Genomic DNA, 144,179 nt, shown 5'->3' with positions numbered 1-144,179 from the left:
ATGGGTTCAGTGAACCCTTGAAGGTAGCCAGGCTTGCACCATCTTGATGCGGAAGGATATGCAGTATAATGCAGGGCAGAAGATGGTAGAGGGAGGGTTGGAAGAAGACGACTGTAGAATGAATTTCTTGCCACACAATTCAGAGTCCACATGGAACACACAACAGACCACACAGCACCCCACAGATGAGCCAGAATTTGGAGGTCTGCCACACAAGTCATTAACAGCCAGAAGAAACCTACAAATAACATGAAATAGGTAAAAATCTCTTTCTCCCTTTCATTCTAACCCCTTCTTTCCCATGCTCTAATCCAGGAGGAGTAGCAGTAGCAGGAGGTAAGAAGAAGAGAAAAAAAGAAAGGAATAGAAAAAGGAAAGACTGCACCCCTACCTTAGATGATAGGTCAAACCTGAGCTGGGGGAAGGAGAGAAGCTCAGAACTGGATATGAAGCTGAAGTTTTTGTTAAGACTGGACTGAACTGTTTAAGACTGGACAGTAGAATGGGACTTGTCCAATGAGGCAAAAGGACAAGAAAGCTGTGAGATCTTGCCCAAGGGTAAGGGGAGAGGATTGGGCAGAGCATGCTTAAATACAATAGATGAAGAAAAATAAAGTCCCTTATTTCTCTCCTTGTTGAGCTCATCCGACAAACCAATAGTATTTCATGTTCTCAGACACAGATTACTGAAAAAATATTCTGAACTAGCCTCTTTCCCAGATATCCTTCAAGTTATATTGTACCCAAATCCATATTTTTTAGATACCACTTCTATTCCATTATTCCTCTGTCCAAAATTCTCCATTGACTAGGTGGTTTAAAAGATAAAGCCCAGTATTTTCTACTTGTGCATAAAGGTCTTCTCCACTAATCCCCATTCCCAGATGCCTGATGATTCTTCTTTCTACATTCCAAACTTAGAGGTTGGAAGGGCTATGTCATTAGTTTCTCAGGGATCCTCCCATCATGCCCTGCAGACATTTTGAAATGAAAGTGGTATCTCAATGATTTGAGGTCAGGCAATCCAAAGCATCCATTCCTTCATTCAGTTGTAAACAGCCAGTGTTGGCTGCCACATGTCAGAGTCTCTGGCTCTCCCTTATCCCAGGTTCCCTAAAGAGTTCACGATAGCACTAAATGGAGTCCCATTCTCTTTATATCTGACATTTTCCATTTTGTGAGCTTGTACATCAGGACCCGATCATGAGTTCTCTTTTGTGTTTTTGAACCTTATGTAAGAACCTAAGGTCTGACTCTTTACATTTCTCCTCATCTTCTTTAGTACTAAGTAAGGCAGAAAAAGGGGGGAGGGATAAGATAGGCCTTTTTAAATGACCCTGATTCTCTGAACTCATGGTCCCCTCCCGCAGACGGGAAAGGAAAACTTACATGATTAAGCATGATCATCTTACCCCTTGAAGAGATGGGACCATATCAAATATGGACCGCCAAGGGTTCAATGTGCTTAGGAAATTTGGGGGCAGGTTTTGAGCCATAAGTAGCAAAGTTTCTATAGAATTTCCTTGGACCTTTACATTTTCTTGCAACCAATGACACATTTAAAGGGCAATGGCTCTTATTGTTCATCAGTCAAGAAAATATATTTGCAAAATCTAGAATCCAGTCACAGTTAAAATCCACATTTTTCTTTCTGGTCCTTTTATTTATTTCTTTAAAATTGTTTTATTGTTACCATGCAAGCTTGTGCCTGAGTTACAGCCTTTAATAAAGCAATGGCGGTTTTATTTCTTGGATGCCTCCTGACCACATTAGCCTCTTCTCAGTGGAGTTATTAATTGTGCGTTCTGCCCACACTCTTTTGGTGTGGCTTCCAAGGAGAGAGTCAGAAGTCTTCTCGGGAAGGGAAAGACATGTTTATAGCCAGCCCTTTGGGAGTGTTTCCATAATTACTGGAATGATTAAGGAGGTGTTTTTGGACACAGACAAGTGTACTAAGTTTTAATATGTTTCGTGACAATGCATAAGACGAGTGCATGATACAGGACACTGCAGGTCGCCAAAATAAATAAATATGTGCAGAGGCACTAGAATGAATTCAGGCCTGGGTATAAACAGAAACTTCAAGGGGAAATGAGCTTTGATTCTTGACAAGAGAATTGTTTGTGATCTGAATGAGGACAGCTGTACAGAAGAGGTAACAGAGAGCCCAGGGACGCGAAGTCTTAGATGGTTTTCTCTAATCCCATGTTGTAAAGACAGCTTAATGTGAGCGAGGGGGTGGCAGGGGGAGCTTTGATTAATTCTGAGATTGAAGTTAAACCTTTTCTAATTTGACTCGCCGATTAATCTTGTAACTATGCATCCTTAATCAAAACTCAGAAGGAATCTTTAATCTTGTGTATATAAAACACAAGACGATTAGAGGCCTTTGACCCGCCCATGCTTCCCAGCTGCTGCCTTCTTTTCTATTTTCTAGGTACTTCCTACTGTTCTTCATATCTCCCAGTAGCTGTAGTTATAGAATACAGGACTGGTATTCTGTAATGTTAGAAGAATGAATATGAAGAACATAACAGTTAAGAGTCCCATATTCAATCTGTCATCTATTCGTTCATTCATTCTTCTTTTCTTTCAATGGGTAAAGAGAGTGTATTATGTAGCAGGCATTGTTTTATATATTAATAAAGAGTGTGAACAAGACTGTCACATCTACTTTTACAGACTGCACCTAACAAGGACTTTTTCATTCATTCTTTGCTAAGTAACCAAATGCATGTGATCTAGGAAAATAAATATGCTTCTAAGGATTAAATAATACTATAGGAAAGCTCTTCTCATTCAGATGATTGCAAAGTACAAATTGTTTACTGGAGAAATCCAGTCATATGTCTGGCAAAATGTTTTTGGATGCTGTTAGAAGATGGATAACCAGGTGATAAAATTCACCATTCCAGCATCACAAGATTTTAATAACCGGACAAATGCTTTAAATGGTGTCTAAGGCATCTTTTATGCACAATAAACAGGGTTCCAGAGGAAAGTCCTCCCACCCATGCCCATCCTAATCACAACTTTTATAGAGGAATATTCCTGCAGACAAGGAGAGTTTTCAGATCACACCTGTCCCTTGAGCCAAATGCTACCATATCCAGGCAATACCTCCCTCCTATTACCACTTTAGAAAGCCATGTATTTTAAGAATGTTATTAAAATCTTTCAATTCTTCAGCTCCAGATTCAATTCCAGTAGGGGGACCAAATTTAAATGAACAGCAATTGACAAAACCAAATAAAAAAATCCCTACAACAATAAAAAATACTAAATTCTCTGGAAGACAATTCCCTGCCACTGTGACCAAAATAATGATTATTATGAAATATAAGTTTTCAGGGGAGAGAAAGCATTGCTTTTGTTTTTCCAGTTTTTGAAAGAGTTTTCTAGGTTGGATCCTTCTGAGTTCATGTAAACAAAGGGGTTGACTGGCTGCATTTTATTCCTCCCCATTGGTCCTTTGCAAATAAGAAAGCACCCACGGTGCTGGTAAGGGAACAACATCATTGAAATAATACAAAAAGAGTAATACCTGCACTCAGATTTGTTCTACCCATTATACTAAAATACTTGGGCAAAACTCACTGTGGCAAAGTGTTAAGTGACAACACCCACAACCAAAATGATATTTTCTGTTGACATTGCTGAATAGAAGAGCATAGGAAATGCCAAGATTGTTTATTAACTTGTGTGAAATACACCTCCCTCTTTTCAGCTTTTCCTCTTGGTTGAGACCAAATGGATTCCCAGAGATATGCTCTAAGGCCCTCCAGAGGCACCAGACACCAAGCTCTTCGATTCTTATTTATTGCTTGTCTAGAAGACACTTTGGTGGTGTGGAGGAGGAATATTAGCTGTACGTCAGTCACACTTTATTTGTGAGAGACTTTGCTCACTTAGAGCATGTTAATCAAAGGCACACTAGAAAGTATTAAATCAAGAAGAGCTTGTCAAACACAAAAGACTAGAAACCACAGCGACTCTGCAAAAAAGAAGTACTCACTCCAAAAAGAATGCTCTTTACCCAAACAGTGCCCTATCCAACCAAGAGGAAGGGACCAAAATATGAAGAGCCTGGATCTCAGAAAGAAGAAAAAAGACATTTTTCCAGCATTTCTCTTTTCTGCCCATCATTCTGCAATAAGAGAGGAGGAGTGAGGGCGAGTCAGAGGAAGCAAAGGCTGTGGCCACTTCCTGCCTCTTCTGACTTGTAGCCCCAGCATTTGACATTCAGATGACTTGCTTGCTTCTTACAGCTCTCAATAGCTGCCAGATAATCTTTTCTTTTTAAAAAATTTATTTTTGCAATATTTAAGACATAGAAAAGGAAATAACAAATAAGTCCCTATGCACCCACCCCTACTTTAAGAGATAAAATAGTACTAATCCATTATATTTAATGCCCTTCGTTTGCTCATTACAAATATATCCTCTCCTTCATTCTAAAGGTAAACACTGTCCTGAATTTAAGGTTTGTCTTTTCCAATCTTTTTTTTTTTTGTATTTTTATTCTGTCTCTATGTAACCCTTAACAACTTTTGTATTGCACTGTATGTTTTTAACCTTTATATACACTTTTCAAAATTTGTTAACCTTTATATATTCTTTTTTATTTTTAACATTTATAAGTTTTGCTTATGCTTTTAACTTTTACACATTCTGCGATTTTCTTTTCTCAAGCATCATTATGTTTATAAAGTTCTCCTATAAATATACTTGGCTCTAGTTTATTAATTTTCAGTGCTGCATAGCAGTCCATTATATAAATACACCACCATGAGTTAATTCACTTTTCTGTTGACAACTTAGGTTGTTTCTAAGCATTTGCTATTACAAACCATTTTGCTGTGAACATGTCTCTGTCTCCTTGACTATATGGGCAAGTTGCCCTGGGGTATATTCCTGTGGACTGCTGAGTTATAAGGCAAGGGAGTCTTCAACTTTACTAAATATTGTAAAACTGACCTCCAAAGTGGCTACACCAATTTACATTCCTCCTGCTGTGTATAGGAATTGCCATTGCTTTATATCCTTATCACAATATAGTGTTGGCAGGTTTTTATAATTTCTGCAAATATGATAGACATGAAATTATAATCATCTTTTCAAGTGATTGTTAGTCATTTATGTTTCCTCATCTGTGAGGTTCCATGTTGCTGTGTGTGTTTTGTATGAACCACTTGTTTTATTGTGTTGTTGGTCCTTTTCTTATTGATATGCAGAATTTCTTATATACACGGCATTTTAATCCTCTGATGATTATACATGCTGCAAATACCTCTTTTTCACTCTTATTATGATGTCTTTTGATGAACAAAGTTTTTATTGTAGTATGTTCCATCCATATTTTGTATAATTTGTATTTTTCCTGTTTTATTTATTTCATGCTAGAAGCCTTAAAGACATTCTTTGTTTTCTTCTAAATTTTTTGGTATTATTTTCACTGTCAAATTTTTAATATACCTTGACTCGATTTCTTTATGAAGTGTGAACTAGTATGGCATAGTGATTAAAAGCATGGAGTCTGAAGCCAGACTGCCTGAGTTCACATCTCACCTCCATCACATTTTAGCCTGTCACTTAACCTCTACATGCCCTAGTTTCTTAATCTGTAAAATGGGTATAAAACTAGTAGCGCTTATTGATAGATAAGTGTGAAGTTGCAACTAGGATATGCAAAAACCTCTTAGAACAGTACCTACTAAATGCATTTAAGTGATTACTATTACTATTATTATTGTTGTTGTTATTATATGAAGTAGGGATCTAATTTTGTTTTTGTATATGGATAGCCAAATTTCCTACTCCTATATACTAACTAGCTGACCTCTTTCTCACTTTCTAACAATGCCATTTCTGTCATACATCAGCTTTCATGTAGGTGCGAACATTTTTCTAGCTTCCTTATTCTTCCATTGGACTGTCTATCCTCTAGAAAAATTTCTAGCCTACATTTAAAATTCCCTGAGTTCTAGAAGTCCCTGAAGTTGTCACTCTGGCCTCTTCTTCTTTTATCTATAATCCCACCTCAATAATATATTTTTAGTTGTTTGATAAATAACTGAAGGACAAGGGCAATGTTGGTTCCCTAGGGCTGCCAAAACAATGTACCACAAACTGGGAGACTGAAAACAAAAGAAACTTATTGTCGCTCATTTCTGGAGGCTGGAAATCCAAAATCAAGGTGTTGGCAGGGTCATGGTCCCTCTGAAACCTGTAGAGGAATCCATCCTTGACTTTCCCTAGCTTCTCGTGGTTTGCTGACAATCTTTGGTGTCCCTTGGCTTGTAGATGCAACATCTAATCCTTCATCTTCACATGGCATTTTTCCTGTGTCCCTGTCTTTACATGGAGTTCTTTTTGTAAGGACATCAATCAAATTGGATTAGGGATCCAACCTATCCCAGTAGGACCTCACCTTAACTAATTATATCTGCAACAACTATATTTTCAAACCAGGTAACATTCTGAGGTACTGGGAGTTGGGACTTTATTTTGCGGGGGGTGGGGGGTAACATTCAACCCATAACAAGGGCACAACTAAAACTACTAACCTTTGGCTTCGATCAAATCTTCCAACCCTCACCTGAACATCTCAATCCACCTGCTGAGGATCCTTGCCATACTGCCTTCAATTACAGTGGTTCAATCCTCCTAGACCCAGTTGTCCTAACTCAGACAAATTTTAAAACAAATAATTGCAAACTTCAAATAGCCAACTACATCAGGAGTTTGTAAAGAATGAAGATTTCAGAATCCTACCCTTAGAGATCCTGATTCAGTGGTTTGAGTTGATCAGTGCTAATGCAGGTGGTCAAGGGAACACACTTTGGGAAACATTAATCCAGACAACGTGTTAAAAGGCACATTTCTAAAGAAGGGGAAATCTGCAGAATAGCCCACCTCATTGCTCAACACTCAGGCAGCTGCTCATCAATCCAAAGGTCTTGGAAGAGGCTGTCTGCAGAGAAATGGAGTTTTCTTGATAAGCAGTCTAGAAAATTAGATTATTACTACTTCAGAGTTTAAAACCCACTCTTAGAGGATTACAGAATTGAACTGGTTCCATTTTTTAATTAGCAATTCAATTGTGTCTTCAATTTTCACAGGCTGCAGATTCCCTCAAAGTCCAAAGTAGGACACTGCAGTAATCTATTCTACATTAATAAAGCTTGGACCAGAGTTTGCTTTTTTATTTGGAAAAAATGAAATTAAAAGACAACAGCTGGTATTTGTTGAAATCCTACTATTTGCCAGCATTTTTCTGGGCAGTAATGAGACAGCATTAAACAAAGCGGACATAATCCCTGTTATCACAGAGCTTTTATTCTTGTGGATGGGAGATGATTGAGAAGCAAGATAAATGAATAAAATATGTGAAAACTCCAGGATGATAGAGATTTTTGACTGTTTCGTTTAACACTGCCTCTCAAGTGCCTAGAATAGTCATTGGCACATAGATGAGGGTCAACAAATGTATATTGACTACCAAATGGTGATAAGCACAATGGCAAAAATAAGGTAGGAACATGGACTAAGGGGTGGGATGGGTGCAATTTTAAATGGGAGAATCAAGGAAAGCCTCATAGAGAAAGGGTTTTTGGAGTAAAGATCTGAAGGAAGTGAAGATGTGAGTCATATATGTATCTGAGAAAGAAAGAGACCAGAAAACATCCTGTGCAAAGGCCCTGAGATGGGAGCAAACTTGGTGTATTCAAGGTAGCATTGAGAGAAGGAAAAGAGAGAAAGAGAAGTAGGAGCATGGAAAGTTAAGGGTGTTAGGAATGGACAGATCAGGAAGAGCCAAATGGGTCACTATAATACCCTTGGCATTTGCTCTGAGAAGGGAAGCCACCAAGGGTTTAAACAGTGGAGTGATAGAAACTGCTTATACTTAACAAGTGTATTTCAACTGCTGTGTTTTGAATACACTGAATGGCATAAGCAGGAAGCCATTGCAAAAACCCAGTGAGACTGTCTTCTACCAAAATGGTAGCAGTAGTAGGATGAGAAGGAATAGGATTCTAGGTGTATTTTGAAGATTTGGGCAACAGGATTTGCTAATAGATGGAATTTCAGATTGGATGTGAGAAAAAGAGAGCAGTTGAAGATGTAGCCAGGCAAGGATGTGGAGGAACTCGTACTTTAATACACTGCTGGTGGGAATATGAAATGGCACAACTACCTTGGAACACTGTTTGACAGTTTCTTTAAAAGTTACCCAATACACCTACCATACTACCTGGACATTCTGTACCTAAGTGATTTACTCAAGAAAACTGAAATCAAATGTCTGAACAAAGACCTCTACTGAATGTACATAGCAGCTTTATTCAGAATAGCCAAAAACTGGACACAACCCAAATGTCCGTCACTTGGAGAAGGCATAAACAATTATCCATATAAGGGAATATTAATCACAACAAAAAGAAGTGAACTACCAACACACATGACAGGAATGGATCTCAAAATGTTTATTCTAAGTAAAAGGCACAGACACCAAAGAGTACACCCTGTAGAGTTCTATTTATATAAAATTCTAGAAAATATAAAGTAACCCCACAGTGACAGAAAGCAGATCAGTGCTCTTTAGGGGACAAGGGAAAAGAGATGAATGGGTGACAAAGAGAGATAGAAATGTTCTGTATATTGATTGTGGCAGTGGTTTCCTGGTATATACATCAGTCAAAATTCATTGAATTACACACTTGAAATGGACAAAGTTTACTGGGCATAAATTACATTCAAAAAGTTGATTAAAAAAATTTTAAAGAGGATAAAGCTAAGGTTTTTAGCCTGAGTGACTGAAAGTATGGAATTGCAGTTTACGTAAATGAGAAAGACTCATTTAAGTAAGAGAAGGCTATTTGAAAGAAGAGAAGGCTATTTTGTTGATGGGGAATATCAGGAGTTCAAACTCATGGTGAGTTTGAGACACCAATTAGATATCAAAGTAGAGATGTTAAATGGACAGTCAGATATACAAACCTGGAGTTCAGGAAATGGCCTAGGGTGGAAATATACATACTGAAGTCATAACATATAGATAAAGCTATAAGGCTATATAAGATCATTACAAGACAGAATGGAGAGATCTAAGGACTCATCCCTGAGATAAAGATGAACAGCAAAAAATCTGAGAAGAAGCAGCAGTGATTAAGGAGGAAAAGAAGTAGAGTCTAGTACCCAACAAGGCACATGAAGGAGGGTTTCAGGGAGAAAGGAATGATCCTGTGGCAAACGCTGCTGATAAATCAGACTAGATGAGGATTGAGAACTGCTCATTAGTGTAAACAACCTGGAGTTCATTACCGATGGGGTGATAGTGAAGAAAGAATGGGAAAAGAGAAATTAGAGTTAGCCTAGATAGCTAATTCATTCATGGAGTTTTACTGCAAGAAATGGGGAATGAGTGGTAAGTGCAGGAGGAAGTGGGGTCGAGGGAGAGTTTTCTTAAGATGGGAAAGATCACAGCATGTTTGCTCACTGATGGGAATGATTCAATGGAGGAAGAAATGTTAGTGCTTTGAAGGAGCTAGGGGAGAATTGTTAGAGCAATGTTCCTGAGAGTAGGAGACAATGGAATTAAGTGCACAAGCAGAAGGGCTAGATTGTGTCAGGAGCCCAGAGAGACCCTTAGCTATAGGGACAAGGAGGAGAATTCAGGCACAATAAATAAGGCAAGGGGAACTGCTGCAACATCTTTTCTGATTGCTTCTATTTTCTCAATGAAAGAAGAAACAATGTAATCATTGAGAGTGAGCATGAGTTAGAAGCTGCTGGAGACTTGAGAAGAGAGAATAAACTACATAATAGTCAGCTAGTGCAGGGGCTGGCAAACTCCAGCCCCCTGACCTACCTGTTTTGGTATGGCCTGTGAGCTAAGAATAGCTTTTACATTTTTCAAAGTGGTCAGATAACTATAGCCTTTTAGTGAGAACAGGTACTTGAAGAGCTGAGGATATTTCCTCTTGGCTAACAAAACTTGCAATATTTACTATTGGCCTTTTAGGAAGAAGTTAGCTGTCGCTTGATGTAGGAGAATGAGAGAGTGAGTGGGCTGAGACCGTACAGCACAATATGCCAGGCAACAGGAAGGTATTGGGTGGGAGCTTGATAGAACGTCAACTCACTGAATCCTCATACAAGCACTGCAAGTTAAATATTAATAACCCAATTTTAGAGATACACTAATTGGGTTTCCGGGAGGTTCGGTAACTTTCTCAAGGCCACACAAATAGTAAGTGGTGGAATACATGTATTTAGCAAATATACAACTATCTCAAATGTTTCCTTTCCACTCTGCCATGCTGCATTACAAAAGACTGCGGCCTCTTTGTCTTTACCTTGAATCCTCCCATCTGCAATGGCAAGGTGCTACATAAAGAAGCAGCACATGCAGCAAATGAGCCACCTCTGGAGCTGGACTGATGTAAGGGTAGACTTCACCCTGCTCTTGGCTTTGTGGCCTTGAACAAGATATATCACATGTCCAAGGCTTTGTTTTTCTCATCTATAAAATCAGATTAATAATAAATGCACCATTTGAAGTTGCTGATATTCAACCATTTTTAAACTATAAAAATGACAATTTCATATGTTTCAAACTAGTACCTACCATCCAAGGATATTGTGTGGATTAAAGTTAATATACATACAGCACAAGTACTATGCTGACATTTAAAGAACAGGTATTCTATGGACAATAATAATAGGAGCAGCCTTATGCCTAAAGAAGTAATTATTTAGAGAGAAATGGCTGTAAAATGATCTCAACTATGTACACTTGGCCCAGAGGCACAGGGAAAAATGAAGAGAGAAAGTCTGCAGGAATCCTGGTTGTGGCCAATCAGCCTCAAGTCACACTAACTCTAAGTCCAAACCCAATTGATAACATTTGGCCTGTAGGAGCCCTGAGGGCGGCTTGATGACCAACTTCTAATACCTGGAAGACTCATGGGGTGGACTGAGACATCTCACTCTGTTTGGCTGCAGGGGGTGGGAACAGGAATAGTGATTGGAAGTTACATGGAGACAGATTTATATGCCATTAAGCTAAAACTTTCTGGTAATTAGAATTATTAACCATGGAATGAGCTTCAGTGGGAAGCAGAGAGTTCAAGGGGAGACTGGGAAAGCACTAGATCACGTATTACTAGAGGAATCTCATAATGGGTACATTCATTACATAATAAATGATCTGTGAGATTCTTTCCAATTCTAAAATGTTATGAGTTAGTAGTCCCTGGCTTTGGCTTAGCAGTGCCCTAAAGTCAGAACAGCTAGTTAAGTATCTAGTATAGTGCCTAATACAGAGAGAGCATTTAAGGAATGTTTGCCCCTCTCCTTCATGATTCTTCTGCCCTTAAATGCAAGAAGTCTTAAGAGGCTGTCTTATCATTCAGCAACTGTACTGTATCTTCCCTTTATTTCATTCTTTTTGATTTATCATCTATCTGCTAATTAAGAAACAGAAGAGGAAAGAGCTGATTTTAAAAGTAACAAGTCCAAATTCAAATTTGAATCCAGGTCTATTGTCATGCAACTGTTATCATATCAAAGTCAGTATTTCATATTTAAATTGGCTTTTCCAAGAATAGATCACTGGGATTTATATCACTAATAGGGGAAGAAATTGTTTTCTGAGAAAAGATTAAAAATTGGCATTTGAGAGATATTCAGATCACTTCACTCACAGATGGGTGGAATAGAAATTCTACCTACTTTAGTTAAACTGGCCAGAAAAGGCATCTGCAGAAAAGACAATATTTAAGCTGATTTCCAAAAGACAAGAAGTCACACAAGGCAACAGTAGAGAGAAAAGAACAGAGGGAACAGCATGTATGAATATCCTGAGGTGGGAAAGATTTGGATGTGTTTGAAAAAGAGTGGCTTTGGTGTAGTAATGGAGTAGTGCAGCCTGAGGATGGAGAGATCAGCAGAGACAAATGAGCTAGATCTATAGAGCCATCCAGCTCTTGTAAAGTGTTTGAATTTGTTACAAGTATAATGAAAAGCCACTTACAGTTTTTAAGGAATGTTTAATTTATGTTCTAGAAGATGATCACTCTTGCTTGTGATGTGGAAATGGATTGTAGAGGAGCAAATGTGGAATCAGAGAGACCAGCAAAGAGATGTCAACATAGTCTGTGAAGGATGGGCTATGACCAGGAGCCAAGAAGATGGAGAAAAGACAGAATCAAGATATTTTGGGGAGTAGAATCAAATGAAGTTACCAATGCTTTGGATAAGGGTTATGGGAAAAGAAAATCAGGACAGACTCAGGTTTCTGAATTGAACAACTAAAGGATAGTGGTGCCATTTATTGGGATAGAACAGATAGGGGAGGAATTCACTTGCAGAAGAGAAATGAGAAGTTTTATCTTAGATGTATATGATTTAAGTGTCTATAAGACATACAGGTTGAGCTATCAGGTAAGCAAAATTGTATATGGTGCTCAGAAAAAAAATTATCTAGGTTAGAGATATAAACTTTCGAGTCTTGAGTCATACTGATTTTTTAAAGACTGGGAATTAATAGGATCACTCAGGGAGAAAAAGCAAAAGAAGAGAAGAAGATCCACAACTTAAACCAGAGGACTGCCAATACTTCAGAGGAGGCGTAGGAGCCAGCTGGAAAAGGAAACTGATGGAATAAGCCAGTGCATTTGGAAAACTAGGAAACAATAGTGTAATGATAGCCAAGAGAAGAGAGTGTTTCAGGAAGTAAATGGTCAATCCCATCAAATGCTCAAAGGGTGGATAAGAGGACAGAGATATGTAGATTGCAAATGGCTGTGCGATGATTGTCAGTGATCCTGAGACAAGAAATTTCAGTATAGTCGTGGGGCAATGTAGAAGCCATATTAGAATGGATTAAAGAAAAGTAAAGGAGGTGGAACCAATACATTTAACAACTCTTGAGAAGTTTGGTTATGCAGGATAATGGAGAAATGAGTGAAACCAACCTTCAGGGAGCTATGGAACTAAGGTTTGATTGTTTGTTTTTGGTGTTGTTTCTAAGATAAAGTTGGAAAATTAGAATATGGTTACAAAACTGATCTGGTAAAGAATGGAAAATTTGATAAAAGGAGAGTGGATAACCAAAGTGAAGTGTTTTTAAAGGTCAAAGAGCACTGGATCCATAGGATAAGGGGAGGGCCTGGAATTGGTTAAGATGAAGAAAGGGCTCTCCATAATGACAGAAGGGAAAAAGTGAAGATAACTGCTGATGAGGGTAGTCTTTGTTAAGTTTGCATTAGGAATTTTAGAGTTATCATCTGAAGACTTTTATTTCACTTAAGTATGAGGCAAGGTCAATAGCTGAGTGAGGGTAAAATAGGGAGGAGTTGTGGGTGGTTTGAGGAGAACATATAAAATCATTCTGGGAAATATAAGTGGGTTTCTGGGTCATGGTATGTGCAAGTTGTGATTTTAGATAATCAAATTAAGGAAACATCAATTCAGTTATATATTCTCTGGTAACATTCAGCTGCTCAGACACAAGTGCAGAGAAGATGGGGGGTTGAGGTTTTACTAGACATGTGTGATGAAGGTGAGAGTAGCAGAGGGGTTGAGACTACATGTGAGGGGGTGATTATAATGGCAGACCATGGAAGCTTAATGATGTACCCAAGAGAAAAAATATAGAAGGAAATTCAACAAAATATTTAAAGGGTATTTCTGAGTGGGGAGACTACAGGTGATTTTCATATTCATCTTTATGTGAGTCTTTATTCTCTAAATTTTCTATAAGAAGCATATTTTAGTTCTAAGTACATTATTTTAAAAATAACCAAAATGATAGGAAAGCAGTTATATACTGAGCTTAAGAACAATCCTCTTAAAATTGAGATGGGAATCAGAAAACAAGTAGCAAAATGGCAATAAGTACATACCTACCAATAATTACTTTAAATGCTAGTGGACTAAATGATCCAATCAAAGGCATAGGCTGGCTAATTGGATAAAAAAAAAAAAAAAAAAAAAAAAAAAAAAGACCTACCTATATGCTGTTTACATAAGACCCTCTCCAGAGCTAAAGACACATACAGACTGAAAATGAAGGGATGGAAAAAGATATTTCATGCAAATGGAAATGACAAGAAAGCCGGGGTCACAATACCGTATCAGGCAAAACAGACTTTAAAATGAATTCTGTAACAAAAGACAAAGAAGGGCATTATATAATGATAAAGGGATCAATAAAGGAAGAGGATATAACACTCATTAACAAATATACACATAATACAGAAGTATGTAAATATATAAAGCAAATATTAACAGACATAAAGGGAGAAATTGACAATATTACAATATTAGTAGGGGACTTTAACACGTCACTTACATCAATGGACAAATCATCCAACAGAAAATCAACAAAGAAATAGTAGTTTTAAATGACACATTAGTTCAGTTGAACTTAATATATATCTATAGGACATTCCATCCAAAAACAGCAGAATACACATTCTTTTCAAGTGCATGTGGGGTGTTCTCTAGGATAGATCACATGTTAGGTCACAAAACAAGTCTCAACAAATTTAAGAGGATAGAAATTATATCAAGCATTTTTTCCAATCCCAGCAGTATGAAACTAGAAATCAATTACAAGAAGAAGAATGGGAAAAACACAAAATGAAGAGACTAAACATGTTACTAAAAACCCCTCAATGAAGAAATCAAAGATAAAATCAGAAAATACCTTGAGGCAAATAAAAATGGAAACACAACTTTCCAAAACCTATGAAACATAGCAAAAGCAGTTCTAAGAGGGAAGTTTACAGGGATAGAGGCCTGCCCCTAAGAAACAAGAAAAATGTCAAACAACCTAACTTACTATCTAAAGGAATTAGAAAAAGAAGAACAAATAAAGCACAAAGTAAGCATAAAGAAGGAAATAATGACAATCAGAGAGGAAATAAATTAGAGACTAAAAAAAATAGAAAAGATAAAGCCAGGAGCTGTTTTTTTTGAAAAGATAAACAAAATTAATAAACTTTTAGCTAAAGTCATCAAGAAAAAAAGAGAGGACACAGATAAACAAAATAAGAAATGAAAGAGGAGAAATAACAACTGGTATCACAGAGATACAAAAAAAAAATCATAAAAGAATACTACAAACAGTTATATGCCAATGAACTGGTCAACCTAGAAGAAACGGACAAATTTTTAGAAACATACAACCTTCCAAGAATGAATCAGGAAGAAATAGACAACTTGAACAAACCAAAAACTAGCAGTGAAATTGAACTTATAATAATAATAAAAACTCCCAGCAAACAAAAGTCCAGGAGTGGACAGATTCACAGGGGAATTCTAACAAACATGTAGAGAAGGGCTAATACCTATCCTTCTCAAAATATTGCAAAAAATTGAAGAAGAAGTAACACTCCCAAATTCATTCTACAAGGCCACCATTAGCACAATAACAAAATCAAACAAAGACACTACACAAAAAGAAAATTACTGGCCAATATCTCTGACAAATATAGATGCAAAAATCTTCAACAAAACATTAGCAAACCAAATTCAACAATATATAAAAAGGATTATACACCATGATCAAGTGGGATTCATTCTAGGGATACAAGAATGGATCAACAGTCACAAATCAATCAGTGTGATACACCACATTAACAAGAGGAAGGATAAAAATCACATGATCTTCTCAATAGATGCAGAAAAATTCAACATCCATTCATGATAAAAACTCTTATCAAAGTTGATACAGAGGGAACATATATCAAAATAATAAAGGCCATTTATGACAAATGCACAGCTAACATCATACTCAACAATGAAAAGCTGAAAGCTTTTTATCCAAAGTCAAGAACAAAACACACATGCCCACTCTCACCAGTTCTATTTAACATAGTATTGGAAGTCTTAGTCACAGCAATCAGACTAGAAAAAGAAGTAAAAGGCATGCAAATTGGAATGGAAGAAGTAAAACTATCACTATTTACAGATGACATGATACTATATGTAGAAAACCCTAAAATTTACACCAAAGGACTATTAGAACTAATAAATGAATTCAGTAAAGTTTTAGGATACAAGATTAATACATAGAAAGCTATTGCTTTTCTATACACTAATAATGAACAATCATAAAGAGAAAGCAAGAAACAATCCCATTTAAAATCACATCAAAAAGAATAAAGTACCTGGGAATAAATGTACCAAGGAGATGGAAGACCTTAACTCTGAAAACTATAAAACATTGATAAAGGAAATTGAAGATGATCCAGAGAAATGGAAAAATAGCCCATGTTCATGGATTGGAATAATTGATATTGTTAGTGTCCACACTAACAAAAGCAATCTACAAAAATAACACAATACCTATCAAAATACCCATGACATTTTTCACAGAACTAGGACAAATAATCCTAAAGTATATATGGAAACACAAAAGACCCTGAATTGCCAAAGCAATCTTGAGAAAAAAGAACACAACTGGAGGTATCATGATCCCTGACCTCAGACTATACTACAAAGCTACAGTAATCAAAACAGCATGTTACTGTCACAAAAACAGACACATAGATCAATGGAACAGAATAGAGATCCCTGAAATAAACATATGCTCTTATTGTCAAATAATCTGCAGCAAAGGAGACAAGAATATAAAATAGAGAAAAGACAGACTCTTCAAGGAATGGTGCTGAGAGAACCAGACAGATACATGTAAAAGAATGAAATTAGAACATTTCTTCACACCATATTCAAAAATAGACTCAAAATGGTTTAAAGACCTAAATATAAGACCTGAAACCATAAAATTCCTAGAAGAGAACATAGGCAGAACACTTTTTGACATAAATCATAGCAATATTTTTTGGATCTCTCTCCTAAGGCAAAGGAAACAAAAGAGAAAATAAATAAATTGGACCTAATTAAACTTAAAAGTTCTCTCATAGAAAAGGAACCCATCAACAAAACAAAAAGACAGCCTACTAAATGGGAGAAAATACTTGCAAATGATATGACCAGTAAGAGGTTAATATCCAAAATATATAAATAGCTCATACAACTCAATATCAAAAAAAACCAAACAACCTGATTTAAAAATGGACAGAACCTGGGGGCCACCACCGCCATTGGTGTGGGGTCGAAGCACCGGACTGCACCATGACCTACTGCCAGCAGGAAGGGAAGGATTGAATCATATTTGTCACCAAAGAAGACCATGAAACTCCAAGCAAATTGGAGCTGGTGGCCAATGACCCCAACGATCTGTACGAGGAGAAGAGACTGATCCTGCCAAATGGAGACATCAACTGGAACTGCCCGTGCCTTGGGCGGATGGCCAGTGGTCCATGTGGGAAACTTTTCAATGTGGCCTTTTCCTGCTTCCGCTACAGCATGGAGGATGTCAAGGGGTCAGACTGCATAGACCAGTTCCGGGCCATGCAGGGGTGCATGCAGAAGTACCCGGACCTCTATTTCCAGAAGGAGGAGGAGAAGCCAGGGGATCGTTTAGAGGAAACAGCTGCCTCTGAGGCCACTGCAACCATAGAAGAGGAGGGGTCCAGCTAATGATGGCTCTGGGGTGCTGGGCTCCAGCCTCCTTCAGAGCAATATGAACCTCTCCAAGAAAGTGTCTTTCCTTCTGTTTTTCTGTGCACTGTAATGTACAAAATAACTTATTGTGCTGATCGGGGTCTTGGCCCCTTGACATATACACTGAAAAATGGGGTTGTGTGTATGTGTGTCTCACATGGACATATCAGCGAATGTAGCTGCCACTTTTGAATTCTTTTCTCAGATTGTCCTGAATTTTGCCACTTTGAAATAATATGCTGAATAATCTCAGCAACCAAAAATCATTATCTGGGAGTGTCTCTTGTGAGTAAGCTGATTTATTTTGATTCATTGTATCCCTTTTAGTAGATTTTACACCCAGTTGGAAAGTGAAACAGAAACAAAACCTCTTTCTTTAAAAATGTCGGAGTGGGACTATTTCTTGTAGAAGAGGAGGGATGATCAGACCTTGAGTATTTGAGGATACATTCATTTCTGATACATTTTGGTTTCCAGTTCTGCACTGAGCTCCAGGTTTTCTAGTTTGGAAAGCAGAGCTTTGGACCCTCTGAGTGACTCCCTTTGTAAGTGAAGAGAAAGGCTGGTTTTTGCTCTTCTTGTTATTCCAAAAGCCCTGGTTGGGGGCCTGTGTTCACACTGGCTCTGTCTCAGCCTGTTCAGATGCAATGTTCTTGAGAGGTGGGGACCTAATCATTACCAAAGTAGCACCAAGGGAGGAAACTGTGTCAATTAAAAGGAAAATATAATTTTTACCTGAAAAAAAAGAAAATGGACAGAACCCTAAATAGACATTTTTCCCAGGAAGATATACAAATGGCCAACAAGCACATGAAAAGATGCTCAACATCGTTAATCATCAGGGGAATAAAAATCAAAACCACAATGAGATATCACCTCACACTGTCAGAATGGCTATCATCAAAAAGAACACAAAAAACAAATGTTGGCAAGAATGTGGAAAAAAGGGAACTCTCATACATTGTTGGTGAGAATGTAAACTGGTGCAGCCACTGTGGAAAACAGTATGGAGGTTTCTCAAAAAAGTAGAAATAGAACTACCATATGACCCAGCAATTCCACTCCTGGGTATATATCCCAAAAAAAAAAACAAAACTGAAAACACTAATTCAAAGATACATGCACCCGGGCTTCCCTGGTGGTGCAGTGGTTGAGAGTCCGCCTGCCGATGCGGGGGACACGGGTTCGGGACCTGGTCTGTGAGGATCCCACATGCCGCGGAGCAGCTGGGCCCGTGAGCCACAATTGCTGAGCCTGCGTGTCTGGAGCCTGTGCTCTGCAACGGGAGAGGCCGCGACGGTGAGAGGCCCGTGCACCGCGATGAGGAGTGGCCCCCGCTTGCCGCAACTGGAGAGAGCCCTCGCACAGAAACGAAGACCCAACACAGCCAAAAATAAATAAATAAATAAATAAATTTAAAAAAGAAAAGATGACTATTAAAAAAAAAAAAAAAAAGATACATGTACCCCAATGTTCATAGCAGCATTATTTACAATTGCCAAGATGTGGAAGTAACCTAAGTGTCCATCAACAGAGGAATGGATTAAGAAGATGTGGTACACATATACAATGGAATATTACTCAGCCATAAAAAAGAATAAAATTTTGCCATGTGCAACAATATGGATGAGTTGGAGGGTATTATGCTAAATGAAATTAGTCAGATAAAGACGAATACTGTATGATATCACTTATAAGTTGAAACTAAAAAATAAACTAGTGATATAACAAAAAAGAAGCAGACACATATATAGAGAAAAAACTAGTGTTTACTAGTGAGGAGAAGGAAGGACTATATAAGAGTATGGGATTAAGAGGTACAAACTACTATGTATAAAATAAGCTACAAGGATATATTGTACAATACATGGACTATAGCCAATACTTTATAATAACTATAAATATGATATATTTATAATTTATAACTATAAATATAATAACTATATAAATGAAGTATAACCTTTAAAATTGTGAATTATTGTATTGTATACCTATAACTTATATAATATTTCACATCAACTATACTTCAATTAAATAAATAAAAATATATGTGTGTATATATATATATTGCTGGGCTCATTATTCTGAAATTAGATTAAGGTACAGAATCAAGCATTTACCTTGCCTCTCCTTTATAAACTGTTTTTCATATTAACCAGATAAAGAAGTCCAACTAATTCAGAAAGAACGATTGACTTAGAAAAATGTCATTTTGCAACCCCGGTAAAATAATGCATCTGTACAACAATCATCAACGGCTGCTAAGACCATTAGGAAAAGGTTGACACCTAAATCCCACTGATCAATCTTAACATCACTAAAAGTGGGACAAACAGGTATTACACCCCTCTTGATGTGATACAACAGCAAGTACCCACACTGCCTGTGAAATATTCTTGCCTCCCCCAGCATAATTAAGCCTAAATTTCATGTTTTAGACTCAGCTACCAGTTAACAAGAAACATGGGGCTGTAGAAACAAGTTAAACAATACCACAGAGATATAACCAAAACAGTCCAGGATGCATGGAATCAACAGGAAAAATGACTCATCTCTTCAATAAATAAATGGCTTGGGGGAAGAAAAAAAAAGAAGGAGAGGAAACTGTTAAACGATAATAGAGACATAAGAGATAAATCAACCAAATTCTATAAAGGACCTTGTTTGGGTCCTGATTGAACTAATAGGACAATTAACAAATTTTGAGACAATTGAAGAAATTTGAACACGGATTAGAATAATATTTCAAATAATAATTTTGTTAGGTGTGATAATACTATTGTGGTTATATTGTTCTAAAGCCTTTATGTGTTAGAAATGAGGTATTTATAAGTAAAATTACTGTGGCCCAGGAGTGCAGACTGGTTAAACACAATTGGCAAAATATTGATAATTATTGGGGCTGGGTGAGAGTACTATCAAGATATGCTTCCCTCTAATTCTGGACATGTTTGAAATTTTCCGTAATAAAATATTTTAAACAAAGTTGAAATGAAAAAGACAATGTGCCATTAAAATCTGAGTGTTGAGACCTGAGGCTTATAAAGTCCTTTCAGAACCTGAAATCACTTGCAATTTTATACTACGCAAGAATGATCCAAATATCAATGTGTATTGTTATTCTGCTGAACTAACATTTGCCTGTTTGCCGTGTCTTTACAAGAATTCATAATAACTGGAGCCATACAGCAATCTGTGAAGAGCTTCTTGTCTTTACCATTTGGGAGAGAATAAACAGATTACTAGACTCGCTAAATCATCCATACACCCCCATCTTTAAGCAGGTGAATGACTATGATGATGGGATTAAGCTTCACAACCAATTACACCATCTGACTCAGATTTCTTGAGACAAAACAGAAGAATAAGGAAACACAAGTAGTGTCTGTGTGCAGTCAAATGTACAAATATTTATCTAGCTACTCCACCACCTCACAGAGTTTTAATATGTAGTCTGAGAGCATAAACTGCAGATACCAATATTGTATGTGTGTCTGAGACATGACAATTTAGCAGGCCCTCTGGTGCTTAAACCATTTAGGAGTTTCATTCCAGTGAACTCCAAATGGGAGAAGCATCCAGCGGTCAAGAATACATCAGGCTTTCTCTTTCTCAATTCCGCTCTCACACCTTTGAGACTTGGGCTCATTCCAGAACACCCTGCAGCTTCCTCACAATGATCTACACCTGCAAGATTTCCTATGTCCATACTCTGCCCCGGTCAAACTGTACCCCTACTACCACCACCACCACCATTGCCACCACCTCCGACACACACACACACACACACACACACACACACACACACACACAGCGGAATTCTTACTTCTTGCACATGGTATAATAGCAGTAGATCTCAACGTGTGGTCCTGAGACGGGCAGCAGCAGCATGACCTGGGAACTAAACATGCAAGTTCTTGGGCCCCATCCCAGACCTATGGAATCAGAAGCTCTAGGGTGGGGACTGCACTCCAAGTTTTAATAAGTCCTCCAGGCGACCCCTGTGCGCAGGAAAGTTTGTGAAAAGTAGAGGAGTGTCATGCCCACAAACGAAGGGTAAATTTGGGGGAACACTGCAGGTTCTTCTAATTCTTAAAAACCTAGGGCTGAGTGAGTACGAGACATTCTCATTTTACACAAGAAGGAAAGTGAATAATTAAGAAATCAAAAGACACACAGTCAATGTGAATTCATTACAGAAAACATGGAGGTGGGGTGAAACAGGCCAGATAATACAAAGCAAGTGTTAACAAAATGAGTGTTAAATGACTGTTATTGTTTCAGCACATCTTCCAAATTGAGGTTAATTTAACATTGGTTTGCGTTGAGTCAATTTGTCAACAAGTGCTAATTGAACACCTTTGATGTCCTTTTCTTCAAAGCACACCAACCAATGGAGACACCAGGAAAGAGAGTATTTGGGGAATTCTCTGAAGGATCTAGGATTTAAATCATAATATGAGTAATGTGTATGTATATAAGTGATACTACAGTTAACTTTAAAGGGGTTACTAGAAAGTGAAAAAATTACAAGAGTATTCTCTCCTCTGCCTCTGTCTAGAGTATAGAAGAAAAATCTATATTTTTAAAGGAACAAACATAAGGGAAACAATGTCCAAAGACTGAATTTCTACTCCGCATCTCAGTTTAAATGTGAAATATATTGTTGCTAAACTTGGACTCAAAATCAGGTATGCCTCTTACTGACCTCTGTTTACTGGGTTCTGCAGAGAAGCCAGATCATGGAATCCAGTTCTTTGGAAAATCTCCAGGGAAAGAATTTCTAGAATGAGGATTCTGAAGTACGAATATGTGGGTTATGTTTCTAATTTCCCAGAATACATGTGATTTCTCATAATTAAAATGCCCAGGATTTTTCTTCTACTTTGATTTTTATTAGGTTATAAAACTGGTGGGATAATTATTCATGTTAAAAAGAATTATTTTCAGTTTTAAGCTATCACCATATTTCAAACTCTTTTCAATTTCTCTTAATTGTGGTGAGACTGTATTTATAAATGTAGAATAAAGTCCCCCAGATGATAATATTTCAAATACTCCCTGCCTTCTTTTTAATTAATAAACCCAAAAGTCATCTTTTGCAGAAATAACTGTCTTAAGCTTCAAAAAAATTTTCAGCTTAAAAGTAACAAAGTTCAACATTTTATAGTTGGCTGTTTTATTAAAAATTTATGTGGTAGTAGGAAAAATCAGAAAATTGAACCCAAGAGATTCAAAAGATGCTAAAGGGAACATTCTCCTGCCTCCACCCCGCCCACCTTAAACTTTTACAGAATACAAAAAATGCTTATTTTCCCTCTCTACCGTAACTTACTTAAATTTTATTGAAGGCCTTTATTATTATTATCATATCTAAATAGTTAGAATTGACTTTATTTCTGTGGAAATAAACAAAGACCAACCAAATGAGAAAAATCAAAGGCTATTTATTCAGATCCAGCATAAGAAGTGAGTCAGCCACTGTCACTTGCATCTTGGCAAAGATGCAAAGGCAGGCAGAGGAGTAGGAAAGCTTGATTGTACAAAAAGGGGAGGCTTCACGTGTACGCTGATTGGAGGCTGTGGGCTTGGGGAAGCTGGAGGAGTGATAACTCATAGCAAGGTATCTTATGTGATTGGTTAGGGGTGCATATTTGTTTTTCTCTAGTTGGTCCTAAGTTGGAAGTGGGGGCAAAAATTTGGGAAGCTGTCAGCTTTTAATCAAATCCTGCCCATTTGGGGCCGACTGTTACAGAAGCTACTGTTTAGCTTCTTAGATTGTTATTAGAGATAGTAGTCTGAATTCTAACAAGTCTGACTTATGGCAGGCTGGCTTCCTGGACTGTTTATTGTCAATGAAAGGGTTGGTTTCCTTGGCAGGTTGCTGTAGGTTGTGGGTCGGAGTTCTATTTTTATATAGGGTCTGGCCATTGTCTGTTTCTATGTTTAGTCTCTCATTTCCAAGTCAATTATAATTTAATGAGTAGCTGCAATATTGATGTAGTTCAGATCCAGAATGGGGCGCCCACCTCTGTGGAAATTTAGGCCCAGCAACCAGAGGAGGTATCGTACAGTTCCCACATGTATGAGGGCCTATCCAAGCAATGACAATCTGGGATCTTTAAAGAGACAAATTGGAGTGAATAGCCCCTGGACAGAGAAGGGACCACAAAGAAAGGTTTGAAAAGAGTATAGCACAGGCATATGCTTTCCAGGAAGCAACAGTAAGATAAATCAACAAAGCCAGACGATCTTACTATATTTTTTTATACTGCACAGTTTTCATTATTTTATTTTTTTAATTACTTTCTATTGGAGTATAGTTGATTTACAATGCTGTGTTAGTTTCTGCTGTACAGCAAAGTGAATCAGTTATACATATACATATACGTCTTCCCCTCTTTCCAAAGATCTGAGGCAGAAGTACAGTGTTCGATTCATGCCCATCCGAAACAATGAAGTTCAAGTTGTGTGAGGGTGCTACAAAGGGCAGCAAATTGGCAAAGTAGTCCAGGTTTCCAGGAAGAAATATGTCATCTACACCATACGAGTGCAGCGGGAGAAGGCTGATGGCACAACTGAGCATGCGAGCATTCACCCCAGGAAGGAGTTTATCACTAAACTAAACTGGACAAAGACCAAATAAAGATCCTTGAGCGTAAAGTCAAACCTTGCCAAGTAGGAAAGGAAAAGGGCAAATATAAGGAAGAAACAATTGAGAAGATGCAGAAATAATCTTACATATAACGTTCATTAAAAACTGTTAAAATGAAAAAAAATTTAATTAAAAATATAGTAAGACATTTTAAAAAACAAAACAAACAAAGCAAACAAACAAAAAAAACAAAGCCAGCAAGCTCTAAGACATGAGACAAGATAGCAGACTGAAAATGGGAGAGTGCATGCCTAGATCAGAAACAGTGCCTAGTGCGTGCCTAGGCTCAGAAACAGATTTCAAAACCACTCAGCATACCCAACAAAACTAATCTACCAGCAACATGGCCCAGAGGCCTGCCTGTTTGGGACCCCTGTTCAATCTGATATTCAGCCTGTATGCACTGGTTTGACCATACCAATTGGTCCGTTCCCCATTTCATCATGGCGCCCAAGACAACTGGTCATTAAATATGTATTTTGAATATTACCCACACTTGAAAGTGCGAGAGTCAGGAGGTACCCCCAACTAGTGGTTATGAAGAATAAACGACTTCAGATGTAGTTTTGCAGGTATGCTGTTTCCTTTCAGTTTAGGTGCTGGGTAACTTGTCTCAAGCTTGATCTGAAATGGGAAGGCATGAAAACCTGAAAAAAGAAATCAAAGGAAAGTACCCCTGGTGAGAAGAGAGTACTCTTCTCTTCATGAGTGAGGGCCATGAGGAAGCTATAAAATCACACATATATGTCAACTGCACAGGTTAGAGGGCAAATCACTGGGGTCTGTGGCCATGGAAGGGAATATGTCAACACTGCAATTGAAGCCACTGCAGGAGCTTCAGAAATGGGAGCCCAGGACAGAGCAGAGAATAAAGAGGATAAAGAAGGGCATTAATTTTTTTTTAACATCTTTATTGGAGTATAATTGCTTTACAATGGTGTGTTAGCTTCTGCTGTACAACAAAGTGAACCAGCTATATGTATACATATATCCCCAAATCCCCTCTCTCTTAAGTGTCACTCCCACCCTCCCTATCCCACAGCTCTAGGTGGTCACAAAGCACCAAGCTGATCTCCCTGTGCTATGCGGCTGCTTCCCACTAGCTATCTATTTTACATTTGGTAGTGTATATATATCCATGCCACTCTCTCACTTTGTCCCAGCTTACCCTGTCACCCCCCGCCCCACCCCGTGTCCTCAAGTCCATTCTCTACATCTGCATCTGTAAGGAAGGGCATTAATTCTGATAGCTTCAGCAAGAGAACTGTCACCCCCACTGATAATGTGAGTTACCCCCTTGACTCGGCCAAGAGGCCATGGTGATGGACATTCCAGGGGTATTTCTGGGTGTGCGGTCAGAGTAGAGACACCGTCCTTACCACTTCATATGTTAATTTGCCCCTGCACCCTTCCAGGGTAACATCTACTTTAGGTTAAAAAAAGAGGGGTGGACATTTAATGTACCTTTTTTACCATTTGAATTTTTCACAATAGTTAAGCCTATTTTTATGGTGGCAAATTAACAGATGCTATTTGGGGAAAAAATATCTAAAATTTACATATGACATACCACAAGTATGGTAAATTGTTTACTAAAATGGCTAAATAATATAAAGGCAGTTTTCTTTTTAATAGAGCAGGTTCTTATTAGTTACCTATTTTATACATATTAGTGTATATATGTCAATCCCAATCTCCCAATTCATCCCAAGTGCCCCCCTTCCCCCCCTTGGTAACCAAAAGTTTGTGCTCTACATCTGTGACTCTATTTCTGCTTTGCCAGTAAGGTCATCTGTACCATTTTTCTAGATTCCACATATAAGCGATATTATACAATATTTGTTTTTCTCTTTCTGACTTACTTCACTCTGTATGACAGACTCTAGATCCATCCACGTCTCTACAAATGGTACTATTTTGTTCCTTTTTATGGCTGAGTAATATTCCATTGTAAAAAAATGTGGAATGCTTCACGAATTTGTGGGTCATTCTTGCACAGGGGCCATGCTAATCTTCTCTGCATCGTTCCAATTTTAGTATATGTGCTGCCAAAGCAAGCATCCAACTTAACTCTTTAAAGTATGGATAGGGTAGATGATGTGGATCTCTCGTCCCATGTGCAGTGGGGTGTCGATGATACTAATTCTGTTGTCTCAAAATTGGCGACCAAGACCTGGAGCAGAAAGCAAAGACACATCAAGCACCTCCCATTCTAAAAACAGCTGCCAACAGCTGGAGGCATGAACCCCTCCAGGACGTTTTAATAGACCAGACTTAACCAACTGTACTACTTTCAACCATTCCCCCCACCCCAAACAAGCAGAAAACCAGGAAGAGGAGAAGGAGGAGAGATTCCTTATTGTGAGTCATTGGTAGAGAGTTGAGAGCCTCGGTGTTTTCCATGGAGGAAGAAAAAATGGGGAGCTCTCATAGACAGTAGGGGTGTCAGAAACAAGAGGAGACGGGCATCTTGAACCACAGGGAGACATCAGCTTATGGAGCAGACACGCTGATCTGCCCGCTCTCCGAACATCTCTGAGCAGGGGAGAGGAGAACCAAGAGGGCACAGAGAGAGACCAACAGTGGGGAAACCAGCCCTCCTACCACTTGGTATTTGAAGGAAACCTGAGTCTTCAGTGACTCAGGTGGACACTGCAGAAGGTAGCTGGGCTTAAGTTGTCTTAATGTACCCCAAACAAGAGGGCCACATACAGGGTGGATGTCCCAAGCAATGGGAAACAGCAGGGTGTATTGCTGGTGGTGAAAGCTGCGGTGGGATTCAAAGAGGTTGAGCTAGAGTTAATCTCCCTTGTTAAGACACTGGATGGAAACAAGATGTGGAGCCCCGTCCTGATCCTGAAGGGTCCATGAAGAACTCACACATGTACCTCAAGAAGGAAGCAGCCTGGGATGCCTGCCCTCAGTGGGCATCTGTACTTGGTCCATTTCAACCTAAGAAGCAATAGCCAAGAGATGGCCAATGCACACCAGGAATGACAGATTTGTCCCTTTCCATCTCCCCTCTGCAATTAAGGAGAAAGGTGTCCCAAGAAATCGGGGATAAGGAGTAAAAACGCAGACCAAGCTTTCTCCCTCCTCTAAGTCTCCTCGGAAAAGCATGGCCAGTGCTGGGAGGAGGGGAGGGGATAGATGGATCTGAAATGGATATTTTAAAATTGACCTGCTTTTGTTAAATATTCAGAAGTAAATAGAAAATGTATGGAACTCTGTCAGTACAAGGCAGCATCTTCCTCCCAAAATGAATAAATATTTGCAGGTTTTAAATTGCAAGAAGAGCCCTCCTGCAGTGAGGGATGCGGCCCTGAGGTCAGGGAATCACAGTGATAAACCAGGAGCATCTAGGAAGTGACCTCTGCACAGGATTTCAATTCCAGGACACTCTTTCCTTGGACTTCAGGAAAAGTAAAGTTAAGCAGCAATGTTTAAATTATTTCTCTCATAGTTTCCCCAACACTTTAATAAAAAGTTTGAAATAAGTGAGGGACTGAGTCATAAAAACAAGAACAGAGGGGAACAGATCCCCATCATTCTCACCATCAACTCTGGGATTTTGCAGAGGTGGGAAGATTGCATTAGAAGGTGTTCTGAGCCCCTGGCCCCCACTAGAAGGGTAACAAGTAGGTATCTGCTTTGGCTCAGAAAAGGCTGGGGAGAAAAAAGCAGCCTGGAGAATAGGTAAAAAGGACCCTGCAAGAGCAGAGAAAACTCCCCACCCCAGTGAATACACTAGAGCAGTGACTTTCAAACTCCTTGTACCCAAAGCCACAGTAAAAAATACATTGTACATCAGGACCCTATACACATGTATATGCATAACTGAGTAAAGTTTTATAAAACAATATTACTCACATGTGCAATGAATGGACACAGGTCGTTTGTATTCTGTTCTGTTTTGTTTTTTTTTAATGCTGGTCACAGATCATATAAATTGATTTCTGTGGTTCTGAAGAACCTAGTGACAGGAATAAAGGCACAGACGTAGAGAATGGACTTGAGGACACGGAGAAGGGGAAGGGTAAGCTGGGACGAAGTGAGAGAGTGGCATGGGCTATATACACTACCAAACGTAAAATAGATAGCTAGCGGGAAGCAGCCGCATAGCACAGGGAGATCAGCTCGGTGCTTTGTGACCACCTAGAGGGATGGGATAGGGAGGGTGGGAGGGAGGGAGATGCAAGAGGGAGGAGATATGGGGATATATGTATATGCATAGCTGACTCACTTTGTTATACAGCAGAAACTAACACACCATTGTAAAACAATTATACTCCAGTGAAGATGTTAAAAAAAAATTGATTTCTGGATCCTAGTAGTCTACAAGCAGCAGTATAAACAACTCTCATTAGAAGGAGATGACCCTTAAAAAGGAGGGGAGAGTTTAGGTAATACAAGCATGAACAACATTTGTTTTTTTCTCTCCCAAATATGCCTCCCACATCCACAGCTCCTTCTATATCATCAGATTGGAATCATATATATTCCTGATAACCTACTTTCCAGATGAGCTCTCTCCTCTGGAGTTCACATCTCTCTACTGGTTCTCTTATCTAACTATCCTCCATGCCTTTCTAGCTCTACCCATTGTAGATGTGGATTGGACTCCTCAATACTATCTCCACTAGTTAAATACTTTACAATCCCTTAAATATCCAACATGTACAAATCATTCACAGGGCATTCTTAACAAGCATGTCTGAATAATAACAGTAGCGAGTAATATTTATAGAACGCAAGGATGTGTCAATCGCTGCTCTCAGCTTTATCAATCTATATCTCTCTATCTGTAAGCCTTATAATCATCCCACAAATAAGGAAACAAAGGCCCAGGAAGGTTAAGTAAGGACACAAAGCTGTTAAGTGGTATACCTATGCTTTGAATACAGGGGTTCTTGGAAAACTTGCAGGTCATAAAAAAGCATGGACACAAAGGATAAGTCTGACCTTTCAATGGGGGGAAGAGGGTCATGAGACATGGAGCATTGGTGGGTCTCATGCAGAGCCTCCTCCGGGTTTTATGCTCATGGTAGAATAACCCTTCTGTACCAAAGTGTTCCAACCAAGAGACTTCTTGCTCTCTCATGAAGACAAACATTTGTTTCAGTTTCAGTTTCAGTCACAATCTTGAAATAATTTTATCCCCACAAAACAGAGAAGCAAGATACACATCCTGATAGTGTTTGGATTTGTTAACGACCTTCTACCATTTTCACTTGTTTCAAGAATTTTAGGTCCTGGGTTACTTGGAATATTGACTAGGAAAATCTTTCTCAAGGGCAGGCCTCTCTGAGAGAGTATTCTCATAGGTCCCTGGGACTGGTCCTCAGTTTTGCTAGTTTAATGTGAAAGGAGTAGACTCCAGGGGCACATAAATCATGTTTAACCAACAATGCTAGATCCTTCACTTAGGATGATATTCTTTTCCGCTCCTCCAGGGGGCACCATTTGCATAGAATTCAATATGAATGGCACCCGCAGGGATTAGGCAAAGCGGTGGTCCTGAAAAATAGTCCTGCTCGAAACCATCCTTCAGATATCAGACACCTGGAAAAACAAAATAAGTTAATCAAATAAGCTAATTGAATTAACGTTCACGAGGTTGCTTGGTGTCCAGAGAATCAGAAGGAAAGGTAGAAACTGACCCTTTCATCACTTCTTCCTTTCAGAGGGAAACTGTCAGATATATCTTCTGCCCCATTAATTAATGCCTCTCTTCTGACCATCCGCCTATGATAGGCATATTCTCTCTAGAATGTGTTCATTTTACTATTAGTCAGGACTTATTCTGAACCATTCTCTCTAAGGTGAGTTTGTAGATATCTGATTTCATTCTCATTATGCTGATTTTCACAACAGATTCTCTGAGTTTCCGAATGTAGTGGTGGTTCTCACAGTGTGGTCCCTGGGTACCAGCAGCAGCATCACTTGGGAACTTGTTTAGAAGTGCAAATACTTGGGCCCAAACCCAGACCCAAATCAGACAGACTCTCCAGGTGTGGTACCAGACATCTGTGTGCTTACAAGTCTTACAGGTGATTCTAACACATGCTAAACTTTGAGAACCATCGCCTTAACATACAGTTTCCAGTCCCACTGACACCAGAAACAACCATGAGCTTTTTAAAAATATAGGTGCCCTGGATTCTCCCGGAGTCACTGGGAGAGTAAAAAGAACTTTGGAATCAAAAGGATCTGGGGGGAAATTCTAGCTTTTTGTTTTTTGTTTTTTTATAAATTTATTTATTTAATCATTTGTTTTTGGCTGCGTTGGGTCTTCATTGCTGCACATGGGCTTTCTCTAGTTGTGGTGAGAGAGGGCTACTCTTCGTTGCGGTGCACAGGCTTCTCTTTGCAGTGGCTTCTCTTGTTGTGGAGCATGGGCTCTAGGCGCATGGGCTTCAGTAGTTGTGGCACGCGGGCTTCAGTAGTTGTGGCGCATGGGCTCAGTTGCTCTGCGGCATGTGGGATCTTCCTGGACCAGGGATCGAACCCGTGTCCCCTGCATTGGCAGGCGTATTCTTAACCACTGCGCCACCAGGGAAGTCCCGGAAATTCTAGTTTTGTCACTCACCAGTGTGTGCCTGGTTGACGCCCCGTTTTCTCATCTCTAAAGTGAGGGTAGTAGGACCTGCCTCATAGGAAGGTGTTGGAGGTAAGATGCAACAAATACCTCATATAGAGACTGACAGCAAATCTTCCTTGGCCTCCATCACAACTGGAATTTCCTTTGCCCAGCCTGTGAGGTTGCAGGTCTCATCTTACCCAGAATCACAAAACAAGAGTTGCCAGAAGCTAATTTCCAAAGTTTCACAAATAGCCTAACATTTTCACAGCAGTTATTGGGGGTTTTGCCATGACTCAGTGGGAACAACACAGCCCTGAAATTCCCATGGAGCTATTTCAAATTCTAGATTGATGAGTGCAGGAGGAGTTCCTATGAAGCAATATTTACCAAGTGAGAGCATTATAATTGTTAAAGTAGCTCTTGTGAGCCAGATCACATTCCTGCGGACAACAGGGAGGCAAAAAATTTCAATGATTGCCTAGAAAATTGAGTGGAAGTTCCCCAAGTTACCTGCCACACACAGGTTTGTTTTTCCTTAATTATCTAGGTAATTGCTTTGGTTCCTCTACTTGCCTTTACCAAGAGACACTTGGGCAGAAGAGTGAGCAAGAAGAGTGAGTGTCTATGGGGCTGATGCTGAGTGAAGGTTCAGGCTGCTCATCCCAGTGCAGAGAGCTCCTCCATTGTCAGTGCGAGTGCCTATGAACTCCCCCCTCCACTGGAACTAATGCGGCCTTTCTCATCAATCTGGGTCCCTGCTCTTGTGGAATTGCATGGATTGATTTTTTTTAATGTACATGAAATTATCAGCCTAAAATCAAATCATTTCACTGGAAAACATAATACTCAGATCGACTTCCAAATATTCATACAAATTTGGAAAATAGTTAAGATAGAAACTCTCAGGTTTTGTCAAGGGCGAAGTCGTTTTCTCAAATATCGTTTTTGACAATTCTGTACAAATCAAACCAAAGTTCATCAAACACTCTCTCTGAATTAGTTTGACAGCTATCACTAGAGTCCTTGAACATAAAATAAGGGGAAAAAATTAGAAGCAGAAGTTGAGATTGAAGCTGGTGAGAGAGTTAACAAATACACCACTTATGTGGAGGAAAAGACATTTCAAAGGAGCCAAAATATACTTTTTGGCCTGAACATGATAGTCCAAGTCCAAGTACAAGTCAAAGAGTAACTCAAAGGGGCATGGGTCTTCAATTGCAGATACCGAATAATACAGATCAACGCCCCCTACTGGATGACACAGGAGGTTCCGTCTTGCATATTCTACTTCCTTTGTGTCTGTGAAAAATACCACTGCATTAGTTAGGGTTTTCCAGAGAAACAGAACAAATTGTAGATAGATAGATAGATAGATAGATAGATAGATAGATAGATAGATAGATAGATAGATAAATAGTTAATGAGAATTGGTTCATATGATTATGGAGTCTAAGACATCCCAAAATATGCAAGCTGGAGACCCAGGAAAACTAGTTGTGGAGTTCAGTTAGAATCTGACGTCCTGAGAAGCAGGAGAGCTTGTGGTATAAATCCCAGTTCAAGGGCAAGAGAAGTTGAGATGAGATGTCCTAGCTCAAGAACTGAAACAGAGAAAATGGGAGAATTCTTCCTTCCTCCTCTTGTTCTATTCAGGTTGGATGATACCCACCCATGGTGAGGAGGGCAATTTACTGAGTCCCATCATTCAAATGCTAATATCATCTGGAAACCCTCTTATAGACACACCCAGAAATGTTTAGTCAAATATCTGGGCACCCTGTGATCTACTCAACTTGACACATAAAATTAACCATCACACTAACATAACATGTCACCGAAAGTTGGCTGTGGCTTTGACCCACTCACCTTCATTCCAGGACCCAGGGTAATGGAGCAGCAACATTCCAGGACCAACTGATTCTTAATGCTTCTGCCCAGAAATGATACATGTTCCTTGTGCCCACATTTCATTGGCTACAGCAAGTTAAATGGCCTCTCCTGAGTTCAGCACAGTAGGAAAGTAAAATCCTTCCAAGGCAAAAGATGGAGGAAAAATAAGATATTTGGCAAACAGAAATACAGTCTACCATACCAATGGAATTCTTATGGGGTCCACAAGTAAACTCTGATTCTAGACCATGCTCCAGGGACTTCCCCTCAGGTCTCCACTGCACTTCTTATCACTTTTCCACGCAAGCCAGGCTCTTGCTATATTCAAGGAGAGTTGCAACCCCCTCCCTTAATTCCTAAAGGTACAGCAAATACCTAATGAGCATTCAAGACAATTTATTGAAGGGTTGAAAATAACAAGGAAATTATAATGTAGTAAAAGAAAAGAAAACAATAGTACTGGATAGGAAATATCACTGCTCCTTGAATGAAGTCCATCACCCATACCCCTTCCATAGGCTTTCTTCCTACCACCTACCTACCTACTACCATGAGCCCTCAGTCCCCAGAGTACACTCCCTGACCCTCCTTTTCCTCACTGAAAGAAGGACATAATCCACCACATCCTCACTCACAACAACACCATCATAACCCCACAGAGAGTCAATTCTGCTCACAATGAATTCAGCTCTGATAATTTTATTCAGAGTTGTTTAGTATGTATAGTTCCAGTTGCTTGATTCTAAGACAGAATTTTGACTTTGTATAAATAATGAGCCCACTGAAGAGTAATTTTACTCAAAGATGATGAGTATCTTCTATCTGGGCAAAAGAAAATTACAGGTAGATTCAAAATAAAATTTGTCTCCATTGTACTCCAAAATGGACCATATGTGTGTGTGTATGTGTGTATGTATGTGTGTGTGTGTGTGTGTGTTGTGCTTATTGTGGATGTGAATATATATGTGTAAAGTGGGTACTTCTTGGGTGATCATATATACATAGTTTGAATATTCATGTAAATACTATTTTATGTTCTGCTTTTTCACTTAGGTCATAAAGATATTTCAATATTTTATATAATTGTCTTAACATGGTTAAAAACTATATAATATTCCATCTTGATAAAGTGACATAATTTATTAAAGCATTCTCTTAATCTAGATAGTTTGCTTTACCTAGTATTATGAATGAAGTTGTCATAAACTGCTTCATGCTTACGGATCTTTGCTTCTGATAGATTATTTCACTGAGGTAAATTTCCAGGGATAAAATTCAATATTTTATACACCTGTCTTAATTAACACGGTTAAAAACTGTACAACTATATAACTCAGGATAAAATTCCTGAGTTAAAAATATAAATATTATTACTTTGTACTAGCTGTTTTTATATGCCTTTCTCAATTTACACTGATTAGGAATAATTTTTACTGCAATATTAGATAACATTTTTCTTTGAAACTTCTGTAGTCCAGTTTAATTTGATCAACTACTAAACTCCATGAAATACAGATATTAATGCTTGCTTCTAATTTGAAGAGATTTTAACCCTCCAAAAATAAACCTAAAAAACTTTGCATTGGGATAAAGAAAGCTTCTTTTTATATAAAGGCTCTCTGATATAGACAAATAGTATATGGATGATAAACATTTGATTGCAAGTAACAGAAACCAAACTTACACTAATTTATGCAAGAAAAGGGAGTTTGAAGAGCTATGGGTATAGCTCACACCATAATAAAAAAAAGCTCAGAAGTGTAACATCTGAGCATCATCAGAGACCTTGTTAAGAATGGGAATATTATTAGAACTCTCTCCCATCTCTTCTGTCTAGACTTTGGCTTTGTCTTCTCCTACTGTAGACAGATGTCTGCACATGGAGCTCATTCCCAACAGCTCTACACCCAAAGAGGAAAGGAGCTGTGGTATACTGGAGGACTGGTCCCAATTCTTTACCCCTCTACGTATCCACACACTAGCCATGGTCTGATCACAGGCTGTATATACTTCTGCCCTGGCTTTGGGCTTGTCCACGTGACTTGCTTTGGCCAATAACATATGGGCAGAAATGACAGTGTGCCACTTCTGAGACTAGGTCTCTGAGACTTGCATGTTCTCACCTGGTCTCTTGTGGAATATTCCCCAACTAGTCTGCTGGAAGGTGAGAGACACACGCAGTAGACATGCAAACCTGAAGTATGGACTAGAGACACCCCAGCTGCTGTAGCCTAAATCAGTCCACCCAGGTCCAGCCTGAAGACTCATGGGTGAGCCCAGCTGCGATCAGCAGAGCCTGCCCAGCAGACCTGCAAATGTGTGAGCTAAATAAATGCTCACTGTTTCAAGTCACTTCGATTTGATTTTATTTTTTTTTTTGTTATGCAGCAGTAGCTGACTCATACAGGTAGCTCCTCTCTCTGAACCCTAGTTTGAAAAGTCCCAGGGAAGAATACTCTTGTCCACCTTGTTTCAAAGGCCCACATCTGTCACTAAGTAGTTATGTATTTTAAGAACAGGGTGCTCGTGCTGGTTTCAGGCAAAAATGATAAATTTTGTATCTTAAAATGTGAATTTGGTAATAAACATATTTTAAAATCCAAGTAAGAAAGAAATAGAGTTTTTTTAAAATATCATTTACCACAACTGAGAGAAACAAGAACTGTTTTCCCAGGGAAGTAAAGAGAGCTGTCTCTCAAGTCACAGGTTTAAAGGATGACTTTAACATCTTATTGCCATCTGGCCACCAGCATCAGCTCCCGGCAAGGGATTAGAATAAATTACTTGGTACCAAAGGCAGGTGAACTGAGCTAGTGGGAGAAGCTATAGAAGGAAACTAGCCAGAAAAGTGAGGCAAAGAAACAGTACAAGAAAGTGAGAAAGAAACAGTACAAGGATTAAACAGAACAAGGATTAGGACTCACAGCAGAGTACAAAGAGGAGAATTTCACATACATTCTGGTTCTAAGGGTCTAGGAACAACCACAGCCATAATCTTTGGTGAGCAAGGCAGAGCACAACAGAGCAGAGAACCCTGGAATGTCAGATGGCTGCTTCTAAAGAAATCCATCCAAAATCGAAGCAGGATCAACAAGAACAGGATCCATAGGAATGAAGTTCACAAGAGGGGAGGCAATGCCAGCTTTCGTCAAGGGAAAGCACACAACAGCATTCGAAACCCAAACATCTAAGGAGCCAAGTGGAAAGAGGCTGGGTAAGCAGCCTGGTCTCCCTGGGAAGGGCATTCAGAGGATCAGTAGCTTTCAGTTACGAAGAAGACAAAAATTATTTCCAAATTTCGTTATTTCCAAGCACAGTTCTACTGATATACTGCTTCTGTGGCCTCTCTTTGGACCCATGATGAGTTGAAAACAGCCTGCAGATAATTGAGTACTTAGTAGAAACAGCTGGGATAAGGCTAGAACAAAGCAAAGACCGAAATTTGGGGGGCCTTCAGGATTTTTCTGCTAAAGACTTTAAAGATCATATAACATCTTTATAACTATGGGCATATGTTGATCCAACTCTTGATATTTGCAGTAGGAAATCGGGTTAAGTGCTAGAGGTCTCCTCCCTTGCCTTTCACCTTTTTAAGCACTATGACCCCTTGCCATGAATTAATAAGAACAATGGGTGTAGTCAGGGTTCTCCAGAGAAACAGAAACAGACTAATAGAATATGTGTGTGTCTACATATATATACACACAGGTTGGGGCCCATTTCTAGAGATGGAGTGGGATCCATGTCACCCACAGCACCTGGTTTGTGAATGGGGGAGGAGGGAGCTTCTGCAGTGTCTGGAGAAAGGTACATTATGTGCTGGAGAGACAACCAATAGAAGCGCACTACTGCCTGATGGCAAGAAAGTGTCAGGGCCTTTTCCCCTTTGATTCATTTCCTTCTGTGAAGTGGGGAGCCCAGGTAATTAAAGGGAGAAGAAATGAAAATAATTTGAGAAACACTTCATCCCACCTACAAAACACTCATTCTCATCTATGCAGTTATTTACAGTTTTCAAAGCACTTTCTCAAACAGCACTGGACCTGCATTATAGCAGCTCTAGGGAGACAGCCTAGTGGGTAATATTATCCCCGCTAGAGACCTGAAGCAAAGCAGCCTTCTTTTCTCACTGCTCAGGATGTGCCCCTCTCATGCTCACTGAAGGGGAAACTCCCAGCCTGTCTGCATGGGAGGGAAATACTAGGAGATTCCATGAGAGGATGCTGGAGGCTGAGTGGTGAGAACAGAGGAGAAAGTGCAGAAAGAGGAGAAGAGGTTCAAGGTAGGAAAAGAAAAGCTGCAGAGTGATGGAACAAAGTGCCCACTACCAACAGCAGGAACTGTATTTGTTTCCACAAAATGGGTGACTTAAGCAACAGAAATTTATTGTCTCACAGTTCTGGAGGCTAGAAGTCCAACGATCAAGGTGACAGCAGGGTCGGCTCCTTCTGAGGGCTGAGAGGCAGAGGCTGTTCCACGTCTCACCTCTAGCTTCTGGTAGCTTGCCAGCAATCTTCGGTGCTCCTTGGCTGGTAGGCACATCACCCCCTTCTCTGTCTTCATCTTCACATGGCGCTCTCCCTGTGAGTCTGTCTCCAAATTTCCCCATTTTATAAGGACGTCAGTCATATTGGATTAGGACACATCCTAATGGTCTCATTTTAACTTGATTATCTCTGTAAAGATCTCATCTCCAAATAAGGTCACCTCCTGAGGTACTGGGGGTTAGGTCTTCAACATCTGAATTTTGAGGGGACACAATTCAATCCATAACAGGTACTAAGTCTTTAGAGCTGAGCTGGATATCACGGTGCCCACTGGCCACATGTGGATATCGAGCACTTGACATGTGGCTAGTCTGAATAGAGATGAGCTATAAGTGTAGAATAGACACCAGGGTTCAAATACTTAGAGTGAAAAAAATAATGTAGGATACCTCAATTATCTTTATATTGATTACCCGCTAAATATTTTTGATATATTGGGTTAAAGAAACTATAATACAGAATTAAGATTAATTTCCTCTCTTCTTACATTTTTCAATGTGGCTTCTAGAAAATTCACAATTACACATACAGCTTATATTTGTGGCTTGCCTTATATTTCTATTGTACATCACTGTTCTAGAAAGAGAGATTCACCAGATCCCCGACACCTGATCACCTTGTGAGAAGATTTTCTGAACTTCTCACATAGTTCTCTGACAATGATGGCAAAATTAAGCATTTGAATCACTTGAAATATGACATACAGTAGACGGTAAACATCAAACTTTATACCTGTACAGCATACTCTAAATGTGAAATAAGTTTTTGTCTAACTTAAGTGACAAAAGATATATTTGATCAATAAGGATCGCACTTTATTTTTTATTACTAAGAACTCAATTTGGAACAGGCCACCCAATATCATCTTATAATAGTGGTTCCTGTTTAAGGTATTCACTTTTTCATTTACCTTGTATGAGAAAAATGAGGCTGCATAGCAAGGGTGCCTTTTATTAATAATTACATCAGAATGGTACCAGTCCTTATTAAAGATGGTTTTCCAAGCGAGGTTTTGCATATGCTCCATGAAGATAAATCATGGGTACCTTAGTGAAGTCACATCAGTGTAGATGGATTTTGCTTTATGAAATGCACTGGGTTATAAATACTCTGACCTTGTTTATAAAGGAAGCCGGTTAGTTCACTTAATGAAGACATTAATTTGCCATTCAGCTTGGACTGATTATTCATTAGCTGCTCTTTCCTGACCAACAGCTCTGCCTTACAAACGCAGCCCATTTATTTGATTGTAGGCAGTGGTGTGCTGCCACCTATGGCTGGAAAGAAAAAAGGATAAGGTGCAGAGAGTTCTGACAAAGCCACAACTATTGAAAAGAGTCAGAGTATGAATAAAAAAAGGCTAGAACAAAATACGTTTGAAAGTATACTACTGTGGACCTTTCCCCATGTTAAAATCATTGTGAGACATTGACTTATTTGCAAGCAAAATAAAACCTAGATGAAGTAAGCCATAAATGTCACAACTGCAAAGTCTTAACCCAATTATTCTTGGTGGGGCTGGTGTCATAAGATCAACAGTACTGATAAGTCAAACAGTGTAAGATCTACTATAATCACTTTCCAAGTAGGCCACTGCTTGTATTTCCCAGAACTCACCTTGGGATCTTTCTTTTTTTCACTCTTCAGGTCTTTTCTCTACTCTAGGACAGCACCTTTGGCAACACTCAGCAAACATTTTTGGATTCCAGGCATTGTCCTGGACATTTGAGATGCAACATGGACAAGGATTTGTGTGTAAATCTCCTGCCCTTGAGATGCTTACATTCTAGTAGAGTGAGACAGGTAATAAACACGAAGCAAAAGAAATAAGCCAATTCTCTAGTATGTTGGAAGGTGACAGGTGACATGGAAAGAGAAAATGAAGGACAAGATACAGAGGTTGGAGGTGGGATGGTAAGATGGGGGTAGGGTGCAATCTTAACTAGGGGAGCCTCACTGAGAAGGTGACACTGGGTAAGTGTCACCTGGAAAGGTGTTAGAGGTAGCTGCAAGAAGAGCATTCTGGGAAGAGGGACCCCTTGGACCAAGCCCCATGGAGTGACAGTGTCTGGTGTGCTGAGAAAGAAGAGGCCTGTGGAGCTGGGGACACAAAAGAGGAGGAGAGCTGGGAGATGAAGCCAGAGAGGAGGGGAGGGAGCCCATCACAGCAGGCCTTGGGGACCACCATCAAGATCTCAGCTTTTAGCTGAGTGAAATATAACTTCCTGACTTTTTTACATTTCTGGCTGACCTACCCTTAAATTTTTCTCTTTCTGGTTTTTGTTTTTAAAATCATGTTTGATAGTTTTATAGTTGTGGTGGTAGTTATTGTCTCAAGATTCATGTATACCCATGAAAGCAAATTGGAATAAATAAGAATGTGTTCACCTTTCACGGACTTCTTTTCAATATTTTCTATTCTATTCATTATTTTTCTATTCACATTATTTTTCTATTCATATTTCATATGCATGGTTATAATCATTCTCGATACATGTGTCTTGCTTTTATGTTTAGTATGTCACAAGCACTTTTCATGTTATTCTATGTTTATTATAAACAGCTTATTAGCTTAGTAAAACTCCTAAAGGAGGATAATATCTACCTTTTGAAGTTATTGTGAAGATTAAGTGAAAAAATCATGAAAAGAGCTGAATGTAGTGTCTGGCACAGAATAAACCCTCAATAAACTTAGCTTTGAGCAGATGTACAGGGATTCACTTTTTTTCCATTTCTAAAGGTTTATTCACTACTACTTACTAGGTTAAATAATGCTTTGATGAACTACTTGGTACACAGAGGAATTTGTAGGATTAGTTTATGGCTAAAGTCTATTAGATCGCAAACTGCTTTCCCAAGCCTTCAGAACTTTGAGAAAATAAATTTCTGTTATGTAAACCACCTACTCTGTGGTCTTTTGTTATGGTAGCCCAAGCTGACTAATACACACTTCTTCCCATTCAGGAATGTGATACGGTGCTCCATTTATTTATATTTTCCTTTACAACTCTCAAAAACAGGTTTTCAATTTATTTTGAATAAGTTCCAGCCATTTCTCACCAGAATTTTATTTCTAGAAATGGCTATTTTGCTTTTATCGTTATGTATTGGAAATCCTTTTTATCAGGATATTTTCTAGCCAATTATTGGAGATAAATAGAAAACCTTCTCATTTTATATATCTCATATCTAGCCAGCCACCTTATTGAACTATTATATGTAATAAATTCCTGTAAGAGCTAACAAGGAATTGGAGAATAAATTATTTAACAGAAATTATATTAAAAGCACATTGCTCTCTACAGTTCTATGTAGTCAGAAGTAGGCCTCAAATTTCCTCTTACAAGCAAAAAAAATTAAAGGAGGAAACAAAATCCATTCTAAGTTAGTATAACTAGTTGTAGTTAATTCTTCCTACTTCTAAAATCTTCCTTACTACTGAAAAGCAATTTCTCTAATAGAGCCTCAATAAGAGGACACAGCTTTTTCATAAAAGAAACTGTTTTGTTTGTTTGTTTGGTTGGTTGGTTTTTTTAGGTGTTCACTGTGGCATTGTTTAAAATAGAGAAAAAACTGGACACAATTTATATATCCATCCACACAACCACATAATTTAAATACAAAATACAATGTAATATTATGAAGCAGTTGTTTAAATTAGATCTCTCTATGTAATATGTATATATCTTTAAAATACACTGTAGGGACTTCCCCGGTGGCACAGTGGTCAAGAACCCGCCTGCCAATGCAAGGGACACGGATTCGATCCCTGATCCGGGAAGATCCCACATGCCGCAGAGCAACCAAGCCCATGAGCCACAACAACTGAGCCTGCGCTCTAGAGCCCATGAGCCACAACCACTGAGCCCAAGCATCACAACTACTGAAGCCCGCATGCCTAGAGCCCATGCTCCACAACAAGAGAAGCCACCGCAATGAGAAGCCCGTGCACTGCGATGAAGAGTAGCCCCCGCTCGCCACAACTAGAGAAAAGCCTGCACGCAGCAACGAAGACCCAACGCAGCCAAAAATAAATAAACAAATTAATTAATTCAAATATATATAAATATATACATAATGTAGAATGAAAAAAGTAACAAGCAGAACAATAAGAAAGAAACTGTTTTTTAAGAGCCCATGACCTAACCCCTTCAAACCAAAGGACTGCAGTATTTCTTTTTGAAGTTTCTAGTTATCTTGGAGTTTCCGGCGAAAAGCTAAATTCAGAATCTGAATTCAAAACAAAGTTATGGTATACGTATACACCACCCAATTTTTCTGTCATAGGAGGTTTCTCTGTAACTTGGGCTCAAAATATTCAACTTACTCAGCTCCTACGTAAAGAAATGCCTAGAAATTTTAGCTAGTTCCTCTACCAAACCAACTAGCCCATATTTCAGTTGCTTTCTCCTGTGATGATGCAGTTAGTAGACATTCCATCAGCTCCCTAAAACTACACCCACACTCCCTCATTCCCCCAGAATGGAAAGCCCAGTCTTACAAACATCGTGGTGGTTTCCTGGAGTCATTCAGCTGTCTTCCTCCTTCCAATGTCGTGAGTCCATGGGATGGAGAAGCACATCCATACAGGAGTCTTCCTACAGAGACTTGTCTATGTTTGCAGCAGTTGCAGTGCCTAAAAGTGGACACAAATCCCCTCTCCTGAAAGGATGCAGGAGTTAGTGGATAAGAATACATAGCAATACAGAAGTCAATGGAGAAACACACATAACTGCTTTTCTCCTTATTTTAAACCCAATAACTCACTCTGTATATTCATTAAATTTACTCATCTGCATCCCACATCCCCCCCTAAAAACTATATTAGTTTGGATTTTATTTATAATTCCCTATGAAAGACATACTGATGTTTTTGTTTTGTTATCTATACTTGTAACAGTAAATATATCATAATTTTTTAAGTAATTAATACTAGAACCACCCTTATTTTAAAACCCTATTGAAATAGGAGAGAAATAGGTGAGGGAGATTAAGAGGTGCACACTTCCAGCTACAAAATAAATGAGTCATGAGTATGAAATGTACAGTGTGGGAAATACAGTCAATAATAATGTAATACCTTTGTGTGATGACAGATGGTAACTAGACTTTTCATGGTGATCATTTTGTAGTGTAGGGGAGTATTGAATCACTGCTGTACACCAGGAACTGTGTAGTGTTGTAGGTCAATTATACTTCAAAAACAAACAAACTCATAGAAAAAGAGATCAGATTTATGGTTACCAGAGGCAGGGGGCTGGGGGTGGGGGAATTGAATGAAGGTAGTCAAAGGTATAAATTTCCAGTTATAAGATAAATAAGTACTAGGTATGTAACGTACATCATGATAAATGTAATTAACACTGCTGTATGTTATATATGAAAGTTGTTAAGAAAGTAAACTCTAAAAGTTCTCATCACAAGGAAATTTTTTTCTTTTTCTTTTATTTTCTATCTCTATGAGATGATGGATGTTCGCTCGACTTATTGTGGTGATCATCCCATGGTGTATGTGGGTCAGATCATTATGCTGTGTACCTTAAATTTACACGGTGCTGTATGTCAATTATATCTCAATGAAACTGGAAGGAGAAAGAAGGAAAGAAAAGAAAGAAAGAAGGAAGGAAGGAAAGAAAGAAAGAAAGAAAGAAGAAAGAAAGAAAGAAAGAAAGAAAGAAAGAAAGAAAGAAAGAAAGAAAGAAAGAAAGAAAGAAAGAAAGAAAGAAGGAAGGAAGGAAGGAAGGAAGGAAGGAAGGAAGGAAAGAAAGAAAGAAAGAAAGAAAGAAAGAAAGAAAGAAAGAAAGAAAGAAAGAAAGAAAGAAAGAAGGAAGGAAGGAAGGAAGGAAGGAAGGAAGGAAGGAAGGAAGGAAAGAAAGAAAGAAAGAAAGAAAAGAAAGAAAGAAAGAAAGAAAGAAAGAAAGAAAGAAAGAAAGAAAGAAAGAAGAGAGAGAGAAAAGAAGAAGGAAGGAAGGAAGGGAGAAGGAAGGAAGGGAGGGAGGAAAGAAGGAAGAGAGAAACAAAGAAAGAAGGAAAGAAAGAGAGAGAGAGGAAGGAAGGAAGGAAAGGAAAAACTCCTTCACTGAAACAAATGAATGGATAAACAAAATGTAATATATACATACAGTGGAATATTATTCAGTCTTAAAAAAGGAATGAAGTTCTGAGACATGCTACAGCATGGATGAACCTTGAAAGCTTTATGCTAAGTGAAATAAGCCAGATACAAAAGGACAATTACATGATTCCACTTATATGAGGTACCTAGAGTAGGTAGTCAAATTCATAGACAGAAAGTAGTCAAATTCATAGACAGAAAGTAGAATGATGGTTACCAGCGCCTGGGAGGAGGGGAGATTGGGGAGTTACTGTTTAATGAGAAGAGGGTTTTACTTTGGATGATGAAAAATTCTGGAAATGGATAGTGATAATGGTTATACAACATTGTAAATGTACTTAATGCCACCGAGTTGTACACCTGAAAATGGTTAAAATGGTAAATGTTATGTATATTTTACCACAATAAGAAAAATGAATTTAAAAAGTGAACTCATTGTAATATACAGGGAGTCCCCTATGCTAAGCCCTTTGGCATCCTACCATGATACCACCATCAAGTACATTTTTAGCCAAGTGTTTCTAACTAGACCATAACATCTTGAAAAATATTGTGAATAAATCTTTAGATGTTATCAAAACACCACTAGGAAGTTTGTACCAATTTACCTCTCAACTGGTAGTGTTCATTTCTTCACTACTTGTTGACATTCAGTTTTGACTGGCAGTCATTTAAATCTTTGGCTGTAAGACTATAGTTTTATTTCAACTTCCTGTGTTATTAGTTGAGTTGGAAGATGTTTTCACAAGTTTGTTGGCCATGGCAGAACAAGCATTCTCTACACAAGCTGTTTTTGCTTTTCCACCTCTCACTTACCAGGTCACCTAGTCCCCCTAGACTTGGTCATGGTCAGACTCACCCTGAGCACCTCATCACCAGTGGAGATGTTCGGTCCTTATCTGACAGAAGGAGTGCATCTCCTTCCCAACGCCACACTTCCATGTTATTCTTGTCTTTCGATTTTCCTTCTCCTCTGGTGTTCCTTCTTGTCCCCTTGGTAGATTCTTCTTTCTTAAACATCATTATTCCTTTGGGGTCTGTCAGGACTATCTTCTCTGCTCACTGTACACACTCCACTCACATGGCTTCAAAAGTAGATCATATGTTAATGCATAAATGTAAAGCTTGGGTGCAAATCTTCCTCCTGGGCACAAGTCTTATATATCTAGTACCAAATCGACCTCTCCACACAGAAGCACACGTTGTGCCTCACATGCTGTACATTCATCACAGAAGTCAGCATCTGTTCCTCAAACCTGCTTTGATCTTGTGTTCACCACCTCATTGAATAGCAACATCTTCTACTCTGTTATTCAAGAAAGAAATCTGGGAATAGTCCATGATTCTTCTGCCCTTTTTTTACCAATCCTTCTCCCCACCTCAAGTCAGTCACCTTTTTCCTACCTGTTTCATGAATCTGGCTACTGTCTTGTTTTCCCACTAGCACGTCCTTAGTCCAGCCTACCATGATCCCTTGTCTGACTACAGCCATGGTCTTTTATTTAGCTCCCCAATTCCACTCTTCGACTCCATCATCTACTCTCTTCGCTACAGCCAAAGCAAACTTCCTAAAACACAAGACTGATCATATCACATCTTTCAGAAGTTTCCCATTGTCTTTAAGATAAATTCCAAATCCCATAGTATACCTAAGGAGGGCTGGACTCTTCTCACCCATCTCCATCTCATGCCACTCCTCCAAACTGCAGTCATCATCACCCTGACCATGCACACAGAGCATTCAATCATGCTAGACACACTTCAGGTCTACAAATAAATCAGGCCCTCTCTTATCCCTCAGCTTTTGCACATGCAATCATTTAGACTCAGGACACTCCTCCCCAACCCTTTTTACCCAACTTCCTGCTCATCTTTCAGACGTCTGTTGGTTGGCTACTTGCAATCCCTCATCAGCTCCTGTACCTGAGGGTAAATCTCAGCTTCTTCCTTTTAAAGCTGCCTCACCACCTGGCAGAAGCCCTCTTGCATAGGATCCCTTTGGAAATGACCCCAGACAAATAGCCCTCCCTTGGATTCCACATCTAGTGGCTAGAACCCTACAACTCTGACCCATACCAAAGCAAATCCCACTTCTTCCCAAATGCAGCCCTCTAGTCTGCTGCCACAGGTGTTCCATCCATCTCCCACCCCAAGGTTATTTTTACTTTTTGTTTTCATGAGTCAGGTACCAGTCCTTTGCATCCCCCAAACTCCAGGTGACTTATGTCAAGGTTTACCTAGGGGGTCCCTCATAGCCCCTCTCATTAAGCTAAAGAGGGTTAGATTCCCAACACAATAATAACATTTTCTAAAGAAATTCTCTATCTTCTCCAACAAATTCCTGTCAGTCTTCTCAACCACCTTTTTAGGCTGGAGGTGGGTGGTCAGCTAAGGATACTTAAACCAGTTCTTGGCCAGCTCCTTTCAGATGCTGCAGAGGAGAAGGAGGAAAACTTTGGCAAGTTGAAAAAACAGAGAGAGGACCGCTCACTGAAAGGTAATGACAAGAGAGGGGAGTGATATGAAAGGTAATCAGTGGGATAGAAAGGATGCAAGACTATGGTAGAGAGTTTTTTATATATATATATATATATATATATATATATATATATATATTTTTTTTTTTTTTTTTTTTTAAGGGAAACCACTGAAGCGTTTTGAGCAGAGGAGAGACATGACCTGCTCACATGTCATAAAAGCCACTCTCTTTCCTTTGTGTAGAATGGAATGTAAAGGAACAAGAGGGAAACTAGGAGACCAGTTAGAAGGCATCTCAGTGCTCAGTGGCTCAGTGGAGAGATGGGAATGGCTCAGGTGAGATTGTTGACATCAGGTAAGAAGACCACTCAATCAGATTAAAGCTACGTTTTGTGGGAGAACCAACAGGTATTGCTGGTGGATTGGATATGAGAAATGAAGTAAAAGGAGAAAAGAAGGATGGTTCTAAGGATTTTGCCTCAAGCAAATGGGATAATTTACTGAGGTGGAAATGACTGAAAAGGGAGCAGGATGCCGGTCACAAAAGAGTATGTATTCAAAAGTCTATCTTGGTTATGTTAAGTTTGAGATGATGATTAGATATCCAAGTGGAGAGGTCAGGAGGGCAGCTGGAGTCTAGAGTCCAGATGTTCTACCATTCCAGTTATCTATTGCTATGTAACCACCCGCAAAACTTCGTGGCATAACTATAATTTTTCTTTATGCTCATGGAATCTGTGAGTCATGGACCAAGATGGTTTGTCTCTACTCCTTGATATCTGAGACCTCAGCTGGGGAGACTCAGACAGCTGGACATGGCTTGAATGACTGGGGATTAGGATCATCTGGAGGCTTCTTTACTCACATATCTGGCACCGAGCCTGGGATGACTTGAGGGCTGGGCTCAGCTGGTACCGTCAATGGGCGTGCCTACACAGGGCCTTTCCGTGTGACTTGGGCCTCCAAAGGCAAGGGTTCCAAAAAGCAAATATTCTGGTAAAAAACAAACAAGCAAAAAACCAAAACCAAACAAACAAACAAAAAACAGCCACAAGGCCTTTTGAGACCTAGGTTCAGAAATCTCAGAGAAAGAGTTCTACAGTGTTGTTCTATTGGTGGTGAATGCAGTCACAAGTCCACCCAGATTCAAGAAGAGAGGACATAACATAGATCACACTTTTCAATGGAGGAGAGTCAAAGAATCTGTGGCCATCCCCACGATACTCTCAGAGTCCCTGTTCAATGGTGGAGACCTTGAAGAACAGGGAAGAACAGATAATTGTAGTGTGAATCTGAGAAACCAGTTTCACGAGAGTGAGATGGAGAGAAAAGTCAGACCACAAGGGCTTCCCTGGTGGCGCAGTGACTAAGCATCCACCTGCCAATGCAGGGGACACGGGTTCGAGCCCCGGTCCGGGAAGATCCCACATGCCTCGGAGCAACTAAGCCCATGTGCCACAACTACTGAACCTGTGCTCTAGAGCCCGTGTGCCACAACTACTGAAGCCTGCATGCCTAGAGTCCGTGTTCCACAACAAGAGAAGCCACCGCAATGAGAAGCCCGCACACCGCAAGGAAGAGTAGCCCCCGCTCGCCGCAACTAGAGAAAGCCCACGCGCAGCAAAGACCCAACACAGCCAAAAATAAATAAATTAAAAAAAAAAAAAAAGTCAGACCACAAGACTATAATTAGGGAAGAGAGAAAAACAATCTGCACATTTACTAGCAAATGCCTCTGTGCAACAGTATATACTGGACCTTGAAATCGAAACTAAACCTTTCAGTTATATATTGTACATACCTAGTGTATTAAATGGGCCAAATCCCATAATGGTTTGGTTTTTCTTCCATCGCTTCTGATATTCTGTGATGTCTCTTCCCTACCCTCTGGTGGTAGCTCGGGCAAATCTCAAAACTTTACCATTGTTTTTGACTAAGAGAATAGTTTTATTTTCAGGTGTTCAAAAACCCAGAACAGAATCTGTTCAAAATATGTACTATATTTTGAAAATCGCATAGTTGCACACAAAAATCCAGCAGTCTGGCTTCTTTTGAAAACCTGAAGATCTGGTAACACCGGACCTGCACTGCAACAAATGGTAGAAGCTGAGTAGCACCTGTCCCTTTTTGGATAAGCTGAGTGCCTCTGGCCCACAGCCCTGCTCGTCCTGTTTGTGAATTGCATTAACCTCACCTGCTTGGTCTCACGGCTCTGGAACCCGCCCCAGGGACTGGTCATGTGGTCTGCTCTTTCACTCCCTGGCTCTGCTTCCTCCTCATTGGCCCCTGATTTAATTTTCTCTTTACTGTTGATCCCTTTCAAGGCAGGCAACCAGATGTCAGCCTTCCCTTGGGAGGCATCTCTGTGGTCGCCTCAGAGATCTTCCACAGCGACATGGGTGAGGCACCTTCCAACTGACATCTCACAGCTACTGCTGCACCCAGACACTTGCCTTCACCACACAAACAAAGACTTTGCCCCTTGTTATGACGGCAGGTCCTTACGTGGCTTTAGCCTACCTACCCACTGTGGCACATACTCAGCACCAATGTGGGCTCCTCTGCTTGTGGTGACCACAAGCAGCGGGGCAGGCTGTTCCTGCTATCTCTCCCCAACCCATTCTCACAGGCAACTCAGCCAGCCTCCCCATCATTAGACCTCCCCACTGGGGAGCAGTTACCTCTCCGTCCACACAGACCCCCTCAAATTCTCAAGAACACAAACCCGGTTCACCCAAGAACCCTTTCCTACTTGCCTCTGAGAGCAGCCAAGGGTGGGGGTCACACACGTTTCTGCAGCTCAGACACATCCAGCCGGGAGTGGATGTCAGACTCCCCTTCCACCAGACACCATATCTCTGTGTGAGGTTCTCCTGGCAGCCCCTTCACTTGACTTGTAGGATCAGAAGCTCCCCTTCCACACTCCACAGCACTCTCTACTCTGATGAATTCACTGGAAAGAATCTAGTCTTCTCAGTGAACCCTGAGGCTTCTCTTATCCAGGCTGGAGACCAGAGATTGGCCAAAAGCCTCATTTGGCCTCCACTAGTAAGCCCTGCACAAATGTGTCTATGCTAATATCTCTCTTTAATATGTGGGAGCACTTGTCTCCCACTGTCCTCAGCTATGAGGCTTGAGTTGAAATTCTAAGACAGCAGAGTCTCATGACACTCCTGTTATATATAAAACTGTATTTTCTTTGATTTATCAACGTTAGATAGTCTCTTTAGCACTTCACCATAGAGCTTTCAACAATGATAGAAATGTGCCACGTCCGCACTGTGCAAAACGTCAGCCACCAGCCACATGTGGCTATTGAGAATTTGAAATGTGACTAGTGAGACTGAGAAATTGAATTTTTAATACTACTTAATTTGAATTAATGTAAGTTAAAATAGCCCCTTGTGGCTAGCAGGTACTGTATTGGAGGGCACCAGTCTATATAATAAGAAGACTGAAACTTATTACATGCTAGCTACATACTAACTGGCCTTCTGAAAGGAATTATTCCATACATTGTTTCATTGGATTTTTACTGTAGCCATACTAGATTGGTATTTTCTCTATTTTTTCTTTATAACTTAAGCCACAAATAATCTTCAATGTATAACCAACTAAAACTCACTTAATGCCCTTCAGTTCTTTTTTCGAATGTCATCTTCTCGGATGACTTTCCGTCGTCACCCTGTGCACATCTGCTACCCCGCTCTTCCTTCTGTGCTTATTTTTCTCAGGCCCCTTTTCATCATCTAATACACTCTGTGCTTTATAATGCTGTTTACTGTCCATTTATCTGGACTAGAATGTAAACTCAGTGAGGACAGAGGCTTTCATCTCTTTCTCTAATGGATCCCTGGAGCCCAGAACAGTGTTTAGTCGTTCCTCCTGGAGCTTACTAGGTTTTTGTCGAATGAATGAATGAGCTGCCTTCTAGACAAGACTGCTCCACGAAATGCCCTCTGTTCTGCGGAGCCCTTGTGTGGCTTTGTAAGTGGAGATGGTCCAAAGCCATCCTCAGAGGCTGAGACTGGAGAGAGCTGAATGGGGGCTCCCCAGGGCAATCAGGAGGAGAAGGAAAGAGAGGGGAGCCAGGGGTGGCATGAGGCTGAGACCCAACATGAGGCTGGGCAGGCTGTGAAAATCCCCCAGTGGCGGGGAAGACCTCAAGACAGAGCTATCTCACAGCGTTCACATTGAAGCTGTCTGTATTGTTGTGAAATAAATATATTTCCCAAATTTTCAATAAAGCCTACTCTACCCATACAAGTCTAGTGCTAGAGGTAATTTTTTATTGAAGTATAGTTGGTGTGCAATATTATATGCTACAGGTGTACAAGAGTGATTCACAATTTTTAAAGGTTATACTCCATTTACAGTTATTATAAAATATTGGCCATAGTCCCTGTATTGTACAATATATCCTTGTAGCTTATTTGATACATAATAGTTTGTACCTCTTAATCCCCTAGCCAAGAGGTATTTTATTTGTTTGTTTGCTTACTTACTTTACTTACCTGCTTACTTATTAATTTGGGTGAAATTAAAGGACGTTATTGAGTTTAATGGCTCCATCAACAATGTGTAAAATGCAGCACAAGAAAAGATAAGCTGAACTATTTGGATGGAAGCAGGTGCCTAAGACAGGGTGACCATGAGACTCTAAGCCAATTCAACCACAAATACCCACACTCACTCTCCAGAAATCCACCCCTCCTTCCCAATTTAGGGAGAGCAATTAATAAATATGTGTTGAATAGCTGATTAGGACTTCCATAGGGTGTGAATGAATTGGAGTCAATTTGACTTTGATCTCAAGGGCCAGAAGACGCACAGATAAGGAAACTATGGGAGAAATCAAACGCAATTTCCTATGGCTGTTCAGTGATGAAGTGTCAAAACCAGGCTTCAAAACTATGTGTCTTAACTCCAGGTTCATAATCTTTCTATTCGTCCCCATTGTCCTCTTTCTGAAAAGGCCTGGATTTGTGCCTGAGTCATTGCCTAAACTTGTGCAATTCCTTTAGTCCTTAAGTGCATACTTCATTTTTTAGCCTATTTAAAGTATGTTTGCAGCTGTCGGCTCTCCCAGACCCTAGTGAACACAAGGCCAGTCTATGAAGTGCTTGGACTAGCCAAATTCTCTTGCTTATCTTAGCAGCTTGATGTCCTTAACTTATATGTGCTCCACTCCTCATTCTTGTAAGTTTCAAACCCCATCCTTGATTCCACATCAAGCTTCCCTCCCAGAGGTCACTCATTTATCTGGTTGGCTGAAACAGGGCTGTCTGAGCAGATACCCAGATTTCTAGGAGGTATGGAAGACTTCTTGGCCGGTTAAGTTTTCCACAATTTCCCACAACAGACACCTCAAATATCAGGTGTTGAGCACAGTAGGTGAGGTCTTCTAAAAACACAGATAAAAATCTCTGACAAGCCCAAAACACGGCGTTTAAAAAGTTATTTTTTTTTAGAAAAATTTATTTTAAAGGTACTCGTAGTGGTCCTGTTCATTTAAGGTTACCATTTAAATCAAAGCAAGCAAAACAGAGTATACCTATTTCACAGAGGAAAATTCTTTGAAATTAATAGTCCAAAGCAAAAAGACTCTAAGTTTCTGAGATGGATCAAAGAGGTATTACTTTAGGAAGATTATAGTGGATATTTCCATATCTAATAGTGCTCTGGGTATTATTCACAGGATTTCCTTGCAAGAGATTAATATCACACCAGAAACCTGCTTAACAAGATGGTATCTAGAAAATTATTTAGGTCTAGTCTCCTGAAAGAAGGAAATTAACTGTTTAGAAAACAGCTGGCTTTCTGGACAGTGAGTAAATGTAAACTAAGCGGGGAGAAGGAAACAGTGTCTGCTAAAAAGACAGTTATTTTTAAATGGAAAAGAAATATGCAATCATCAATTTTTAAAATCTTTTCCATTCTCTTTTCTTTTAAACTTCTAGAACTGTGCAAATAACAGCAGTGAAGGAGAGGAAAAAGAAGTGTTTGGGCGTAAGCACAAGGTAATACTTTGTTTTTATTTTTTAATTTTTTAACATCTTTATTGGAGTATAACTGCTTTACAATGGTGTGTTAGTTTCTGCTGTATAACAGAGTGAATCAGCTATACATATACATATATCCCCATATAATACTTTGTTTTTAAACCTGAACCTATGTTCCCACTAGGGGCGGAGTGGGAGGCTGAGGAGGCTGGGAGGCTGGGAGGCTGGGAGGGTGAGTTCATGACCTTCATCGCGGCCTGCTTCTCTTTTGAATACCTTGCTGTTTCTCTTCTTGTAAGCTTTCCAAAGCCCAGACTCACTGCCTCCATGTAATTCCTCTCCACATTTTCCCCTTAACCTCCTACGCTCTGGCTTCTGGGAGATCCTCCCTTAACCTCTTTACTCACTCTGTCCCTGGAGAGGTGGGAGCTGATTGATGAATTTGGGGAAAAATAACTGGCTGTTCTCCACTCTGCATGGCCCTTCTCCCTCTTGGGATACACCTGTAGCACCACTTGTACTCATCCCTGCCGCCATGCTGATAAGAGTAGAGGCAGTATAGGTGGTGTGGTGCTGCTTAGAGGAAAATCTCTCTTCACGGAAACCAGGAGTAGGGAAACGTTAATTCCCTCCAACAGGAAACAAACTGATAACATAAACGTGCCTCATTCTGGAGTTCACATCAGGCTCTCTAAGCTACTCCTTCGACTACTCTTTACTGAGGTTTTATTTTGGTTTTCCACCCACCATTCCTTCATTTTATTTCTCTAATTGCTCATAACCCAGGAAGGGAATATGAAATGTTCCTCTGGAAACCCAGAGGAGCAGGGCAGGGGGTTGGAGGGGGGGGGCAGTGTTTAGAGATACTGAGAAATCAAAATCAGAAGAACAGAATTTGGTAGTGAAGTATACATGTGATCTGGAACCTCGGGGCCCCATGGTACACAGTGGAAGCCAGGGAATTTTAACTTCGGTGTTGCCTGGAGGCTTGGACTAGGCCCAGTGGGTTTTCACAGTAGAACAGGTGGCCTGGGTGAGAGGTTTTAAACCAGCCCGTGAGCCTTTTGAATCTGGAGGGTCATTGTGGCTTATGGTATTTTACTCATAAAATGTGACTTTCTGTGGAGTCCCAACTGCCCTTCTTGGGCTTTTGAAAAGGCTGAGTGGGTATCTTTAAGCCACAGGCGCTAAGGCCTCAGCAGAGGTGTGGGTTGCCCCTCACAGGGTCAACGTCATTCCTTCAGGGACTCAGAAGTTGTAATGGCTCCATGCCAAGAGTCTACAGTGACTCAGTTAATAAGGATACACACGATATTATCACAGTACTTGTGCCACCTGGTTTGAAAACGAGCCAACATCCAACTATCAGAGCAGTTATCCCAGGAAAAGTCACATGCCCAGAACACAGAACCCAGTGTACCCAAAGGCCGTGGTAGACACTCAGTGGCCCGCAGAGATTCCTTGCATCAGTTTTCCCGATTCCAGTCAATGCCCACTTGCCAGAATCTACTGCCTATGAACTTAAATTCAGTTGGCAGAAACACCCTCACACACACACTCTGGTGGACTGCAAGAGGCCTTGGGAAATGGGTGCAATGTGGCATAAATTAACTTGCAGGCAGCAGGCCTGTGGGTTCCTCTCCAAACAGCAGCAGCACTGCAGCCTTACAAGCAAAAGCCCGGCAGCAGCCAGCCTTCAGCCCAGGCAGGTAGCCTCAAGGCACCACTGCTGAGTTTCCAGGAAAAAGGACTTCACAGCGCTGTTAGGCAGAACTGGGAAGAATATGTGTTGCTTTCCTGCTTTTTTCAAGGCATCTGGGTCCCAGTGCCCTAGAGAGTACTGGTAAGGTTCTAGCTTTTAACTGGTAGTGCCAGGCCAGTGTCACCAACACTGCACTTACTGACCCAAATTCCATTCTGCATGCAGGCCCAAGGAGGGAACGCAGAGGGACCAGCTTTGGATTGACGTGGCTTGTCTTTAGTTGCCTCTGGATTGCTTAAGTCCACGTAAAGGAAAAAATATCCCTGGGAGGCAGCTTTCTTAGGTCTAAACATTGCTTTGCAAGGGGCAGCCTACACATCACTGAGGCTCAGGCCTGAAAATGCTTGTTCACACAGGAGTGCGGCCCTGGAGCCCCTAGAGGGAGCCCTCACTCAATCCGTCCTGGGTGCCAGAAATACCACTGGAAGGGGAAATGTAAACGAAGGCATTATGCAATGGTTAAGGCTCTCCCCCAGAAACAATCAATGCATAAAGCCAAAATTAAGCCTCCACACAGGATGCAATATCACCCCCAGTTGAGACTCACAATTATTGGATCAGAAGACCCTGATCTGAATGCAGATAGCTCTGGGCAGCTGCTTGAAGCCTGATTACAAGGGCCTGGTTAGAAGTTGAATGTAACATGGTAGAATTGACTCTACAGATAAAGTTTTTAAAACTGAGGACTGAAAGAGATACTACCCCTTAAAAAACCCTACAGCTCTAGCCAAAGACTAAAATTAAATCAGAAGCAAGGCTAAAATCTGTGCTTCCTTGAACACCCGGCTGCTGGGAACTTTCTTTTCAGGCATGATAATCAACTAATGAAAGACTCTCTCATACAAATGCCAGAGTCATACTGTTTACTGATCAAAAGACCAAAATTAGTAAACTCATATGAGAGATGAAAAAATGGAAATGGAATGTACAACTCTAGTCAATCAGAAGCAATTTTAGAGAATTTTATTGAACTGTCATTTTATTACCAACATCTAACATTTCTAGCTTTGCTACATTTGGATAAGCACATTAGGAAGAAAATGTAAATTAAATACTATGAAAGTTCACTTTTAATGAAACATGATCTTAACAGATATGGATATATTAATTTAGTGGTTTTATTGCATTGTTAGAAAATTATATTATGAAAGATACAAAAAAATCAATAGCCGTTATTATTTCTGTTTATTTTACAATCAGTATGCCACCTTTACCATTACGGCTTTAAAATTTCATTCTGCCCAACAAGTTTCAAAGAATAGTTTATTACATGCCTTAATAAAACAGTTAAAATATTTACAAATTCAAAATAGATGTTTCATAACTGAAAAAAGTTCACCTGAGAATTCATTGTAACATTGCCATTTTTTGATTTTTTTTTCCAAGTTGTTAATGTGGCTGAGTGTCCACATGCAACCTGTATCGTCTACTGCACCAAATATATTTGATTCCTTATTTTAAATTAGTTAAGCATTAAGCTATAGTAAATTATGTTATAAAATGTACAGATGGAGAACTTAGATTTATATCCATATTTGTTTTGAATTTAACAATTTAATGACAAATTATTTGCTATAGCTGCAGGATTCAAATAATAAAAAAAAATTTTAAGGTATGGTTATTTTATCAAGTTAGACCTAACAGCTTTTTAAAAATCATCAAGCAGTGAGAAGGCTAACTCATAAAATAAGGAACAATGATCACGTAAATATGCAATATACAAACTGAAAAACACCTTGCCAAAATTCTGCATGAAGGAAAAGATATACACTGTATACACATAATCCTGTCATTTGTCTTCGGCAGCCTCAAAAAAAAAAAAAGAATCAACTTAAAACAAATTTTCTTAGAAAAACTTCTTTAGAAGTTAATGTTAAAATAGGCATAAATGTGTAATGCTATGCAATATATAAAAACTTCCCCAACTTTATGGCCAAAAGACAAGGATAAAAAAATTTTTTATCTATCTGTCCCTCTGGATTACAACTTGAAAATCATATAAGTATGAGGTAGTGTAGTTACTTGTATTACATGCTGGCTATTAAAAGTAATGCTATATTTTACGAAACATTACACTTGGCCGATAATCAGAATATCATTAAAATAAACCCTTAATGCTAAACTGTTTATATGTAGAGAGAAATTTAAACCAAGTGCCTTAAAGATCGTATTGAAACTCTGGAGACAACTAGGTTTATCATAAAATAGAAAGTAATCTTTCAAAGCAGTTATTTACAGTAGCAATTAAAGCAAAAGATTGACATTTGCACATACACAAACCGATGTGACAAACAGTTGAGTGTACACTGAGGTAGGAAATCAAGGAGTCCATTGGCTTGTGTAAGATTTTGCATTTTGTAAACCAGGAAAGGTTTTATATTATTGTATATTTTGAAGTTAAAATTTAAAATTACAAGTATCAAAGAAATAGCTACATGGGGGTATATATATATATATATATATATACACACAAACACGTACACATATCATTCTTTTGTAGTACGGGATACATTACCATTGAATTATCATTCTCCCTGACAAACTGAGTGTACTTATAAAAGCCTCTAGAAAATAAACAAGCCCAACCAGTTTTCTCTTACAACTAAGCTGATAACAGAGATAACACACAAACCAATGAAGATACTAGCAGTATCTTCCCAACGCCACCCGCCCCCATGAAAAAGGGTAACATTTGACAAACTGCTCTGAAATATGAAGTCTGGTCCCCACATCCCCTCACAGCAGAGGCCTACTGGCTTGCAACCCATTCCTACACGGCACATGGCCGTCTCCCACATCAGCTACACAAGCCCTTCACTAGACTCAGGATGCAATCTACAAAAGTCTCCTCTCAGGTGTCTCATCTTGGTGAAATGAAGTACTTTCTAATCCAAACACTAAAAATCACTCTCTGTACCCTTTCAAACTGGATTCTGCAAATGTTTCTGTGAATGTGAATATGAAATTTTGTTTTCGTCATTGAGAGGTCCATAGCTTTCGTTTGACTCCCAAACAAGCCTACAACAGCAGAATGGCTAAGAACCACAGTAAAATGTTATGGGGTAGGGGCTCAGATTATGAAAACACTATTGTAAAACAGGATTGAATAAACACAAAGACTGATTTTAAAATGCCCAAGTCCAAAATGATTTGTGTGCCCTTATATACTAGATTTGGGGAAGAGAACAAGATTAAATCTGGCTTCCAAATTCAAACCCACCATGGAACAAGATCAAGTTTCATCCTATTTCACAAACCTGCATGGCTGTTGCAGATACATTTTTATCTACCATAATGCTTTTTACAAAGAAACCACAGGGCTTCAAAAAATAGGATGGAAAGTGAACTGCCACTCCTGATCAATGTAGGCCATCTTCTTACCCCACGATATCTGGTTTCCTTGCATGGGTGACTTATGGTGGGCAGGCCGACAGCCTTGTACCTGGGGAGCTCTCCAAGATTCTAGGGAGGCTAAGACAATGCTCCCAACACGTGAGCTCATGCCACTGTATCCTGAGTCTCATTTCTTCTTCCAAAGTGACAAGAACGTCAGGAAACAGAAAGATCATGATGGACTCGGATGTGGAAGAGACTGAAGAGAAAAAAGAAAAGAAGGAAATGACGCTTATCTACCGCTGACGCAGCCAGAACTCTTTGAGAGTCGACACCGAGGAGGAGCAGAAGCCTCTGCCTTAGCCCACCGCTTGCCCGCTTCCTAACTATTCAGGACTCACAGTGCAGGCCAGCCAATCCCCGGTTTTACCAGGAGCTGAAGAGCGAAGTGCCAGGATTCAGGCAAGACGATTACGTCATGTTTTCACACTGCAGTTCTACACCAGTAGTCCCAAGGAGCTGACACCCTACTTCTCAGTAGAACTGAACCCTATCAGCATACCTGGGGAGAAATTTTCTTTTAAACCAGTATGTTGTAAGAAGGTCAGATTATTAAACTTTTGCAGGCTACTTCTTGATGGGAAGAACTATCTGCCGACGTTTCAAGGTGTTTAAATGTTGTTTGATGTGCTACAGTTTTCATTTTCTTATTCATTTTTAATACTGGGAAGAGTCATTACTAATAGCTGTTATTCTTTAAAACATGTGAGTTTTCAAAGCCTTACTACATTTTCCACGTATGATTTTTCGGTATCCAGGACACAAGTCGTTTCTGCACTTCCTGTGGAAATCAAGGAAAAGTCAAGGGTTGACTTCAGAGGAACTCCCTTAACGGCAAACTACAAGGGGAGAAAAACGATATTGTTAAGAGACAGATGGCTACGGCTATGTCAGGCTTTCAAGACAATGTCAGAACTTCAGCAGAAAATGAGACGCTCTGAAGGAAGTGGAAGCAAGCTTACTCATCAGTAGTACATTTGTCGGTCATCTGCTGACAGAAATCCGAGATGCCACCACTCTGGCGACACTGCTCCCCGGGCCCGGCCTGCTCCGAGGGGGCGCTGGCAGCTGCCCGGGACTCCGGGCCCCAGGCACCACCCGCCTCACCACCCTTGGCACTGGGATAGCGAGGGCTCTGCTCCCCAGCAGGCGGCCCAGCTGCAGGCCCTTCAGGCAAACTCAAAATCGATGGTAACGTGAGCTCACCATCAGCAGTACTCTTTCCTTTCTCAGAAACTAAAAAGGAAAGTGGGCAATCGGAGGCCGAGTACTTGGCGAGGATCTGTATTTGTTCTTGACTTAGAGCTGCTTCTTTACAGACTTGCTGGCAAAGTCCAGTTAGGTTCTGCTTTGTCTCGCCCAGAGTGGACAAAATGTGATCCCTTTCCTTCAACAAGCTCTCCTTTTCGTTTTGCTGTGAGGGTGAGAAAGAGAATACAGTGAATTGTGTTTATGAGCTCAATCAACATTCCTACGGGGAGCAAACATTCATACCCACAGTGTCTTCTCATTATATAAGGTCATGTGGAATTTTTCCTGTCAATTCAATTCAAAAATATATTTAATACCTCAGGTCCATAAGCCCCCATCCCAAACTCTTAGGCCTACATGTATCTTGGGATTCAGAATTTTTCAGATTTTAGAAAGAAAATACAGATGCACACATAATTCCTCCAGCAGGGTCTGAGGTAGCACCCCACTATCAAACGTCTTCACATTTCTAAATAAAACACATGAAAGTATCCATGCGCAAAGTAGGTTAAATAAAGACTCTACCCACCCCGTCAGCTTGTGTCAGTTTTGTGGCCAAAATAGTTCGTGACGAACTTACATGATTTTCAGAGCTTTTTGGATTTGTGGATTGCAAGTAAATGAGTGTGAACTTTCTGGGTGGAATGCAACCAAAAAAAAGTACAAGCACAGTGATCAGAACTCCTGCAAGATTCTAGTCATGACTGACATCAGCTGGGCATTTACTTTGTGCCAGATATTGTGCTAAATGTTTTGAAATATGTAACCTCAGCTACGTAATCCTCACAATGACTCTGTTGATTTCAGTAATATCAAACCCATTTTACAGATGGGATTCAGAGTTTAATATGCCCAGAGTCAGAAAGCTAGTGGGTGAGTTACTAAAGTGTGAAGAAGGGAGAAGGGGAGGGGGACTTGTGTTTGTTAATTATTATTACTACTGGTGCTGTTATTATTTTCATTTAAATGTTTATCCCTACAGGAAAGTCTACCATGGAATTCTGTTCAAGTTTTCCTGGTTCCGGCCTTTCTGTCCGCCATCACTAGCTGCTGCTGACGGTGTGTCTTTTTTCTATCATTGCCCCACCTCATCCTTCCTACTCTACCACTGCATTGCTCCTAATCTAGTATGAGCTAGAAAACCAAATAATCAAGCTGTTTATAGGGTAAGAGTAAATAAATATTGATAGAGGGTCAAAGAGTTCTCTTGTGAAATTTATGACAACTCTCTTGGCCTCCTGCTCATTGGCAGCTTCAAGAGAGCTGAGCTGTTAAACGTTGCCAGTTAACATTTAGACAGGTTATTTCATAGTAATCGTCCACAATGGCCAACCTTTAAATAGATGCTTTTCTGGGACAAAAATGGCTAAAAGGCTTGCACAAAAGTACTGTTGCAGTTTTATGTAACAGTTTTTCTACAAAACTGTGTGTGACTCCAACTATTGGTAGTTAGTTTTTAAATATTTCAAGGCCATCTAATATTTTGAGAAAATCTGCAATGAATACAAAACACTAAATTTTTATATTGCAAGGTATTCTCCAATTTGTTGTGGTTTGAAAAAACAGGCAGACGCCAAGAATAAAAAAAAATATATATATATATAAAATAATTAAAAGCAAGATCAATGTTCAGGAAGTACATTTTTTCTTACAGAAGGTTTGTCAGTTGTAGCCTTCTGATAAAACGAGTCTGCTGGTGCCTACAGGGAGAGAACAGTGCCTACCACCTGACCAGAGAAAGAAAGCAATCAGCACCCACTTCTCTTTATGGCCCTTCAGAAGCCAATCCAAATGAGGATGGAAACAAAGCTTCCAGAAGAAAATAAGAAACCTTTTTACTTAGTCATAACAATATCAGCCATTGACTCCTCTATCAAAGTTAAGATAAATCTTTGTTCTAAATAACAACAGACAAAATTTCAACTGTTCGCTGGTTTTTTAAATTAAATATAGTTAAGGAAAATAATGAATATTTGACCTTCCTCCCAGAAATTAGAACTACTACTTGACCTACAGATACTATGAAGATGACAAATATTTTATAACTTCCATATCTTTTGATAAATATCAATACAACCTTAAATATTCTCACTACTACCTCACTAAATAAAGGATGACAGGACTATAAGTATGTCCCATACAAGATGGCTTGCTTCTTTACAACAATTAAAACCAATAGGTACAACCCTGAAACTCTACGATGATTATTTCTAGAAATTAAATGTTCCCTTTCTGTTCCTCTATACTTTTAAGCTAACTCCTACATGGGTAAAGTTTCCAGACAGTTAGCTGATTTTTCCATTCCACTCTCATTTTAAAACACAAATTTACTTCAATAGCACTCAGTTTAACTAAAGCAATTCAACTTAAGAACTTCATGATATCATTATTAAAGATACCTCCCAAACATACTACCAGTGTCCTGCTACCTATTTCTACAATATACTTTAATTTTCTTATAATGTAACTCTATAAATCATAGTGTGAAGTGCTATGGCTTTAATCACAGATCTATTTTTTAAAAATGAATCCTGGTATTATTCTGCATTTTATGGGAAGAAAACAAATTTACATCCAAATCCACATTTTCAACAGCTAGTGTACGATATTCATTCAATATAAGAAGTTTAAAAAAAATCAAAATATAACTCACCCAGTAAAGATAAGGAGTGGAAGAATTTGGCACCAAAAGAGCCAGGTGACAGTGACAATTTACTTTAGATTAAAGGGTACTCACTGCTAGAAAATGGTGACTAATAGTCCCTTATGATGCAAAACCTCTGAACAGACAGTTCATAGAAATATAAAAATGAGCCTTAAAAATATGAATACAAGTGCTCAGTTTCACTCATAAGAGAGAGAAAAATAAAAGCTACCGTGAGATATCAATTCTCACAATCAGATTGGGAAAAAAACAAAAGCTGACAACAAACTCTCCGCTGAGGTTGTGGGCAGACAGACACACACATTACTGCTGGTGGGAAAGCAAAATGCCATAACCGCTACTGAAGGGAATTCAATAATATCTAACAAAATTACATATGTATTTACTCTTGATCCAACAATCCTACTTCTAGGAATCTATCCTGAAGACACATCTTCTCAAACATTAGAGAAAACAATGTTCAAAGTTCTTAACTATGGCATCCCAAATGTCCACTAATAAGAAACTGGTTTGGATTAACTGTGTGTGCTACAGACAGCCACAACTGAGTACTATGGAGCTATAAAGCAGAATGACAACCACTGGGAACTAAGAAAAATATGTCCTGGAAATCACTTCTTGAGTGAAAACAGAATACAGAATGGTATATATAGAATACTTCTCTGTAGCAGAAAGGGTAATAAAAATACATACAAAACATTAACCCGTTTTTAGAAAAGAAACACAAGGGAAAAAATCTAGAGATTAATGATAATAGTTACCTACAGGAAATAGCTATGAATAGGGTATAGGGAGAAAATGGGATCAAGACTTTGGAGTAGCTTTTTTAAAATATAGTTTTAACTTTTAAACCATACAGATGTTTTACATATTCAAAAATTAAACTTAAAAAATGTGAAGAGTAAATCCTAGAAACAGAAATAGAAACTAATTAATTGTATATCAAATTGCTAACATAAAGAACTACTTTGAATAATTTTTAAATTTTAAACTTCAGTACTACAGTATATATTTAAGGGCAAAGAAAAAGCAAAGAAATTTTAAATTTTACTCAATCTCTTTATTATTGATAGTAATATTGACATTATAATTTTATGACATATATTTTATATGTATGTATTTATCAAATAGTAAATATATTAATATAATTGGAAGCCAAGATTTTCCCTATAATGAAAAGAGATAAAATATAAATACAGGGACTGCCCTGGTGGTGCAGTGGTTAAGAATCCGCCTGCCAATGCAGGGGACACAGGTTCGAGCCCTGGTCCGTGAAGATCCCACATGCCGCGGAGCAACTAAGCCCATGTGCCACAACTACTGAGCCTGTGCTCTAGAGCCCGCGAGCCACAACTACTGAGACTGCGTGCCACAACTACTGAAGCCCGCATGCCACAACTACTGAAGCCCGCATGCCTAGAGCCCGTGCTCCACAACAAGAGAAGCCACTGAAATGAGAAGCCCATGCACCGCAACTAGAGAAAGACCGCGTGCAGCAATGAAGACCCAACGCAGCCAAAAATAAATAAATAAAAAAATTTTTTTTTTTAATATATATACAGGGGCTTCCCTGGTGGCACAGTGGTTGAGAATCTGCCTGCTAATGCAGGGGACGCGGGTTCGAGCCCTGGTCCGGGAAGATCCCACAGGCCGCGGAGCAACTGGGCCCGTGAGCCACAACTGCTGAGCCTGCGCGTCTGGAGCCTGTGCCCCACAACGGGAGGGGCCATGATAGTGAGAGGCCCGCGCACTGCGATGAAGAGTGGCCCCCGCTTGCCGCAACTGGAGAAAGCCTTCGCACGAAACGAAGACCCGACACAGCAAAAAATAAATAAATAAATAAATAAAGTAGCTATTTAAAAAAAAAAAAAAAAAATATATATATATATATACATATAATCAAAGCAAAAAGACAAAAGTTCTAAACTACTGAATTTTGACTAGAAATATCTGCATGAACTCATGATTTCTAACATACTTTTATTTATTGAAGCATAATATACATCCTGAATGCACTCATGATTTTACATACGCACACACACACACATATTTCCCAGAAGAAGCAACACTCCAGCAGCAAGCATGCTTTCTACAGTCTAATACCTGCTATAAGAAACCAGGGATTTTTAGAGAAAGGGGTGATTCCCAAATGTTCAAACAAGAGAGGTACAAGGTGAGCCTATGACATGCTGTTCTAAATGGCACAGAAGCACTAATGGGGTCATGTCAAAAGCACACAGCACCTGGCAGAGGAGGCTGGCTCTCCCCGGCAAAGTCTGAAAAAATGTCAACATCAAGAAGATCGATGACTACTATGGGTTCTAAGAAATTAAATTAGAAAAAAATTAATCCATGAGTCCACAGTGATACTAAAGAGGTGTGGTGGGAGGGAGGGAAACAGGAGGGAAGGAAAGTTCTTTTTATAGAGGAATACCAATAAATGTAAGTGCAATGACAGAATTAGAAAAATCATAATTTTGCAACCCCCATTGTAAAGGCCATCAAAGTATGCTTAAAACCAAAGGACATAGGAGTGTTGGGGAACTGGATATTCGTAAAGTGCCTAATAAATACTCCACAGGTTACTAAACAATTACAAAGGCAAAAAAAATAATTTTGGAAATGATCTGGCAATTCCCATGCACTCAGGTGGGACACCCTGACATTGTGCCTCCCCAAGTGACGCAGTATGAAGGACACAAGGATGAACGCTTAATCTCAACCTAAGAACTCACACTTCCACAGTTTACGTGAAATACAAGGAGTGAAGGAAGGTGTTAAATAAAACCAAGGGGAAACAATCAGACAAACATTAAGAGTGGGACACTTTATGAGAACACTGGCGTAGACTCTTCAAAAAGTTACTGTCATTAAAAAAATAAAGGAGGGGGCGAGAAGCAGTATTTGTTCTAGATGAAGAGACTAAAAAGACAGAACCAAACGCATCATGTGAGGATAGGATCCTAGTTTGAAAAGGAAAAAAAAAAAGCATATAGATGAAATATGTTTTGGGAACAATTAGGGTAATCTGAATAGGAACTATATATATTACTTAAGATTTATGAATTTTCTCAGGTGTGACAAAGATATTGGTAAATATGTGTGATAAAGATATATAAAAATGTCTATTTCTAGAATATTCATGTTTAAGCATTTACGGGTAAAATGTCATAATGTGGTAGGTTTCAAATGATCCAGAAAATAAAAGTAGAGCAATAGAGACAGAAAGACACTGAGACCAAGATCACCCAACTGCGGTTAGAAAGAGTCCAAAACTGACTAAGAGGGACAGAGAGAGAGAAAGACCCATAGACCAACCAAGCGGAGCAGGGGGACACACACCTGGCCAGAGAGACAGAGACTAAGACCCACAGAAACAAGGAGACAGCAAAGGTGGCAAAATGTCAGTAACTGTTGAATCTACCCAGGGAGTATATGGTTGCTGACTGTACCATTCATTTAACTTTTCTGAAAGCTTGAAATTTTTAGAATGGGGAGGAGGAAAGTGAATCTCAAGAAAAAAATGAAAACACATGAACCTGGCTCCCTATGACACTACAAGCATTTTACTGACAAGGACTATGTCTCATTGATCTTTGATTTCCTGGTTTTCCACATTTAATATGGAGTGATCAGCAGATGCTTATAGAAAACACAACTACTAATATTTCTGGAGCCCTAAACACATGCTGGGCAGTACAAAGAGCTTTCCATCACTGAAGGTATCAGATCCTCGCACCACACCTGATGGAGGTACTATCCTTACCTCCATGTTATCAATGAGGGAATTCGGTATTGGAGGTGAAATTATTTCTCCAGGCCACAAAGCTACCATTGGCCAGGCAGAGTTTCCAGCTGTTTGACTCCAAAGCCTCCAACTGACTTTTGTGTGCTAGTGCAGTAGGTTCTCAAAATTTAATGTGCATAATAAATATTTACCCGGGAAACTTTTATAAAATGCATGTTCCTGGGCCCCTCCCACAGGTCTGGGAGGGAGCTAAGGCAGGTGCATTTTGAGGAGGCACCCCCGGGTAACTCTGATGCCAATGGTAAACAGACCACATTTCAAGACAGGCTGCTAAAGGGCCTCACAGAGTGGCAGAGGGCAGGTTCCAGAAGCCCATGGGAGGGTTTGGAGACAACAGTGCACACGTGACGAGAGCAGCCAGTAAAATGTGACTAGAAAAGGTTTATTTTTAATAAAATAATACAATCTTCACAACAAAATTCAAAACACTAAAGACAGATGAGGTCATTTTACTCCTACACCATCATAATGGACAAGGGCAATGAAACAAAATGGTGTGTGAACACCTCAACCCTGAGTTACAGAGCTTTGTGAATACTGTGATTTCTGATCACTTATAAGTTGATATCAATCAATATTTGATATCTTCTAAGAGAAATTACATTTTGGTAATTTAATTTTTTTTCTTTAAAAAGCAAGTTTCATTTCAAGGTTACCTTTGTTTCAGGCCAAAATGGTATCAGAGACACACATTTTCTAACTTCTGAATTAATCTTACAGAAAAGAATAAACATGGACCTTGTAAAGAATCCTATAGAGACAAGAGACTTGTAAGTCAAACACATAACAGAAGTTGAATGATTCCTGAACTTTGTTTCAAGATCTTATATTTATTGGTAAAAAGAAAAGTTATGTTTTTGGTTTATAGATTATGCATATTCAATTCTTATAGTCAAAGCAATACTGAATTAATGCCTAACCTCTAACATATTATCAAATTTAAAATAAACATTAAAAGTCAATGCCATCGACCAGAATCACAACTGGCTGCTGGACAATCATTGACAGGAAGACCCTGGACTTCACCAAGGAGGACACCCCACGTCCAAGGACAGAGGAGAAGCCACAGTGAGACGGTAGGAGGGGCGCAATCAGAGTAAAATCAAATCCCGTAACTGCTGGGTGGGTAGCTCACAGACTGGCGAACACTTATACCACAGAAGTCCACCCACTGGAGTGAAGGTTCTGAGCCCCACGTCAGGCTTCCCAACCTGGGGGTCCGGCTACGGGAGGAGGAATTCCTAGAGAATCAGACTTTGAAGCCTAGTGGGAATTGATTGCAGGACTTTGACAGGACTGGGGGAAACAGAGACCCCACTCTTGGAGGGCACACACAAAGTAATGTGTGCATCGGGACCCAGGGGAAGGAGCAGTGACCCTGGGGGAGACTGAACCAGACCTACCTGCTGGTGTTGGGGGGTCTCCTGCAGAGGCGAGTGGTGGCTCTGTTTCACCGTGGGGATAAGGACACTGGCAGCAGAGGTTCTGGGAAGTTCTCCTTGGCGTGAGCCCTCCCAGAGTCTGCCATTAACCCCACCAAAGAGCACGGGTAGGCTCCAGTGTTGGGTTGCCTCAGGCAAAACAACCAACAGGGAGGGAACCCAGCCCCACCCATCAACAGTCAAGTGGATTAAGGTTTTACTGAGCTCTGACCGCCACAGCAACAGGGAGGGAACCCAGCCCCACCCATCAACAGTCAAGTGGATTAAGGTTTTACTGAGCTCTGACCGCCACAGCAACAGTCAGCTCTACCCACCACCAGAGCCTCCCATCAAGCCTCTTAGATAGCCTCAACCACCAGAGGGCAGACAACAGAAGCAAGAAAAACTACAATCCTGCAGCCTGTGGACCAAAAACCACAGTTACAGAAAGATAGAGAAGATGAAAAGGCAGAGGGCTATGTACCAGATGAAGGAACAAGAAAAAAACCCCAGAAAAACAACTAAATGAAGTGGAGATAGGCAACCTTCCAGAAAAAGAATTCAGAATAACGATAGTGAAGATGATCCAGGACCTCGGAATAAGAATGGAGGCAAAGACTGAGAAGATGCAAAAAATGATTAACAAAGACCTAGAAGAATTAAAGAACAAACAAACAGAGATGACCAATACAATAACTGAAATGAAAACTACACTAGAAGGAATCAATAGCAGAATAACTGAGGCAGAAGAACGGATAAGTGACCTGGAAGACAGAATGGTGGAATTCACTGCTGCGGAACAGACTAAAGAAAAAAGAATGAAAAGAAATGAAGACAGCCTAAGAGACCTCTGGGACAACATTAAACGCAACAACATTCGCATTATAGGGGTCCCAGAAGGAGAAGAGAGAGAGAAAGGACCAGAGAAAATATTTGAAGAGATTATAGTCGAAAACTTCCCTAACATGGGAAAGGAAATAGCCACCCAAGTCCAGGAAGCGCAGAGAGTCCCATACAGAATAAACCCAAGGAGAAACACGCCGAGACACATAGTAATCAAAGTGGCAAAAATTAAAGACAAAGAAAAATTATTGAAAGCAGCAAGGGAAAAACGACAAATAACATACAAGGGAACTCCCATAAGGTTAACAGCTGATTTCTCAGCAGAAACTCTGCAAGCCAGAAGGGAGTGGCACGATATACTTAAAGTGATGAAAGGGAAGAACCTACAACCAAGATTACTCTACCCGGCAAGGATCTCATTTAGATTTGATGGAGAAATCAAAAGCTTTACAGACAAGCAAAAGCTACGAGACTTCAGCACCACCAAACCAGCTCTACAACAAATGCTAAAGGAACTTCTCTAAGTGGGAAACACAAGAGAAGAAAAGGACCTACAAAAACAAACCCAAAACAATTAAGAAAATGGTCATAGGAACATACATATCGATAATTACCTTAAACGTGAATGGATTAAACGCCCCAACCAAAAGACATAGACTGGCTGAATGGATACAAAAACAAGACCCATATATATGCTGTCTACAAGAGACCCACTTTAGACCTAGGGACACATACAGACTGAAAGTGAGGGGATGGAAAAAGATATTCCATGCAAATGGAAATCAAAAGAAAGCTGGAGTAGCTATACTCATATCAGATAAAATAGACTTTAAAATAAAGAATGTTACAAGAGACAAGGAAGGACACTACATAATGATCCAGGGATCAATCCAAGAAGAAGATATAACAATTATAAATATATATGCACCCAACATAGGAGCACCTCAATACATAAGGCAACTGCTAACAGCTATAAAAGAGGAAATCGACAGTAACACAATAATAGTGGGGGACTTTAACACTTCACTTACACCAATGGACAGATCATCCAAAATGAAAATAAAGAAGGAAACAGAAGCTTTAAATGACACAATAGACCAGATAGATTTAATTGATATATATAGGACATTCCATCCAAAAACAGCAGATTACACGTTCTTCTCAAGTGCGCACGGAACATTCTCCAGGATAGATCACATCTTGGGTCACAAATCAAGCCTCAGTAAATTTAAGAAAATTGAAATCATATCAAGCATCTTTTCTGACCACAACGCTATGAGATTAGAAATGAATTACAGGGAAAAAAACGTAAAAAAGACAAACACATGGAGGCTAAACAATACGTTACTAAATAACCAAGAGATCACTGAAGAAATCAAAGAGGAAATCAAAAAATACCTAGAGACAAATGACAATGAAAACACGACGACCCAAAACCTATGGGATGCAGCAAAAGCGGTTCTAAGAGGGAAGTTTATAGCTATACAAGCCTACCTCAAGAAACAAGAAAAATCTCAAGTAAACAATCTAACCTTACACCTAAAGAAACTAGAGAAAGAAGAACAAACAAAACCCAAAGTTAGCAGAAGGAAAGAAATCATAAAGATCAGAGCAGAAATAAATGAAATAGAAACAAAGAAAACAATAGCAAAGATCAATAAAACTAAAAGTTGGTTCTTTGAGAAGATAAACAAAATTGATAAGCCATTAGCCAGACTCATCAAGAAAAAGAGGGAGAGGACTCAAATCAATAAAATCAGAAATGAAAAAGGAGAAGTTACAAAAGACACCGCAGAAATACAAAGCATCCTAAGAGACTACTACAAGCAACTTTATGCCAACAAAATGGACAACCTGGAAGAAATGGACAAATTCTTAGAAAGGTATAACCTTCCAAGACTGAATCAGGAAGAAATAGAAAATATGAACAGACCAATCACAAGTAATGAAATTGAAACTGTGATTAAAAATCTTCCAACAAACAAAAGTCCAGGACCAGATGGCTTCACAGGTGAATTCTATCAAACATTTAGAGAAGAGCTAACACCCATCCTTCTCAAACTCTTCCAAAAAATTGCAGAGGAAAGAACACTCCCAAACTCATTCTATGAGGCCACCATCACCCTGATACCAAAACCAGACAAAGACACTACAAAAAAAGAAAATTACAGACCAATATCACTGATGAATATAGATGCAAAAATCCTCAACAAAATACTAGCAAACAGAATCCAACAACACATTAAAAGGATCATACACCACGATCAAGTGGGATTTATCCCAGGGATGCAAGGATTCTTCAATATACGCAAATCAATCAATGTGATACACCATATTAACAAATTGAAGAATAAAAACCATATGATCATCTCAATAGATGCAGAAAAAGCTTTTGACAAAATTCAACACCCATTTCTGATAAAAACTCTCCAGAAAGTGGGCATAGAGGGAACCTACCTCAACATAATAAAGGCCATATATGACAAACCCACAGCAAACATCATTCTCAATGGTGAAAAACTGAAAGCATTTCCTCTAAGATCAGGAACGAGACAAGGATGTCCACTCTCACCACTATTATTCAACATAGTTCTGGAAGTCCTAGCCACGGCAATCAGAGAAGAAAAAGAAATAAAAGGAATACAAATTGGAAAAGAAGAAGTAAAACTGTCACTGTTTGCGGATGACATGATACTATACATAGAGAATCCTAAAACTGCCACCAGAAAACTGCTAGAGCTAATTAATGAATATGGTAAAGTTGCAGGATACAAAATTAATGCACAGCAATCTCTTGCATTCCTATACACTAATGATGAAAAATCTGAAAGAGAAATTATGGAAACACTCCCATTTACCATTGCAACAAAAAGAATAAAATACCTAGGAATAAACCTACCTAGGGAGACAAAAGACCTGTATGCAGAAAACTATAAGACACTGAGGAAAGAAATTAAAGATGATACCAACAGATGGAGAGATATACCATGTTCTTGGATTGGAAGAATCAACATTGTGAAAATGAGTATACTACCCAAAGCAATCTACAGATTCAATGCAATCCCTATCAAATTACCAATGGCATTTTTTACAGAGCTAGAACAAATCATCTTAAAACTTGTATGGAGACACAAAAGACCCCGAATAGCCAAAGCAGTCTTGAGGCAAAAATATGGAGCTGGAGGAATCAGACTCCCTGACTTCAGACTCTACTACAAAGCTACAGTAATCAAGACAATATGGTACTGGCACAAAAACAGAAACATAGATCAATGGAACAAGATAGAAAGCCCAGAGATTAACCCACGCACCTATGGTCAACTAATCTATGACAAAGGAGGCAAAGATATACAATGGAGAAAAGACAGTCTCTTCAATAAGTGGTGCTGGGAAAACTGGACAGCTACATGTAAAAGAATGAAATTAGAATACTCCCTAACACCATACACAAAAATAAACTCAAAATGGATTAGAGACCTAAATATAAGACTGGACACTATAAAACTCTTAGAGGAAAACATAGGAAGAACACTCTTTGACATAAATCACAGCAAGATTTTTTTTGATCCACCTCCTAGAGTAATGGAAATAAAAACAAAAATAAACAAGTGGGACCTAATGAAACTTCAAAGCTTTTGCACAGCAAAGGAAGCCATAAACAAGACGAAAAGACAACCCTCAGAATGGGAGAAAATATTTGCAAATGAATCAACGGACAAAGGATTAATCTCCAAAATATATAAACAGCTCATTCAGCTCAATATCAAAGAAACAAACACCCCAATCCAAAAATGGGCAGAAGACCTAAATAGACATTTCTCCAAAGAAGACATACAGACGGCCACGAAGCACATGAAAAGATGCTCAACATCACTAATTATTAGAGAAATGCAAATCAAAACTACAATGAGGTATCACCTCACTCCTGTTAGAATGGGCATCATCAGAAAATCTACAAACAACAAATGCTGGAGAGGGTGTGGAGAAAAGGGAACCCTCTTGCACTGTTGGTGGGAATGTAAATTGATACAGCCACTATGGAGAACAATATGGAGGTTCCTTAAAAAACTAAAAATAGAATTACCATATGACCCAGCAATCCCACTACTGGGCATATACCCAGAGAAAACCGTAATTCAAAAAGACACATGCACCCGAATGTTCATTGCAGCACTATTTACAATAGCCAGGTCATGGAAGCAACCTAAATGCCCATCAGCAGACGAATGGATAAAGAAGTTGTGGTACATATATACAATGGAATATTACTCAGCCATAAAAAGGAACGAAATTGAGTCATTTGTTGAGACGTGGATGGATCTAGAGACTGTCATACAGAGTGAAGTAAGTCAGAAAGAGAAAAACAAATATCGTATATTAATGCACGTATGTGGAACCTAGAAAAATGGTACAGATGAGCCAGTTTGCAGGGCAGAAGTTGAGACACAGATGTAGAGAATGGACATAGGGACACCAAGGGGGGAAAACTGCGGTGAGGTGGGGATGGTGGTGTGCTGAATTGGGCGATTGGGATTGACATGTATACAGCGATGTGTATAAAATTGATGCCTAATAAGAACCTGCAGTATAAAAAAAACAAACAAAACAACTAATACTAAACTTTCATTGGGTTATTTGTATGGAAATATGTTAATATAAATGTTTCAGACATTACATGAAATTTCTAAAAATCTTATATTTGTATTTGTACGGAAATATGTATGGAAATATGTTAATATAAATGTTTCAGACATTAAAATAAAAAAATAAAAAATTAAAAAAAAAAAAGTCAATGCCATCGACTTATCAACCAAATAAATACACACCTTTCCTTTTCTTCAAAGGTTTTGTTTGACTATGACAGAACTTCTTGTTGAGAAATACAACTCATTAATTTATTGAATTCGAACTAACGTCTCCCTTTGGCTTTCCCAGCACATAAAGACTATAAAAGCACCCTTTACACATGATAATTATTCTACTGACCCACCCTAAAGACATTTATTTTCGAATCCCTATTCTTATTGTAATCAAGTACTTTTTTTTAATGTGCTGATCCATCCACAGTCTATTAGGCTATTACTTTTAGGACCAACTACAAAAAGTTCACAGTCAATAGCCAAAGACCAAAGCTTACAAAAATAGGGGACCCTTCACCTGAATATTAATACCAAATGGGCATACTGTGAATTTATTAATATTTAATTCAATCAATCATTGGCTATATTAAAATGGATGTTTCATTATGAAACATGTAATTTCCCTTAAATAGGTCTGCTAATTCCACCCAGACCATAAAGACTGGGAAACACTGCTTGTCTACTGCTTCCAAAAAGTGACATCCCGATAAAAAAAAAAGAAATCTGTCCCACTCTTCCATATTCTTAACTCTCCATACTACTAAACAGGAATGTGTGATGGACACGTGGGGGTAACTTCTCTCTCTACAAAAGACAACAAGGTCCATAGTATCACCCAAAAACCAGGGTCTAAGTTCTAAGTAAACTTCTTAGTGTAATAAGTATCTTAAGCATCAAACTCTTTTACTTCTGGAAAAGGGCCAGCCAGCTTGTAATTCTAATTAGCTAAGAAGTAGCATACTTTCTGCTTATTTTCATCTGAGACAAACATCTGCGGCAGGACAGAAATGTATAACATGCCTCTTATAATTTGCAACTGGAGTTTGCCTGTATAAATCACTAGAACCAAGAGCAGTACGAAGGACGGAGCAGAATTCAAGGAAGCCGAAACACAAAGTAAATCATTCAGATTAAAAAAAAAAAAATTTACCGTATCTCCCCTGGGGATATTCTAGAAGAGGAAAGAGACCGAGTTCAGCCTGGCGCACATCTGGGTAATGAGACCCCTGTCGGGCTGTCTGCTCTACCTGCCCAGATGTGAGCTCTTGGCAGCCACGTTTTCTGTTTCTGCTGTTTGTCCCTGCTCTCTAGTCACAGAATAAGACACCCGAACCCGAAACAGGCCAACAGGCTAACTCCTCGAGAATTTAGAACTGACTAGAACTGTAGTCTCTGCCTGGACTGGTCTCTGGAGGAGAGGGAAACTACTCCTGAGCTGTGCTGTGGCCACTCTTCCCATACACACTTGGTGGCACACACAGCCAGAGAGAAGGTTCTCTGGGTTCCTGGCAATTTTCTACTTTCTTGTTCTACACTATTTACAAGGCTTGGCTCCATTCTTTGGCTTCTAATTGAGACACACGTAAATTTGTTGTAAATTCTTACAACAAATTCAGTAATTCGTGTTTCAGATGGTTTCTGTTTCTTGCAACCAAAGAGTCCAAATTAATACAATAGGTAAATAGGGTACTGACCACTCTGGTTTCTTATTTCATAAGAACTGCAGGAAAACCAAATATTCCCTTCTATTGGAAATTAACCAAGAGTTATTCCACTGACCATATGAAAGGAACCTTTCTATAATGAGAGAGGCAATATAAAGGTGAGGTCCAAACCCAGAATTTACAGTTTAGGCAGAGACATTAGGAAAGGAGCAATTAAGGGAGAGAAAACTGAAAATTGATAAATAATAGTATAGCAATAAGAAGAAGAAGAAAAAGGTAACATTTATTGAGTGCTTACTATGTCCAGGCACTCTTCTAAGTGCTTAGATGTATTAACTCATTTAATCTTCAAAAATGAATAACCACTCTATAAAGTAAGAATTAGTATTATCCCATCGTAAAGAGGAGAAACCTGAGGGACAGAGAAATTGAACGGCCTGCCCAGAGTTACAAAGTGCCACAGACAGGCACAGAATCCCACACTTTTAACCACTGTATCTCCCACTGCTCTCTGTTGAAGCAAAGGCAGAGGGAGCAGAAAGTCCAAAGAAAGTCGCAAGACCTCTTCATCCTAGATACCTGAAATTCAGTAAAAACATCAACTGTCCAGCAATCCAACGTCTGACTGCAATGAAAAAATATAAATATGACCTATGAGTCATGAAATAGACTAGTTCTAAAGGGTAATAGTTACTCTCCAACATATTTGCATAGTACATGTCTAAAATAAAGTTACTGATGAAACAAACTCAATTGATACGAAGGGTTTTTTTGTTTTGTTTTCATTTTTGTTTGTTTTTAGGAAGAAGAAAACCAGATAAATTCTACTGGCAGCTAAAAATCATCACTAGCTGAGGGGGAAGACAGAACTAAAAGAAGCTGGTATAGTAGTACTCCAGTAGTGCAAGTTTATTCAACGTTGATTTCAAATAGCACTATACAACCCAACAGTCTAGAAAGCATCTCTGTATTACAGTACAGAATAAAAACTAAGGCTAAAATGCTGTACTCTGTCTAAAGGCAGGTAAGTGTTTAATCCAAAGCTGGATAATAAGAAAGGACACTAGTGCTTACAGGTATGGACGGATACACACCCTAAGGGTACTGGGTAAATGTTACTGAATTTGTCACTTTTCTTCTTTGGTCTTAACTCTAATCATTCAGCAATAGCATATAGGTTTTTTAGTATCTCTCATGCCTCTATGTGTAAAACATATGGTTTCTTTTCCATCTTCTTATACAGTTTGCTTCATCTTTTTATACAGTTAAACATCTTCATCTTTTTGCCGAAAGTGTATCACAATACTATATAAATAACAAATTTTTATTTTTCCACTTTTCTGAAGGCATATAAATGCAGTGTCTTTTTTCTAAATTGCTGCTGTTTACTTACTATTCATAGCTAGGAACATTCATGTTTAAAGATTTGCTACAATCGCAATTTTAAACTTTTACCAATAATTAACAAAGACCCAAAACCGAACATTCAATGAATGTTTTTACTACTTCTAGGCACTTTTTCCCTGATGTCTCTAACCTTATTTTTAGCTTTAGCTGGCCTGCACTATCAGTTATCTTTTTTCATACAATGTTTCCTTCTATCAACCACTAGGGTGTAGAAAAACATGGGTGGAAATTAATCTACTTTTTGGGTTAATTTGTGTTTTGATGCTGGAATAGAAAATAAGATTCAATAAAGTAAGCATTCTTCTCACTTAGGATCTCATTAGATCTTAAAATTTTCTATTTATACCAGCACGTGAATTCTTTCCCTTAGATGAAAGATCCAAGTTGGCTGGTTTGTTTTGGTATCAACCAAAACAAGTTACTAGTTATTAAAACTAACAACTGGAACATCAGCTTTTATAGACACCAAACACAGCACAAAGAGATTAAAGTGCTTTATTAATATCTTTAACCCTTACTCAACCACCAAGAATTCGGTAGACAGTAGAATTATCCTTAATCTATAAATCATTTTTTTAAAAGCACACAGAAATAGTCCTCAACTTACATATGGTTGTATATCATGCTAAATATGTAGACCACTTACTCAAGTAAAATAGTCTATGAAAACACTCATTGTTTTTTATTTCCTAAGCTTTCTCAAAGTGTCATATAATTTTCTTAAAATGATAATTGGTAAATTTTAAAATTAATGTATAATTGAGCATTATATCTGACTTAGGAATTGAAATAGCTATTTCCCGTCTGAAAAAAAAAGAAAGAATGAATTGTTGGAATTAGAATAAGAAGAAACTTGCATACTTACCAGCTTCTCAATTTCTGACTCAAGATTCTGTATACAATCAAGTTTTCTCTTGCGACAGCGCTGTGCAGCAATTCTGTTTTTACTTCTTCTCCGAATATCATGGATGCAATCCAGTTGTTCTGGAGTCAACTTGTGCATTTTCAACAAGGATTGAAAATCATTTCGAGAGAGCGAAATTATTCGTTGTGCATTAAATGGTAGTTTGACCTAGAAGGTGAAATAAATGTTAGTAGTTGCTGTATTTTGTAGTTTCTACTTAAATCTAGGAAGAGAAAGATATGCACCTATGTTTTCCAGAGAACGTCATTTAGACGTTAAAAAAAAAAAAGACCCCTATTTCCAATTTCTATACAATCCTTTAAAGACTGATAATTTAATTGATATTCCGATTCTATTTTAGAGAGGGTTCAGAAGACAAACAAATTGAGAAGCAAATTTTTTTCAGCAAATCAAACATTATCAACTCAAATATTAATGTATTTAAGATGAAAAAACAGAATTTAAATTATTTTACTAGGGCATGTTAACAACCCATAGTGGGCTTCCCTGGTGGTGCAGCGGTTGAGAATCTGCCTGCCAATGCAGGGGACACGGGTTCGAGCCCTGGTCTGGGAAGATCCCACATGCCACGGAGCAACTGGGCCCGTGAGCCACAATTACTGAGCCTGCGCGTCTGGAGCCTGTGCTCCACAGCAAGAGAGGCCGCGATAGTGAGAGGCCCGCGCACCGCGATGAGCAGAGGCCCCCGCTTGCCACAACTAGAGAAAGCCCTCGCACAGAAACGAAGACTCAACACAGCAAAATAAATAAATAAATAAATAAATAAAAAATTAAGAAGTGTTGTAAGAAACGTTTAAAAAAAAAAAAATAACCCATAGATATCTTTAAGGCTCTTTCTAAAGTATTTTTAATGTATTTTTACCCAAACCAAAAAAAAAAAATCTATTTTATTCTTTGATTTATATTACTGTGTAGCACTGATTTAATACTGGTATATTAACACTAGTAATTTCTAAAGCATTTCAGAAAATTTATTCTTCTGTCAGGAAAATGGCAGTTTCACATAACTCATTTCACTTGCCAATGTAGAAATGGTTAGAAAAACCTTATGAATATTTTAAAGTCATTTTCAACATACTTAAATTTGAAAAAAATAAGAAGATAATTTAAAAACATAACAAAGCTGTGGGACAGTTTAATTGTATTAATTATCAAAAACACAAATGAAACATTGGTCAGTTTCTGTGGTAACTTAGTCTTTCAAGCTGACAGAAATTAGTTACACAAAACACTCTAAAATTTCTTAAAAGTTTTATTTTTAGCATTCTTTTCACAGTTCCAAACACTGGATTTATAAATATCATATAAAAATCTATAGATGTAACTCATGCATACATATTACTTCTTAAATTAAACCACCAATCACCTCCTTCCACAGCCAAGGGAAAAAAAAACCTCTTTCAAACTATGTCATCCAACAGCTATCAAACCAAAGAACATGATAAAGAACTAACATGCCCTTATTATTACTGGAACTATAGTAATGTTTTACAAAAAAGCAGCTATCAAATACAAACATTTGTACACAAAGTATACAGATCAAGCTTAGCATGATTAATACCATACCATCTACACATAATTCATGGTAAATTATTAAGACATTCTTTAAATTAATGGATGAAATAACTAAGGGAAAATAAGAAAAAAATTCATAGCTCTGAGAAAATAGTGTAAAGAAAACTCTGTGGGGGGAGAAAGACTGCGATTGACATATACACACTACTATACAAAAAATAGATAACTAATAAGAACCTATTGTATAGCACAGGGAACTCTACTCAATACTCTGTAATGACCTATATGGGAAAAGAATCTAAAACAGAGTGGATATATGTATACGTATAACTGATTCACTTTGCTGTACAGAAACTAACACATCATTGTAAATCAACTATACTACAATAAAAATTAATTTAAAAATTATTAACTAGTTCTGTACTCAAATAAAAAAGAGGGGTGATAAAAAAAGAAAGAAAGAAAGAAAACTCTGGATCAGAAGCCACATTCTGACAACCAGTCACTGCTAAGTCATTGCCAAGTGACTAGTCCCACGTCTAGACATCCACGTGGCAGTGAGTAAGACTGAATATATGCTGTATTTAACCAAAAGTTATCACATAATGCTATAGAGTCATTTTTCTTTTTCCTCTCGGGACCTGGCATTTGATTTAAACAGTTAAACAGCCAATGTGTGAATCCATAACCTGGTTAACAAAATAAATACACCTACTTGAAATAAATGAACACAGAAGTCCTTCAAACGTCATCACACACTCCTGGTATTTATCATATGGTTGTATAATTAACTGTGTATGGGTTTCCTCCTCCCTCTCTGAGCCGGCTCACATCCCCAGTGATGCGACAGGAGCTGACACATTAATCCCAATTAACAGTGGTAAAACAATGACTTAACAACAGACTCATTTTCCGCTCACCTCACATTCTTGTTCTCTGGCTGAACAGGGTTCACTGTCTCCTTCGGTATCCGTCTCAGAGTCGTCTCCCAAGCTAATCACACAAGCGTAGGGACAAGGTTCCTGTTGGGGCTCTGAAACGTAGTCATCGTTTCCAATTTCCAAATTGCTAGAACAGCCTTCGGTACTCAGAGTACTTATGAAAGGGCAATTGACAGAACTCAATGTTGTGAAAGTCCTCTGACCCGGTTCTGGGCTGTCACTAATCCTGATACCTAACCAGGGACATTCAGACCGTTTCTGGGAGTAGATCTGTTCTGAGCCATCTTTGGCCACAGCAGGCGATAACTGCATTTGGCAAGGAGAGTCCGTGCTGCAAATGTCACTCCAGAAGCCTTTCGCTAGGTGTTCTGCCACTTCTCGTTCCACGCTACTCAGATCACTCGAGGCGAGGTTACTATCTTCCCTGGGGCCAGAGTCAGGTTTCAAATCTTGACTCTCACTGAAAGTTTTCTCTTCTCGAACATCTGAAGCTGACAAAGGCTTTTCTGTTAACACTGTCGTGTTTTGCATACCAGCAAAATTCAAGTCACCATACTGGTCATACGTGTGTAAAAGAGACAGAGAATAGAGCCCATGGGGATCTGTAGAACTGGGGGGAAAGGGAGTCGCTTCTGTTTTTCCTGATGGGCACTGAGAAGCAGGATCTTTCTTCTTGGTTTCTTCATGTTCCATTGCTAATTTTCTTTCTTCACATTTTAAAATCACCTGCAAATCTGCACAGTCCTGGATTCCTCCTAGACACTCATTTTCGGACGTCTCATTTGGCTGAACAGAAGAAGTGTGAATGTCTTTGACACTGGATTCCACAGTACGGACTCTGTCAGTTCCAAACGCTTTTTGGAATTTTCGGTATTTGGGGCATAAAGATGGCAGAGCCAGAGCAGCACCCTTTTCTAAGCACATGGATTCACATGTTTGACTGGCACTGTCTTGTAGAGGAGGAGATACTTTTGCACTGCCTTGATACCTACGGAGTTTACAGTGAGGAGTCTGAACATTTTTATTTTCCAAAATTTCCTCCACCTCATCAATTTCTAAATCCCTGTGGTCCAAAAGTGAAAATTTAAAATCTGGTTTCTGACAGGGTGATGAGAAGCATTTTTTTCTTGGACATTCTTGCTGGTCTGCAGTGGAGTCCAAAAACTTGTATTTGAGAAACTGAAAGCAGGATTCCTCAATATCAGGTACACCTAAAAATTCCACACACTTGTACACTTCATCCACATTGTCCTTACTTAGTATCAGTTTAGCAGTGTAGGCAAACTGAATTAAAGGTTCAAATCCTTTAACTGTCACCTGTTAATATACAAAACAAAAACAAATGCATCACATGAAAGCTGTCTAGTAGATAAGTACAAGAAAAGTAGGAGGGTGGCAAGAGAGTAACCTCTTTGCAATATTTACAAAACGGGTATTTTAATTTGGTAAGAAAACATATTCTTCTAGGAAATGTAAAGCTAAGGGAATCTTGAAAAGCATGCTTCTCACATCTTGTTCATTGGGACCACACCCTTCACTTTATAGACTCCACCCTTTATGACCCATGGAGTATGATTTACTCGTATGAGGTAAAGATATAAACATTACCACAATTTTCCACATAGCTGAAAGAAATCATCTATGGAATAAAGCAACATGGATACAATTTGCAACGCATAGTCAAGTGCCAGGTGTCTGTTGCCATCCCAGCCCCATGTGGTCACTATAATCCAAACAACTATAAACTACAAAAGCGAAATTTTCAAGGATGGAAAACAATATATCCAAGGCACTTAAAGTAGTCCTGGTCCACGGTGAATGCACAGTAAATGCTAATTATTATCTTTATTTCATGCCAAAAATTTCTAATAAAATTTTTAAAGACTCAGATTTTAAAAATGATCTAAGTGAAGGTCTAAAACTCGTGCCCAGTACTGTTTTAGCAAAGACTCATGGACTCTAGGTAATAAAACTTTTCAGCAGAAACTTGCACATTTACACTGAACCTGCCTCTGCAAAGTGCGGGGCAAATGAAACCTACTGTAGGGCAGGGAAAGCCTCATTCTGGGCTCAAAATACAAAATTAATTTTAAAACACTGAATTCCTATAAGAGTGATCAATATATAATTTTTTGTGATCTTCTTAAAATACTGCTAAACTGGGAGTACTTAATTAGCTTTTACATGGCTAAAATAAAAAATAGCAACAATACTGGTGAAGATGTGGAGAAATTGGATCACTCACGTATTGCTGGTGGGAATGTAAAATGGTGCAGCCACTTTGAAAACCAGTTTGGTAGTTTCTTAAAAAACTAAACATGCAACCACCCTACGTCCCAGCAACTGCACTCCTGTTCTTTTATGTCAGAAAAATGAAAACTCATGTTTGTACAAGTGCTCACAGCAACTTTATTTGTAACAGCCAAAAACTGGAATCAGCCTGATTTCCTTCAATAGGTGTACAGCTAAATAAAAACTGGTACAGCCACCCTATGGAATACAGTAAAAAGGAACACACTACTGATGCATACAACTTTGATAAATCTCAAAGGAATTATGCTAAGCGGAAAAAGGCCAATCCCAAAAGGCCACATACTATTATGATTCCATTTATATAACATTTTTGAAATGACAAGACTTTAGAAAAGGACAGATTAGTGGTTGCCAGGGATTAGGAATGGAGCAAGGGGGTAAGGGAGTGCAGACAGAGGGCAGGAAGGAAGTGGGTGTGATTATAAGAGGGCAACACAAGGGATCCTTGGGTGGGTGCTGAAACTGTTCAGACTGTGGTGGTGGATACATGGACCCACCCAGAAAATTAAACTGTATAGAACTTCATACACACACACAATTTAGTACAAGTAAAACCAGGGAGGTCTGAATAAGATGGGTGAACTGTATTACTGTCAGAATCCTGGTTGTGATATTGTACTATAATTTTGCAAAATGTTACTATTAGAAGAAACTGGACAAAGTGCAACAAGGGATCTCTCTGCATTGTCTTATAGCTACATGTGAATTTATAATTATCTCAGTAAATATTTCAATTAAAAAACTTTCAAATAAGTTAAAATAATCAAAAGAGGCTTTTAAGACAGTTACACAATGACCTTTTCAATCTGCCACTATGATGAAACACTTCAAATATTTGAAAATTTATGATTTACACTCAAATTAGAAGGAACGAATGCATATACACATACATGCATGCATATACCTTCCCTTCCATGCACATGAATCAAATTTTTCTCTACTTGGAAAGTCATATTAAGTAATTTGAAACTACAGACCATAATAAGGATATCTCCATTATGATACGTGATGCTACTTTTTAAAAAACAATGGCTAACCTATAGTTGGCCCTTCCTGTCGTTGTCTTGGTTATCATATTATTTGCTCTGACCTCTGCCACAGAACTGACCTTTTTATTCCCCAAACTGTAGCTACAATTTCATGTATGTACGCACGGCCAGCGATAAGCTCAACTGTAGACTTAGTGTCATCACAGAGCAGCCCACACACACCTGTCGTACACAGAGAAGTTCTACATACTTTGTCCAAATTCCTTTTAACAACTTCTAATGTGTGTCCCAATGCCACAAGGCTCAGCATTCTTCTAGCTGTAGTTACTAATGAAATCAAGCAAGCTGTTATAAGAGTCAGTGTATACCCAGCACTCCTGCCCAGAGAGAGGTCTCTTGGAGGCAGGATGGTAACAAGGACTTAAATATCTAGGTGCGTGAGCTCCACAACAGGCTGGTGGGCGAAAGGTGTGTAAGAACAAGGCTCTATAAGTATGACACAAAATCACCTTTCTTCTACCAACGCATAGCCACAATCTCAATTAGAAAGGGAGAGAAAGAACACTTCTAGAGTACCTAACAGCCACATGTAGACAAAATGAGGAGGCTGGAATGCATAATCTTCTGGTTTCCTCCAAATTCTAAAATCCTTAGCTAACAGCTGCTTGAAAAACTAATAGATCTGACAACTCTGACTCATAGTGAAAACAATAAAACTAAACATCACAGGCAGGCTGTCACGTGCAACTCACTCCCAACCCATATCCATGAGGGCGGGTCCTAGAGAAATGGATGTTTTAGAGAACCCTAATCCCTGTCAGTTTCCCATCACAGGAGAAGGTCCGAAGGGAGAGAAGAGCACACAGTATGGCCTCTCCCAGCATGACCTCTCTGAATGTCTGTAATCCACTGGCTGGGTCCTTTCATTAAAAATAACAATGGGTTGGGAATTCCCTGGCAGTCCAGTGGTTAGGACTCTGTGCTCTGCCGAGGGCCTGGGTTCTTTCCCTGGTAGGGGAACTAACATCCCACAAGCAGCACAGCACAGCCAAACAAACAAACAAACAAAATTACAGGGGATCAAGTTATTCAACTGCTCAACAAACATTCACGCACATCCAAAGTTAATCGTTTTACGTGTAAAACGGCATCATTTCTATGAAGAAAGTTAAAGCCATGTGCTGTGGCACAAGCCGGGAACTGCTCCTCGGCCTGAGGACGGGGGAGACTGGGTCTTCTTTTAACTTTATAAACCAGGAGAGATTTAATTAAGTTAAACTGCAATCAGGACGACCTCTCCTACCTCTTCGGGCAGAGTGATGCGCAGCTCGGCGTCGGCCTGGCCCGCGAGCCTGGAGCGGAAGTAGGCGCTGCAGGCGGCCAGCACGGCGCGGTGGGCGCGGAAGGGCCGGCCCTCCACCAGCACCGTCACGTCGCACAGCACGTCCTTCCGGCGCTGCTCGTCCAGGCTGCGCAGCACGTGGCCGCTGTGCACCGACGACTCGTAGGCGAACACCGCGTTCTCACCCAGCGACATTCTGCGTCACAGGTGGCGTCGGGAGGGTCCGAGAGAGCATGCTTCTGACGGTCATTAATCCTGCCAAGACACAGGCCAGGTGTCACTCGCAGAAAACCTTGGTAAAGAGGTTTGTTAAAGTGACACTAGCAAATAACGATTAAAATACTCATCACTAAAACCCAACTGAAAACAACAGCCTCTCGAGAGCCTGGAAGCATTTATTCACTTTACCTCATTTAAAATTGGTTCTTGATAAGCAGTTTTTCTAACTAATTTTAGGAAAAATGTTCTTAGGGTGAGGGAGGGAAGACCTTTTTGAAGCAAGGATTTCAGGGCTCTCTGAAAATGAGACATTTTGTACGGAGAAAACAGCTCCAAAGAGCACACAGGGCGGCCGAGAAATTTCTGGGTGGCATCCCAATCCTGTTGCTTTAAGACATTAATGGGCGTGTGTACAGATCACCTGAGGTCACACTTTGGGCTGGGACTGAACAGTGGAACAAGCATATGGCGCTCCACATTCTCCATGCCCCATTCCCCAACATCTGACAGCAGGTAGGAGGGCTTGGTGCTTCAGAACAAGGGGCACATCCTACAAAAGGTCAAGTCCCTCCAACATGAAGAAGAAAAGGACTTCCCTTGATTGAAAGCCTCAAATCTGTCAGGCCAGATCTTAGTAATGAGTCTTTTTCACATAACAAGCCTTACTTGACACGACAAAATGTAGGCAACAAATAGGACTACTCCACCGTTAAGAACATGGTTTACCACACACAGAAACTCTTGGCTTTCTCAAAATGCTAAAACATAAGAGAAAGTTATCAAAAATGTATATTTTAGAAAATACATAATAACATACAGTAGCCTCCAAACTTCTTTTGATCCATACATACTACTGGCAAAAAAAAAAAAGGGCAGCCCCAATATATGTATGTTTGTCCATATATTTCAGACGTGTACCATTCTTATATATTACATATGTTATAAAACACACAGAGGCTGAACGTAAGAGGTTGAAAGAGAAGCTCTAATGTTTTCTCCCGGCCCCCAATGGCCAGCAGAGAGCACCCCGAGGTGTGTGTACACACCCCACCACAGTGGAGGCTGAAAAGCTCCTCACGGGTCATCCCTGTGTCGTTCACTTTTGCTCTTCTGACACCTTATTCACTGCCTGAAACGTGAAGGTCCACAAATGTTCAGTGACTGAATAAATGTTACTGTTTTCAGTTGCTATACTCCAAACAAAAATGAAAGGAGAAGTAAGAACTACTAAAGTTCATACAGACCAGGCCCAAATCATGGGTGAATTCCACCTCAAAGACAGGGTGTCTTAGTAACAAATACATGAAGTGCGTCCATGCATTCCACTTATGTGTTTATTTTTAAGGTGCTCATTATAGCTGAAATGTTAGGTTCCTCAGAAATAGTCAACTACAGTAAAATCTCTCACTATGTGGTTAAACTCTACCGAAGGTCAAGGAATCACAACCTATCATTTACTGATTCAGCATACCACATGAAATCATAGCAACTCCAAAATCATGTCCTAGGACTAACTCGACTTTTGGGTTGTGCCCATAGGAAAGGGTAGTAAATTCCCTTTAGCAATGGGTCTTAATATTTCATCTATCAACACAAGGAATTAGTGTTAGGAGTAGGGGGGAGGAACCATCATTCAAAGAAATTATGTATCTTGTGTGTGTGGTACCACACAGACCACTGCCCTCCACTTTATCTGAAACTATATACCCTCCCCAGCCAAGCCCGATTCAACAGCTGACCACATGCCTTGCTATGTCTCTGCACAAGTCTCCAGCCTCCTTATTTTTTCCTATCCTCTGCCTTGCAAACCCTTAAAACTATACAGATCTTACGCTCCTACTCTGTTGGCGGTAATGTAAATTGGTGAAGCCACTATGGAAAACAGTGGGGAAATTACTCAGAAAATTAAGAATAGGAGTACCATATAATCCAACCATTCCACTTCTGGGTATTTATCCAAAAAATATGAAAACACTAATTGGAAAACATATACACACCCCCATGTTCAATGCAGCATTATTTACAATAGCCAACATACGGAAACAACATAAATGTCCATCAATGGATGAATGGATAAAGATGTGGTATATATATACAATGGAATACTACTCGGCCATAAAAAATGAAATCTTGCCATTTGCAACAATACAAATGGACCTTGAGGGTATAATGTTAAGTGTAAATAGTCAGATGGAGAAAGATAAATACTGTATGATCCCACTCATATATGGAGTCTAAAAGAAAACATAACAAACAAAAACAAAATAAAATTTGTATATACAGAGAATCGACTGCTGGTTACCAGAAGGGAACAGGGTTAGGGGTGAGCAAAATAGATGAAGTGGTCAGCTGTATGGCTGGTGATGGATGGTAACTAGAGATTTGGTGGTAAGCACTTTGTAATGTACATAGATGTGGAATTATAATGGTAAACACCTGAAGGTTATATAATGTTTATATACCAATTTTACCTCAATTTAAAAAAACTATATTGAAAGACACTGGGGAGCACCTAAATAAATGGAGAGATGTGTTCATATAAAACAGAGACCAACTCCTATACCTTCACTCTAGAGCTGCAGTTAGCCCACATGTGTTTGTGTGGCCCACTGCCACCAGTTTGCTCACTACTCGCCTCAAATTCAAGAGAGAATTTACTCTTGGCTCAACCCCCCTGTTGAGCCGTTTTGTGTGACGGGTTACCTCTTAAGTTCATGGTCAGCTTGCAGATTTGGGCCATATGCCAACACCAAGTTCCATCAGCTGCAGCTGAGAATCAGGCAGTAAAAGCCACCCGGGACGACCCCTCTAAGAAGGGTCAGTCTCCCTTAAAGCGGACTGATCTTGCTCCCACCAGAAACCTGGGACTCATCGCTGACACCTCCTTCACTCGGCCCCAGTGTCCAATCTCTTACCGAGACCTGGTGCCTCGACCTCTTACAGCTGAGACCCATTTGTCTGTCTACACCGCCACAACTCCAGTCCAAGCCATCACACTGGCTCTTGCCTAGACAAACGCTGTTTATCCTCTTGCAATGTCTTACAAGCCCACACATGTACAAATATAGTTACATAAAATGAAAAGTGGCACAAAGTTTCATATATCAATATTTTATCCTTACTAGTGCAAAGTAGTCTAATTTCTACTCTGTTCTATTAAAAAAAAAAATTCCAGTTGTGATCCACTCAAATTTCAAGAACCAATAATGGACCATGACCTCATACACTGAAAACACAAGCACACTGGCTAACAGAACAGGGTCTAGAATCATATGCTGTCTGGGTTCAAATCCCAGCTCTGCCACTTACTCACTATATGGCCTTGGACAACCTGCTTAACCTTGCTGGGTTGGGTCTTGTTTTCCTCACCTGTAAAACAAGGATAACAGCAGCACTTCACTGGGTTGTTGTGAGGTTTACATGAAGAAAATGAGGATAAAGGGTTGAACAGAGTGTCTGGCCCAAAGCAAACAAATCATAAATATTAGCTATTAATTATGATGATAATACAAATAACAAAAGCCTCAGCCCCCTCAAGCCCCTCTTGATCCTCTCCAATTTATTACCCTATATCAATGTCTCCCTTGCTGAAAACCCCACGTCTTCCAAATTTCTTATCATCAATTCTAAATCCTTAGCATGTCCTCCAGACCTGCCTGGTCGGGTTTTCTATTAATCCAGCCTTGCCTCAAAGCCTTTGTCTCCCTCTCTCGCTATTCTCCAGCCTGACCTTCCTTACTTCTCACCCAAAGGCATCAAGCTCCTTCTGACCTCAGGACCTCTGCACATGCTCTCCCCACTCCCTGGACTTCTACTCTTCAGCTGGCTAACTCCTCACCTTTAGGTCTCAGCGTAAATGTCAAAACCTTGCCTGACTTGTTCTCTACCACAACTCAAGCATATAACAAGAGTACCTGGCCCAATGCAGGTACTTGCTTCTGAACAAATGACTTGGCATTTTTAGTATAAACCCAGAACCCCAATCATCTACATCTTCTTCCAAACACAGCGCAGTCAGCTATTCCAATACATAAGGGAATAATGCCGCTGAGCCAAGTACTCAGAGAAGATTCCTTGGATAGGTTTTCCAGAGTCAGGAGGAGCAAAAGGGAGGCCCAGCTCTGGGAGCAACTGGCCAAAGGAGAGCAAAGGTTGGCAACTATAAACACAGCCAATACAACTACCCAAACTTGGCTTCATTAGCATGGAGCACTACAAAAAGTTGTTCTGAAAGTCCATTTTCCTAATTCTGAAAGCCATCAAGTGGTCAATAATCCAATTTTACCAAATAACAATAACTAAGTAATGACTAAACCAGGTAAGAATGGCACACATCCTTCTAACATCTGTCACCTTCTATCATTTTTCAAACCTAAACAGTAAGATGTAATACCCCCCCAAGAGCCTGCCAGACCTAAAATTCTGTTTATTTCTTAACACCAAATTCAGATTCCTGTTACACGTGAATTTTTCTATATTCTTGGAAATAGAAACTATTGTTACAGTTCAAAATAAGGTTCACTGACCTGAGCAAATTGCTGATTCATTCAGTAATGCTGATAAAGGATGAACAGGCATTTTAAAGCTTCCTGCATCTCAATTTGGAAATAACTTCTACTCTCTGCTCAATATACACAATATAAATTTAAGTTTTAATAGTTACTTCTTAATGGTTTTGCTTTCAAAAGCATTTTTTACAAGAAACAAGATGATGTTGCTTTATCACATTTCAATAACTTTAAAGATAATATACTTAAAAAAAACTTTTAAAATCCTGAGGTGAATATTGGATCATGGAGCCAGATCTACAATACTTCACAACAGAAATTCAGAATGAAGATGAAGTTCCACGTGTACAGAAGAGCTGGACACAGGGCACAGGGAGTAACCTAACACCAAGGATTCATATAAAAAAGACTATCATCCGAACATCCTTCATCTTCACTGAACAATGACAAATGTTCTTTCTACAAGTGCCTACCTGTGCCACATAATAAACTAGGTGCCATAAAAACACAAACAAAAGACAGTCCCTACGTTCAAGAAGAACACAACCTGGAGATGTTCAAAATGAAAATGGTACTTTGGGGTGAAAGAGATGACAATGATCTCTATAAACAACTTCCACAGGAATGTGGGCATTCCCAAAGGTATTTGCAGTAAGCCTTCAAATAAAAACTACTTTCTGGTTAATTCTCATTTAACCATAATATTCAATTACTAAGAACGACTATTTGCAAAATAGTTGTTAGCCAAGGGGGTGCGTGTGTATGGCTGGGCATGAGAGACTGGTGACCCTGGACATCAGAAATGGCACAACAGGCAAATGTCTTGGCCTTTATATAAAGGCAGTGCCCTTCATCTGCAGCCTGGGTGAGCTCCTCCCAACTCTCCTTCTCCTTCTTTCTTGTGGCCATTTGGAATTTCTGCCTTTTTCTCCTTACTGCTTCTGCCTGCCACCACCCATCATCCTGTCAATTACTTTTGCCTCACTCAATTTCAGGGCAGGGTCTTTGGAAGACAGGCAAATTCTTCCTACCACGCCACCCTTCTTGGCTCCCTCTTTAGCTTCAAAATCTGCTAAGCCGGTACCTGTTACAATATACCCAAGATACCAACAGTTTAAGTGTTCTTAAATTAGGTGAGTCTTATCTTCTATTTTTCAAGAGGATGGCAAAGACCAAACAGTATCGTGTGTTTGCACCTTCAGTCCTTTATCTTTTCTTTAAAGGCCTTTAAAAAACATTTTTTTTTTTAATTTAAGGTGGAGATGCTCATAGGAAAGAATCTTTTTAAAGATAAGGGATCTCCTTGTTATCATCCCCAAGTCTGAAAGAACCTTAACATCAAAAATTCTATGGGAGCTGAAATCACAGACAATAACTTAAATCTGCATTCTTCCAATGTTCTAAGACCTGACTTACCAGCCAGAAAGAGCCAATAGGAATAAATCAGAACCAAGATTTCCTATTTTCTTTAATCATCTGCAGATCCTAAATATCACGCTTGTTTAAACACTGTATCTGATAATCACACTTTCTAAATCCACTTCTCTCAGCCTTATGAAGAAAAATCTTAAATATGACTGGATAAGGTACATGGATGCATATACCAAAAAAAGCTAAAGGAAAACAGAAAACATAAGTTTGAATTAAGGTAAGTAGCACAGGTGCTTATAGCAGCACCAAAAACAATGACATTGTGTTTTAAGGACTTCTACGGTGACATATGGGAAAACAACCTGACAATCTATGTTAAAATTATGTAACAAAAGATGCTATAGCTTTTTAAAAATGGAGGTGGTGGGGTGAGGGAATCACTACAATTTTTGCAGCTCATGGTTATTACAACAAATGTGAGGTTCCATAGAGAGAAAGTTGGATTTTTTTCCATTTACTTTTCCTATTATTGAGAATTATATATTTAATCATGGATCTTGTTATACTTACTTGGTCTAATTCCGTATGTGAAATTAAGCTAAAATTATACTTAGAAGGGAGAAGTCTGAATGGTTACAGAAGTTTACAGTTGTTTATGGACTCACCTGGTAACAGATCAGAAACAAAAGGTTTTTTTTCCTTCCCAAATCAACAAATTCAAATTTGTTAAATTCTGGGTAAAAGTTTAAAATAGCTTGGAAGGGAATAAAGGAAGAAAAAAGGAACACAGGAAATCCAAGTACCAGAACTAAAACAAGAGTAACAGATTCTTCTGTTATACCTTCTTACTACAAAAAATTTAAGAAACAATGAAGTCTTTTATTTGTTTAACAGATCCGGCAGCTATGTGATCCTTAATAGGACTGTTACACCTCAATGGAATACGACTGTGTTGAAAACATGAACTAGCAACTAGAATTGGCTTATCCCGGTACAGCTTATTTACTGAATTATATATTTTCTAACATGCACTTGTCAGTCACTATTTGATTTATCAACTTAGAGGTATGATTTTCCTTGAATGAACTGCACTGTTTAAAGCAGAGCATTTAATGAGCTTTGAGACTTGTATACGTGAACGAAACCACCACCACAATCAAGATAAATTTCCATCACTTCTCAAAATTCCACATGCCTCTTTGAGGTCTCTCCCTCCCTGTTCCCCTGGCTCCAGGTAACCAATGATTTGCTTTATGTCACTGTCGACCAGCGTGCATTTTCTATGATTTTTATATAAATGGAATCACACATTATGTACTTTGGCTTCAGGTTTCTTTCACTCGGCTTAATGACGATCAGGTTGCGGACATTAGATGTTTGGGTTTTTTATTGCTGAATACTATTCCATTATATGTATGTACCACCATTTGTTTATCCATTTAATGGTAAATGGACTTTTTATTGTAATAAAGATGGACAACTACATTGTTTCCAGTTTGGGATTATTGTAATAAAGCTTCAGTGAACATCTGCATGGACATTACTTCATTTCTCTTGGGTAACTGAATACCTAGAAGTGGAGAAGCTGAGTGATATGGTGGGTTTCCATTTAACTTCTTAGAAATTGCTAAACACTTTTCCAAAGTAACTGTATCATTTTCATTGCTACCAGCAGTGTATGACCACTCCAGCTGCTCCACATTCTCACCAACCTTGGTATTGTCAGTCTTTTTAATCTCAGCTATCCTAATAAATATACAGTGGTACAGAGCTGTGGTTTTAGTTTGCATTTCTTGATGGCTAATGATGTTCGGCATCCCTATAAATGCTTACTGGCCATTTGTGTATCTTCTTTTGTGAAATGTCTGTTCAATTCTTCTGCCCATTTTTAACTGGGCTGTCTTCTTCTCGAGTTGTAAGAGCCAGTGTAATTTTGATTAGAACTGCAGTGAATCTACACAGCAATTTTAGGAGAACCAACATCTAACAAACTGAGTCTTCTGATGCATGAACATGGCATATCTCCCCATTTACTTAGGTCTTCTTTAATTTCTCTCAGCATTATTCTGATGTTTTTTAGTAAAGAGGGCTTGCATATCTTTTGTTAGATTTATTCCTAAGTATTTTACGGTATTTTGTAGATACTATAAATGGATTTGTTTGTTAAACTTCATTTTCTGGTTTTCTGCTGCTACTATATAAACATAAAATTGGTTTTTTTAATATTAACCTTAAATTCTCTGCAACTTTACTTAATTCTTATTAGTTCTGACAGTTTCTTTGTAGATTCCTTAGGATTTCTATGTACACAATCATGTCATCTGCAAATAGAGACAGTTTTACTTCTTTCCCATCTTTACACTTACTTCTTTTTTCCCCTTATTGCAACGACTGAATAGTGAGAGTGGTGAGAAAGGGCATCCTTGCCTTCCTGTAAGGAAAGTGTTCAATGTTTCACCATGAAATACGATGTTAACTGTAGGTTTTCTAAGCTGAGCAACTGATGGGCAGAAAGGGGGGTGTACTAGTTACTATCCCAGTTAACTTAGAACTCCTATAAGAAACTCAAAGGGGAAAAAAAAGCAGAGTGAAAACTTCCAACAATTCCCCTGAAGAGTAAAATTCCCCAACTCACTCAGCACCCTCATTCCCACACCACTTTCAAAGTATTCACCCCAGACATCTATAAGATCCCACAGTCAGGGGCTAGAGATAAGAAGGACAGAGATTAATCATCAGAGAGCACACCTAAGACTGACTCATTCAGAACCTCACAAACATGGCAGCTGGCTGCTCTAGAGAGCACCAGAGGTGGACAGCGCAGAATATTATTTTATAGCTTGATGGCAACCCTGCCAGTTGGGCAAATTACTTTACATCTCTCTGACAATTCCCTTTTTTGGGGGGGGTGGGGAGAAGTAAGGGACAAGAATAGTACTTTTTGTTGGGAGGATCAAATGAAATAATATACATAATGTCCTTAAGACAGTGCCTGACACATACAAGTGCTTTGTAATTGTTAACTATTATTTGAATTTGATGTTAGAAATGTTTCTGGAAACACAAAAGATCCCAAATAGCCAAAGTAATCTTGAGAAAGAAAAACAGAGCTACAGGAATCAGGCTCCCTGACTTCAGACTATACTACAAAGCTATAGTAATCAATACAGTAATGGTACTGGCACAAAAACAGAAATATAGATCAACGGAACAGGATAGAAACCCAGAAACAAACCCACGCACCTATGGTCAATTAATCTATGACAAAGGAGAAAAAAATATACAATGGAGAAAAGACAGCCTCTTCAATAAGTGGTGCTGGGAAAATTGGACAGCTATATGTAAAAGAATGAAATTACAACATTCTCTTACACCACACACAAAAATAAACTCAAAATGGATTCAAGACTTAAGTGTAAGAACAGATACTATAAAACTATAGGAAAACACAGGCAGAACACTCTTAGATATAAACTGCAGCAATATCTTTTTGGATCCATCTCCTAGAGTAATGGAAATAAAAACAAAAACAAACAAACAGAACCTAATAAAACTTAAAAGCTGTTGCACAGCAAAGGAAACCATAAATAAAACAAAACAAAATGACAACCTACAGAATGAGAGAAAATATTTGCAAATAATGCAATCAACAAGGGATTAATCTCCAAAACATACAAATAGTTCATACAGCTCAATATCAAAAACACAAATAACCCAATCAAAGAATGGACAGAAGATCTAAACAGACATTTCTCCAAAGACACACAGATGGCCAAAAGGCACATGAAAAGATGCTCAACATCGCTAATAATTAGGGAAATGCAAATCAGAATTATAACGAGGTATCACCTCACACTGGTCAGAATGGCCATCATCAAAAACTCTACAAATAATAAATGCTGGAGAGAGTGTAGAGAAAAAGGAACCTTCCTTCACTGTTGGTAAGAATGTAAATTGGTACAGCCACTATGGAGAACAGTATGGAGGTTCCTTAAAAAACTAAAAATAGAGCTACCATATGACCCTGCAATCCCACTCCTGGGCATATATCCAGAGAAAACCACAACTTGAAAAGATAAATACACCCCAATGCTCACGGCAGCACTATTCACAATAGCCAAGACATGGAAGCAACCTAAATGTCCACTGACAGAGGAATGGATAAAGAAGATGTGATACATACATACATACATACACACACACACACACACACACACACCATGCAGTATTATTCAGCCATAAAAAAAGAATGAAATAATGCCATTTGCAGCAACAAGGATGAACCTAGAGATTATCATACTAAGTGAAGTAAGCCAGAGAAAGACAAACATTATATGATATCACTTATATGTGGAATCTAAAAAAAAAAAAAGATACAAATTAATTTATATACAAAACAGAAAGAGACCCACAGACATAGAAAACAAACTTATGGTTACCAAAGGGGAAAGTTGGGGGGGGGGAGGGATAAATTAGGAGTTTGGGGTTAATAGTGTGTAGATACACACTATTACATATAAAACAGATAACCGACAAGGACCTACTGTATAGCACAGGGAACTAACTATACTCAATATTCTCTAATAACCTATACGGAAAAAGAATCTGAAAAAGAATAGATACATAGATATAGATGTATAACTGAATCACTGTGCTGTACACCTAAAACTAACACAACATTGTAAATCAACTATACTTCAATTAAAAAAAAAAAATGTTTTTGAGTGGCACAGGGTGACAGTGAAACCATAAAGAAAAAAGTGTAATAGCATGTTACTTAGCTTTCTAGTGCCCAATATGGACACAGATATAATAACATGAACACTGTTAACTGGTTTTCAACTTTCAGAACAAATAATGGAAGACTTAATTATGGTTATTAAATGAAATGTAATTATTAACCTTAGTAAAATAAAAGTGGCCAGCTGAGAGATGGAATCAGACAGAACTGAAAGGAAAGGTAGTACTTCTATATAACTTATAATGTACAGAGTCAAAAGATACTGCCTTAGATTAATGAGACCAAATTTTAAAAAAGGTGGAGGGGGGATTGTAGAGGTGACTAAGAACAGAAATAGAATGATTATAAATACAGCTGATGGGATGGCAGAAGCAAACAAAATCAACATCTATGGTAACAGAAAGTAAACAGATAACATCTTAGGTTCATAAATAAAATGAGGTACAAACATCTTAGAGACACAGAGGTCTGTGTCTCTACAAAATTAAATAGCAGAAATGGGTAAAGATGAATATTATCTTTGAAGCAGAATTAGGTGTGTAACAGATGAAGTTGCTTTATGATAAATTTATTGTTTTTAAATCAAAAATATGTAATACTTTGTAAAAACATAAACTTAAAAGATGCTTAAATAGACAGTAGACAAAAAACAGTCAAACTCAGTTAAGTCTAAACTGTTGATAACTTGGCTGTAAGTCTTAATGCAACTTTTCAAAGATTCTTCAAATAGAAAAGGAATTTGATAAAGAGAAAAATCAATCTTTAACCAAAATCTTAGATTATTTTAACAAAACTAGGCAATAGGAAGGGTAGAAAAATATAGTAAGATTTCTTCTTGTTTGGGAACAATGTTATATACATACTGTTTAACATTTCATATTGACAAAGATATCAATTCAGATAGAATCTTTAAAAATGTAAGGGTATCTTTTAGGGAAGCAAGCTGTTAAAACTTCCAAACTGGAGCGCTGGTTCTCCGACTTACAGAATCTAATGAAATCTACTGTATTTCCACCAAGAAAACCACTCACATAATAAAATTTTGCAGCTACTTTTGATAGAACTGATGACTTAAACCATGAGCTGATTTTTTTTTAATTAATTTTTATTGGAGTATAGTTGCTGTACAATGTTGTGTTACTTTCTGCTGTACAGCAAAGTGAATCAGCTATATATATATACATATATCCCCTCTTTCTTGGATTTCCTTCCCATTTAGGTCACCGCAGAGCACTGAGTAGAGTTCCCTGTGCTATACAGTAGGTTCTCATTAGTTAGTTATTTTATACATAGTTTCTATAGTGTATATATGTCAATCCCAATCCCTTCCACCCCTTTTCCCCCCAGGAGCTGATTCTTTAAGGAAACCAATAAAATTGACAAACTTCTGCAAAGTCTCACCAAGCAAAATATGAGAAAAAAATGAATACACTACATTTCCACTGGCATACAAAAATACTGTAATGGCTCTTTTCTTAAAATAAAATTTCTTGACCCTCCCCACATCCTTCTAACTACAGTAAAATTCACTGCTCTTCTTTATAGTAGAACTCCCCCAAAAAGTCGTTTATATTCACACCATCTCCACTTCCCTCTCTCCCAATTTCATTTGAGCCCACTAAAATCAGACCTTTTCCCCTCAACTCCATGGGAATTACTTTGTGAGGATCAGCGGCCTTCACATTGCCAAATGGCAAATTTTGAGTCTTCTTAGACAGCATCTCAGCAACATTCAACAGGTTGATCATTCCCTCCCTGAAATCCTTTCTTCACTTGGCTTCTGATTCACCACCTCACTAGCAGCCCCTTGTCAATTCGGTGGATCCTCCTTCTCCTCCAAACCCCTAAATGCTGGAGAGCCAGGGCTTGGTGCTCAGATCTCTCCTCCTCTTTGTAACACTCCCTACGAGAACTCATCCAGACTCACAGCGTGGACACGATCACTCATGGACTTACTGTACACTCTCATATTTATATTTGGTCTAATCTCGACTATTCTCCTGAACTTCGTACTCATGTATCCAACTGCATACTCAAATTACTACTTGTATGTCTAACAGGCATCTCACATTTAACATGTCCAGAAACCTTGGTTCCTCCACCTCTAGTTAGGGTATGTATCAAAATATTAACAATGGTTACATCCAGGTAATTTTTGCTTGCTTGTTTCTGCATTCAAATTCTTAACCATAAACATATTACTTTATAATCAGAAAAATGTTCAAAGAGACAACAAACCATAAACAAAAACATATGCCTTCGGAAAAAATGCAATTCACATTTCTTTCGGCTGTCTTGAAGGCTCCCAAAGGATGTCAATTACTTTTTTCCCCCTTGATAATAGATTATTTCCTCCACTCATCAGGATATTGGTTTGTCACTATCTAGAAAATTCATGGGCAACTCTAAAACACAGCAGCCTCCACTGATATCTTCACAGTAAACACAAAAGAATAAATTAAATTTTATAGAAATTTAAAATAAAAAGATGCTTTGATGTGGAAAAAGAGAACCCTGTTACAGGAAAATAAGGAGAAAAAACCCATCAAGTCAGGTCTAGCTCTGTGAACACGGGCAAATGTGTACCCTTGAGACTTAAGGAGGGAGCCCCTGCCCTACTTATGTCACAAAGCCCTTTGAAAAAGGATAAAGTACTAAACACCAAATATACAGAATTATGAAATGCAAAAGAAAATCAATTTTAGGTATTTTAAAACAACCAGCAGCAGGATATTGGAAAGAACGGGAAGTACTGGGATATAATTAAGGTTCTGCAGACATTACCAACGGTGTGATCTATAAGATACCTGACCTCACCCTTTAGGTTCCCCATAAGGAAAACAACATCAACACTTACTCTAAGGATTGAATGGTTGGGCGCATTTAATAGCACAGCGCCTGGCATGAGATCATTAACATTTTATTATTATTATTGCCATCTTTATCCAAAAGATGACCAAAAGAATACTGCATTTTCAAAGGTTCTACAAACCCAAGAGTTAAACTACAAAATACAGAGATTCCTGAACCTTTAAGAATGAAATGTCAATAAGCCTAATAAAGATCTCAACAAGATAAAAAGAAAATATTAAAATTATACAAGTCTGCTCAAGAAAATTGATAATTTCACAGACCCAAAGAATTCCCAACTGAAAGAGCACATTCACCCAATACAACCCACTTCCACACTTCGGTTACAGATGAGGAAACTGAAGCCCTTAGAGGGTCAGTCACTTAGAGGTTAAAAAGTTCTTCTGCCCCAGGTCCAAATATTACACTTCAATTCATATGACATGGCCTGAAGAGCAAGGTTGTTTTGAGGGTGGGGGTAAAAGTGAGGAGGATAAAAAAAACAAGACTAGAGGGAAATGTCTCAAGTATCCTGTGTGTGTGATGAGAACAATGTTAGACAAACAGATTAAAAGGGCATTTATGGAATAGAAATTTTTCCTTATTATTCAATATTTAGTTTATTAATTTCTGATTAACACTTCTTGGATTACATAATCTATCGTTAAAAAGAATCTGACACCAAACTATGCTGAACTTAAATCAAAGTTTGTAGTTATACCCAACTACATATGGAAAATTAAACGAAGGACACAGTGCTGGAGATATTTCACCAAAAGTCACTTTCCATTTGGAATAATAAGTGTTCATGTCCCACATTCATAATGAAATATTCATATGTTATTGTGTTTTCAAACTGTAAAAATTATAACCGTGATTCACATTATTTACTTCTGATTGCCTAGAGGAAGTGAAAGCCCTAAAACTAGATCTAGGTCAGAATGACCCTCTGTAGGTCTAAGACTTGACAAATATAGTATGCAAAGTAACTGAAAAAACAAGCAAACCACCAAAAAGGTGCCCTTCAAATTCCCAACCATTCCTTAAACACCTTCTCACCCCAACTCATAATAAATTTGAGTCAAAAAAAAGGATTAAGAGGAAAAAATGTTAAGTAACAATGTTAATTAAATAAAGCAGCAGTTACAGTAGAGCAATTAGAATATGAATCACAGATATGAAACTTTTTAATTTTGGTAGAGGTACTAAATTGAAATGCTTTATTTAAAGATAACCTAATCCACTAATCCCTGGTAGGCACTATAGTGCTAGGTATCTCAATATACATAGCTAAAACTAAATTTTTAAAATCTATTTCTTGTTATTGATGTTAACTTGGAAGTCAAAATTACGGAAGTCAAAATTACCATCTCTAAAATGGAGATTAACGAGCTGTAGACTTTCCACCTGAGCCCTCAGATAGCTACTTTCCAATATACAGTCACAAGATTTAGTCAAATAAGTAATAATTTGAGGCCTGTAAAAAAAAAAAAAAAAAAAAAAAAGCTGAAATATTTCTCAGTTCAAATATCATTCGAGGAACAACTGAGTAGGTAAATACTATTGTTTTTTTTACCGGAGATGAAAATTATTTTGGCAGTATTGTCTTTCTAAATTCTATCCAAAAAAGTAACACCATTTCAGAAGCCTACCCTAACCATCTATCATAGCTATTCGTTATTCTCAAATAGAAAAAAAACTATTAGTAATTATTTTCTATTTTATGAATTTACAGCACTAAGTATTTATGTATTTACATTATTTGTTTGCCTTTCCCATCCATACAAAGCACCAAAACTTAGGATTGAGAAGAAGGAACAAGAATTACACACAAGTCCTTTGAACATATCAAAGTGCAGTAAACAGTTTAGGAGTGCTACAGGAACACTGTATAAAATTAACATGGAATTATTCTTGAAGTCTGAAAGGAATGGCAAATAAGCTAACCACAGGACAGCTTTCCCTCCTAGAAGAAGAATGAGTGTGTAAAGAGGGAGTGATGTTCCCCGTTAGTATCCCAGATTCAAGAATGTGGGTTCCAAAGAATGCTGGCCTATCCAGGCAATGAATCAACCATTCCATTCAAACCAGACTAGCCTCACCACTCACTGAGAGCCACAGACATCACAGATGGGCATGCCCTACAGAGTAAGAGAGAGAGAGTGGTCCTCTTGGTATAGACACAATCAGAAGCTACAAGATATTATTACATGTTCTTCTTTCCCTGAAAGTATTAGGAGAATAACAGAGAACCTCAGAACTATTTAGAGCAGCAGTCCCCAACCTTTTTGGCACCAGGGACTGGTCTCATGGAAGACAATTTTTCCACGGATGTCAGGGGGGATGGTTCAGGCAGTAATGCGAGCAATGGGGAGCAGCCGATGAAGCTTTGCTCACTTGCCCACTGCTCACCTCCTGCTGTGCAGCCCAGTTCCTAACAGGGCCCAGTACCAGTCTGCGGCCCGGGGGTTGGGGACCCCTGGTTTACAGTAAAGAAATGTATTCCTACTACATGTAATTTTTTGGATAGAATGGGCAAATTTTCAATTTTAAAATCATTTTAAAATAAAACATTTATTTGATCTGACTGTAAAAATAATACTTGATCATAGTAGGATATATAAGAGGAAAAAAGTCACCAAAAACTCCAGATCCGAAGACAACCACATTTTCTTTTTCTACTCAGAAGTATGTGTCTGTGCGTAGCGTTGATACAAGTAGCAGGCAAGGATGACACTGTTTGCCATCCAGTTCCATTTGCCCCCTCATTTTCTAACCACATCCTGATTGTGCCCACAAATCTACTCTCTACCTGAGGCCATAAATTTCGGGGGTAGCAAAACTTAGTCCCAACCCAAGATGAATCGCAATCCATTTAAGCCAATCACAGTGGTCTGACTTCTCTTGACATTGACTGATCTAGGCATAAACTTATGCAATGCTGGCCCCAAAAAGGAGAGGCTGGGGTGGTATTTACTATGAGGTCTTTGGGAAAGGCTTTTATCACTAATAAAGAGGTATCACAGAAAAAAAAAAAAAAAAGTCTTCTTCCAAGAAACTCAGTTATATTTACTGGTACACTTGAACTTGTGCCAGTCATCTTGCAACCATAAGAGGAACTAGCCACGGATAAAAGAAAGACATATCCTGCATTTTCAACCTTTTCCCACTGACCTTATTTTTAAATACATACAGACACAGACACACAACCTTCCTGACCCAACCTCCCCCAACTAAAATCTCTCTTCTCTACTCTTCATTGCTATGCTTCTCAAAAGAGCGGTCAAAACAAGCTGCCTCCTCCACTAAATTATGCATTCATCACTGACATTCCTAAGGCTTCCTTAATTTCCCAAAGCTTAAGCTTCTTCTCATACCCTATGGTTTCAAGCCACATCTTACATGTTGCTATTTTAGCAATTATCACATGCTACAGTAACGGTCTGCCTGTCAGACTGTAACCTCTGAAAAATTCTGTATTGCCAACATCTAGAAAAGTTCCTGGCATATCAAGGCACAAATATTTGTTTCATTAACCAAATGTAAACCCAATACCTAACACGTAGGCATACCATGAACGTTGAAATGAGTTTAGCAACCCTACTATCTACACACACCAGAATATGTGTTTGAGTGTAAACTGGGGAGAAGAACAGCATGCACAGGAAGATAAGAGACCAAAGTGCCTTGAAACTTAAAAACACAATTATTCTTTACTCCCCAGGGATCAGAGAGCTGGTCAAAGTTAACTCAGTAGGAGAGAAGAGGATGTTTCCACACTGGTGTATGAGAAGCCATGGCAGGGAGGCGTGCGAGTACCTGAGCAGCTCTGCCACTGGTGAGCACTGCTGCCAACCTGCTCCCGAGAGGAAAAGGTGTCCCAGACCTCCTGGGGTCTGGAACAGGCAACAAACCAGGCCAGTGACAAAAGACATGTGCTTAAAGGCAAAACACATTTTTTTAAAAACCCAGAGAAATATATCTAGAGCTTGAACAGTACTTGCAACAGTCCAAGAGACAATGGAGCAGGCGAAGCTGGTCGTAGCTACAGACTCGTCCCTAACCAGCATTTCCTTTGCTATCTCTGGATGACAACTGGGAATGAAGGAATGAAGCAAAGATCCCTACTCAGCTCGGCAAAATTCTTTTCTACTTCAAAAGTCTCTTACTAATGTGGGAAAACTGATTAAAAGGGCAATGTCTTTTTTCTTACTTCCCCTTCTAATTTTAGTAGTAAATCCTATCTAGAGGAGCCCTGCTGGGGACACTCCTCAGAAAAACAGAGTAAATAAAGAGACATTAGGTACTTTAAAAATGTAAAGTGTCTTGGGCCAAGATTTGACAACCACTTTACATTTTATAAAATAACAGTTCAGTGCAAAATACACATTAATGAAATTACTGATCTTACCAAAACCCACCTACTCCAAATTGACAAACTAATAATTACAACCTAATAAGTTCATTGAAAGACTAATAAATCTTTTATAGCCACCTATTTTATAGCAAGCTCTCTGAGGGATAAGTACATCTCCTCACTGATTTAACTGACTTCCAAAAGACGTTGGCACATTTTAGAGAAGGAATAAGGCATTAAGGATATGAAGATACCAGGAAGTAGGGTCTTCCCATTTCTTCAATAAGACCCTAAGAGTTCATCTCCTTAGGCCAAAAACATCTCCCCTGGGAATCCTAGAGGCTGACCAGTCAGTAAAAAGAAGAGATTAATGACAGGGGGGAAAAAAAAGGCAGAAGAGAGAGGTAAGACATTCCCCATACCACGTTTAGTCTATAACCTTAGAGGTGGGATATTGACAAGGTCCAGGCTACAAAGGAACTGAAAAAATGACCCCACTATATAAAACACTTTTTAATGTAATTCCACTTTAATGGGGGATGGGGAAGTGGAGTACAGCTAACCACTATGACTCTGATTCAATCTAAGAAATGACAAATTAAAAAAGTGAAAATGACTTTACCAGATAGAAGCTAGGAACAGTTATTTTCTTACAAAAATATCCTTTGATTACTAACTTTCCTAAGGCATTAAGAAAATGACTCAAATTTATTTTTAAAAGAATATGATTTGCACACAGCTTCACCTGCACTGATGTAACATTTTCTAAACGGTGCCAGTACTGAGAAAGGAGCCAGCAGCCCGCCAACTCCACTGCATGCCCACAGTGCTCCTAGGACAGTCATTAACAACCAAGATCCTGGCAACCACTATTTCTTTGTTCCTTATATTTGCTTGGGGACAGTTTTTATGATCCTATTAATATTCTCTAAACTGTCCTTGATCCTAAATAAAACAAAGGATCTGTTCCAGAGGAGTGATCATATTAAAGGAAAGTATTAGATGTATAAGAGGTTTAGCATCTAGACAACCCAAATTATATTTTGCTCGATCCGATTCTAAGTCAATTACAAGGAAAAAGAAGTCAGAAGACAAATTTTCTTTCTATCTCAGGAGATGAACTAAATGATTTAAATCCAGGTGCTTCCTCAATCCTCACACCAATGATGGAAACAGAAAGTAGAATTCTAAATGATCAAGGGTTTCAATTCAGTACATATTTAAAATAACTTACGAGGTACAACATATATTGTTTTCTCCTTCACTCTTTTAAAACTCCCCAAGTTTCAAAACCACAGAACCAAAAAGAATCCATGTTATACTACTAGTGCAGCGACTGACAGTTTACTGAACGAACAGCCAAAGCATGTTCACTGTTCCACGGAGATGAACAGAAGACACGCATCTTCATTAAGAAACTTACACTCTAGTCAAAAGGATGGTCAAAATGTTTGACACAACCTTTCTGAATTACTAACCGGTGCAAGAAGCCACATGATAAACATATCTACTGTTTATCATGGATAATTTTTCTATATTAGCACAAACATGTCATTTAAAGAAAATACAATACTTAGAAATAACTGGCAGGTAAATTTACATTCCAAATGTTCACTACAAGTCAGGAATGAGAATCAAAAGATGAGTTCTGTCCTGATGTTAATAAGCAGGAAGGGGGTAGACAGGTTACCAACCCTGCTGGACCACAGTGTCCTCAATTATAACATGAAGAATAGATGAGATGCAGGATGGCAGATGTTATTTCTTCAAAAGCCAATTCCAATTAACTGGTGAAAACTGCCTCTAGAGCATTTTGCTGAGACTGTTAGATTCCTTTACTAAAAAGCCATGTCCTATGTTACTTGCCCTCAGAAGTGGGGTGTTTGTTTGAGATGCTGCTACTGATTTGTCAGAATGTTCACTTGAGTTGTTTTCCCAGTAGCAGCCACGTGCTGCACACCCACGCTTCTCCTCACTCTCTCCTCTGATCAGTCGTGAAATGCAGCTCAGGGAGGCTGCAAAATGTGGCTGTGTAACCAAGCACTTCCCTGATTCTGAAGAACAGACAATAACAACTAATGCGTACTGATGTTTAATACGGAGCCAGCACTGTTCTAACCGCTTAACACATATTAATGCACTTTGCAACAACCCCTATGATATAGATTCTATTATCATCATCCCATTTTACAGATGAGAAAAAGAGGCACAACTAAGTGAAGTAACTTGTCGAAGGCTTCACAGCAGGTAAGTAACAAAGCAAGAACTTGACCTTCGGCAGTCTGGCTCCAGATGGCCCACTTTTAACGACTTTGCTTACTGCTTCTCTGTCAACTGTACAGTGATCAAATCTACAACTTCAGTTTTCTTAATGCTATGCACTAAGCCAGAAGCCCAGGTTTCATGGTGGTGTAAGTCTATATTTTATCTGCAGTCTTGAAGTGTTTACTCTCTCCAAGGGGCCTGGATTCTGGCAAATAGTGCTCAAATTACCCATACCTTGAGCTCTGGCATATTACCTGGTTTGGTATATTTTTTAAAATCAAAATAGTTTCCTAAGTCACCCATTCAGCCACACAAAATACACCCTCCATTTAGTAGAACCCTCAGGAAATGTGAGTTTAGGGTTAAAGCAATTCTCCCATTAACAGAACATTAGTCAGAAAATTGGGAGGACGAGCTGATTCTTAAAACCTAAGTCTTGGAGAGGATCAGCACCGTGAAGAGCAGTAACGGGGGGAATGCCACTTCCCAAGTGATTTGCTGGGTATGCAGTCTTATTAATCCTTGTGAAAGGGGCCCCTTGTAAACTTGGCCCCCAAAAATGCAGACTTCAAGGAGTAACAGTGATCTTTCAAAGAATTTGTTATATACAAATTATACTCCAATGTGCAGATTATCTTCTGGTGGTCCCATTATACCCTTTTTACCTATTACTACACTTCAAATCATACCCATGAAACGAACCAACCATCTGGCTTGTCTCCAAATTCAAAATACATGGTATTATATGTAATAGGCAACAATGTATTTTTTGTTATTTCCATTCTCCACATCAACAATGTAATAGAAATTTATACTCAAGTTTCTAATCTTTAAAATACAGCATAAAAAGAATAGAACTACATGTGAAATAAAAATTAAAATGAATTAAGAACATCTGAAAAAATGACAGCTTTTAAGAGGAAATCACAAGTTTTAAAAAAAGTACCCCAATTGTTGAAAGAGTGTTACTGGCAGTGGTTAACAAACTCTTTATGTTCCCCAACAGAAAAGGGGGAGGCATAAACCCAAGTTATATAACATGCATGTACTACTGTTACCCTGTATCTTGAAGATGAATGTCTTTCTTATTTTATATAAAAGTGAGTTTTCAAAAAATCAAGGGTTTATTATTTTCTTCCAAATGAATCATCTTGCACTCACCTTAGAAACCCTAATCCCTAAAAACTTCATGATTTTTAATCTCTTCTAGTCCCAAACGTAAGGCACCTTTTTCTACTACAAAATGTTTTAATGAGCTACCATCAATAAGAATCAGTCATTCTTCTGACCACAGATAAGGGTCAGATCCACCCCCACTCCACACTTCCCTTCCCTAAACTCTGTTAGCAATAGGGACTGTATGCTTGGGTCCTGTGCTCATTTTTAAAGCAAGAAGTAATGATCCGAGACGGAAAGACACCAGCGCCAACACTACGACAATGAAACAGATATCCATATGGTTTGCCTTTCACCCGACAGTGCTTTCAAGACTCGATCCAAAGAGACCTGTTAATTCCACCCACATTCTCCTTCCCCTCTTCTCTGCCACCAGAAACTACTAGTGTATGTATGAAAAGCCAGGGGCCATGAAAACCACGAGGAAGGCTCGTGGAGGAAGCCTCCTTCTGTGTTCTCCTAAAGAAATCTTTATGAAGAACAAATTAAGTTCACTTTCTGAAATGTATAAACCACAGAACAACAAAACCACAAAAGGGAAACAAAAAACTAAGTACAATAAGAAGAGTGAATACTTTTGTTACAATACTATTAAGAGGTGACTCCTAGCTGCAAATTTCTTCCTCAGTTTTAGCTCTCTCCAGCACAAACTTCTCAGGCAGTAGGTCACGAGGCTGCTCTGTTTACCCACCACCTCAGCGCTCCTCGGCCACTTCCTAAGAGCGCTGGCACCTCACCCGCTGATTACCTGTATCAACACAAACAGCCCCAGCTTCAGGCCTCTGAAGCAACCCCTCTTGAGTGCTCCTTGGCCTTTTACAGTGGAGGCATGTGATGAGAGTATCTGCACCAGCTGTTCCTAATTACCTCTCAGGCTGGGGCGAATGACTCAGCAGCCCAACTTTTTTTAAGGAGTCATCTACCTTGTTAGCCAACCAATATATTGAACAATGGTAAACCACTTGACAGAGCCACAGGTTAAACAACAATAATGCACGATGCCATGCCATCACTTAAACCAAGGCCATCCTACTCCCAGCTGACTCACCAAGCGTTCTTTTTCCCCAGGCTTCTTTAATCCAAAGGCTGAAGTGGCAAGCGCCTTCAAGCCCAGCCCAGCCCTTGCACCACTACCCAAGACCAGGAAGAAGCAGCCGGCCTCTTCCCATTTCTCTGCTTGACCATGTGAAGCGCTCAAGCGCTCTGGCACTAACACGTCCGGTGTTTCCACCCTCTATCTTTCGGAACTGCTTGAAATGCAAACCCTGCTGGATATAAGCAGTGTTAAACTACATGAACAAAGACCTAGTCGCAGCACCCTCCAGACCCAATACTGATAGAATTCTCCCTAAAGATAGGCATCCCTACAAAACAGCCTTTGTTCCTTCAAGCGTGACACTGGAGTCTGTTTTTCCCACACACGTTCTTTCACAATCACTACTACGCTATACCTTGAATCAGCCCAAATTCAACGCAGAAGGCTCACTGCACAAAAACCTTCTGTACCATTCTACTCGGTGACATAAAACTGCCGTGCAAGAACGAGAAAACCATGGCACTCGCGTTTCATTACACGAGCACAAAGCTGGTGACTCTACGATCAACACCCACTCTCACCCGACTGTGGGAGTCTTTAATTACAACGCGCGGGCAAAACTCCAACAAAGGGAGCCCTGGGATCTCCGGGCCCCCAAATCAATCTTCGCTAAACCCAGCCCCGCAGGGTGGTATTTTTGCTCCAGCCACGAACTCGGCCTTTCTTACGTGATTACACGCGCGACCTACACCCAGGCTGGGCAGACGGGAGGCAAACAGCTCGCCGGACGCGGCGGCTGCCGACGGTGGTGGGAGGGGGCGGAGGGACAATACGGAGCCGGGCCGGCCGCGCGGGCGGTGCTGATGTGTCACAGCCCCGCCGGGCCGCGCGCTGGCTGGGGGTTGGGGGAGTGCCGGGCTCGGACCCAGGTGCCCGAGAGGCGGGGAACGGGGAGCGGGCGCCCAGGCCCCAGCACATCCCGGCCCCCCGCCCACCGGCCGGGGGTAAAGTACAGCGCGGGCCCGTAAACAACGGCGCCGGCCGCGCGCGGGGCCACGGGGCGCCGACCCGTCGCCCCTTCCGGCGGACGCGGCCACTTCCAGGAACGGGAGCCGCAGCCGCCCCCCGCGGGCCCCGCTTAATGCCCCCCGCCCAGAAAGCAGCCGCCCCGGTCTCCCTCACCACCTCCCCAGGACCTGCCCGCGGACGGCCCCTCACAGGCCGGCGGCCCAGACCGCGCGCGCGACGCCGCCGCGCTTACCCTGCCGGGGAAGGGCGCCCGGGACAGGCGAGCCACTCACCAGAGCCGAGGCGCGACGCAGCCCGACTGACGGCAGCGAGCGAGCCTGGCGGGCCGCGCGGGCAGCTATCAGGTGACTCACTCCCTCTCCGTGGCCGGCCGCCCCCTCCCCTCTCCTTCCTTTCCCTTTCCTCCCTCGCCTCCCCTCCCTTCCCCTCTCGTTCCCTCCCCTTCCCTCCGCCGCCACGGCCACCGCCCCCTCCTGGCGCCCAAGCCCCGCCCCCTCGCGAGGTCCCGCCCCGTAGGCCTGCCTCGCGAGACCCCGCCCTCCCCCGCTTTGTAGCGCCTAAACCCCGCCCCCACTAAAGGCCCCGCCCCGCCAGCCTGGAAGCCTCGGTACGCGGATCCCTGCGGCTGCCTGCGTGTAGGCAGAAGCCCACACGAGGGGATGCAGGGAGGCATCGCGCGAGCCCTGGGCAGGGCAGGCCTCGAGGAGTCGGTGGCGGGGTCCCGCAACCTCCGTGGGCAGCTACCCTTTGCGAGCACAGCCCGCAGCCTGAACGAAAAAGCCACCCGAGGACCACCTCCTCCTTTCCTGCTGAAAGCAGAAAGGAAAAGCCTGACGGCCTGCTCGCTCTAAGTGTTGCCGGGATACCCGGAATCGAGTGCCAGCGGACACCAGCAGGGAGGACGAGCGCCGGCCACGTCCCTCCCCAGACCAGACCCCCTCAGGAGTAGCTTCTGGCAGCCCCTGCAGCAGAGCTTCTTCTCTGCCTTCTCCTGGGGGTGGCGGGAAGCCCAGGTTCGCAAGGTTTTTGAGCTTCCTGATAGGGATGCATCAAGTGCATCCAGGATTTTGTAGAAAGCCTCTGGCAGCCCTGCTTTTGTCTGACAGTGAAAACAGTGGCGTCGGCTAACAGGTGTTCCCTTTACGTGGTGGCCGCCAGGAAACTTGGAACCAGGTTGAGCGCCCAGTGGTGTCAGCCGGCTCATCTCAAGCCCAGGTCAGGCTTTCATCTTCTGCTGCTTATTCCGGTGTTCATCCAATTGTTGGTGTTAAAATTAAGTTCCCAAGCCATTTAGCATCTCTGGAGTTCAAAGCACTGACTGTGCGGAAAGATGTGCACCTGGCAAAGCCTACACTTATCAATCTAAAGGGAGACCCGAGCACTCTGGCACTGTGCCAGCCGACCTGATTGGAGTTGGGATCTTGTGAAGGGGTTTTGCCGTTGGCTTTTGAGTTCAGGTCGAAAGACAGAAAGAAGTCGATGGCTGGACAGCATCAGCACCAGGATGTGTGGGCTCATTCTTGCACACAGGAAGACAGCCCTGGACCTCTCAGGGCAAAAAAAGACTGCCAAGTTAATGAAGTCAGGTATTATCACTAACATGACTGCGTTTGTATTCACAGGCGGTGAGACTTAGGGACATTTGAGTTACATCCAAAATACACGAGAAAATGATGAGTGAAATTGTGTGGGAGTCCAAGGGGTAAAGTGATTCGCTGTGACCTAGAATTTGGGCAGTAGGTAACATTTGCATTGGATCTTAACTGGGAAGAATGGGGCCCTGCAGTCCAGGGAGGGAAGAGCATATGCAATAGTCCAGACGTAGGAGGCAGATGGCATTTCAGGCTACCTGAGTTCATGGTGGGGTAAAAATATTTAGTTAGAAAGGAGGAAAGAACAGTTGGAAATAGACATGAAAGGACTGGGGTTCTTACATGCACCTGAGCATTTTTGAGGCTTCACTCACCTTCCACCCAAAGCCAGTGGAATTCTAGCCTTCCTTCCTCCCACGCCTTTGCAGTTTCTTCGAGAGGAAGAACAGACCCTCCTCTTTGCGAGGAACTCTTCCTTCTGTACTCTCGATAAATGGCAGTGAAAGTTTCTAGCATATGCTCTGATATGTTAAATTATTTGAAAAGTCTTACAAAGGTATATCAAGGTGTTGAGAATATCAAGGCTGTTAGGAGTTACTCTCAAACTTTAGTGTTCATAAGAATCTCTGGATAGCCAGGACATGGAAGCAACCCAAATGTCCATCAACAGAGGAATGGATAAAGAAGATGTGGTACATATACACAGTGGAATATTACTCAGCCATAAAAAGGAACAAAACAGTGCAATTTGCAGAGACGTGGATAGACATAGAGACTGTCATACAGAGTGAAGTAAGTCAGAAAGAAAACAAATATATACTATCGCTTATATGTGGAATCTAGAAAAATGGTACAGACGAACTTATCTGCAAAGCAGAAATAGAGACATAGATGTAGAGAACAAGCTTATGAATACCAAGGGGGGAAGGGGGGATGAACTGGGAGATTGGGATTGATATATATACACTACTATGTATGAAATAAATAACTAATGAGAACCTACTGTATAACACAGGGAACTCTACTCAATGCTCTGTGGTGACCTAAATGGGAAGGAAATCTAAAAAAAGAGGTGATATATGTATATGTATAACTGATTCACTTTGCTGTACAACAGAAACTAACACAACATTGTAAAGCAACTATACTCCAGTAAAAATTAAAAAAAAAAAAAAAAAAAAGAATCTCTGGGGTACTTGTTAAAAATGTAGATTCCTGGGCTCTGCCCCCAAAGATTCTGGTTTCATAAGTCTGAATGTGACCCAAGGATCTGCATTATTTTTAATAGTGATGCAAATGGTCTTCAAACCTCACTTGAGAAGTACTGAGTTAAAGCTTATGGTCTATATTAGGTGCAGGGCAAAAAAAAAAAACTAGAGAATGATATAAAACCAAGTCAGAATGGGAAGGGCCTCATGCACTGTGCCTACAGTTTGAACTTTATCCCATGGGCTGAAGGGAGTGTGTAGAGGTATTTAAGTCATGTGATTGTTTTTAGAAGCTAATTCTAGAGAACCTCATTCACTCCATTTCCATTGCCTTAGCTCCTTCTGTCTCTAAATATTCATTCACTAATTAAATCAACGATATTTGGAGGTTGAACAAATTGTTTTAAACTGTAAACGATTACCAAGATAAAACAAGAATAGGTCACCACAAGTTGAAAAACTGCCAGTTCACACTTCTTCCCTCAAAAATGATTATGAATTAAAACCCTACCACCCCTACCCCTAGGTTGAAAGATTTTTGTAAAAAATGAACATATTTCATTAGAAGACAGGCTTCCTTGAGCAGGATGGGCAAACACACCCTAGTGTTTACCTGCTATCTGAAATGAAAGGTAAGGTGAAAGGAATGTAGCCTCTGACTTGGGATATTCACAGCGTCTAAGATTTAAAAAAGGCAGAAATTATAAAATAAGCTACAAGGATATATTGTACAACACAGGGAATATAGCCAATATTTTCTAATAACAATAAATGGAGTATAACCTTTAAAAATTCTGAGTCACTATATTGTACACCTGTCACATATAATATTGTACATCAGCTATACTTCAATTTTTTTTAAAGGCAGTAAAAGAGAAAGAAAGAACACAATATTGGAGCAGAAGAACTTAACGTGACAGGGGCCAAATTGGTGAAAGAGGTGCTACTTGAATACCAGATTTAATGACAACCAAAGTGGCACAGTGTAGGGTCCAAGTAGGGAAAAATTCTTGTGCCTCCAAAAACCTACTGGAGTAACGCTTTTGTCACTCTCTGCATCGAGAAGGGGAATCTGTTGTCCGTCCACTCGAAGCGGGGTTGGCCCTGGAACTGCATAGCCAAGAGAACACTGCGGAAGTGACGCTCTGTTAGTTCTGGGTCTAGTCTTTGGATTGGTATCTCCCACTTCCTCTTTCTTGGGACCCTCCCTCACAGACAAGTCACCATGCTGTGACAAGCCCAGCATGGGACCTGTGTAGCCTCTGCAGGCAACAGCCCTAGCAGGACAACCAGCCAATAGTTGGCATTAAATGTGTCATGTGAGTGAGCCACCTTGTTTGTTCTGTTCTAGTCAAGTTTATACATGACTCCAGCCCCAGCCAAAAGAAAAAAAAAAGAACTCCGAACGGAGCCCAGTCAACTCATAGAATTATAAGATAATAAAATGATTGCTGTTTTAAACCACTAAGTCTTGGGGCGGTTTGGTTAAAGAAAATATCTGATGATGGAGTAGAGCGTGAAAATGTAGTTAAATTTTGTGAGAAGACCCACAAGGCCGATGGTCAAGGCTTAGAGGAAAGTTCAGATAAATAAAACAGAAAATATGTAGAAGAGACCGGTTAATTTTAAACTGTGTTAAGCTCCTTGATCTGAGATGACACTTGAGATTTTCCTCAATTACAAATTAATTGTGCCCCCAATTTCTCTCACTCTGCTGTATATATTTATCTAATGAAGTAGAGAAGTTGTTATTCTCTCAGAAGCTAATGCTAAAAATCATACTCAAGAAATATATATATGTATATATACATACACACATATAAATGCTTATGGGTAGAAGGTGAGACCCTGAGGATTCTGAATGTCGCCTGACTGCTCTGCACAACTGGGGAGATGAGAGAGAGTTGGAAGCAGCAGACTGCACAGAGTCTGATGTAACCAGTCCCTCAAGCCCAAAGTAAAGTCACTAAATGTTGGGTGCACGTGCCCTTCCTGTGGAGCCTGATATTTGTGCTTGGTGCTGAGTCAGAAACAGCAAGCAGAGCCTTCAGGCACAGTCACATGTCTGCAAAGGGCAGAAAGATCCAGCCTGATAACTTTGTTACCTGTATTTGTTGAGGTTTACACCCAGAATTATACCTGCAGCTCTTGGTCTTTTATTTTCAAAATTCATGCAGGTGTTAAATTCTACTTCATAATATATTTGTCTTAATAAAATTTTTCTCAAAAAAAATTGTTTTTAAGTAAAACTGACACAACTAGCAGAGGTGCCGTATTTTAACTCATAGTTTCTTTCACCTCTGACACGCACTGTTTCATTCACCTAGAGCAGCGGGTCTCCACAGAGGCCGGTTTTGCCCCCCAGGAGATATTGGTATTGATATGGGACAGGGGCGGCAGGTGGCGGGGGTGGGGAATGCTACTGGTGTCTAGTGGGTAGGGGCCAGAGATGCTCCTAAACAACCTACAATGCACCGGGGAGTCCCCATGGATAAACTGCACTGTGAATATAGACTCCTTATTCTCCATTCATAACAAAGAATTCTCAGGCCCAACGCATCAATAATGTCAAGGTTGAAAAACCCTCAATGAGATGTACTCATGCTCCAATATGAGAAGTGTATACATAAATTAAAAGGAATAAAGGGAAATAAATAAGTGGAAGGAAAATACAATGAAACCAGGGAAGAAGCTAAATGTACATATCACAAAACAGATATCCTTGACAAAGATGACCTCCAGAATTCTCTGCCGTCTCCTAGCAGCCAGGTAAAAAGGGAAACCTGTTAAGTCAACAATGAGCTACCTAGGGGTTGGATAGGAGTGATCACCGTGGGAGGAAGAAGTACTGAACTCTGAGAGAAGACGAAAAAAATGGGCACGGGCTATGACCCCCATCACAACAACACATTTCCTGGACTGGGCTGCCAGATGTAGGAAGTGCTTTGGAAATAGAGTAGAATGAGTAACCTCTGAGGTTTAAAAGTTATCAAATAAGATAGACCTATGGGGTCAGAGGAGAGATACGCATACTGCCATAAAGAGATAGAACCGTCACTTGGGGGTGCTGGATTTTCTCCACTGGACACTCCTGATTCCCTGTACAGTCTTCCCCACCCTGCTCTGTGCCCTGGGAAGCTGTTCTCTAGGCGCAGCATCCAGAGGGTCCCCTGCTTCCTCACTTCTGGTCGTACTTGGATAACCGGAGGTGTCAGCAGGAACGCAGCTGTCTCCCATCCCAGGCGGTAGGTTGGCTCTAGCTATGTTCCTCTAACAAAGGCCCAGCGGCTCTCAGGCAACCTCTACGTAGAGCTACAGCCGAAGCAACATCTTTCTAGGGGTGGTGATAACTTCCCACCTTGGTTAGCCCCAGGGTGCGTCGCTGTCCCTTGGCAGGTTAGATGCCCAGCCCTATCTGTTTCCTGCCACTTCTGGGACTTATTCACCAGGTCAAGACTTGGGGATAACCAGAGTGAATATATTAACACATACAAGGAAAGAATGTGACTGTCAAGAAGAGGCGTTCATCAAAATCTGAAGCCAACAAGAGGGGAGCCAGAGGTGCAAACACAGGCAACACATCCCTGGCACTGGGGTGTGAGGGTGAGGGTAGGTCAGCCAAGGACACAGTACAGGTAGCCCCTGCTTTTCAGAAGTTCATTTTACACCACTTCGATTTTACAGAATATCTACATTAGTACTTATTTTTGTTAACTAAAAGCAATCTAAAGAGGATTTTTATTTTTACAAAAAAGGAGAAAAATGGAAATAGCATTCAGCTTCTGTTTTGCAGTGAGCCTTTATAGAGGCAGTGCACATCCTGAATGTCAAGAGTGGCGCCACCCAGCTCCTTCCCCGGGAACTACACTCAGCCTCTCAGCATTAAGCCACCATAGCTTGGGACTATGTCTGAGCATCTGTGTTTTATCTCAGTTTTATTTTGTGCATTCATTAGCAAGATGTGTCCTAAAGTAATTACTTCTTCACTTTATGCCATTTCAGCTTATGAAAGGTTGCATAGAAACACTCAACTTTCTCAGAAAGTGAGGAAACCTGTATTTTATTCCCAGGCAGGACGTGGGGAGGATGGAAGCTGAGGGCTACCTGTGTATTGGTTCCATTAGATTAGGCACCTAGGTCACCCCATTTACATCGCTCTTTGATTTCTTTCTAATGATTTGCTTTGCATATACATCTGCCTACAGGGAGAGATCATCTGATTAGTGAGTATCAACATTTGGTACATTAGCTGGCAATACTCTCTTCATAAACTAATAAATCATCTTTCCGGTTTTCTTCCTGCCTCTGTAGCTTTAGGTGAGTGTGCATCTGAAAGACAGATCACCACTGATATGTCCACAGTTCAGGTTTCTGATCTGCAAGTACAGAATCGTACTGAGTGTGACAAGGTAAAGCCCCAGGTGACCTGGTCTAGGTGGTACCTCCTTCACAGGAACTCTCTTGGGATTCATCACTAGTAACCTTTAGATCAGGGGCACTTTATTCCCCCATTTACTTCCCTTTCTCTAAATCCCTTTTAGGCAGACACTGCTAGTTGTCTACTCAATATCCATTCCCCCTTCCTCCTTTCTATTATGATTGAATGTGTGCTTAAAAACACTTGAAAACACCTCCCCAGACTCCCTTAGTCTTGTGACCTAGTTCTGGCCAACCAGATATAGGTATATATGCACTCAGTGGAACTTCCAAGAAAGCTCTTACTTTCCTGATAACAAAAGACCAAATCAGCCAGTATGCAATTTTGCCTTCTGCACTCTCTGCCTTGTATGATTGAGGTGGGGCTCTTTTCTCTCATCCTTGAGTATGAGAACCACACTCTAAGGATAGCAGGCCAGGAAGCTAGAAAAAAGCTCAGGTCCTTGACAGCTTCCTTGAGCAGCTGACAAGCCCTGGCTGTGGGGTTCACGCCTCTAATCGTACAGGAGAAAGAAAACCCTATTCAGTTAAGGCTTGCAGAGTTGGGTGTCTATTACATGAAGCCAAATGCAGCCTTAAGTGATAAGTTTTCTTAATTTCAAGGCTTTGCCAAGTCCCCCATATCATTCTGTTTAAATGCACGAACTGAGAACCCTGAAGTCATGCATCCTAGGTTATGTGGGAATAAATGAGTTGTTATGATCATAGGCAAACTATGCATATGACCCCGGAAGCTAGCAAAAATAGCAGTATAATCATGTTGAGAGTATTAGAAGGACAAAGAACTGATATTATTATGAAATTACAAAGAATGTGATATGTTATTGACTTCTGGATTGCCATATCCTCTTAGATATAACTAGGTCACAAATAAGAAAACAGAGATGCAGTTAAGTCAGTAAAAATACTCTGATAAAATTCCAGGAAATCGCTCTTTTGAAACATGGGACAGCTGCCAAAGGGGAGAAAAAAAGGAAGTTAAAATCCTTCAAAACAATTTCATGGATTTTAGCTCTGCAGAAACATTGGAAAGCATAAGAAATTGTATGGAATTATTCTGATAATTTAAACTCTTCCTCTTTTATTATGCATTTTATAACTGGATGATCAAAGTCTGCATCACAGTTGGATTACACGAACTGAAAGAGACATATCCATTTACAGCAGCCAAAATAAAGAAGTCCAAGCACCGCAAGCAGCATGAGGGGTAGAGACTTGGGCGCTCCATGATCGTGATGACTTGCAGAGGGAATACGGGAGGATGGGGGCAACAGCTGCTTCTTCTAGACACCAGGGAATGCAGCTGGACCTGGATCCAAAGCAGGCTCTCCATATCTACCAGGCCCAGAGGACAACGCCCAGCTGGAGGACCAAGCAGAGGGCAGAAGGCTGGCCACCCTGTGCCTTTGGATTGGAGAATTTAACCCATTTATATGTAAGCCATATGGCTGAGACGGTCTTGGTGCTCCAGCCAGGTATCAGGCCTGAACCTCTGAGGTGGGAGAGCCGAGTTCAGGACATTATACCAACAGAGGCCTCCCAACCCCACGTAATATCAATCGGCGAGAGCTCTCCCAGAGATCTTTGTCTCAACGCGAAGACCCAGCTCCACTCAACAACCAGCAAGGGCTTCCCTGGTGGCGCAGTGGTTAGGAGTCTGCTTGCCAATGCAGGGGACACGGGTTTGAGCCCTGGTCTGGGAAGATTCCACATGCCGCAGAGCGACTAAGCCCGTGAGCCACAACTACTGAGCCTGCGCATCTGGAGCCTGTGCTCCGCAATGGGAGAGGCCGCAACGGTGAGAGACCTGTGCACCGCGATGAAGAGTGGCCCCGCTCACTGCAACTGGAGAAAGCCCTCGCACAGAAACAAAGACCCAACAGAACCAAAAATAAATATTAAAAAAAAAAAAAAATGGTCCACATCAAAAAAATCTCTAAAAAAAAAATAAAAACCAGCAAGCTCCAGTGCTGGACACCCCATGCCAAACAACTAGCAAAACAGGAACACAACCCCACCCATTAGAAGAGAGGCTGCCTAAAATCATAATAAGTTCACAGACACCCCAAAACACACCACCAGATGCTGTCCTGCCTACCAGAAAGACAAGATCCAGCCTTATCCACCAGAACACAGGCACCAGTCCCCTCCACAAAGAACCCTACACAACGCACTGAAACAACCTTACCCACTGGGGGCAGACATCAAAAACAATGGGAACTATGAAACTGCAGCCTGTGAAAAGGAGACTCAAAACACAGTAAATTAAGCAAAATGAGAAGACAGAGAAATACACAGCCGATGAAGGAGCAAGGTAAAAACCCACCAGACCAACAAATGAAGAGGAAATAGACAGTCTACCTGAAAAAGAATTCAGAGTAATGATAGTAAAGATGATCCAAAATCTTGGAAGTAGAATGGAGAAAATACAAGAAACGTTGAACAAGGACCTATAAGAACTAAAGAGCAAACAAACAATGATGAACAACACAATCAATGAAATTAAAAATTCTCTAGGGCTTCCCTGGTGGCGCAGTGGTTGAGAGTCTGCCTGCCGGTGCAGGGGACACGGGTTCGAGCCCTGGTCTGGGAGGATCCCACATGCCGCGGAGCGACTGGGCCCATGAGCCACAATTGCTGAGCCTGCGCATCTGGAGCCTGTGCTCCGCAACAAGAGAGGCTGCAATGGTGAGAGGCCCGCACACCGCGATGAAGAGTGGCCCCTGCTTGCCACAGCTGGAGAAAGCCCTTGCACAGAAACGAAGACCCAACGCAGCCATAAATAAATAAATAAATAATTTTTTAAAAAAAAAAAATAATAATAATAATAATGTACCCATATTGATTCATTAATTGTAACAAATGTACCACTAATACAAGACGTTAATAACAGGAGAAACTAGGGGAAAGGAAGCATATGGAAACTCTCTGTAATTTCTGCTAAAAAAATAAAAGTATTCTCTAGAACGAATCAATAGCAGAATAACTGAGGCAGCAGAACGGATAAGTGACCTGGAAGATAAAAGAGTAGAAATAATTACCTCAAAGCAGAATAAAGAAAAAAGAATGAAAAGAATTGAGGACAGTCTCAGAGACCTCTGGGACATTAAACATACCAACATTTGAATTATAGGGGTGGCAGAAGAAGAACAGAAAAAGAAAGGGTCTGAGAAAATATTTGAAGAGATTATAGTTGAAAACTGCCCTAATATGGGAAAGGAAATAGTCAATGAAGTCCAGGAAAGGCAGAGAGTCCCATACAGGATAAATGCAAGGAGAAACATGCCAAGACACATATTAATCAAACTATCAAAAATTAAATACAAAGAAAAAATATTAAAAGCAGCAAGGGAAAAACAACAAATAACATACAAGGGAATCCCCATAGGTTAACAGCTGATCTTTCAGCAGAAACTCTGCAAGCCAAAAGGGAGTGGCAGGACATATTTGATGTGATGAAAGGGAAAAACCTATAACCAAGATTACTCTACCCAGCAAGGATCTCATTCAGATTTGACAGAGAAATTAAAACCTTTACAGACAAGCAAAAGCTAAGAGAATTCAGCACCACCGAACCAGCTTTACAACAAATGCTAAAGGAAATTCCCTAGGCAGGAAACACAAGAGAAGAAAAAGACCTACAATAACAAACCGAAAACAATTAAGAAAATGGTAATAGGAACACACATATGGATAATTACCTTAAATGTAAATGGATTAAACACTCCAAACAAAAAACATAGACTGGCTGAATGGATACAAAAACAAGACTCATATACATGCTGTCTACAAGAGACCCACTTCAGACCTAGGGACACATACAGACTGAAAGTGAGGGGATGGAAAAAGATATTCCATGCAAATGGAAATCAAAAGAAAGCTGGAGTAGCAATTCTCATATCAGACAAAATGAACTTTAAAATAAAGACTATTACAAGAGACAAAGAAGGACACTACATAATGATCAAGGGATCATTCAAGAAGAAGATATAACAATTGTAAATATTTATGCACCCAACATAGGAGCACCTCAATACATAAGGCAAATGCTAACAACCATGAAAGGGGAAATTGACAGTAACACAATAATAGTAGGGGACTTTAACACCCCACTTTCACCAATGGACAGATCATCCAAAATGAAAATAAATAAGGAAACACAAGCTTTAAATGACACTTTAAACTAGATAGACTTAATTGATATTTATAGGACATTCCACCCAAAAACAACAGAATACACTTTCTTCTCAATTGCTCATGGAATATTCTCCAGGATAGATCATATCTTGGGTCACAAATCAAGCCATGATAAATTTAAGAAAATTGAAATCCTATCAAGTATCTTTTCTGACCACAATGCTATGGGACTAGATATCAATTACAGGAAAAAATCTGTAGAAGATACACAAATGGAGGCTAAACAATACACTAATAAATAACCAAGAGATCACTGAAGAAATCAAAGAGGAAATCAAAAAATACCTAGAAGCAAATGACAATGAAAACATGATGACCCAAAACCTGTGAGATGAAGCTAAAGCAGTTCTAAGAGGGAAGTCTATAGCAATACAATCCTCAAGAAACAAGAAACATCTCAAATAAACAACCTAATCTTACACCTAAAGCAATTAGAGAAAGAAGAACAAAAAAAAAAAACCCAAAGTTAGCAAAAGGAAAGAAATCATAAAGATCAGATCAGAAAAAAATGAAAAAATAAGGAAACAATAGCGAGGATCAATAAAACTGAAAACTGGTTCTTTGAGAAGATAAACAAAATTGATAAACCATTAGCCAGACTCATCTAGAAAAAAAGGGATAAGACTCAAATCAACAGAATTAGAAATGAAAAAGAACTAACAACTGACACTGCAGAAATACAACGGATCATGAGAGATTACTACAAGCAACTATATGCCAATAAAATGGACAACCTGGAAGAAATGGACAAATTCTTAGAAAAGCACAACCTTCTGAGACTGAATCAGGAAGAAATACAAAATATAAATGGACCAATCACAAGCACTGAAATTGAAACTGTGATCAAAAATCTGCCAACAAACAAAAGCCCAGAACCAGATGGCTTCACAGGCAAATTCTATCAAACATTTAGAGAACAGCTAACACCTCCAAGCTCTTCCAAAATATATCAGAGGGAGGAACACTCCCAAACTCATCCTACAAGGCCACCATCACTCTGATACCAAAACCAGACAAAGATGTCACAAAAAAAAAAGAAAAATACAGGCCAATATCACTGATGAACATAGTTGCAAATATTCTCAACAAAATGCCAGCAAACAGAATCCAACAGCACATTAAAGGATCATACACCATGCAAGGAATGCAAGGATTCTTCAATGTACACAAATCAATCAATGTGATACACCATATTAACAAACTGAAGGCGAAAAACCATATGATCATCTCAATAGATGCTGAAAAAGCTTTCGACAAAATTCAACACCCATTTATGATAAAAACCCTCCAGAAAGTAGGCATAGAGGGAACTTACCTCAACATAATAAAGGCCATAGATGACAAACCCACAGCCAACATTGTTCTCAATGGTGAAAAACTGAAACCATTTCCTCTAAGATCAGGAACAAGACAAGGTTGCCCACTCTCACCACTATTATTCAAGATAGTTTTGGAAGTTTTAGCCACAGCAATCAGAGAAGAAAAAGAAATAAAAGGAATCCAAATCAGAAAAGAGCAAGTAAAACTGTCACTGTTTGCCAATGACATGATACTACACATAGAGAATCCTAAAGGTGCTACCAGAAAACTACTAGAGCTAATCACTGAATTTGGTAAAGTAGCAGGATACAAAATTAATGCACAGAAATCTCTTGCATTCCTATACACTAATGATGAAAAATCTGAAAGAGAAATTAAGGAAACACTCCCATTTATCATTGCAACAAAAAGCCTAAAATCTGTAGGAATAAACCTACCTAAGGAGACAAAAGACCTGTATGCAGAAAACTATAAGACACTGATGAAAGAAATTTGAGGTGATACAAACAAGTGGAGGGATATACAATGTTCTTGGATTGAAGAATCAACTTTGTGAAAATGACTATACTACCCAAAGCAATCTACAGATTCAATGCAATCCCTATAAAACTACCAATGGCATTTTTCACAGAACTAGAACAAAACATTTCAAAATTTGTATGGAAACACAAAAGACCCCGAATAGCCAAAGCAATCTGGTGAAAGAAAAACAGAGCTGGAGGAAATAGGCCCCCTGACTTCAGACTATACTACAAAGCTATAGTAATCAAGACAGATGGTGTTGGCACAAAAACAGAAATATAGACCAATGGAACAGGATAGAAAGCCCAGAGATAAACCCACACACATATGGCCACCTTATCTTTGATGAAGGAGGCAAGAATATACAATGGAGAAGTGACAGCCTCTTCAATAAGTGGTGCTGGGAAAACTGGGCAGCTACCTGTAAAAGAATGAAATTAGAACAGTTCCTAACACCATACACAAAAATAAACTCAAAGTAGATTAAAGGCCTAAACGTAAGGTCAGACACTATAAAACTCTTAGAGGAAAACATAGGCAGAACATTCTATGACATACATCACAGTAAGATCCTTTTTGACCCACCTCCTAGAGAAATGGAAATAAAAACAGAAATAAACAAATGGGACCTAATGAAACTTAAAAGCTTTTGCACAACAAAGGAAACCATCAGCAGGACGAAAAAACAACCCTCAGAATGGGAGAAAATATTTGCTGATGAAGCAACTGACAAAGGATTAATCTCCAAAATATACAAGCAGCTCATGTAGCTCAATATCAAAAAAACAAACAACCCAATCCAAAAATGGGCAATAGACATGTCTCCAAAGAAGATATACAGATTGCCAACAAACACATGAAAGGATGCTCAACATCACTAATCATTAGAGAAATGCAAATCAAAATTACAATGAGGTATCATCTCACACCAGTCAGAATGGCCATCATCAAAAAATCCACATACTGGAGAGGGTGTGGAGAAAAGGGAACCCTCTTGCGCTGTTGGTGGGAATGTAAATTGATACAGCCACTATGGAGAACAGTATGGAGGTTCCTTAAAAAATTAAAAATAGAGCTACCATACGACCCAGCAATCCCACTACTGGGCATATACCCTGAGAAAACCCTAATTCTAAAAGAGTCATGTACTACATTGTTCATTGCAGCTCTATTTACAATAGCTAGGACGTGGAAACACCCTAAATGTCCATCAACAGATGAATGGATAAAGAAGATGTGGAACATATATACAATGGAATATTACTCAGCCATAAAAAGAAATGAAATAGAGTTATTTGTAGTGAGGTGGATGGACCTAGAGTCTGTCATACAGAGTGAAGTAAGTCAGAAAGAGAAAAACAAATACCGTATGCTAACATATATATATGGAATCTAAAAAAAAAAAAAAAAAGTTTCTGAAGAACATAGGAGCAGGACAGGAAAAAAGACGCAGACGTAGAGAATGGACTTGAGGACACAGGGAGGGGGAAGGGTAAGCTGGGACGAAGTCAGAGAGTGGCAATGACATATATACACTACCAAATGTAAAATAGATAGCTAGTGGGAAGCAGCCGCATAGCACAGGGAGATCAGCTCGGTGCTTTGTGACCACCTAGAGGGGTGGGATAGGGAGGGTCAGAAGGAGATGCAAGAGGGAGGGGATATGGGGATATATGTATACGTATAACTGATCCACTTTGTTATACAGCAGAAACTAACACAACATTGTAAAGCAATTATACTCCAATAAAGATTTGGAAAAAAAAGAAATCCACATCCATGCAATGAAGCTGTAGAAATTAGGAGATGTTGAATTCCATCCAGTAAAGGGAAATATCATTTTATACTAATAATTTGAGAAGTTTTTCCTAAGTAAAAGGAGGCTTTAGAAATTAATATTAAGCTTAAAGTTCTAAAAGCATCAATTTAAATTGATGAGAACATTAAAAAAAACTGCCTCCTGAGTAAATAAGATTTCCAGAAGAAACTCTATTGGGATATTTTTTTATATCCCTTAGGATAAACAAGGAAAGGAAACCTAGGGCACATGTCTAATTAACTACATGTGCCCCTTTGGTTTCCAAAAACAGGCTCTAACATAATTTGATGCTTTATCCTTAGCAATGAGAAGTCAAGCATAAAACCATCTGCAAGTACCACATGATGTGTCATAGAAAGGAACCAGAAATAATCACAGAGAGTTTTTATCATTTTTAATAGACAAAAATCCATATTTCTGTTACCAGATCCAGAGAGATCAAGCTTTGCCTTTCGTACTTCTCTACTTGGTGCCTGAAATCCCTTGGAGATTAATTTTGGGGGATAAAGGTTTTGCATGTTCAGAAGTTCTCTGTTAAAATAAAAATTGTTTCAAAGGCAAGTACATTAAGCCACCTTCAAGGACAGTCACAATTACTCTAGTGAGGATAAGCTTATAAAAATATTCATAATGAATGAGGTTCAAATGCATTTTTATAGGAAAGTGGAAGTAAGTAGAAGAAAGTTGGAAGCTATACTTGGGATCCATGCCACTTAAAGAAGTATGATGGGGCCAGGAAGGGTAGTAGAGGGCCTTGAATGCTAAATGGTAGGATACGGACAGAGACTTTTTTCAGAATTATTGCAAAGAGCTGGCACAGCTTTTGGAAACAAGTGTTACCTATTCAGTAAAATTTTTACTATAAGTCCATCTTTAAGTATGGTGCTGAAAATAACATCCTAAGAAGTTATAAATTCATCATGATTAGTAGAAAAACAAAGAACAACAAATGTCATAAAAGTATAAAAACAGGAAGGATTCAGCTATATCTATCAATCAATATACTAGTGTGTGTATTTAATACTAGATAACTTACAAAGCATTTTCATGGATTTTGTTTCATTTACTACACCATCCTCTAAGGTAGATAATACAGTAATTATGCCATTTTTGAAAGGAGGAAGCTGAGTTTTCAGGCCAAAAGCTAGCAAAGAATGCCCTGCAGCTCTTTGGGCTCCTTGACTAAGAGCCCTTCTCCTCTACCTGAAATAGTTTCCCTGAGGATCCCATAAATTAGTACAAGTAGATAAATTTGAATCCATGGATTTCAATATTGTCCTCTTACATTGATTTATATGCATGTTTAAAAGCTTTACATTGTACAATGTGCAGTTATAGCCTTTATTTTTTAAGTACGATTTGTGATCATTTCTGTAAAAATTGTCTATCAACTCTGTTATAGAATGATTTGTAGGAGATCTGTAAATCAATTTTACCTATGATGGTCAAAAATGGCAAAATCCTGGCCTCTGTGGAGTCCTGCTGGAAGGGTGTATGGAGTAAGCCAGGGAAGGCCTAAAACAGAAGCTGGGAAGAAGCTAAATTGGGCTTCCTGCTACCTACTAAGCTGCTCTTCCTTGCTAATGACCAAGTTCAGGCACTAATTATTTATTAGTCTTGAGTCCTTATTAGTCCAACTCAGGTTGACAGAGAGTCATTGATGAGAAAGTGGATGGAAAACAAATCAATGTAGGCTGCTCTTGGAGGGAATCCTGTCCTCGTAGGAAGGCATTTCAGCATAGAGGTTACAAGCGTGGACTCTAGAGCCAGACTGTCTGAACCCCAGCTCTACTCCTTAACCATTTGTCCTTGTTTCTTCAACCATAAAGAAGGTAATGCTCTTAGGATAGTTGTAAATACTAGATGAGTTAATGTACAGAGAGCATTTAGAACAACACATAGCACAAACTGCATAAGTATTAACTATATTATTCTGGAAGCCAAGAATATTTTAGACATACAGACAATTTGCTGTTTCTGAGAAGAGAATAGATAGCATGATGAAGTAGGAAGATGACGACACAGAGGATTTTGTACTTGTGCAGTTATATGATGGGAATACTAATTTATTAGTGTGCAACTATCCAAGAGCTTTTTACCCTAACTTAAATTTAAATCTCAGTTACTAACTAGCTAGATTCTAGTGGTCAGAATAGGGAATGTATGTGTACTTTGAGAGCAGCATCTTCTAAGGTAAAAACAAAGCCACAGGAACAACTTCTCCAGGAGTGGGTTGGGGGTATAGTGGACAATGTTGGTGACCCACCCAGGCCCTTTGGACCCCTTTACCATCCTTGTGCATCTCTCCAGCTTCCATGTGCTTTTGCTCCCAATGGCCAGCACCTGCAGCCCTTCTTTAGAAGACTCCCCTCAGTCTACTGAAGCTACTTCCCCGAACTCCATCACACATGCAGATCCAGAAATGCCTCAAATTGACCTCCCCTGGGTCGTAGTTAGCTGATGGGCACAGGAGTAGGAAAGCCCAGCTCCTTTGCCTCAGCTGGTACAACTCCACGGTCCAAATTGATCTCCACATTTCCTCAAGGAATCAGGCTGAGCCTACTTTCTGCAGGGCTTTTGCCTGAGATGCCACCCTTGCTTGTCTTTCTCCCCTTCCCTATTCTTCTTCCTTCACTTCCTTCCTGAATTTCCCTGGGAGGAAATAATAAATAAATTGCTTACACACAAATCCTTGTCCCAAGGTCTGCTTCTGGGAAACCTGACCTAAGACCTAAGTGAAGATGTTTTTGTCTTATTTTATAATAAATGCTTGGTAATTGGGGCATGCTCCGAGTTTAACTCTTGCCTTACCACTTAGCTGTGCTAACTTCTATGTGCCTGCTTCCCATCTGTGAATGTTTTCAGTTTAAGTAGTGTTTCAGTTCTTCTTAACACAACCAGAACTATCTTAGATTTTGAGTTGCTTAGGTAGAGGAACACACCAGCAGTTGCTGAATGCTGGGCACAGAGCTAGAGTACATTGATACATTACTGCATTTAATCTTCATGACAACCAAAACAGTGTAAGCATGTCCATCCCTGTTTTCATGATGAGGAATTTGAGGGTCAGAGAAGTAATTTATTTGTCCAGTATTACACTGAATGAGTATTTAAATTCAAGGAAGCTTATATAGAATGTAGAGTTATAAAAAGGAATCACAAAAAACATAAAATTCTATTATGCATAACTTTGTTATATTAAGGATATCTGCATGGAAATTCTCAAAAGTAGACTGTAATCAAAAGTGACTTCCCTCTCAAGGGTCTCTCTCCTACTCTCACCTCCTTACTACCTGACATATCTACACACACAGTAGTTAAACAATGACAGTGTGTTGAATGAATGAGTACATGAGTGAATCAGCAAAGATCAAGGAGGTCACATATTCTATAGCTTTTATTGAATTTTAGAATTCATCAGACAGCCTTCTTGCTGCTGCAGAAAAAAAGTTCATTTATTAATTTTAAATATATATCTATATTTGGCGGCTATCAAAGAAAGGCATAATTGGGAAATTCAATCACAGTGTTTGAATTTTTTAAGGTAATTTTTCCCCCATGGGGATTTTTTATTTTGTCAGTTATGTGTCTGGTGTATTTTTTAGAAGACAAACCTCTTTCCTACAGTTTACAGCAAATGGTTAGCTTTAAGTGGAAATCAATTATATTAACATATGTGCATATGTATTAAATGTGTAAAAATAGTAAGGATGGAGAGATATCAGTGCCTGTGTTTTCATAAACCCTTTCAACTCTTCAAAACAGTGGAAAAGAAAAATGCTGAGAAATAAAATTCTTCAATCACAAATTTTTTAGAAAAGTTGAGAAAGCACAGAGGTATAGGAAGCAGACCCCACTGAACATTCTGCTAAAGGATGGCAATTCGAACATTCCGAGAGAAAAGGGAGCAAATGGAGAATGGTCTACTAAGTATAACGAGAAAGAAGGAAAATCAGGGAAGGCTGTGTTTGGAGGAGGGGGCTCTCAGTGTTAAAATACGGTGGGAAATTAAATGAATGAAGTCAAAGGAACCACTGCAGGAATGGAGAGAGACTTTTAAGGAGAACAGTAGTGATCATCTCCCTGAGATTGGGGCCAGGAAAAACTCTCTGCAAGTTATGATTAGCATAATTACCAGGGTAAACCAAACAAGAACTCAAGTGTGTTAGTACAGGCCCTCCAAAAAGCAGACTCCAAGATGAGATTAAACATGCAAGTATTTGATGGGGAGGAATGCCTATGTGAAAGGAAGTAAGGAGGGAGCCAGAAAAGACTGGCAGAGTCATAACACTCTAAAAGTTTGACCTCAAGCAAAGGAGAGCAGGGGAGAAGTTTGCATGGAAGTGTCCTAGGAATGGGGTGCAGCCTAATGAGGGTTCAGCAAAGGCATCAGGATGTCCTTGGGCCTAAACTGACCCTGGTAGGAGTGCAGTGGCTCCATGAATAGGTACGCCTTAATATTCCCCACCGCACTCCATCACTGGCTTTGAACAAATGTACTTTTGCATTCCAAAGCTTAGCAGGTGGGACCTTTGGTCCATTACAATTATGTCCAAGTTCAAGGTCTAGGAAGTACACTCTCATGGCCACTTCATTGAGTTTCTAAAATGTCTGTGAATATTATAAAGTAAGATCCCTTTTATTTTGAGTTTCACAGAAAAATAATGCAACTAGTCACCTTTTATTGAGCACTTGTGTGTACCAATCACTGTGCTAAATGCCTTATTTTTTTTTTTTTCCTCTTATAGTCCTCAGAGCAGCCCTATGAGGTTAAAGGACTTCCCCAATAATACAAAATTAGTAAGGGGTAATGCCAGGATTCAACTCAGGCATTTTGACTCTTGATGCTGATCACCATTTTGCAACTTACAATAATAATACCAACTTCGGTATTAGGTATTGTTGTCGTGAGAATTAAGCAAAATAATTCATGTTAAAGCCCTCAACATGGTGCCTGGCCAGGTATTAAGAGCTCAAGGAACGTTACTGTTATTAGGTAGTTGAGCCAGGACTCAGATCCATCTCTGATTGATGCCAGTGTCTGTACTCTTGGCCACTCCATCAGTGTAAATTCAGTATTTCAATCAGATAGTATTGGAAGCACCTGGAAAGGCATTAAAAAGAAAAAGGAGGGCTAGAACTAAACCTTCTTTCAATAAATAGTATCAGTCACACAGATAGAATTCAGTGATAAGAGATACTAGAAATGTAAGGTATGCTTCCTTTGGTTCCCCAGGGAAGAAAGGCACATAGGTGTGGCCTGTTTATTGCTTATTCATAAATAGAAATATGTAAGATCTATGAGACTGCCAATGGGAAAAGGATGAGACAAGTAACTCTCCACATTCTTTTAAAAGAAAGCAGAAAGGAAAAAAGTGTTTGCAAAAGAAGGCATCTGAATTTCTGCTATGATCGAGATGAGTAGTAGGGACAAGATTTACCCTCCTACCAGAAACAACCAAGAAATACGAAAACAATATGAAACAATGGTTTTTAGACATTGGATTCTGACGACATAGGACAGTGCTCCCTGAGAAAGGAGAAACACACAAGATGAGTCCTACGAGTGCCCCAGACTACTACCTAGAGAGAGTGAACCCAGGTGGAGCCTCATGGTCAACTTAGTTGAGGAGATGGAGCTGGAGGTAGGTAGGCTGGAGAAACCAAGGCAGCTGGAATTCATTCTTCAGCAGAATGCTGAAGAAAGGGAGCTACACAGAGGGAGAACTCCAGCAACCTATATATAATCCCCCTCAGGTCCTCAGTTTAGTAATGGTCAGTGCATGCCTGTGAGGAAAATGCTGGAGGATGGGGGAAAGCCATCTAAAAGGAGCGAAAGGAGCAAATACTGGAGCTCACGCAGGGCTGAGAATACTTCAGGTTTCTACAAGCCCAAGTAGAAAATCTCATAATTCATGGGGCCTTGAATAGAGCACTCAGGAAGTTATTGCCTCAATAATGGGGCAAAACTAGTCATAAGCTAAAGACTGCTCTTGTCTCACTTAACAAAGCTTAAAAGCAAGAATTGAAAAGATCAGACTGTTTTCATAACTTCATCTTAATAAAAATCAAGAATATTTATGAGAATAAAAAAATATCCAGGACTCTAACATGGTAAAATTCACAATGAACAGCATCCAATCAAATATTACCAGGAATACAAAGAAGCAGGAAAATATGACTATCCATCATAAAAAGAAAAACCAATCAATAGAAACAGATCAAGAAATAATAGATATACAAATGATGGAATTAGTAGACAAGGACATTAAAACTGTTATTGTAACTATATTTCATACGTTCAAGGAAGTAGAGGAAAGATAAAACATTTTAAGTAGAGTTATTGGATATATTCAAAAGACCCAAATCCCACTATTAGAAAAAAAAATAGTGTTTTAAATGAAAATTCCATCAATTAGATGGGATTAACAGCAGATTGGACACTGTAGAGGAAAGGATTAGTTAATTTAAAGACATGGCAATAGAAACCGTCCAAAATAAAATAGAATAAACAACTGAAGAAAGAAAGGGAGGAAAGAAAAGAAAAGACAACAAAAGAGCATCAGGTAACTGTGTGACAACCACAGCAGCATAACGTACATGTTATTGGAGTTCCCAAAGGAAGGGAGGAGACAGAAAAAAAATATTTAAAGATATAATGGCTGAAAACTTTTCCAAATTTGATGAAAACCATAGACATATATATCCAAGAAACTCAACAAACCTCAGGCACAGAAAAAGACATTTTACCACACAATGCAAACAAATTTAGAATGGACTGGTTGTACAACCATAAAAGTTGCCAAGATAAGGAAATAACACCCAAAATCATATTCAAAACAAACAACTAAGAGCTCTTATATAGGAATTCAGGTGAAGTGGGAAACCTCCATCCAATCAATTCAAAAACAGATGAGGTTATATATAAGGAAGGAGCAATTAGAAGAGTCAAAAGAGATACATTTACACACCATGCCATAGTGTATAATAAACTCAAGATGAAATCCACAAAAAAGGGTAACCTAAATACCTCATATAATAAAGATGGAGAGATTTCCCTGGTGGCCCAGTGGTTAAGAATCCGCCTGCTAATGCAGGGGACACGGGTCGATCACTGGTCCAGGAAGATCCCACATGTCACAGAGCAGCTAAGCCAGTGTGCCACAACTACTGAGTCTGCACTTTAGAGCCCACAAGCCACAACTATTGAGCCCACAAGTCACAACTATTGAGCCCGCGCTCTGCAAATACTGAAGCCCACACGCCTAGACCCCGTGTTCTGCAACAAGAAAAGCCACCGCAACGAGAAGCCCGCACACTGCAACGAAGAGTAGCCCCTGCTTACAACAACTAGAGGAAACCTGCCTGCAGGAACAAAGACCCAACACAGCCAAAAATAAATAAAATTTAAAAAAATAATAATAATGATGATGGAAAAACTACCTATATGGTAATGATAATAGGAAAACATCTCTATCCCTAACCTATTTCTAACCTTTAGATCTTTGTTTTCACTTACCCCTGGGCATATTCATGGCCCCAAAATTTCTTAACTCAGTACTTCCACCTTATTATCTTACTACACACATATCCCTCCTTAATTCAAACTCTTTGTTGTTTATATGTCAACTTCCATTAATAGTATCAACTGCCTTCTGCCAGTATACCTTTTTCTCATCTATGATTCCTCTGGCTTCCTCAAAACAAATCACCAAATCCCGTGGATTTTTCCTCTATAATATCCTTAATATCTAGTACTTTTCTCCCCTTCTCTCTATTCCCACTGCTTCAGGCCTTCATCATTTCTTTAATTTTAATAAACCTTTTATTGAAGTAAAGCATACATACAGAAAAATGAACAAATCATAAGTGTACAACTTAAATTTTTTAATTCACATGTATGTGAATACATGTATTTAACCACACCTAGATCAATATATCAAATTTCCCATTACCCCAGATGAATCCCTGGTGTCGCCTCCCAATAATTACCTGTGTCCCTAAAAGATATCCACTATTCTGAAACTAACACCATAAATTTTGCCTGTTTTTTTAAACTTCATATAAGTGAGACTGTATGGTATACAGTCTTGTGTCTGGCTTCTTTAGCTCTACATTATTTTTGCAGTATTCATCCCTGTTATTAGGAGTAGCCATAATATGCATATTTCATTGCTGTGTATGAATATACTACAATGTATGTATTCATTTTACTATTGGTGGGCATGTGGGTTGTTTCTACTTTGGGGCTATTATGAATAAAGTTACCATGAACATATAAATGTTTCTGGTGAATGAATATACATGTTTGTATCGGGTATAAAACTAGGAGTAGAATTGCTAGGTCAAAGGGTATGCAGATGTTCAGCATTAGTAGATACTGCCTAACAATTTTCCAAAATGGTTGTTTAAAATACATTCCTACTAGTGATGTATGAGAGTTCCAATTGTTTCACATCCATCAAAACACTTGGCGTTGTCCATTTTTAAGTTTCACCCATTCTGGTAGTCATGTAATGATATTTCATTGTGGTTTTAACTTACATTTCTAAGATGTTAATCCCATTTCGTAAATATAATCACCATTTCAAAATCCTATTATATAAAGTCTTACTTTAGTCTTTTGCCATTTTCTATTGGATTGTCTGTATTTTTCTTAATGAGTCCCAAGAAGATTTTTCAAGTATACATTCTGGACTTATGTCCTTTGTCAGTTTTTTTCTCATCCTGTGTCTTGACTTTCAATCTCTTAATTGCGTTTGGTTTTGTTTAATCAAATTTAAGGAGATAAAATTTATGCACCATTAGCTGCACAGATTTTAAGTGTGCAGTTCTGTGATTTTTGACAGTGTAGACACATGTGTAATGCCAATCACAGTGTACAACATTTCCAGCATGTCAGAAAAGTCCCTCATGACCCTTTGCCTTATCCTCCTTCTCCTCCTCCAGGCAACGCTGATCTGATTTCTATTACCATAGCTTAGCTTTGCCTGATCTTAAGGCTTATGTAAAGGAATCAGAAAATAGATTCAACCATGTTATTTATTGCATGTGTGAGTAGTTCATTCACTTTATTGCTGAGTATACATTTGTATGGCTGAAACAAAATTTGTTTATCCATTTGCCTGTTGAAAGACATTTGGGTTGTTTCAGCTTTGGACTGTTGTAGATAAAGCTACTATAAATATTCTTGTACATGTTTTTTGTAGATATATATTTTTAGCTCCCTTATTTCCCTAGAAATGGAATTGCTGGGGGTAGTATAGGTGTATGAATAACTTTATAAGAAATTGCCAAACTGTTTTTCAAATTTTGTAACATTTTACACTTCCATAAGCAATGTGTAAGCATTCCACACATCTTCTCCAATACTTGATACTGTCAATCTTTTAAACATTGAGATGTATTTCTATTTCAGTGACAACTAATAATAATCTTTTCACCTTTTCAAGTGTCTATTTGCCATCCCCATATTTTCTTTTGTGTAGTACCTATTCAAGTCTTTGCCCATTGTCTATTGATTATTTGTACTTTTATTACTGATGTCTAAGAGTTCTTTATGTGTTCTGGATACAAGAGGCGTATACACATATAGTGTAAGTGAGAGTGAGAGAGAAAGACAGACAGAACATTTGATCCCAGTCTTTTCTGTGGCTTGCCTTTTAATTTTTTTTATTTGTATATTATTCTGAAGTCCCCCCTATCAATTTTGCTTTTTATGATTAGTGTTTTTTGAGTCCCATCCTAGAAATCTATGCCAATAGCAAAATTGTGAAGCTACTCTCCTATGTCTCTTCTGGAAGTTTTATCATTTTAGCTTTTACGTTGAGGTCTATTTTCCATCTTAAATAGGTTTTTGCGGATGGCATGAGGTAGATATCAAGGTTAATTTTTTTCCCCATATAGATATCCAAATTTTCCACACCATTTATTGAAATTATTTCCCCCATTGATTTGGCTTGACATTTTGTCAAAAATTGATTACCATGTAACTGTGGAACAATTTCTGGGCTATTCTTTCCTTTGGCTCTTTTGGTCTATCCTTACACAGATATTATACTATCTCAATTACGGTAATTTTAAAGTGTGTTTTAAAATGAGGCATGTAAATTATCCAATGTTTTTCTTGTTTTTTCAGCATTTTTTGGCTATCCTTGGTCCTTTGCAGTCCATAAAAATTTTAGGAACTAAAAAAATTCTTAAAGCATTCTGAGATTTTATTCTGAATAGTGTTGTCTATAGATCATTTCTGGGGATAATTTATATCTTAATCTTGAATCTTCTAATACTTGAACATGATATATTTTGTATTTATTTAAATATATTTCACTATTTCTCTGCAATGTTTCTGTCATTTACAATATACTGGCGGTAATAGCCAGTTCCATAAGGCAAGAAAAATAAATAAAAGGAATAAAAAATGGATAGCAGTAAAATGTTATATTAACAGTTGATATGCTTTTTATGTAGAAAACTGTAAGAAAGAATTTTTAGCTTACCAGAACCTTAATTAAAATCTAATGCTTATGAAGTACTACATAAGAAAATCATCAGTTTTAAAATTATATTAAATTTAACAAGCATTTAAAAAAATTTTTATCTGTATATATTTCTAAAACATGTATACTTTTGTTTTCACCTTTATTAAAAATAGGTAGCAAGGGGCTTCCCTGGTGGCGCAGTGGTTGAGAATCTGCCTGCTAATGCGGGGGACACGGGTTCGAGCCCTGGTCTGGGAAGATCCCACATGCCGCGGAGCGGCTGGGCCCGTGAGCCACAACTACTGAGCCTGCGCGTCTGGAGCCTGTGCCCCGCAACGGGAGGGGCCGCGATGGTGAAAGGCCCGCACACCGCGATGAAGAGTGGCCCCCACTTGCCGCAACTAGAGAAAGCCCTCGCACGAACCGAAGACCCAGCACAGCCAAAAATAAATAAATAAATAAATAAAAATAAAAGTAGCTATAAAAAAAAAAAAAAAAGATAGAATGTAAAATACAATGCACAAAAGCAATGAAATGTTTAAAAAAAAAAAATAGGTAGCAAGCTGTAGATAATCTCTTGGCACTTGGTATTTTCCACTTGATATTGAATTTGTAACATTTATCCTGTGGTAAGTGTTACAGTATTTTATTAGTTAAGAATGCTGTATAATATTCTACTGTGTGGTTATACAATAGTTCTTTAATCCACTCTCCTGTTGTTTAGCATTGGAGTTCTTTCCAGGTTTTTGCTATTGTGAACAATACTGCTATGAACATCCTTACAGGGTGTTCTTACCTTGCCCATCATACATTGGCAAGAGTTTCTCTTGGATATATTCCTAAGGGTAGATTTGCCAGGTCACCTGATATATGAATATTCAGCATTAAGAGATAATGCCAGTCCATTTTCCAAGGTGATAACTTCTATTTATATGCCCACTAGTAACACATAAAGCATTCAACAGCTATTCAAGACTTTTCCTTTCTTTTTTTTTAATTAAAAGCTACTATAACCGTAGTACTATCCTTAAATACATATGAGAAATATAGTCCTGTCCTGGAGAAGAACACAATCTAAATGAGAAGAAAAATCATATCTAAAGCAATTAGAAAGCAATTCCAAGATATTATATAAATGTCATGACAGCTCCTTATAGGGCGATAGTAAACCTCAGACTTTTTTGTGAATGTACCCCTGATGCTACAAGAACTGGAACTTGCAGTTAGTCCCCCTTACACCTCCTTCCCAACTCTCGTTATCAAGGCTGGGGACTTGCTACAAACTTCAAAATTCATTTGAAGTTTAATATTTCATTGTAATTTTTTGTCATTACTCCAAAATATAATCATTTTGTTACAATATAAAGTAATATTTTTATCACTAATCTTTGAGTACAATTGATAACCCAAAATTATGTGACACATTTATCTTGTGTTAATCTGCTCTTACTAGCATATTCATAAGTATAGATATATATATCTCAGTTTAAGAAGCACAGTTATAAGTGGTGGGTATGTCTTGGATTTTCTTGCATGATCTCAATATTCATTTTTGGATTTCATATTGGAAATGTTTTCAAACTGTTTCAAAAGATTTTTTGCATACCACATGTTTCTTTTGAAAAAGAAATACTTTCTTAATGTTGAAATGTCATATTTTACTTTGAAGGGACAGATTAACTGTGTTTATTTGTCAAAAATCTGTGCTATATAGCATTATTCTAACTACCATTTATCTTTACAGGAAAAGTCAATGAAACTATATTGCTTGAATTATGCGTGCCATCTTTTAATAAATTACTTTGGCAAAAATTAAGACAGGAACTTCTGTGTTATTAATCTCTATATTACATATGAGTAAAGCTGAGTTTATATTTTTCAGTTTTAGGCAAATTAAATGAATAAAACTGGAATCTCTAATATTTTCTTAATTTACCTCTATTTTGGAGCCCAGTGCTCTGGTGAATAATGAAAGTAATGCTTATTCTTCTACTTTCTTTTCTTCTCTTTCTCTCAAACAGGCTACACCACAATATTGAGAAAGGGAAGAAGAAGGGGATAACAATTTCTATATTTTTTCCCAGATATCTCTTCTATTCATTTGATACTATTAAATTGACATTTGATACTATGTGATGTTGTTGAATTTTAACTATCTTTTGGAGTTTTCACTGAAAGTAGCAAAATAAAGTACAATATTGTGCTCACAATTCCGTGATTGTTGTGTTGAAATGCATTTTTAGTTTTTTTTTTTAATTGGTCTTTAGTGACCTAGAGTGACCAAGTGTTCCAGTTTTCCAGGGACTGAGAGGGTTCCTGGCATTTGGGACAGTCAGTGCTAAACAAGGGAAAGTCCTGGGTAAACTGGGATGAGGGGGTTCCCCTTCACTGATGACCATTCAGCTGACCTTCAAATGACATGAGTACATTGTACTTCTTTTCGCCCAGTGGCTTTTGTCTTTTTCTATATGAAAGCTTGGAGGAAACTGAGGGCTGGGCAGTGCAAAGAAGAGGAATGTTGGGTAGTTTTCAGTTTTCTAAATGCTTTTGATAAGAAACATGTCACAAACCTTTCCTGAAATAATGCTGCCATATTCTGAGTAGTCATTTCTTAAAACCCTAAGGTAATTGGTATGATTCTGAATGTTACTTGTTATAGGGAATTTCCTCAGGAAAAAAAAGGTTGTATAAGCATAAATAAAATTGGATTTTTTTTAAAGTGATCTGGAAAATTATGAATCTTCCCTTCAAAATGCAAACACAGTCATCTAATTAAATGTTTAAATAATGCTTAAAATTGACATACTAATTTAGAGCAAATTTATATTGGAGTCATATTTTTATATACTGCATATTTTTGCAGCAAACTGAAGTTCTCCATATAATTAATGTTATGTTTTTATTCATTTAATTGGAGTTGAAGCATTAAATTGCCTATTTTAAAGGGGGATATAGAAATTTTACATACAGCTTTTCTTTTATGATGTTTTTAGTCAGAGCTATGAATCGTTTCATGTTGAATCAGCAATATAACCCCCAATTACATCATTAGTCCTATGACAAAATATTGTTTTTAGATGATGAAGTTTCTGAGAATACATTGCAAATAGAGTAGGAATGTTTTTATATTATAATATGATATTTCAAAGTGCAAAATCTATATTATTCACTTATATACGCATAATCAGAGTGTGTGTGTGTGTGTGTGTGTGAATGGGAGGGGTGGGGGGAAAATGAATCCTGATCACTAAGCAACAGAAACCTGCTCTCTGTTTCTCAGTGCTCTCAAGCTTAACTGTGCACATGAGTCACCTGGGGAGCTTGTAGAAGTGCAGATTCTGATTCTGGGGTAGGTCTGGGTGGTTGCCAAGATTCTGTCTTTCCAACCAACTCTCAAGTGACACTGATGCTCCCAGCTGCTGACACCCTTTGAGCAGCGAGGTCTAGTAAGTCTGTATGAGGTAGAATGCACCCTCCCCCCGGTCACTCTTACAGCTTTACCCTGCGGTACATTCTTAATAGCATCATTCCTACCCCAATCATCTTATTTCCTTATTTATTACAGATGTGTTGTCTGTCTTTCTACATGAGGTCCATGAGGGCAGGTACCTTTTCTTTCTTATTCAGTCCTGTATCTCCAGTGTCTACAACATGATAAGCCATTACTTCTAAAGATCTATTGGTTAAGTAATGTATTTGCACAAAGATATAGTATATATGCTGTGTAGGTTACCGGATACACACCATGTATATATCAGGCAGGGGACTGGTGATTAAAAGCATGACTCTTATCTGCACTCCCTGGCTGTGTGACACCAGCAAGTGACATAATGTCTCCTGCTTCTATGTCCTCAACCATAAGGTGAGTGTAGTAATAACCGCAATCACAATACTGTTGTGAAGACTAAGTAAGATGCAACCTGTGACATACTTAGAAATGTGCCTGGCACATAATAAACATAATATGAATGTGAGCTCTTGAACTATAATGTTTTACCACTGATAGGTATTTGTATTTACAAAACCTAGAAGCTTCCTGAAGGCAGTAGGCATGCCCTGTGTTCTGTCTGAAAGGGATCAAGACCAGAGGGTGATTTTTAAACTGTGCTTCTCAGCGAGACCGAGGATATGTATAAACCTCCAAGGGCTAGCTCTGAGGGGAAGGCGGCTGAAAAGGTGGGCAGGACACAGCAATCCGACACAGCTGCCCATCTGCCACCAGCACCACGCAAACAAAGCAACTCCACCCTCTCTTTCATTATTGACATTTCAAATAAGCTTCCCAAATAAAGGGATGTGTTGCTTTGAAAAAGAAGCAAACAACTAACTTGAGAACCAAAGGATAAGGTGGTGTCCAAAGCTTTATTCAGCTCTATAATCGTATCAATCCCTAAAAAGTAAGGCATTAAAATAGCACAGCTTTTGACCCATAGCAGTTTTCAGGTAGGTGTTCAATATATATTGATATTATTATGTATTATGTTTTGATTATATCATGTTAGTATTATATTTTATTATTATATATAATGTACTGATGACATATTAATATATATTAAATCAATCAGTGGTGGAAGCTCAGTTCAGGTTCAGGAGGGTGGAGATCGTGGCTGCTGACTTGAGATGCATTTAAAAGTGAGGAAATAGGACAGGAGCAGCCTCTGCTCTTTAGAGACAAGTATCTGAGGGAAGGCAATAGCACCTGAAGAGGTTTCAAGATCAAAGGAAGATTCTTTAATGGATGCTGGACAGATGTGGGCATTGATTTTGGTTTTTAGCCCCATGTACTTAATTCATTTCATCAAATATTTATGGTCCTGTTCAATTATGTGCCCCTGCTTTTCCTTTAGACCAGAGTGTCAGCCCTGACTGCCCATTAGAATTACCTGGGGGAGCTTCCAAACAATGCCTATTCTCTGACAGTGAAAACATACACTATGGAGGAAGGTCTCCCGCGTGGTTTTGTTGCGATGTCCTGTCAAAGCTCCTCAAGACAATTCCGACGTTTGAATTGTTTTAGCCTTTGTTGGAAAACTGTTTTAGACTTTTAAGCTTTGTTTCAAATCAAAATGTCTAGGATTTACATCAATAAGTTTTTAACTTGTTAATCAAAATGTATTCAATTTGCCTCTTAAATAGTTGCTGTTTACAGTTTTGTCGCTGTTTCAATGTGATGTATATTAAATCATGTGGTCAGAATATTTACTGAACAGATTACCAATTTTATAATGAAATTCCAAGAAAGATATAATCTGATATATGAGAATTTACTTTAATGAAAGTATATACTTGCCTTTGGGCCAAATAGAAGTATTGATATATATAATGTGAATTCCAGCTTATTAACCAAGTTATTCAAATATAAAACCTGGAAACCAGAGGTTGAACAGAAGAATAGTTTTCCATGGCTCCCTCATACTAAAGTCCACTTAGCCTCCTTTGGAATTCCAGAAATCAGCAGGAGAGTGACTAAGAGGTGTGGAGGAAAGGACTCCAGTATTGGACCAATCTGGCTTAAACGCTGGCTCTACCCCCTACCCTCAAGAACAAATTCCTGAACTTTTCTGAGCCCCCTGAGAAATGTCACCTATTTCTCATTGTTCTTTTGAGGTGTAGATGTGATAATAATTATAAATGACCCAGCAAAGCATCCAATATTTTGCAAACATAAATATCTCTATCACTGACGGTAACAGTAAGAGCAAAAAAAATGTCCAGTGATCGTTTTCTGTGTGCCAGGCTCTGGGTTATGTGCTTTTTATATACCACCTCATTTAATTAGAATTCAGCTTGGTCCCTCTTGTAAAACTTAGTCTTTTAGTAGGAGATGGAAAGAAGAATGAGATAATAAAGTGAGGAAAAGCTTTCAGACTCCTTGCCATGGCAATGTCTGGGGTCTACCTTACTGCCTGGTGTGAAACTACACAATACTTTTAACATATCACATGATTTTAAAATAAGCCCCATACCTAAATGGCCATATGTGCTTCAAACTTCTATTAAATAGGAAGAGATCATCACAATTATGACATGTACAAAATTGTGTATATCTTACACTTAGCTTTATAAATATATCATTAATGAAGTTAGAAGTGTCCATTTAACTCATTGCCTTGCAGTAGGACGTAGACCCAGGCCATTCGACTCAGGTGCATTTAACCATTGGCCAGCACTGCTTCAAGGCAAGTGCAAGATCTCTTTCTTGTTTATTCATGGAGCTGTTCATTCCATTGAACACAGCCTTCCTATCCAAAAAGCTGTTTCCTATAGACAGACGTAACTAAACCCAAGAAAATGTAATAGAGTATTATTTTCATTTAGTTGATGTTTTTCCCAAAATAACAAAAATATAAATTTTAAAGAACATTACACTCAAACATCCAGTATCATCTACATTATTACCTAGGTGTAGTTATCTCAGTTACTAACCTCTAATATTTCTGAAACACTGCTGAGTCAAATCCTGTTTATTTCCTCTGGCTTAACTAATTCAAATTCATGGCGAATCTCTTAATTTGGAAAACGAGTTTCCCAGAGTTTATCTGGCTTCTCGGCATCTGTGTGTTCAGAGACCTGGCAAGCACTTTCAGCCAACACATGATCGCCTTAAAAAGTGTGATTTATAGCCAGATCCTACAGTTTACGATGACAAACATAAAATTCCTTCCAGGTCTCTCTCGCTATCTCTCTCTTTTATTTGTCTCTTATTTCTGCACCCAGTAAAATGAGAAATATTAGTCACATAGTCACACCATCACTGTTGACTTCAGTGAAACATGATCTTTCTCCAATTTATGAGCTCCCTGACAGCTTTCCTCTAAGTCTTCATCAATGTTTCATATCTGAAAAATTCTGTACCTTCCTCTAGCCAAATTTTGATCAGTATCTCAAATACAGTTTTTAGAGAAAGACCTCTAATATGTACTTCTTTTTGCCATCAAGACTGTGTTACTGTAGTTTAGCTTATGACAGATCTTAATTCCTTAAATAATATTTAACCAGTACATATTAAAACTTAAGGGGCTTCCCTGATGGCACAGTGGTTAAGAATCCGCCTGCCAATGCAGGGGACACGGGTTCAAGCCCTGGTCCAGGAAGATCCCACATGCCGCAGAGCAACTGAGCCTGTGAGCCACAACTACTGAGCCTGTGCTCTAGAGCCTGCATGCCACAACTACTGAAGCCCACGTGCCTAGAGCCCATGCTCCACAACAAGAGAAGCCACTGCAATGAGAAACCCGTGCACCACAACAAAGAGTGACCCCCGCTCACCGCAACTAGAGAAAGCCCGTGCACAGCACCAAAGACCCAACGCAGCCAAAAATAAAATATAAATTAATTAATTAATTTTAAAAAACTTAAGCAAAGATATGATATACCTTCTCCATAATTATAATATTAAATTATAATATAGGATATCTACATCATATGTTATCTACATCATAATATAAGATATCTACATCATATGTGAAAATCATTTGCAGCATTGTTGTAAAAATCCAACATTTTATAAATCAATTCTTGTGAATTCTCTTCCTGAGCTAAGTAGACAATTCCTAATAGACCATGCCAGATGCTGTGCCTTCTACTTTGGCTACTAAATTGCCAGAAGAAAGTTAGGGAATAATAAGTAAAGCTAACATGAACTGAAACTGTATCATGGGCGTTACCATTCTATTTACACATGTTAACATTTAATGGTTATGATAATCCGACCAGATGGTTCCTCTTCTTATCCCTGTTTACCATTAAGAAGCTGAGGAGCCTCAGGGAGCGCTAGCCTGGTGAAGAAGCTCAGGGTAAAGGCACGGCCGCCAAAGCAGGGGTGAGAGCAACTTGGAACGGGGAGGGAGACCCCAAAGAGGCCGCAGCCGCAGGAGGCCGGAGACCTGGCCGCTGTTGGCCTTCCCCGAGACTTCGACCGGGCCCCTCAGGCCATGTAACGGCGGAGCCCCACCCACCTCACAGACCCTGTCCTGCCTCGCATGGTTGACCCAGTCGCTCTGTTTCCAGAATGGGCTGAAGTCTGAAAATTGCTCAGCAGGACCAGGCATAGCACGGGCCTCTTCTCTTGTGGTTTCACTTGCCAATGATCACTTTCTTGATAATTCTGAGCTCTTCTCACAAGTGTCCATCCAGTGGCATCTACCCCAGCCGCGGGGCTGACGAGGTCTTGGTGCTCCGGTCTTGGTGCTCCACCCTTGGTGCTCCACCCTTGGTGCTCCAGTCAAGCCTGAGCCACTGAGGTGGGAAAGCTGAGTTCAGGACATTGGACCACCACACCTCCTGGCCCCACGTAATATCAATCGGTGAGAGCTCTCCCAGAGATCTCTGTCTCAACACTAAGACCCAGCTCCACCCAACGGCAAGCAAGCTCCAGTGCTGGAGGCCCCACGCCAAAAAACTAGCAAGACAGGAACACAACCCCTCCCATTAGGAGAGAGGCTGCCTAAAATCATACTAAGATCACAGTCATCCCAAAACACAACAATGGACATGGCCCTGCACACCAGAAAGACAAGATCCAGCCCCACCCACCAGAACACAGACACCAGTCACTTCTAAAAGGAAGCCTACACAAGCCACTAAACCAACCACACCCACTGGGGGCAGACACCAAAAACAACAGGAATGATGAACCTGCAGGCTGACAAAGAAGACCCCAAACACAGTAAGATAAACAAAATGAGAAGACAGAGAAATATGCAGCAGATGAAGGAGCAAGGTAAAAACGCACCAGACCAAACAAATGAAGAGGAAATAGGCAGTCTACCTGAAAAAGAATTCAGAGGAATGATAGTAAAGATGATCCAAAATCTTGGAAATAGAATGCAGAAAATAAAAGAAACATTTAACAAGGACCTAAAAGAATGAAAGAGCAAACAAACAATGATGAACAGCACAATAAATGAAATTAAAAATTCTCTAGAAGGAATTAATACCAGAATAACTGAGGCAGAAGAACGGATAAGTGATCTGGAAGATAATATAGTGGAACTAATTACCGCAGAGCAGAATAAAGAAAAAAGAATGAAAAGAATGGAGGACAGTCTCAGAGACCTCTGAGACAACATTAAATGCACCAACATTCGAATTATAGGGGTCCCAGAAGAAGAGAAAAAGAAAAGGACTGAGAAAATATTTGAAGAGATTATAGTTGAAAACTTCCATAATATGGGAAAGGACATAGTTAATCAAGTCCAGGAAGCACAGAGAGTTCCTTGGATAAATCCAAGGGAAACACGCCAAGACACATACTAATCAAACTATGAAAAATTAAATACAAAGAAAAAATATTAAAAGCAGCAAGGGAAAAACAACAAATAATATACAAGGGAATGCCCATAAGATTAAGAGCTGAACTTTCACCAGAAACTCTGCAAGCCAGAAGGGAGTGGCAGGACATATTTGATGTGATGAAAGGGAAAAACCTACAACCAAGATTACTCTACCCAGCAAGGATCTCATTCAGATTCGACAGAGAAATTAAAAGCTTTACAGACAAGCAAAAGCTAAGAGAATTCAGCACCACCAAACCAGCTTTACAACAAATGCTAACTGAACTTCTCTAGGCAGGAAACACAAAAGAAGGAAAAGACCTACAATAACAAACCCAAAACAATAAGGAAAATGGTAATAGGAACATACATATCAATGATTACCTTCAATGTAAATGGATTAAATGCTCCAAACAAAAGACATACACTGGTTGAATGGATACAAAAACAAAACCATATATATGCTGTCTACAAGAGACCCACTTCAGACCTAGGGACACATACAGACTGAAAGTGAGGGGATGGAAAAAGATGTTCCATGCAAATGGAAATCAAAAGAAAGCTGGAGTAGCAATTCTCATATCAGACCAAATAGACTTTAAAATAAAGACTATTACAAGAGACAAAGAAGGACACTACATAATGATCAAGAGAACAATCCAAGAAGAAAATATAACCATTGTAAATATTTATGCACACAACATAAGAGCACCTCAATACATAAGGCAAATACTAACAGCCATAAAAGGGGAAATCAACTGTAACACAATAATAGTAGGGGACTTTAACACCCCACTTTCACCAATGGACAGATCATCCAAAATGAAAATAAATAAGGAAACACAAGCTTTAAATGACACATTAAACAAGATGGACTTAATTGATATTTATAGGACATTCCATCCAAAAACAACAGAATACACTGTATTCTCAAATGCTCAAAGAACATTCTCCAGGATAGATCATATCTTGGGTCACAAATCAAGCTCTGGTAAATTTAAGAAAATTGAAATCCTATCAAGTATCTTTTGCGACCACAACACTATGAGACTAGATATCAATTACAGGAAAAAATCTGTAAAAAATACAAACACATGGAGGCTAAACAATACACTACTAAATAACAAAGAGATCACTGAAGAAATCAAAGAGGAAATCAAAAAATACCTAGAAACAAATGACAATGAAAACACGACAACCCAAAACCTATGGGATGCAGCAAAAGTAGTTCTAAGAGGGAAGTTCATAGCAATACAATCTTACCTCAAGAAACAAGAAACATCCCAAATAAACAACCTAACCTTACACCTAAACCAATATAGAGAAAGAAGACCAAAAAAAAAAAAAAACCCCGAAGTTAGTAGAAGGAAAGAAATCATAAAGATCAGATCAGAAATAAATGAAAAAGAAATGAAGGAAACAATAGCAAAGATCAATAAAACTAAAAGCTGGTTCTTTGAGAAGATAAACAAATTTGATAAACCACTAGCCAGACTCATCAAGAAAAAAAGGCAGAAGACTCAAATCAATAGAATTAGACATGTAAAAGGAGAAGTAACAACTGGCACTGCAGAAATACAAAGGATCATGAGAGATTACTACAAGCAACTATATGCCAAAAAAATGGACAGCCTGGAAGAAATGGACAAATTCTTAGAAAAGCACAACCTTCTGAGACCGAAACAGGAAGAAATAGAAAATATAAACAAACCAATCACAAGCACTGAAATTGAAACTATGATTTAAAATCTTCCACGAAATAAAAGCCCAGGACCAGATGGCTTCACAGGTGAATTATATCAAACATTTAGAGAAGAGCTAACACCTATTCTTCTCAAACGGTTCCAAAATATAGCAGAGGGAGGAACACTCCCAAACTCATCCTACAAGTCCACCATCACACCCTGATACCAAAAGCAGACAAAGATGTCACAAAAGAAGAAAACTACAGGCCAATATCACTGATGAACATAGGTGCAAAAATCCTCAACAAAATACTAGCAAACAGAATCCAACAGCACATTGAAAGGATCATACACCATGATTAAGTGGCATTTATCCCAGGAATGCAAGGATTCTTCAATATATGCAAATAAATCAATGTGATACACCTTATTAACAAACTGAAGAATAAAAACCATATGATAATCTCAGTATATGCAGAAAAAGTTTTTGACAAAATTCAACACCCTTTTATGATGTTGAAAAACTCTCCAGAAAGTAGAAGAGGGAACCTATGCTGATAGAGGGAACCTAACTCAACATAATAAAAGCCATATATGACAAACCCGCAGTCAACATCATTCTCAATGGTGAAAAACTGAAAGCATTTCCGCTAATTTCAGGAACAAGAAAACGTTGCCCACTCTCACCGTTATTATTCAACATAGTTTGGGACGTTTTAGCCACAGCAATTAGAGAAGAAAAAGAAATAAAAGGAATCCAAATTGGAAAAGAAGAAGTAAAACTGTCACTGTTTGCAGATGACATGACACTATACATAGAGAATCCCAAAGATGCTACCAGAAAACTACTAGAGCTAATCACTGAATTTGGTAAAGTAGCGGGATACAAAATTAATGCACAGAAATCTCTTGCATTCCTATACACTAATGATAAAAAATCTGAAAGAGAAATTAAGGAAACACTCCCATTTACCATTGCAATAAAAAAGAATAAAATACCTAGGAATAAACCTATCTAAGGAGACAAAAGACCTGTATGCAGAAAACTATAAGACACTGATGAGAGAAATTAAAGATGATACAAATAGATGGAGAGATATACCATGTTCTTGGATTGGAAGAATCAACATTATGAAAATGACTATACTACACAAAGCAATCTGCAGATTCAGTGCAATCTCTATCAAACTACCACTGGCATTTTTCACAGAACTAGAACAAAAAATTTCACAATTTGTATGGAAACACAAAAGACCCCGACTAGCCAAAGCAATCTTGAGAAAGAAAAACAGAGCTGGAGGAATCAAGCTCCCTGACTTCAGACTATACTACAAAGCTACAGTAGTCCAGACATTATGGTAC

At 39.2% G+C, this 144,179-nt stretch overlaps 1 protein-coding gene, 1 non-coding gene and 1 pseudogene across 7 annotated transcripts; 1 reads left to right on the top strand and 2 right to left on the bottom strand.

Moving 5' to 3' along the window:
• Positions 1 to 17,148: 17,148 nt before the first annotated feature.
• LOC137766033 (mitochondrial intermembrane space import and assembly protein 40 pseudogene) lies at positions 17,149 to 17,556 on the top strand (annotated as a pseudogene).
• An 8,633-nt stretch (positions 17,557 to 26,189) lies between these two features.
• Positions 26,190 to 26,292, bottom strand: LOC137766905 (U6 spliceosomal RNA). Its single transcript, XR_011074433.1, has one exon. It is a non-coding gene; the product is annotated as a U6 spliceosomal RNA (small nuclear RNA).
• Positions 26,293 to 54,609: 28,317 nt separating this feature from the next.
• Positions 54,610 to 106,658, bottom strand: BACH1 (BTB domain and CNC homolog 1). 6 transcript variants are annotated; one of them, XM_068546957.1, is made up of 6 exons: positions 106,514 to 106,658; positions 82,691 to 82,984; positions 78,065 to 79,402; positions 75,570 to 75,776; positions 57,968 to 58,419; positions 54,610 to 57,786 (listed from the first exon to the last, which is right to left on the bottom strand). In XM_068546957.1, the coding sequence occupies exons 2-6, from the start codon at positions 82,922 to 82,924 to the stop codon at positions 57,702 to 57,704; spliced, it is 2,316 nt and encodes a 771-aa protein (XP_068403058.1). In that variant the 5' UTR covers positions 82,925 to 82,984; positions 106,514 to 106,658; the 3' UTR covers positions 54,610 to 57,701. The 6 variants fall into 6 exon arrangements, with proteins under 6 accessions (XP_068403058.1, XP_068403057.1, XP_068403062.1 ...); XM_068546956.1 differs by having other exon boundaries at positions 106,554 to 106,658; XM_068546961.1 differs by having other exon boundaries at positions 58,212 to 58,419; positions 106,554 to 106,658.
• Positions 106,659 to 144,179: the final 37,521 nt, after the last annotated feature.

The sequence above is a fragment of the Eschrichtius robustus genome, chromosome 6 (genome assembly GCF_028021215.1).
Source record: "Eschrichtius robustus isolate mEscRob2 chromosome 6, mEscRob2.pri, whole genome shotgun sequence".
NCBI classification, from domain to species: Eukaryota; Metazoa; Chordata; class Mammalia; order Artiodactyla; family Eschrichtiidae; genus Eschrichtius; species Eschrichtius robustus.
This window is presented reverse-complemented; position numbering and strand designations above follow the sequence as displayed.

Bases quoted from the DNA above. Each gene is read 5' to 3' on its own strand.
- BACH1 (XM_068546957.1), bottom strand. From the start codon at position 82,924: ATGTCGCTGGGTGAGAACGCGGTGTTCGCCTACGAGTCGTCGGTGCAC. The intron at 79,403-82,690 runs GTAGGAGAGGTC...GTATATTAACAG, and splicing joins GCATCACTCTGCCCGAAGAG to GTGACAGTTAAAGGATTTGA. The intron at 57,787-57,967 runs GTAAGCTTGCTT...TGATTTCCACAG, and splicing joins GACAAATGTACTACTGATGA to GAAGTGCAGAAACGACTTGT.